Raw genomic sequence first — 144,179 nt, forward strand, 5'->3', positions numbered from 1 at the left:
ATGCTGCAGAGGAAGAGAGAACTGGATGCTGTGCAGATGACCCAAACTTCCGGTCACCAAGAGGGAAACAGCAGGAAGCTGAGCGGAAAGGCAGCCACTCTGCAATCCCTTGAGCACTGACTTTCTCCCATTGTTTTACCTTCTGGTGCTCACTGTGGAGAAATTCTGCAGTTACAGATTCAAAAGTATGATTCCATACGTCCGAGTCTGTGAATATAGAGTCATAAAAAGAAGACGGGTTATGCTCTTTCCTATGAATGAAAGGAAGAGAAGAAAAAATGGGAAATTCAGCATGGAGGCAGTTCGGTCATATTTCAGGGAAGATTTTCTTGGCAGTGGGGATTTCATGGTGTGAAACCGGGTCTTGCAAGAGCTTTTGGAAAACAACAGAGAACATGGTTCATCGGCCTGAAGCACTTCATATGTAAAGTCGCTGAAGGCAGAAAAGTAGAGAGATGGACTTCCAAGTGAAGGGCACATCATCTGCAGGCACAAGCAACAGCAACGTCACAAACAAAAGCCAGCTCCTAGAATATTCCATTTTCATGGGGACCATTGTTTCTTCTGTTTGGGTGGTTCTACACAGTCTCTCCCGGGTATTGACATACAAATAATAAGTATTTTTAAAAGATTTGTCGGATTGGAATTTGTGAGATTCTCAGAAACAGCCAATGATGAATTATACTCTATTAAAAAAATGAATCCAGTGAGACACGCAATTGATATTTGAGGTTAGATGCAGGCCCATTTTGATTTGCAGGGCCCTTTTCCACAGGGACGCTTCACGCGGCTCTAGCTTAAACATAGTCCAGCCATTTCCCTAAGTTCCAGCCTCTCTGTAGCATCTCTGATGGATGCATTTTGACTGGTGCAGGAGGTTCAGCAGCAAATGGCACTAACTTTTCTCTGCCACCTTTTGAGTCATAGCTCGGTGGGCTTGCCCTTTCCTATTTCATGGATTTGCTTTCTCCATTTGTTCTTACTTGATTAGGAAATTGCTGAACACAGAACTTTTCCCTGTCCATAAATATCACCCAAGTTACACAGCATGGGGAGAGAGCTGCTATTGTTTAGTTCACTGACTTTGGGAATTTTTGCAAATTAAAGGATTTGAAAGGATCTAATATGGCCATACTGTCAGATAAATCGTTAGGGTCAAGTTCCCCCCTGGGGGTTTTCATTTAAGTCAGTGTAATAGGAGGTGTACTCAGGCATCCAAGGACAGAAATTAGTCCTCTGTTAGTAACCAGATGCCACAGTGTGGGGGATGAACCTCATTTCTGGGTGTGCAGCCTTGCTTTGTATTTCAGGATTTCAAATTGTTATGCTTTACTGTGCAACATGGTTTGACTTCCTAGAGGAGTTTAGAAAAGGAATTGCTGTTTGTAGTGGCACTCTGTCATGTGTTTCCTTACTGAAAGATAGCAGGCTTTGGAGATGTAGTTGGATTTCGCAGGGATATTTGGAATGGATGAAATTGAGTGAGTCTAATGGAAAAAATGTGTTGCATGCATTCTCAGGTATGTATTAGGTTTTCTGAAGATGGAAAATGTCTCTCTCTGAAAGAAAGTTAAGATTTAGTTAGAAACAAAATCACACACACAGGAAACCACAAAGAAGGCAGATGTATCCACAGAAGTGCTTATCTATGTGGTCACAGATGGGAGGGATCACAGCAACACAAGAAACACCATAATTAAGCCAGAGAAGTGGCCCCTGAGGAATTAGTCATATTTTACACATTTTCTGGCTGATTGATAGACCATATATTATAGGAAAATAACATTATCCAACCTCTGCAAGCTTTTTCTAATTGTAGCCTTGCCACTAGAACCACTTGAATTTCTTCAGAAGTTATGTTTTTTGTACAGAAGCTTTTTCTGGAGAAATTTAAGTAATTCAACTATCTCCCCTTCCTATGTGATTAGTTTTGAAAAACATACATTTAGGCCTTCATTTCAGTAAGTTAATATGTGCAAAATGTGTTAGAAGACTATTTGATTCCTACCAGATTTTTGTAGCCTTACTGTTATAATTGATCATTTTCTTCTTGCTACATTATTGATTGTAGCATCATTCTTGTCTATGTTATCAACACCTATTTATGTTGTTTCTACTAATAGGCCAGTACTTCGCTACTTATAAGGAGGCACACAAAAAAAGGCAAAAAAAAAATAAAAATAAAAAAAAAGTGTAACCCCTGCTATCAAGGAGATTGAAGGGAATGAGAAAATAACAAATGTGAAAAAGTTAGTAAGTACTTAGCTATTGGGATAAATAGAGTACAAAGGGCTCTTGGAGACAACAGAAAATAGTAACAGTGAGAAGAGTTAGACAATGAGAAAATCAGAACTTGAATTGGACTTTGAAATGCTGGTAGAATTTGAGAGGCAGAAAGGATGTGAGGTGTGACTCCAGGTGTTGGATGAATAGCTGGACCTGTCAACAACAATCACAAAGGATCCAGAAGGTACACTGATGAGCATGAAGAAAAGAAAAAGGAAAAAGAACAGCAAGAAAGAAGCAAACATTTACTCTTTTGTTTTAACTCTAACAATTAGGAGTTAGGTAGTTATCCTTATTTTTATCCTTATTTTACAGAAGGAGCAAATGTGGCGCAGAAAAAATAGTGGCAGAGGTGGTTTCATCCCTGAAACTCTATGGTTTCAAAACACTGCTTGCCGATCCCCCCAACTCCTCATATTGCCTCTGAAAACATTTTGCTGTGCTCTGGAGAATGAAAATCAAAGGTGGTCTCTGATTCAGAGAAACCTTTACTCATTCAACTTGAGAGAAAAGATGCAGACATGGAAAATGAGCACACAGGCATCATTGTCACAACAGGAGGTAAGACAGATTCATGTGCTCAGGGGTCATCAAAGGAGGTGGGAATTGGGTTGGGCAGTAAGGATATGGAGCTTAAAGGATGACATAGAACCAGACTAGATTTTGACAGGTTTTATATCAGACTGAAACTGTGCCCAACACTGGAATTTACGAACCTTAGTAATCCAAGTATCCTGTCCAAAACAGCAGGTCTTGTCCCCTGCTTCTGGTCTCCCAGGTATGAATCTCAGATAAAACCCAAACAAATAAGTTTGGGTGTTGTGGAAGATGGTGGTAAACTTAGGAAAAATGCACATACCCAGAAAACAGAAGCTTGGTAGCCTGTTTATCTGTCCTAGTCAGGTCTTGGAGGGGAGGGGAATTGCTGTAATAGAAATAAGTAAAATAGGCAGTTTTATGCCCCAAGTATTTATATCATCTATTAAAGATATTGCTATAGTCCCTTTTCAGTGATTTGCTGGGCAGTTAAATTCAGACTTCAGTTCAGTTTAACACCCTGAAGTGGTTGTTTTACATAATTTATGTCGCCAGGATTCCTTTTGAGCTACAATCCGACCTTCACAGGGTGAGGAAGAGGCTGCAATCTGAGGCCAACTTTGGTCTAGCGGGACCCCTATGGGAAGCTCACTGGACCTGGTTTCTTCATATTGAAGTGTCAACCCCAAGCCCGGGGGCTGCCTTGTAAAGGCAGATTTATTTTGGAATGTTGGACTTGGTTGTGTGTTAATCTGTAAGCATCCATCGTTAGACAGCTTTCTATGTGTATATATATTGCCTCTACAGTTGGGACATGAACTCACGAAGTTTGGCATCACATCTTATATCAGATCAATGAGATTAGTTTTTGTTCTCATCAGGCATTCCACAAAGAGTTGCTTGGTTTACCCTGTAAAGAGAGGAGGAGTGGAAAGTGGGAGAAAGAAGAAACGTTATGATATCCATGCTTAGACTTTGCTTTGTAATCAATATATTCTGCATATATTATACCACATCCTCCTTTCCTCCCCAAACACACGTACCATGCTCATTTCCTTCTGTAAAACTTAATTAATATATTATCAATACATTTTTATAGCTTTCCACCTCTTCTCTCTGTCTGGACATTCTTTTTCAGTTGTTGAAGATGCAGGGACAGTCATTGCTCATGTCTACCTACCTACTCTCATTTCTATTAGGTGACTGCTCTTCCCCATCTCATGGATTACGAGAGGACTGTCACTCATATTACCTCGCCACTCCCAGCCTCAGGGGTGGGCATTTGATACTTGTGGCACCTCTGTCCATGGTACTCTGCCTACAAGGTGAGCTCCCAGCCATGCGGAGCCAATAGGTGTCCTACCGAGATTCCATTAGACAGACAGAAACCAGAAAGGAAAAATGCTTTGCTGCTGGGATACCAAACAGTGAGGACTGATAGAAACCAGAAGCTGGAAGTGGCCCTCTTTCTTCCGTGAAAAGAGTTGCCTGAGAAAGAAAACAAACTCCTAGGAAAGGAGTGCTGAGACCAGGCAGGAGACAGTGTGACAAAAAATGAGAAAAACATTATTTGAGCACTTGGACTGAGGCATGCTTAAAATCAGCACCATGCCTGGAGTTTTCATCAACCAATAAATTCCTGGTTTTGTTGGTTGACTGAAAGACTCCTGACCATTTCAAATGTCAGTGTCAAATTTCATCTGTCTTCTCTCTGTAGCCTTCTCTGATCCACTGTCCAGCTTATAAGGTTCCATTCCTTCTCTGGCTTGCTCTTTTGATGTAATTATTATCTATTTGTATTGAATGTGTTGGTGTTTTCTCCATCGTCCTCAAGTTCTTGGACAGTCTTTTCTCAACTGTTTGTCTCTGGCCTGGTTTCTGACATGGGACAGTGTTATATAATAAATGTCCAATAGAGATTTGGCTGCTTAAGTGGTTATGCCATTTCCTGAGAGTGAGGACTAGAAAAGTTAACACTAATTCTAGAGGGTGGGACTCGGAAACTCTTTCTATGTAATAAAGATGGCAAAATCTAATCCCTGTAAACTCTGGGACATAAACTATGTGATGCTGTATGATGACAATAGCAATGGTTCCTTACTTTGTATCTTGTGTTCTAGATTTCTTTTTCTTCCCCCACACTTTTGCTAATGGAATTTAATGCCCATGACTTTATTATGTATCTAGATAAGATGAGAACACTCTGGCTACATGCCTCATCCACGGTGACCAAACCCAGGCTCCTAACGGAGTTTTTTAAATCTATGTGCAAGTTTCACACTCAGGTGAGGTGATTCTAAAATTTAAACACGAATAAAATAAAAACTTGACCCTGTACAGTTGTTTGTTTATAATCTAAGGAAAACAATTTTGAAACAGTCACATATTTAGGAGAATATTATAATCTATGTTTGGAAGCGAATTAGAGGCAATAACAAATAAAGATAAAGGCAAGAAGCCCTTTAACAGTGCAATCTGAACTATGTAATTTATTTCTGGTTCATGCACCATCTATTTTGTGCATTGATTCATTTGTGTGCAGTTGCACCTTCAAGTAGATGGTGATCTGCATATGACAAGAAACCTCTCTTAGGGTATGTATGCTCTATTGCTGCCTCCTTGCTAGTGTAAACACTCACTGAGTACCTAGCACAGATCTAGGTATATAGTGGGGATGGGGTGGGGGGCTCGGCTCCAATACACATTTTTGAACTTGCATTTATGTATTTTTAAAAAAGGGAAAGTTTGAATCAAAGCAATATGGTTGAATTCTCTACATTACCTGGCCATCTGTGTCTCTCTTTCCCACACACCAATATCTTTCTATTTACCCTTTTGAAATGAATTTTAAAAATTATCCTATCTATCTCTGCTACATTGCAGGGTGAATGGACCTCAGTTTCCTGGTGGACCCCTGAAACTACAGAAGCCCTTTCAATTCAGGTCCCAAGGTCCCTCCGAGGTGCACTCTAATTCACCTCATGTTTTCAGAAACATGCTTATCCAGTGAGCAACCAGAGCTCTTCCTGGGAGCGCCATCACATTTGAATGCTCCTTCATGCAAGGCTGATGCAATGGGATCGAAACCAACACTGAGGATCAGGGTACCATTCATTTCCTTCTGCCTCATGTCCAGTCCAGAAACACCCACAGAGCTAATGCCTTACTTTACTTCCTCTATGCTGGGATGCTTATTAATCTTTAAGTGCTAGATTTTGGAGGATAGAAGTGTTGCAGTGGCAGAGCTACCCAAGGTGAACCTGAGGATCTATAAACGATGTATTTCATTTGTTTCTCTTTTCCAGGAGGCTCTTGGAAAGACTTTTTAAATGGTGGGTTGAAATGTCTCTCTCTCTTTTTTTTTTTTTTGTTTATATCATTGATATGTGTTGAACAGAAAGTGGGGCATGGAAAAATGCTTTGGAGACATTTAAAGGCCAAAGAAATGCAGACAGAACTATTTGCATAATTCATAGGAAAAAGGAACAATATTATCTAGATTAATTTTTTTTTAAGATGGAGTCTTGCTCTGTTATCCAGGTTGGAGTGCAGTGGCATGATCTCAACTTACTACAACATCTGCCTCCTGGGTTCAAGCAATTCTCCTGCCTCAACCTCCTGAGGATCTGGAATTATAGGCACCCACCACCACGCCCAGCTAATTTTTGTATTTTTAGTAGAGATGGGGTTTCGCCATATTGGTCAGGCTGATCTCGAACTCCTGACCTGAAGTGATCTGCCTACCTCAACCTCCAAAAGTGCTAGGATTACAGGCATGGGCCACTGTACCTGGCTAGATTAATTCCTTTTTATAGTGCATTTTTACCTTTTAATGCATTTTTTTCACTGTAGTTCACCACCATTCTTCCATGTAGTTATATGTTTTAGTAGTTTATCTTAAAATGTACCGTTTGAGAGTGTTATCGAGAATTTATATGAATTAGGAGTAATTGTTGGATTATTATATATTGATTAAAACAAGAATAAAGAGGTAAGATAGTAAAATAATATAGTACAGTAAGATAGGGGTCAAGTAAGTCGGCTCTAAGTCAAAGAAGCCACACACAAAAGGCCACATGTTATATGATTTAATTTTTATGAAATGTCTGGAATAGGCCAATCCACAGAGATAGAAAGTAGACTGGTGGTTGCCAGGGGCAAGGTGTGAGAAATGTCAGCTAATGAGTATGGAGTTTTCAGGAGATGACATATGTTTTAAAATTCATTATGGTGATGGCTGCAGAACTTTGTGAATATACTAAAAACCACTTATTGTCCATGTTAAATAGGCAAAGTTAACTAGGTAAAGTGTATGGTATATGTACTAGTTTGTTAAGGCCGCTGTAATGAAATGATGCAGAATGAACAGCTTAAACAACAGAAATCAATTTTCTCACAGTTCTGGAGGCTGGAAGTCCAAAATCAAAGTGTCAACAGGGTTAGTTCCTTCTGAGGCTATGAGGAAAAAATCTGTTCCAGGCTTCTCTCCTTGCCTTGTAGATGGACATATTCTTCTAGTATCTTCACATCCTCTTTCCTCTGTACTTATGTGTGTCCAAATCACTTCTTTTTTTTTTTCTTTTTTTTCTTTTTTTTGAGGCGGAGTCTTGCTTTGTCGCCCAGGCTGGAGTGCAGTGGTGCAAACTCCGCTCACTGCAACCTCTGCCTCCCGAGTTCAAGCAATTCTCCTGCCTCAGCCTCCAGAGCAGCTGTGGCTACATGTGGGCGCCACCACGCCTGGCTAATTTTTTGTATTTTTAGTAGAGACCAGGTTTCACCTTGTTAGCCAGAACAGTCTCGATCTCCTGACATTGTGATCTGCCCGCCTCAGCCTCTCAAAGTGCTAGGATTACAGGCGTGACCCACCATACCTGGCCTCTCTTATTCTTATAAGGACACTAGTCATATTGAATTTTGGCTGTCCCTAATGACCTAAGTTTTAACTTAATCACCTCAGTAAATACCTTATCTCCAAATATGCTCACATTCTAAGGTACTGGGGGTTTGAACTTCAACACATGAATTTGGGAGGAAGGCACAACGAAGCCCAGAGCAGTGTGTGAATTACATCTCAATGAAGTTAGAAAGAGACAGAGAGAGAGAGAGAGAGAGAGAGAGAGAGAGACAGAAAGAAAAGAAAGAAAAAGAAAGAAAGAAAGAAAGAAAGAAAGAAAGAAAGAAGAAAAGAGAAAAGAAAAGAAAAAAGAAGAAGGAAGGAAGGAAAGAAGGAAGGAAGGAAGGAGGGAGGGAGGGAAGGAGGGAGGGAAGGAAGGAAGAGAAAGAAAGAGAAAAAGAAAGAAAGAAAGAGAGAAGGAAGGAAGAAAGGGAGGGAGGGAGGGAGGGAGGAAGGAAGGAAGAAAGAAAAGGAAAGGAAGGAAGGAAGGGAAAAAAGAAATTACAGATTTTTTTGTGAAAAAAGAAAGAAAAGGAAAGAAAAACAAAAGAAAGAAAAAAGGGAAAGAACGTAAGCAAGGTGTGGAACCAGGTTTCTGGGGTTCAAATCCTGGTCCTTTTAATGACTAGTGACATTGGGGATATTATCAAGACCCTCTATGCCTTATTTTCTACAATTGTAAAATAATGGTAATATTAATATTAGCATCATAGGGTGATTGGGAGGATTAAATGAGTTAATACCCATAAGATGATTACAGTATCGCTTGGAACACAGGAAACACTGAGATTATTTTATGCACAATGACACAAAAAGGAAAGTCCGATGGCTAGGACATGGATATACTTCTTTCCTGGTAGGCAGAAGTTGCTTCTTAGGAACATTACTTTTCTTAACCTACTTTTGAAGGACAGAAAATCTAATATCTTCCAAGACCAGTGTAGGGGTGGTAATGCTTTGGGACAATCTACTCATTTATTCAGTCCATATATATTGAGCATCTACTGAGTAAAGATTAAAGGCTGCATTCATGACGTTTTAAATAGCTTACATTTATAAGATGAGATATTGTGCTATTAGTTTTATTTTCTTGTACTCATTAATGTTGTTTTCGGATTTACTTTCCTCAGGTTTCAATGGAACACTTAAAGGGTATTTTGTTTTGTTACAGATAATACGCATAAAGAAGAATCTTTTATAGTTTTCTGCCTGCATGTTTTTTAATTAAAATTTAAAAGTTCCTTTCTGATTTTTGACCAGAAGTTTTTCTCTTATGTCTACCAAGTCCTACTTCCTTCCCACAGAAGAACTATGAGGGTTAACAGGGAGGTTTGATATATTAAAAACCTCAAGGCAGCCTCTTTGAGTTTATATTCATCACCTCCTTTCCTCAACACCCAGGGCTATATAGTTCTCACTCTCTTTGTTACAGAAGACCTGCCATTGTGGTATTATGCCCTTGTAGTGTATAGATAAGCTAGCCTCTCCTCACTCCACAAAAGCCATCTGAATCCAGTTTAAAAGTTGAATTTGATTTCTCCTCATTTCCATATATCTTTCCCAAAAGCGTACTGCAAAAATGTCTCTTCTTTCCTCCCTCATTTCTGACTCTGATTTTTATTTCAAACACACTCTTATTTCCTTTTTAACAAATTACTCCCAGATAAATTTTCATAAGAACATATTTTTTGGAGTTGTGAAAATGTGTATAATGTGGCTATATGTACTCTAAGATTTGATTTAAAGGGAATTTCTATTGGATATTGACACCATCTGATGTTACTCCATACTTATATCTGTTATGTATGTGTATATTTTCATTCATTAGTAAATGTAAACTAAGTGTCTAATGCTTTGCTTGATATTAGTAGGAGATGTGAAGGCACATGAAACAGTTTCAACTCTTCAGGAGTTTACACTTCAGTAGGTAAAGTATGAGAAATATATATAGTATAGAAGGCAAGTGTGAGAGAGGTACCTTAAATGAGGGATACACACATTTATTTGGAACAAAAAAGAAAACCCGATTTTGCACACAGAATCAAAGCTTATTATGGACTGATCCATCTGATTGTACTCTTGTAAAAATCACTCCTACATCTCCTCTAATTTCCTATTATCTGGAGCATCATCATGGAAGTAATAGGGATGTTAAACCAAACTGTAGGTCTAATGAGAATAGAGATGAAATTATTCTTTGGAGTAAAATAAATAAGCTAAAATAAACCCGTCTCCTATAAGAGAATGCCCCAGCAGGTAGCTTACTAATGAAAACAATGATTTCCAAGGGGTTGTGCATTTCACAAGTTTTGGCAAAATGCTAGCTTCTCAGAGGGTTTTCATCCGAAGAAGTAAACATAAGATTAGATGACTCCAGCCTTGCCTTCACCATCTGAACTTAAAGGAAATGATGAGGACAATTACCCACTCCCCTTGTCACCCCTCCCCAAAAGTGAAAACTTGGTTGGAGTGTGGCACAAGCTTGACATAACTAATTGGGGCAAATATTCAGCACAAGGCATGGGAAATTAACCACCAAAGTCTCATTAGCATTAATGGGAATTGCACAGCTAATTCCCTCCCCATTGTGCACAATATTTACTTCATAATGCTTATCCTGACATTCTACAACTTTCAGCAGGAAGCAATGATTTAGGTGCATAGGGTTGAAAATTCTGTTGAGTTCTTTGCCAACTCCCTTTGTCCTTGCTCATAGATTCAGAGGATGACCTCTGGGTGTCCTCATTGACTGGACAGCAGCCATGTATACCTCCTAACCCCCACCCGCTGCATGCTCTCTGCTCCAACACTCCCACACAGATACTGCAAGAACACATATTGACTTTGCCCTGATATTTTTACCCAGAAATCAAATTCCAAACCCAAAATATGAGCCGACCGGGAGGATCGGCTTGCCTGGACTACAGAAATAGGCATCCACCAATACTCTTTCTGCCCCTCTCTCTCCATTTTTCACAGACTACCCTACTGAAGTAAGAATCCCTCCTGGCCACAACCTTCCTAAAGAGTACCAAGGTATCTGTCTTTCTCATTGCAATGGTGTTTTAGGGATCTGTGGAGTGAAATTATCCAAATCTTTAATTTTTTAATTTACCTTTTTCCCAGAAAGTGCAAAGACCTTAGATTTAACTCCATTTACCCCCTCCTGCGTGATAAGAGTGTTTTGTGTATGTGAGGCTTCAGGCTGCACCATGTTGTTTATGCTAACAATGTGATTTATGGCAAACACCTATTTTGGTATGCCTGAAACTTTGATCTGTGTTGTATCCCTTTCGCTTCTGGAAGAACTGAAGACAGGGTGGCTAAGGGAACTTACGCAGGCATTCCATGCATACAGAATGATTTCAGTTACATGAATTTCAAAACTCAAATGAACCCAAACTATAGTATTCAGAGATGCATGCTTAGGACAAATCCTAGAAAAAGATACACTAATGTGATTACTTTTAAACCAGGCTAGTGGTTACTGGAAGAGCAGGGTAATGATTGGAAGGGGTCAGAGAGGGCTTTCTTTATCTGGGAGGTGGTAACACATTAATTTTGTGATAAGTCACTGATTATTGATAAATCTTACACACTTATTTGGATATTTATTTTTACAATAAAAATTAAAAATGCATACAGTGAAATGCATGGATTCATAGAGTTCCTGCTTTCTAGATATTTTATGAAACAAGCATTATGAGCATATGATTTTTTCTAACCATGTATACACCACATAGAGACTCTCTCTTCATCTCTTTCCATGTTTGTATGTTAGTTCTTACACGAGGCAATGGTGACAAGAACCACTTAATTGTTGAAATAATTATATTTTTAAAAATTACGGTTAAATCAATGGATAGAAACAAACATCAATAACAACTTTTATCCAGTTTTAGAAAAGTTTGTACCATAGCAAGTTTGTCTTGCCTGGTAGTAGATTTGCCGGAAGCATTAGACACCTCACCCTGCCTTGACTGAAGGAATCCTGCCTTTGCGATGATATGCTGCTTACCACTGTTCCTCTTCCAGAATAGTAGAGGGAGACTTGCAGGCTACAGCCCTGCCAGAAGCACTTATTCTGAAATTGCAATATGAGAAACTACGTCAACATACTGAAAACTTAGACTGGAAAAGTCTCATCTTATTAAAAACATGTTTTCCAACCTTGCTTGGGGGTTATCTAATGAAAAGTCTGGCCTTTCACCTATCAGACCCTTGGTGGAATCTCTAGAGGGAGTTTACTAAGAGAACACGCCTTCAGCAAGGCTGTGTTATTCAGTAGGCATCAGAATAAGAAGAACAATAATATTTATGCCCTGGCTTCATACACTGTCTTTACTAAAAAACAACAAAAGGCTTTTAAAATTCACTATCTCATCATTCCTCCTCTGGGCTCTGGGAAGCAAAAATGGCTTCTTTACCTCATATTTACATGTAAGCAAGGAGAGTGTGGTTCCCAGCAGCCTGTGTGACAGTTTAGACCTTTGCTTAACTGGCTTGTGTCACAGTCTCCTCAGATAACTGGCAGCTCAGATCTGAACCAGTCCCTAATGTAAAAGTACGATTTACTTTTACAAACTGCACCTACCTCAAGTTTTAGAAATTAAAAAAGTATCAAACAAATTAGTTACCAGCAAATGAATGAGAAAACCATTTTTTGCTAAAACACTTTCCGAATAGCTTAGGCCATGTGTATCCCCCCTCAACAGTCCTTTGTTTTGACCATTCAGTTTCTGACCTTAGGTGGACGATCCTTCAGGGGGCACTTAAGCTCCATTCAATGAATTTGATTGCATCAGAACACCACACTGAATATTTGATGTCATACCCCCAACGTGTAGATAGCAATGGGGTAGGATCAGAAGATGAGTTCAAATTATAAAATTTCCAGTTTTCATTGTCTTTCTCTTCCAAACCGAGTGTAGAAAACTGCAGTCTCAGTATTGGAGGCAATCTGAGAATCAACCAAATCCCTTTCTTCCCTTCAAAGACCCTTCTGCAACTCTCTCCTCTGACTTGGTGGCTGCCTCCTTTGTCTGCACGAGGTTACATGCTGCTTTACAAGCCACTAAAAGGATCAAAGTGACCCTGGGCTCACGGAAGATTTATATCATTCAAGCACACATTTATTAAAGGCTGGGATTTGATAAGTTCTTGACTATTCTAGATTAACTATTGCATCAGGTATATTTGGACTTAAGGAAATAAAATAGAAAATGTTGTCATTGACCTTTACACGTACCAGTTTCTACTGCTTGATCTGAATTTGGATGATTTGTTACCTACTGTGATATACATTAAGGGTTATTCCTCATTCATCACTTCATATGTATTTCTTGTATTGCACTGAAACACATGAGGTGATGAATGCGCAATATTTAATAATGAAATATAATTAATAATTAAAAATAATTAAAGCATGTATGTATTTATTAAAGTGTGTGTAGGTTTATGTGTGTTTAGACATTTATACACAAACTCTTGTTTATGATATAGTAGAATCTAAGTTTTAGAATCAAATAGCTGGAACTGGAAGAGAAACTTTATTTAATTTTCAGTAAATGCTGATCTTATTATTATTTCAGTAGAGACTACATTACCAGTATTAGCTCTTTATGTATTAGGAAAATGATGAATAGAGAAGTATGATTAGTTTTCTAGAGGCTAGGCTGTCCTCCCACTGATCTTCCAAGTAGTTTCTTAGGAACAACAGAACTAAAAATGTCCCGGATGATTCTGAGTATCCCTAAGTCAAAGTAGTTTCAGAAAGGGGAGAATTAGTGTCTTCTCAGTAAAAGTGGACAGTGATATGCTTACTAATTTCTAATCCTTCCCATATCTAGGAGGTAGGTCTGTGAGCAACCCTTAGGTACCAAATTCATTCAGCAGAATGCCTTTCCCATGTCTCTTTTCTGCTACTTGTTGTGTCTTCTGTGCAAGTGAATATGCAGATCGGTGGCAAAACTTGGCCATCATCAGTAGCTCTTGAAAGGAATCAGATCAGCCTGCCAGGGAGGCTCTCTAATTGGAGGCTTATGGTAATGCAATTGCTCCCCACCTGCAAGGCAGCTCTTAGCACCCTGAGGAATGCAGGAGAAAAGAAAGCCAGGTTGATGGACAGCCAGTCCTAGCCCAACCTTGCCTGTGTTGGAAAAGCCAAGGTCAGTCATCTGGTGATCCCATGGCTCCAAATTGGTGTCAGTTGCAGTCAGTGGTGTTTCAAGACTTTGCCAATTCATGGACTCTGTTGTATTCTTGAAATTTAGGCTCAAGATCTTTCTCAGATAACAAGTATGAAAACAAAAGAAAAGGCAGGTTCCACTCAGGACCTGCTGAAGATAGTTTTTTTTTTGAAATCACAAGGGGTATGAGTATAAGAGGAATTACTCAGGCCTAAGAAGAAAATGAGACCTGAAAGTGTCCAGACACTTGGAGGGAGAAATTCAGGTCAGTTTTAAGTCTCACTTCTGCCACTGAACAGCTATGAACCAATATATCGAGGAGTCTCAGCTAAGTGGAGTTTCAAATACTAAAAAGGTTTTGTTTATCCAAATGCAGGCTGAGTATCTTTCATCCAAAATGCTTGGAACCAAAGGTGTTTAGAATTTTGAATTTTTTTGGATTTTGGAATATTTGTGTTATACCCACTGGTTGAGCATTCCTAATCCGATGATCCAAACATCAGAAATTTGAAATGCCTCATTGGGCATCTCTTTTGAGTGTCATGTTGGCACTCAAAATGTTTCCGATTTTGGAGCTTTTCAGATTTCGAATTTTCACTTGAGTGGTGCCCAACTCGTACTTCTTTCAACTCTTCTCTGTTTCAACTCCCTTCCCTCTGGGAAGCAGATTCCAAAACTTCATCGTCACTTTGTTATTAAAATTAAATCAGAACGGTTTTAATCCCCAGTCTTGACTTTTTTTCCTCACCTTCCCATTAGTAGAGACTTGAACTGTGGCTCTGGGGGACTTTCCTTCTGAGCACGGTCTCCAGTTTCATTTCTTGACCAACTCTGGGCCTACCTCTTTTTGGAGTGGGACCTGGGTAAAGGGAATGGGGAGGCTGAGATCTTTCAAAGTTGGTCACGTACTCAGAGGTGTGGAGATCACAGCAGTCTCTCTATAGTTTGTTCTGTGTCTGTAAGTGGCTGTTTTTCTTTGCCAGTGAGGAGACTTATGCACAGATGGCGTATGAGTTTCCTTGGTGCAGGGTCCAGTTCACCCTAGCCCTCCCTATTACTGAATCACGATCACAGAGTATTATCTTGTTTTTACTTTATTATGAAGCGATCCATGTCCCCAGTAGCACTCCTACCGGGTCTTAGTTTTGGTTGGCCTATAGCTCCCCGGGCAGCCCCACCACTCCCAACTTACGGTTTTTTTTAGATCTGCCTCCCTTTAGAATCAGCTCCAGGAACCACAGAGGAATTATTTTGAATGCATTAAAGGCAAATGGAAACTGGCATAGCACCCTCCACCCTCTTTTTCCCATCTTCAGACTGCTGCAGAAAAGAAGGCACAGGTTGTAATCCCAGCTACCAGGGAGGCTGAGGCAGGAGAATCACTTGAACCCAGGAGGCACAGGATGCAGTGAGCTGAGATCGTGCCATTGCACTCCAGATGGCAACAAGAGCGAAACTCCATCACAAAAAAAAAAAAAAAAAAAGAAGGCACAACTTTCAATATTCACAGGCCCCAACATGTGAAGCTCTCCAAGAACTGATTCCCTAAATAGACTCCTTTTACTTTGCTCTTCAGCAATACTAGAGTGAGCCTGGCATCTCACCAGATTAGGGCTGAAGATGCACACCTCCCTTCTTAAAGTAAACCATTCTCTATAGATGATTCTCTCTACACTCCACATACTTGGCTTTTCTGAGAGGAGCCACCCCTCTTCATTTAAGTTAGGAAATACATCTTATCAGAATAAATATGCTAAGTATCTTCAGAAAAGCCTTTCTAAAGGTGTAGTCCTAAGTTTTGCCTGCATCAAACTTCTCTGTTGCCCTTATAAAATGAAGACTTCTGCATAAGTCTCCAGATTAATCAAATCAGAATCTCTGTGTAGCACCTAAGTTCTCCATTTTAACAAACCTCATACTAAGAACCTTTGTGGCATAAAGTTTTAAGTAAAAATTATATAGTTAGGATACCAGTGCACAATTATATTCCAACTTGAGAACATGAAAGCATTGACTCTAGTCTCTCACATTGTATTAGAAACATTTTTGTGACATTTAAAAAATACTTATGACTAATCAGGGAGTATGTGTATGTGTGTATGTGTGTGTGTGTGTGTGTGTGTGTGTGTGTGTGTATATATATATATATATATAGCAAAAAATAAGAGTGACCTTTATTTTTTTTAATCCCACTTGCAATTGTTTTCATTACCTTTGTATGGCACTTGTTCTCTATTCTATTTCAGTGACTTTTGGCTGTGATTTATTGCTTCCAGGCTTGAGTCTCTTTGAATGCAAGAGTAATGCTTTATTTTATGTATTTAACCATCATTTGTGAAACTTTATAAGAAATTAAGTGATCTCTCTCTCTCTTTCTCTTTCTCATCATGCAATTGTCAACTAAAAAAATGAAAATCAATTTTTCTTATTCATTTTGTAAGACAAGCAAGAAGCCCGTTGAGTTCTTGATTTCTAGGGCTTTCTTGACCCTGATGGCAGTTACCAACATTTCTCTCATACATTTTTCTGTTTCTTTGTGTGTGTGTGTGTACATGTACATGTATATATATGTATATATGTATATATACATGTACATGTGTATATGTGTATGTGTGTTTAAATATATACATATATTTGCAACTCAAGTCAATTTGACTGCAAGCTTTCATTTGACAAGCCTGGTGAGATCCATTAACAGCCATGTTCTGCGCATCAGTTCTACTCTCTGAGGTCCTGATAGGACCAGGGGGTTACAAAGTCTAGTAAATGAGGGAAATGTTCTGGTCATCAACCTAAGACCTACATACTGTATATTATGTACAATACATATTATACAAATATATATACACATATACACACAGAGAAAAGAAATTATATATATATATAATGTATATTTCCCATATATTTAAGCTGTTTAATGTGTTGCAATTTTTCTTGTAAGGTGGATTATTTTCCTTCTGCTTTTAATATTTTATTTATGAGCAGACTGACAGTGACAAACTCTATTAGCTCTCGGTTCTCTGAAAATTTATTTACTTGGTCGTCATTTCTTGGGCATTATTTTTTCCCCAATGGACATAGAGTTATGAATTATTAGGATTTGTTCCACCACCTTGAAGATATCATTTCACTCTCTCTTGACTTTTCTTTCTCTGAGAGAAAGAGAGATCGGCTGTTGCTCCTTTGAAGGTAGTAGAGTTCGTTTGCCTAGATGTTTTTAAGATTTTTCTTTTTCTTTTTTATTTCTTTAACAGTTTACTATGATGTTTTTAGGGTTTATTTCTTTTACTTATCTTTCTTGAGGTTTGTAGCAATTGTTGAATTTTATGTGACGTGTTTTTGTGTGTGTGTGTTTCAGTATTAGAAAATTCTCAGCTATTTTCTCCACAAATGTTACTTCTTGTAAATATTATTTCTCTTCTTCCGGGACTCAAGTTGAAAGCATGTATGCCTCTTACTGTGTCTTCTATGCCTTTTATGTTCTATGCTATATTTCCATCTTTTCACTACAGTTTACCATAATCAAGGTATTTTCTCCTGAGTTATCTTGCATTTCTCTACATCTCTATCTGACCAAGTCTAACCTTTTGTCAATGCAAATCTTTGAATTTTTAACTTTATTATGGGTTTATGTGAAATCATGCGAACAAGTAGGCTATGAATTTTATTTCAGTATAAAAATGATGCATTATAAAATATTTATGACAAATAATAATGTATCATTTCTCATAAATCGATGTGTTAGACTTGACAAGGTTGAGAACCAACAGTTAGGTAATTTTTGGAATGAATAGGTAGGGACTGGACTACTGGGGAGATGTTAGAGTATCAGAGGAGAGTATCTCCAAGGGCTGACTTTCTTAAGATTGAGGAAAAAAAGCTGGGATTTATTTGTTTTACTAGAGGCATGTGGCCTGCTTACATGCAGCATTTACAGGGTGGAGCAGGTTATTGGATGGAAATGCTTCGGTCTGGTGAATGCGTATGGAGGATGATCACAAGTACTAGAATTAATAGAACAGTACAAGGGGGCCTATAGCCAGCCCTGCGGTGAGGGTCCAACTAGCAATAGAACCTTCAGTGAGTACTGAGAGCTTAGGTTGATGACCAGAGCATTGCCCTCATTTCCAAAACTTTGTAAACCCCATGGTCCTATGAGGACCTCAGAGAGTAAAATTGATGCATAGAACGTGGCTGCTAATGGAGCTCACCAAACTTGGCAAATGAAAGCTTGAAGTCAAATTGAATTGAGTTGCAAAAATATATAAATGTAATGAAATGTTACAGAATTATTTGTGCCTACCACATATCCAAGCTGTATTTGGGAAACATGCAGGAGGTATGTAAAATGTGCAGGAATTACCTCTTCTTTCAATGGAACTTAAAGTCCAGTAGGAAGCAGAACTGTCTCTCTCTCTCTCTCTCTCTCTCTCTCTCTCTCTCACACACACACACACACATGCGTGCACACACACACGCGCGCACACACACACAGACACACACACGTACACTTACCATATACACACACTCCACCCACTCAGTAAGAAACCAGCATGGAACATAGGATAGAGTTGAATATGGGTTGGTTATGGGAAAAAGAAAGCCTCAAGTTTACAAACTGGACTTTGATGTTGTGTTAAAATCCGGTTTGAAATCTTTGTCCAACACCTATGTCATGAGAAGAAAATGCAGGTAGACCTGTTTTTATTAATCTTTGTTTCTATTTTGACACCCTTAGTACAGTAGATCCTGACTGAGGGATGAGTAAATGAATGCAGGGCTCATCAGACGTCCCATGTTCGTGTGGCATAAAGCAATTATCTCTGTTGTAATCTCCATGTGTTACTTTAAATTAACAAAGATAATGATCTAGAATATTTTTCTTAACTGTAATCAAAGAAAACTGCAGATATTTATAATTGAGGTGAACAAGTACAAAGGGAAGAAGGAGAATTTAGGTAGTTTGGGCAAAAATCATCCCCAACGCCAGGAGAAAAGAACAAATCAAAAGAGAAAGCTTATGCATTTATGAGGTTTTCTGGATGTCACACCTAGGCAAGTAATGCTGTATAAAATATTAAACAGCTCTAATGCTGACTGAGAAAATTTATGGAGTCTGAAGTACCTGTCTTAAATCATATCCACCACTTACCTCTGTTTCTTACTCTTTAACCAAGCTTCTCTGAGGGCTTAAGTTGTGCCTCTTTGTTTCTTTGGATTTTGTGCAAAGGCTAAAACGATAAAGAAATAAGGAACACCAGGGGAGAATATTAAGCATGAAGAAGATTGTAGCCATGAGCAGATGTGTTCAAGCTGCTGTTGGCTAGAGCTGTTTATTTTGGATGCTGAGTTTATTATCACATGAAAAGAAAGGTACTTTGTTCCTTCATTCCCTCCCATTTGATTCTTCCACTTATTCATTCAACAAATATTTACTCAGCAACACTTAGGCTGCAAATAATATGCTGAAAGCCATAAGGACTGAAATTTATATAAAACATTATCCAGCCTTCAAAATCTTTCATTGTATTTGGAAATACTTTTGGGAAAAATACATATTTTATATGAGCTATATATACTAAGTTATTATAGACAGGTGCTTAATTAATTGAATTAAAGAAATACTAGAGAGAGAAAGGACTTCCTTTTATACTAATTTCAGAATAAGACATATTTATTTATTCAGGAACTATTATGCACCAGCCTTTACTTAGGCAGTGAGGACTGATGATTTCTAGGGATTCTCCTTCTAGCGGAGAAGATTATTAACAGATAATTACGTAATTTCAGTTAGTGACAAGGCTCTGAAAGAATGAAACTTACTGACCTAGTAGCTCTTGTTGAATGTGTCACATACATCTCAGAACTCGTTTTTGCAAATAAACTACTTCTTCATTTTTCCTAACCCATTTAACAGTAGCTCTAGCCAGGGAATTGTCCAAGTCAGAAGCAGGGGTCATATTGTCCCCATCCTCCTCTTTATTCTCCACCTGTAAACTCTGCCAAATCCTGCAAATCTTCCCTTGCCCAGAGGATACATAATTTTTTCTATTCCAACACAGCCATTTTCTCATGTAGGAGATTTAAGAGTCAACAGGATAGTGATTTATTTTACATGAAACAATCAGTAAATGTATTTTCTGAGAAGGTAACATTGAACTGCAACCTATAATGTTCTTCAGGAAGAACATTCAGCACCTACAATGAAGCTTCTCTGAGAGGAATGAGTTTGGTAGGTCAAAGAGTGAGGGAAGAGTAGATAGAGTGTTACGGGACCAATCAGGCTGGTTAGTCTGGAGAGAAAGGCAGAGCCTGATCATGGATTATGTAGGGTCTTGTAGACCAGAGGAAGGAATTTGGATTTGATTCCAAGTGCATGGGGAAACCAGTAAAGGGCTTTAAGAAGAATACAGAATTGGATTAGCCCTTTAAAATGCACATTCTGCCAGCAGTGAGGACAGTGATTTGCAGAGAACAAAGAGAAGAAGCAGAAAGATAGGTCAGTTGCTAGTTCGGTGAGAGATGCTGTTTGTTTGAATGAGAAAACAGCTGTGTTGGAATAGAAAAAAATATGTATCCTCTGAGCAAGGGAGAGTTTGCAGGATTTGGCATAGTTTCCAGGTGGGAGATAGAGGAGGAAGGACACAATATGACCCCCCGCTTCTGGCTTGGACAGCTCCCTGTCTAGAGCTACTGTTAAATGAGTTAGGAAAAAAATGAAGAATTAGTTTATTTGCAAAGATGAGTCCTGAGATGTATGTGAGACATTCAACAAGAGCTACTAGGTCAGGAGCTTTATATACTTGCTTCAAATTTACCACAAAGGTCTGATTTGAGATTTAAAAATTTTCCATGGTATAAGCATATCCATTGTAATAAAGTCATGACAACTGAGTCCTCTTTTAGAAAGAAAGTGTAGCATGGTACAGTAGCTCAAGGCTGTAATCCAGCACTTTGGGAAGTCGAGGTGGGAGGATCCCTTGAGCCCAGGAGTTCGAGACCAGCCTGGGCAATATGATGACATGGGGTTCCATGTCCACAAAAAGTTCAAAACATTAGCAGGGCATGGTGGTGCACAACTGTAGTCCCAGCTACTCGGGAGGCTGAGGTGGGAGGATTACTTGAGCCTGGGAGATAGAAGCTGCAGTGAGCCATGATTGTGCCACTGCACTATAGCCTGGGTGGTGGGAGTGAGACTCTGTCTCAAGAAAAAAGAAAGAAAGAAAAACTATATATATAGAATTAAAAAAACAAAACAGCAACAAAAAGAAGAGCCCAAAGATGAAGGAGAAGGAACTAGCAGAAGAGCTCAGGAGTTGCAGTGAGGAAGGAGAAAAAATGGAAGGCAGCTTTGTGGAAACTAAGAGAAAGAGCATCTTAAAGACAGAAGACATGCAGAGTATTGTTCCCTGGCCTTTGTGTGTGCTACTTTAAATCCTTAATAGACCCTTTTGCTTTTGCTCTTTGTGCTAAATGTCAGTCAATGAAGAGATCATTTGGGAGGCCTAGATGGGAGGATCACTTGAGGCCATGAGTTTGAGACCAGCCTGGGCAACTTAGTGAGATCCCCATCTCTACAAAAATTCTTTAGAAATGTCTGGATGTGGTGGCACATACCTAAAATCCCAGCCCAGGGAACAGAGCAAGACTCTTTCCCTAAAAAAAAAAAAAAAGAAAAAGAAAGAAAGAAAGAGAGTCATATGAAAATATGGTGTTGCAAGCTGAACTTCTGCTGAGCTTCTTTCTGCTATCCAGGCAGACAGAGGATACAAAGATGCACTGGGGCATGACAACCATAGAAGAGAATCTATCTGGATTTGGGAAGTTTCTATAGGCCTCTGCATCTATGCCTCAGAGATTGTTTATTAAACTATTCTGTGATACTGTACTTCCAGAGCTGCTCTCCGCCTTCTCTCTGTCCTTGGGGCTGAGCTGTACGAACTCATCAGTGGGCTTACTTGTCCATGGTTCCATGTTTGATTCAGCCAATGGCAAACCCTAGTGAGAAATTAGAGAATGGGTTTGAGATCATCATTCCCTCATCCCCCTTTATGGTATTACCTGGGATTAGTTCTATTTCTCTAGCAGAAATCACACCTTTAAAGGAATCTGTCTCTGTATAACCCTCTTTGTCCAGGTCTGGCACTAGTTCCTTCCTCCATCTCTTCAGGCCTAGGAATGGTAACAGGACCATTGCTAGCCTTGGTGTCCTTTTGGATTTCCCATACCTGATCACCACTTTTTAAAATAATTATTCTATTAAATCTTCCTCAATTTATTCTGACTTAAATGTGCCATCTATTACTAATTTGACATCAAACAAGACAGAAGTTATGATTCAAGTGGGACAATCTAATGCGAATGAAGCTAACGTTGCAGATTCCAGGTAACACAGGAACTCAGAAAAGGGGAAGGGAGGTAAAGGTGGCAAGGTTTGGGAGGTCAGGAAAAGAAGGCTGGGATGAAGGGTGAGCTGAAATCGAATCCTAGGAGATGGTTGATAGAGATGGCATTAAACAGATATGGAAACAAGAATCTGGCTTAATGGCAAGGAGACAAACAGGAGCATGAACGGAAGGTGGATTTAAGTGCACTATTTTAAGAAGTAAAATTTTAGGTCCATTCAAGATAACATTTCTAACCTGGCTTTTTCAGACTGCACAGACTGTGGTAAAATAAAATATTTATTTTATTTTATTTTATTTTATTTTATTTTATTTTATTTCCCAACCTCTAATCCTTTCACTACACGTGAATTTATACTCCTGAGTAGAGTCAGGTGATGGGATTGAGGGAGATGCTGTTATATAGCTTCAGGATGGTTCTGGTCACCAGAAACACCAAACAGGTGACTAGAGTTTGGGAAATTTCAGCTTCATGCCCTGAACTCCAGAGAGAAGAAGAGAGCTGGAGTTTGGGTTATAAAAACTCTTAACAATGGGATTTAAGGAGTTTCTAGGTTGGTGAACATATTGAGGTGCTGAGAGGGTGGCATACTTAGAGAGGGAATGGCAGCTCTGTGCCCCCCAGCCCTATGCTTTGCCCCATGTGTCTTTCCATTTGGTTGTTTCTGAGTTGTGTCCTTTCTAATTAACCAGTAATCGTAAGTAAAATACTTCCCCGAATTCTGTGAGTCATTAGTGAACTACTGAACCTATGGAAGGATCATGGGAACCCCCAAATTTGTAGTCAGCTGGGGGAAAGTATTGGTCACCTGGACTTGTGGCTGGCATCCAAAGTAAGGGCAGTGTTGTGGTACTTCTCTCTTAAACGTGTGGGTTCTAACAATAACTCTCATCAGATAATGTCAGAATTAAATTGAATTATTGGACACCCAACTGGTGTTGGAGAATTGGTTGTTAATATTGGAAAAAACCACACACCAAGACAAACCAATCACAACACCTTTCAGTTTGCAGCAAAGTACTCTGGATGGAAAAGAGTCACAAGGCCCAATGGTGTGAAGTTTGCCCATGCCTCTTCACAGTGGCTCTTAATAAGAAATTCATTTTCAAAGTCAGCAGCATGACCCAGCCTACACTACTCTGGTCAGGCCAGTTATGGTCCAGCCCTCCTTAGGACACCCTACAATGAAGGGACAAGACTGCCTTGTGGGTCAGTCACTGCATGGCCCGGGAATACAGTAGGGAGTCTCTGGAAGTTTAATGAGGACAAACATTGCAAGTTTTCTCTCTTCTTTCTCTCTTTCTTTGTAAACTGAAAGGACTTTCACTAATGCTCCATAAAAACTGGTTTAATATACAGTTATTACAAAGCTTCAGATTTTTGACAGATTAAGTGCTATTAAATCACCCTAGTGTGAAGGCACTAAAAGGTCACAAGATGAATTAGTTCAGGCCATCTTCTCTCAGTCTTCAGCAAGTAGCTTCTTTCAGACCTGCCTCCTCCCACCAAGAAAAAGAAAGAAGAATAAGAGAAAAAGGAACTGAAAATTATGACCCTCTAAATGTCTTCAGGATGGGAGGTGGTGAAGAATGGCCCTGCCTTGTTATGGGAGGCAGGTGGGTTTTTATCAGCTTGGAGGACAATTTTCTACTTTATTTTTTCCCCTTTTGGTTGACTGTGATCCATAATGTTGCATTTTGCCCTTTAGGAAGGATTTTCCAGTTGACAGACTCAACAGCCGTATCCTATCCCAGTGCTTGGAGAAAAAAAAAAAGCAGAAGAAAGGACGTCAACTGGATTCAATATTTTTAACAATACTGTCACAATTGTTTTTTAAGATTTATTTTTTTTCCTGTGTTTTTGCCAGGAGAGCTAAACCTCAAATTCATATAGCAGATTTCTTCTCTCATAAATGCAGTTTTGAAGGCTCTGATAAAAATTATACATATATATGCATCCCATACTTTAAGGATTACTGGTAAGAAGGAAGTGTATGGGATACTGTTACTGAAGTGTGGCAGCACTGATCAAGGATTACTAACAGCCATGGTAGTTGCTGTAATTTGAAAACAGTAGCAGTGTTTATTTATTTATTTATTTATTTTTGCTTTTTTACCTACCTGAATAATCCATTTATAGAAAAACCTCAGACAGAGAAAAAGAAATGAAAGCCAGTCTGAAGAAATGGTTACATTATTTTCTACAATGGCAATTTCAGAAGTTGTTTTTCTTCATGCAGGTAAAAATAATACACAATTTTATGTTTTCTCTTTGTCTTAAACTAACCTAGCCCCATCTGTCAGTCAGTTGGCTTTCCTGTGTGGGTCTGGGCACACTGGGGCCGTGGCTTAATAGCTTGGCGATAACTACACTGGTGGTTGTGGGAGACCTTCAGCACACGCTGATCATGCATACACGTTTCATATTGATCTGCTCCCATTAGGCTATCCACATTAAACAGTGATGATTCTGAGAAAGTCACAACTTAGAAGTGGCGAATCTATTGCCCTGGTCTGTGTCTTCTGATGTACTTAGTGATGCTCGACTGAATGGATTGCTCAGATTTTTCCTAATTTTTATATCTTTTGTACTTAGTGTCCATCTAGTAACTGTTTCTCTGACATTACAATGGCGGAAAAATAACAGTGTCACATTTATTTACATGAGTTATTCACTTTTTTTATTCTGAATGTCTTATCAGTAACATAAGAGGTGAGATCATCCGAGGGTTTCTCTTCAAAGAAAGTTTCGGTGAGTAATTGTCCCTAGTGGTGAGCTATGGCTACAGACTATTCCCTTTCTTCAAAGCATTGCTTTAGCCGGTTCAGTAAGAGAAGTTCGAGAAGTATAAGTGTCATTTTTAAACTTTGAACAAAAGTGGTTCAATGAAACCTAATATACTTACCCTTAATTATTTGACCAAAGCTTCAAGAACCATCAAAGAAAATTAAAGAGGATAAAGGAAGAATACAGAAGGCTGAAGAAATGTACTTATACTTGAGGTTTTATATCAAGTTCATCTTCATTATTTGCTGTCAGTTCCCAGATATTCTTAAACCTCTGTTTTGACCTTGACTAGAAATTGAAGAGCAGCATCTTCTGGTCCAAGGTAAGTGTGATCAAGTGTGTGGCCTGGAGGACACAGTGGGGTCAGTGTGTCTGACCTTCCCAGGGAGTTCTGACTAGTGAGGACAGGAGACTCACAGAGGCCCCAGCTCTGCTCCCAGCTGCAGCATCCTTGGGATCTTGTCACAAGCACAGTCCTCAGGGCTCGCCCCTGTGGTTAAGGCCATGGGAGGACCTGTGCTGTAATTTCCTCTGCTGGGTTCTGACAATTGCTTCTGGATTCCTGCAGCACTCACTCGTGGTGGGCTGCGCATTGTGACCTTCCTTCCTTACCTTACCACAAAGGCAGAGAGACGAAGACCCTGCTGGGCTCAGTGCCTGGATAGTACTTACTACCAAAAGGAAGGTGCCCTGCTTTTCACATGGAAGACTTTCTTCTTTCATTTTTTTTTCTTTCTTCCATCAGAAATCCCCTTATTCTGTGTCTTCTCTTGCTGACTCCTATTGATGCTCTAAATCAGCTCAGATACCTCATCCAGGATCTCCACCTACCTGCCCTGGAGATTTCTTGCTTCCTACTTTGTCAGTGGGACTATCATTTCTGCAATGAACAGATCATGTCACTTATTTGGAGGTAGCATTTTGTAGCAGGGATGTCAATGTATTTGGGTTCTAACTGGTTAGCTTTATAATCCTTGAAAACTCACATTGTTCTCCTTGTGAAAAGTAAGCCTCAACTAATAAAAGACCTTAACACATTGTCAGAAACATAGACTCACACTTCTATTCTTGTATCACCTTTCCTTCAAATATTAACTCAAATCCCAATTCTTCTACAATTCTTCTATTTAGCCTATCTTCTTCCAAATGCTTACATGCTCATAATTTGGATTGCTCAGTGGGCACTTACTTATATTAATGTACTTGTAATTATTCTGCTATTGAAGTGTTCTATCTTTTCATTTGTGCCCTGAGCACAAATACAGGGTGTCAGTGTAGGGTGTCAGTTGTAAGCCTAAACCTGGGACTGTTTCTTGATGATAACAGTCATATGATGAATGCTTGTTCTTGCTGTTAAACTCTACTTTTATCTTAGATATGCTTCTGACGCTTATTTCATTATAGTTTCCCTCAAGGAGATAATACCTGTCTATTTCTACATGTGTCCTCTTTCTCAAATTGTGAATTATTCTTTGTATGTTTCCTAGTGCATAATCTGGTGCCTAGTCCTGAGTAAAGGATCAAATAAACTTGCTAACAAACTTATCTCCATGGATTTTTGTTTCAAGCATCAGACAACATAATGCTTGTGAAAGTGATTTGTAACAAAAAAGTGAAATGTAAATGTATGGGATTAATTCTGTGATTCAATGAGCCCAGTCCCAGACCAGCGTGTGATTTGGTGGCGATGATTTAAATCCCATAGGTCAATATGCAACAAATCCTTCGTATATTCACTCTCCTTTTAAAGGCACAATATTATACTGGTTTGTAAAATCAAGTTTCCTGGTTTTTAAAAATAGTACCTTTTTAGTTGAGTGTGTGTCATGCTCTGGGGCCCTACACATCTAAATATTTAACAGGATTGCTTTATATGCTCTTATGCCGATGTTGCCGATATGTGATTTGGTTTTTGCCCAGTGGGTGCCCGGGCTTTTCATCATCCAGTGCATATATTGGCTGCAGAGTGCCTGGGCAGCAAGAATAGAGGGGTTGCTGAGGCATCGAATGCAATCAGAATGTTATTTAGAAAAGCTGGCTTGCCAGCCAAGCCTTGCACGCATCTTTTGTTACACTGTATCTTTGTGACATATTATTTCTGCTTCACAAGGTCACCTGACCCTGAATAGGACCTGTGGTCCATTGATAACACAGCTGGGTGACGGCTGAAGCATGAGTTAGGACCAGACACAGAGAAAGATGAGTCTTCAAAAGTCCCAGCTTGCCTGGACTGAGTTCTTACATTCCTCTTCTATTCCTTAGCTCCCCCTGTTCCCTGTTATTGCTGTGCGAGGAGACAAAGAATGGGCAGGGGATGGTATAATCAAAAGCTTCTTTCCATAACCGAGAAGGTGGGAGTGGGATTGAGACTTATAAAAAGTAGGTAGAATCCGTTACTTGTCTGTGAATCCTAAGATGAGATTCCATGCCCCAGCCTCACCTCTGGCGCAATGTTTCTTAGAGAGTGTTCCTCATCCTCTTCATCTGGCTGGTTCTTCTCACTGGCCAACTCTCAGCCCAAAGTTCAGAATTCTGTGAAGCATGTATGTATTCTTGATGTTTGATTCCCATCTGTATTAGTCTATTTTTACGCTGCTATAAAAAACTGTTCAAGACTGGGTAATTTACAAAGGAAAGAGGTTTAATTGACTCACAGTTCAGCCTGGCTGGGGAGACCTCAGGAAACTTACAATTATGGTGGAAGGCAAAGTGAGAGCAAGCCACCTTCTTCACAAGGCAGCAGGAAGGAGAAGTGCCAAGTGAAGGGGAAAGAGCCTCTTATAAAACCATCAGATCTTGTGAGAACTCACTCACTATAATGAGAATAGCAAGGGGGAAACAACCTCCATGATTCAATTACCTCCACCTGGTCTCTCCCTTGACATGTGGAGATTATGGGGGTTACAGGGATTATAATTCAAGATGAGATTTGGGTGGGGACATAAAACCTAACCATATCGCAGTCTAAGCAGGGAACGATTTGTTCTTTGACTATTCACTCAACGGGCATTATTCAGCATCTACTATGGGTCAGGCAATGTTTTTGTTGCTAAGAAAACAGCATCAGACAAGACAGAGGTGGACCTTTCCCTCATGAAAATTATGTTTCAGTGGAGTTACACAGACATAATCCAAAAAATAGGTAATAACCAAAACACAAAATATTAAGTAATGATAAATGTTATGATGAAAATATTGGAAGGTGAATAAATGGTAATTTAGATGGGAGGTGGAGGGGGAGGACCCCTCTTAGGTAGAGACATTAAACTGAGAACTGAGTGACAGGTACCAGCAATGTGAAGGTCCTCAGAATGTGGCTGGGAAAGACCCCGGGCACCAGTGAGTTTGCTCTGTTTTTGGAACAGTCTGAAGTTGTTTCTGGAAGGCAAAGACTAGACAGGGAGCATGCATTGAGGTCAAGTCAGAGAAGTGGGCAGGGCCAGATTTCACACACATTTCTGGGTTAGGGTAAGGAAATACAATTTTATTTTATGTGTAATGAAAAGTTGCTGATGAACTATAGCAGAGAGAGGACAGGTTTTGATTTACATTATTTAAAACATCACTTCTTATTTTTTTGTAGTTTTGCCACCCTCATATATGCTTCTAAACCAGAGAGTTTCATATTTTGATTTTTATGAATAGAATTGCATTGTACAAGTTTTTTGGTATATTGTCAGTTTTGTTCAATATTAGGATTGTGAGAAAAAAATAGGGGATATTATTTGATATGTCAGGAAAATGGTTACCTTTATCAGGAAAGGAAAGAGTGACATGGAAACTTTTGAGGTGCTGAAAAAGACTTATTGTATTTTCTTAACTGGAGTTGCAGTTACAATGGTGCTTGCTTCATATCTAAATGCTAAATAGTAAAATAGGTGTACAAATGTTTCTGAATGTGTTTTTCAAATAAATATCCTGAAAATCACTACATTTAGTAACTTTTTCACCCAAGTTCACATATGAAATTAAAAACAATTGTCCAGGAATGACTAATTGTCCTTCCTCTCACAGTATGCTTATCAGAGAAACAAAGAGGAAAGATAGAGAAAGGAGAACGGTTTCTAACTGGGTGGCAGATGTGCAGAAAATTTAGGTGTGTTATAGAGGACAGAACCATGAGACACAGTGACAATTATGCTGAGAAGTCAGGACAACATGGACTCAGCCTTAGCTTGGTCACTAGCTAACTTAGTGACTTGAACAACTCACCTCCTCCCTCTGATCTGTTTCAACATCTCTGAATGGAGAGATGATCTGTCACATTGCTTGGCACTTGGTAGGTAATGAATACACATTTGTCTACTTGGATACCTTGATTCTAATAGACCAAAACCCTAAATTCCTTTCCACATATCCAACCTCTAGATTCATTTACTCAGCAGCCTAGGCTGGGATACCTCGCTTTTAGTGCATTTTGCTTCTACCTCAAGAATAACAGTTATTACAGTCTGACCTGATAATCAACTATGTACACATCCATGAAATCCCAATAACCCAGCACAGCCATCTGCTCATGCTCAGCAAATAATTTCCAATGCAAGGGCCTTCTCTTTCAGAAGTAAAGATTCTATTAGGTGAGTTCAGCTGAAATAAAAGTAAGTATCATTGATACATGCTTATTGCTTATTTTATATATATATATGAAAACATATATGAAATATGAATATATATGTGTGTATATATATATTCAACATGATTTAGAGTGATTTACATAGAAGTGGGCTCAAATCTTGGTTGCAGCTGGTAGCTGAGCAATCTGGGGCTAGTTCACCTCTCAAAGTTTCTTTTTTTCCAGCTATGTAACTAGAGCAGCAGTACCCACCTTGTAGTTTTGTGACAATCATTGAGCCCAGCACAGTGGTAGGCACATGGCAGGCCCTCAGCCCCCAGTGGTTTCCTCTCTGATCTATATCTTTACAGGTCTCCTGAAATCAAATCAAGGGTTGCAAGCTGATCAGGTGAAACATCTTGACTGTCAGATCATTTTCATCATCAGCATCGTGGTGATAAGCCAAAATGTCATTTGCACCTCGGGATAGGATGCGCAGAAAGGGCCAGTGCGTAAAAATAATATGATATGCCTTTCCTTTCAGAAGGAAATGTGTTGTTTCACTAGGTGACAATATCATGCTTCTTTCATAGCACTGGGCTGAAAAGTAACAGTACTTTTTTTTTTTTTTTTCAAAATTATATTTTCCTGACCAAGTGGCTGCATTCTGTCAGGCAGGGCAGCTGCTGACAGCTAGGCAAGGAAAAGAGAGGAATTATGCAGACGTTTGGCAGTGTAAATGTTAGAACAACTCAACTGTATGTGTGTTCAGGAGAGTTCAGCAGCTTAGGTGAATGCAACTCCAGGAAATAAAATGACAGCTTCCCTTAACCATTATGCTAATGGACAGGGTAGGTGGGGGATTTCTCCGTGTTAGAGCAGGCACTTGCGAGACAAAATGCCTGGGCTCAGATCCCACTCCCAACAACATCTCCCACTGTGATCTTGGGCAAGTTGCTGAACTTCATTGTACTTTAGTTCTATTTCTCCATCTAAAAACCCAAGCTAATAATAGTTACCTTCGCTGCAGGGTGGTATAAAGACTAATGAATTAATGAGCAGAATGTGTCATGGAGGGAAGGAGAGTGGTAGAAATGTGATCATTTGCACAAATCTTTGATTTGCACGGAGTCCGCCACAGTAGCATTTCTAAATGTTGTGCTCATTCCCCTCTCCTCAGATAATGAACCGTCCAACCTAGTTCTGCTGCTAGGAGATATGGATGCTCTTGTCCAGGAAGTGATGAGGTTTTTCACGGCCCCCAAGCCTGGGTGCCGTGTTACAGTGATAAGGAGAAAGATCCTGAGTCATAGAACGATGGAAATTGGAGAAAGATATGAATGATGAGAGAGTCTTAGCTTTAAAATAAATAGCTTAACCACCTTTCCAATTTTGCAGTTTTATTTTAGAGAACAGTAAACAGTGACGAGGGGGAATATTTTTTACACAATTAATGTTACAATGCAGATAATAGAAAATAAATAAAATCACATTTTCAAATTTATTCATGACGTATTATACCAAAAGGCAGTATATTGTTATATATATGAAGGTGTAGGATAAGATGACTCCCCTACTCCAGTGCTTTGCCTGGCTTCCTGCCCCCAGCAGAGGTCAGCTGATTTAGAAAAAAAAATAGCAAGACAATATCATGTGTAGATAAAAGCATCAGATACTTTAATACAATCTTAGATTTGGGAAAACAAAAATAAAGTCAAACCACCAACAAACAAAAGTCCAATTTTAAGACCAAGGAGTAAAAAAATTCTGTCAAATAGCCAGGAAAAGAAAAGTAATGTATGTTATGTGCAACATCTCATTTATTGGTCTTAACGGGAAAGTAAGTGTATGATCTTGCTTTTTAAAAATAGAGAGACCGAGATTCATTGATATTAATGGTTTTGGGTATTGTTCAGGATCTCAAAGCTAGCAGTGGTGAGCAGGCATTAAACCCAAGCCTCAAGTCATTCCAATACCTATGTTTCAACTACATTTCCCCAGATTTCTAAAGCAAAGAGGGATTGTAGCTTAGGAAAAAAAATGATCTGACAGATACTGTATGTATTTATAGGCCAGGTTGCAAATAAATCCAAGCATTCCTTCATTTATCTAACCACCCAAATATTTGATGAACACCATTGATATATAATACCACGAAAAGTGCTCGCTCACAAAACTGAGCCAAAGTAAAGAAGACTATGTATTCGGTTGGTGTAATGGCAAAAACTGCAATTACTTTTGTACCAAGCTACATTTTACCCAGATCTAGCAGGCAGGACTCGGAATTGCAAAGGTGAAAGGGTCATCAGAACCCAAGCCAGCAGAATTGGGCCCTGACCCTACAGTTGTGGATGCTTGTCCTTTGCCAGATACAGTGTTTCTGAGACCTGAAGCTTTGATCTCTGACAGAAGTTTCCAGTGCAACCCAGCCCCATTTGTGATAGATGTGCCAAGATAATATTGGAGGAAAGGGCTAAAATATTATACTCTACTGCATCTCTGTTACTATTTCTTTATCACATGTGAAGTATAACCAACTGGAAGAGAGCTGTAAGGAGACTTAGTTTTACTCGTATTCTAGCTAGGAAATCATTCTGGTCTCATTCATACTGTTAATTGGTCACCTACAATTAAACACATCTGATCACCTTAGTCCTTCTGTTATTTGCAAATGGACCAGGAGATAGGAAACCCCAAAAAGTAATATAAGAGCCATAAAACATACAGATTATCCATGTCTCAGTTTTTTCACAAACAAGCTCTGTGTCCTGTACCTACATGGCTTCTACTGTCATTTTGGATAATCACTGGGTATATTTGTATATGGTGAAATAAAGGGAAATAAACACTTCTGCTTTTATGTATCTGAATAAAATAAGTATCAGGAGGTCCAAACAGCCCTTATTTCCCAAAATGATGAATGCAGATGACTTAATAACATTCCTTCAAAATAAAACCTTACCAGCGTGCAAGTTGGTAAAACTTCTCTCTTAAATTCAGAGTACCTATTAGCTGTTCTATCTGACTCACTCTCAAACAATTTCTTTTACATTTATACTTTATATCACAAAGCAAATTTGAAATTTATGTCAAAGAGTGTGTCTTACATATCTTTTTTCCTTTTAACTCTCCTGTATGCTATATAGCTAGAATACAGTGCTTGAAACATTTTTATTTTTCATACAATTAATGACTCTACCTGATACTGAGGCCTAGTTTCCTGTGAAATTCTGATGCCAGTGAAGTTTGTCTTTGGTGTTCTTTCATCTTGCAATCAAGTGCCAGCGCTTCCTCACAGAATTCTTCCAACACAGTCCTGGTTGCCAAAGTGTTTTAATTGGGTCAGTATTGCATTCTACTATGAAAGCAATCCTAATCATCATCTTAGCATCTTTCATATCAAAAGTGACAGTGGTGGACTCATTTATCTATTCATTCATCCATTTGTTCTTTCGTCCAACAACTAATTATTAAGTGCCGCCTATTACGTGTAGCTAGTCCTGGCTACTCAAGCTAAATACTGGGGATTCAATGGTGTGTAAGAAACGGAATAATTGCTGCCCTAATAAAGCTTATGTTCCAGTGGCTGAGGCTGATCTGAAACATGCAAAATATCCCTAAACAAGACCATTCCATATGGGCTGAGCACCATGACTGAAATAAGGAGAAATAGGTAAGAGACTGGGGCAGTCACAAATTTCTCTTTAAGGAGATGACGCTTACGCTGACAAAAGGTTTGGCAAATGATATAGGGAAAAATCACAGCCCAAACCTCAGATTTCGGAGGAAAATAAAAAAGGCAGGTATAGTCAAAGTGTAATCGTGAAGGAGGTGTTTCATTAGAGATGAATTTGTCTATACCAGTAGGAATTACAGCATATAAACCTTGCAGAAGATGGTGAGGGGTTTTTATAATAAGGACCAGAGAGGTTCAATAGAAAGATTTAAGCAAGAGTATGAGAGGATTGGATTTATAGCTTTAAAAGATGTCTCCGGCTGCTGTTCCCATGGGATCATTTTTTTCTAAATTGCATTATAAGAACTAATGGTAAACAGAAAATTCAGTTTACAGAAATTTCCTTTAAGGCCACATTTGTTAACCTAATATTTTCGAAACAGTCAGAGAATTTTGTCAAAGAAAATACTTAGCAAGCTCACAATAGCCTGCATTCCAGGTATATGTATCCTAAAACTATCTGTATTCCATACATGTTGATGTTTGACTTTGAGCATGATGCCACAAACTCTGTGGTCCTTAAAAATGAGGAAGTTTGCATGAGATGATATCTAAGATCTCGTTCAGTTCTAGTATTTTATGACCATGAAATGAGTTCATTAGAAACTGATTAAAATCTAAGAAACTATGAAATAACCCTTCTCTTCAATCTTGTGGGTGAAATGATCAGAGATATTACTACTATTCATGATGATCAACATGTGTCCAGCATTTTATAGTCTGCTAAAGATACACACATTGTACCATTTGAAATCACATAACACTAAGAAGTAGGTATTATTGTTATTTCTATTTTACCAGTGAGGAAATTGACATTCAGAGGAATTGTTTTCCATAAAGAAGATCAACAACTAGCCAGAGAAAGAATCAAGACAAGATTAGAAATGTACTGTATAGGCAAATCGAGAAAATGACACTTTATATTTTTATTGTGGATTTTGGTGGCTACATAGGCTTATTTAGAAGTTGACTCTTAATATTTTTTAGCAATTATACAATGGCCTGTTTCTTTGCTTACCTATTAACATTTATTCAGAAGGTCCTTAAGATTAGAACCTCTGGCCTTTCTTACAATTCAAAACATAAGAAAACATGAAATAAATACAGCTTCAATAAACCTACACCGTTGGTCAAGGTCTAATATACTCATTCCCTGCTATTAATATTAAAGTTATTCATGAAATTATTTAGATGATTGCCAAGTTTGTATTCTTTACTCTGTAGAGATATAGCCTTGAGTGTAGAAAATAGGTGCATATGTATCTTTTTTGAAGTTTTATTTTGCTTGAAGGGCTCTCCAGGCCCTCTCTGCCTGTATATGTTGGCATGTGCACGCACAGACATACCCTCCTGCCATCCTCCTCCTCACAGACTCTGTAAGCCAAGTGATAACAAAGGCCTACCATCGTCTTCTCTGTGACAGTGGCATTGCCAGTTGAGGTTGGAGGAATTTTTCTGCATATTTTTCTATTATCCCTTCCCATTTCTTCCTTCTAGTTGTGCTTTTAAAATTTTGCCTGTATATCTTAGCTGCTCTTTGGATACTAATGTGTTGTGTTCTAATGAGTGCATAAATGCAAAATTATTTTTATCATGTATGTCACATATATCTTCATGTATATGATAAATTCAGACTTTCAGAAATCAAGCAAACAAGTAGCCTCATATAAAATCATACAAGGATTGGGTCCAAATTATATTAGAATCACTCAGAAGAAATATTTCAAAGACAAACCTGTTGAAATGGCTTACTTTTTGACAAGCCTTTCTGGAACTTCAGCGATTTCTTCCCCACCCCTTCTCCCTTTCCTTCCTTCATGTCAGACTGGGCCATGTTTGAAATTCCTGAGCCCACCACGTGCATGCTGTCTTTATATATACACTCATCTCTCCTGAGGAAAGATTTCAACTTCGTGGCAAGACTGAAGAAAGCATGTCAGAATGCTGTCGGAGAGAGAACCTTCTTTTCTACAACTGTATTTGGATGCCGGCCAAAATTTTCCCTTTCTGGCTTTTACTCTTGACACTATCTCCCCACGGAGTAGAAGGGATATTTTAGCAACTGGCAGGTTTTAACAGTGCTCCTCAATGCCAGCATGGGCAGTCCAGAATTCAGAGCACTGACTCTGTCTTCATGCCGATATTAAATAAGCATGCCGTTTTAAGACAACGGCGGGCAACTTTTCTTTTGAGGCTATCTGGGGAGATTTTTTTTTTATTTTATAAAGGGTTTTATATAAGACATCAAATAGTTATGAGGAACGTGGCTGTGCTTTTTATAACACAAGAAAGGTTAAGAGCAGAAATTTTTATAGACACTGTAAGAACTTTCAAGGGACTAAAAGGCTCAGTGGACTCTGAAGACAGATTTCACCTTCAGGAAGAGAATTCAAGTTCACCTGAGGAATCAACAAGTTACAAGGGTTGGGGTGCCCAGCTAGGTCCCTGGTGTTGCTTGGATTATACCTCTGAAATCTGCTTTGCAACTAATTGAAAGAGGATTGGTTCAGGGGAAAAGGTTTTGTAACAGCAGAACATACAGGATACTTGTGTCTGGAAATGGGCAAACAGTAAGGTTTAGGCTCTGGATTTGCTAGAAATAAAAGTGTTATTTTATTTTGGCATTTCTCAGTGTCCCAAACCAAAGGGAAATGTGCCATGTGTCCGCATAGAGATACTTCCTTGAAGAAGACTTTTTCCTGGATTATTTACTCTAATGTAGGCTGAGGACTCCTTAGGTTGTGGGTCACATTTAGGAGATAAATACTAGACAGATACAATTCCCTGAAGTAAGTGAAAGAGTTAGGTACAAAGAGAAAACTATGTCCAAGAGGAAGAGTTGTTGGGAATGCAAGTGGTACAGAAATGAAAGAGAGGGAATGGACCCCTGCGATATGAAAATAATGATTGAGATAAGTAAAATCAAACTGTATGCAATTGACTGGAATGTCTATTTCAGTAAGAACACATTCTTAGAAGTTGAGAAGTAAATATTAATAGTATAACTTGAATCCAGCCTCTGTCCAGGAAGAAGTCAATTAAAGTACAATAATTATTTAGCCTGAGACTTTGGCCAAATAAGTAATCTGTGTGTTTGGCTAAGACTCAAGCAAAGAATGAATTAAATGAACTAAACTGAAATTATTGCTTATTTTATTCTTAGAAGTTTTATTCTAGAGGATAATTCTTTTATTGAAAGATGCCAGAGTCTCTAAACTACAAGTCTAAGAGTTTGATACAATTTGTCTTCCACTACCCAACCTTAGATACAAAGACATCCAGACTGAAAAAAACCAAAATGAAACAGACAAGAAAAAAACAAAAAACAAAAACTCCTTCATGGCTTGGATTTCTCTTTGGAAGGTGGAGACCCTGTAGAAAGGATACATTTCCTGAACCTGATGACAGGTGTGAGCCACGGTGCCTGGCCCATCATTTGTTTTTAATTTGGCTTAGGGTGTTTGTTGAGTTTCAGAGATGTTCTATTTTTGATACCAACATATTGATTATTTCTCACACCCCCAAATGGTTTTCTTTCATAAATTCTATGCTTAGAAACATTTTTCCTAACGTGGGAAAATATTGATATTTTGTTCTGGCTTTTTGTTGTTTTATTAAAAAGAAAAGTTTAGCACTTTCATATACATAGGGTTTTTCTAATTCACGTTCTCAATGCCACTTTTTAAAAAAAATATTTTATTTTGCTACTGATTTATAGTGTTGTTTTTATTTTTAAATTATTGCTATTATTGTTTCTGTGCAGTTTTTTTTTTTTTTTTGAGACGGAGTCTTGCTCTGTAGCCCGGGCTGGAGTGCAGTGGCCGGATCTCAGCTCACTGCAAGCTCCGCCTCCCGGGTTTACGCCATTCTCCTGCCTCAGCCTCTGGAGTAGCTGGGACTACAGGCGCCCGCCACCTCGCCCGGCTAGTTTTTTGTATTTTTAGTAGAGACGGGGTTTCACGGTGTTAGCCAGGATGGTCTCGATCTCCTGACCTCGTGATCCGCCCGTCTCGGCCTCCCAAAGTGCTGGGATTACAGGCTTGAGCCACCGCGCCCGGCCAGTTTTTTTGTTTTATTGTTTTGCTTTCTGGAAAGAAATCTTTGTCAACCAAAATACGTGTCAATCAAAGGTATGGCTTTATCAACTTGAGCAGGGGGCAAATCTTCTTCCGGGATCTACACTTCAGCCTCAAGGGCATGTGCCTAGCTCCTACTCTATTATTCTTGGAGACAGATGGTCATTCAAGGCTCTTTGACTTTTTCCACTGCCTAGCTCACTGATACTCTTAGGTATATGAAAATCTGCACATTATAAGCAGCCCTGGTTCCTAGGTTTCTCGTTTTCTCTCCCCCACTCACCCATCCATGTCAGCATTTTACTTGTAAATGGACTATTTCTGTCATTAAGTTGCCAATTGCCATTGCCTGTAGTTATCCTTGAAACTTCTCCCCAGCCCCTTCTACTTCTCTTCCACTCCCCAGTTTTCTAATTAGTCTGGATCTTTTATTCATAAGCCAAGGACCAATTAGGAAAAGAATAAATAGCATTCTGACCCATCTATCTCTTTTTCATGGCGTAGAGTGAAGAGCTGTGCTTTTCAATGGTAGCCATTAGCTCAATGTGGCTACTGAGAACTTGAAATGTGCCTAATCTGAGTTGAGATGTCTTTAAAGTATAAAATACAGACTAGATTTATTTTTAAATGTAAAATATTTTATTCAACTTATATATTGATTATGTCTTGAAGTTTATAGTATTTTGGACATATTAAGCTAATAAAAGCATATTCTTAAAATTAATTTTACTTGTTTCTTTTTAATTTTTTAATGTGACTACTACGAAATCTAAAATTTTATTTGTGATCCGCGTTTGTGGATTATATTGGATAGCAGTGAATAGAAGTTTTACTATTTTCAGTTTTAGTAACGTGGCTGTGCCCTTGAAATTAAGAAAATGTCTTTCCATGTTCTAAAAGTAGATTGGCTGTCAAGTTTTTGTTAGTATGTGTCCTGATTCTTTATAAATTGATGCTTATAGAAAACTTTTTCTTCAGTTATACTGTCCTTAATGCTAATTTCTGTTGCATTAGTTATACAACGTGGCTATGCGATGCTGCTTCTCCCTGTTACTAATCTGGTACTTAGAATATGTGTGTGTGTGTGTGTGTGAAAATGCATTCTTTCAGCATAAATTGACAGTGAAGAGGAGGGTGTCTTTAAATCTTTTTCAACTGTATGTCAAGCAATTGTGTAAAAATGTAGATTTCTTGACTTGACATTTACTCTGAACAATGTATATATTCTCTTCCTACACATCACTAGGTGGACATAAGATAGTCTTTGAAGCCAGAGAGTCCTGATATGAAACATGACACTTTTGACTTTTGTGATCATTTTGTAATTATTTACTTTTTAGACTCAGTTAACCCATCTCTAATATGGGTCAATCTTCATTTTATTGGAGGGCCCCATCACTCTCCTGATGCCTAGCCTAGACCTCTCTCCTTTCTTGCTTTTCTTCTCTATATTCATGCATTTAGACACACTTAATACAAGATGAGTTGACAGCAATCATGTATTAGATGGTGGGGGTGGAAGTTGAGTGACTTACTTAGGAGTGCTCTAGTGCCTGTTAGACTACGACCCAATTCCAAATGCAACTGTCAGAATTTTACATATTTTAATGCAATAGATTACAGAAAATAACGATTCAGCATGCCAACCTTGGCATCAGAAATCCCTACAGCCCTGAGGGTGATGCCAATCCCTTCAGAAGATATGAGGAATGGATTTGCCTTAAGCTTCCTTCTCGAAAGAGGCCAAATTTCAAAGCTTTTAATTTTCGCCAAATAGAGAAAAGATGCTATGAGTCTTTTATATACCCTCATAGAAAATAGAATTTCAGCAAGACATTTGATAAATTATCGCAAATGTGAGACCAATAACTGCCTTAAACAAAAATGGCAGTCTCCCTGCCAAAGGTGCAATGTGTATGGAAACGATTGTCAGGTGGCTCGTGGCAGGCTGTCATGGCAAGTGGCCATGTTGGAATGAGGAAATAAGTAATGACGGATGAATGGTAAAATGTTCTGACTGGGTGGATAACACCCCAGAAGGTCTAATATTCTTCTTGCCCATCCAAAGCCCAGTACTTTAAGTCCTGCCAAGTTTGTCTGGAAATCTCTGAATTAATCATTTTGGGCTATTTATTAATGTCCATCAAGTTACCGAATGTCAGCAAAATGAACATGGGGTGGGGAGACTGTTCTTTATGTCAGATTGAAAAAAAATCTTATTAATTTTGAGTTCTAAAAATCTCCCTGCTGATTAATACTTTAAAGGAGGGTAATGCTTCCAATTTGGACGGTGTTAATGCAGAAGCAGAAATTGCTGCTTTCTTGTATTGGCATATTTTTGTTCTTTCTTTATTTACTATTGTTTATTATCTCTTTCTCACTATTTTAGCTCTAGGATCTCAGGATTAAATCCCATACCCAGACCAAAGTCTAAGGGATTTATGCAGGAAGATAACTAATCTAGGTAGCTCAAGGGGTCTGCACATGCTGCATTCACAGTGTGAAAGCAATAAAAAGGTACGAAAAGGTGAAGGAAATTTGGGGAGTTGGGCTTTAAATATGCTACAAAGTAGCCCCAAATTATTATCTATTAAGTGAATAGTAAAGTTTAATATATACAATGCACTCATGGATTTGCAGTATTTACATGCATTCACATCTACATATGTGTACACACCCTCTTCTCTAGGACTAGTCTTACACATAAGGCAGTTTACATAATTGTCACTTTGGTCTGATTTGAGGGCCACTTTTTCCAAATGATGTTCTCCGCTAGTCTGTCACTGAGGTTAGAAATTGTGCTTTGTTGTGAGAAGCGACCAGCACAGTAGACGCAGCATGAGCTTTTGAGCTGAGCAGAACTGGCTGTGATTCTTATCTGTGCCATTTATTAGCTGGGTGATCCTGTGACTCAGTTACCTCTCTTGTAAAATGGGGGAAATAATTGACTTGGCAATGTTTGAGTTTAAACAATTCATTGAAAGAACTGTCCCTACCATATGGTAGTAGCTCAAAAAATTATAGTTTATGGTTCTGTTTTCACTGATAAATTGTAAACAGCTATGCAAAGGGTCCATTGATCCCTGCCAGTCATTCACCATATGTGAATAGATGTGTTTGATTCCTTTAGCCTTCTGTGTTGCTGAGCCTGAGTTTGGCCATGTGCAAAGGAGGATAAAGAAAGGGCATCAGCACAGATGTCCTTGTGAGGCCAGACTCAAGATATTCACTATAGGATTGGACACGTGACACTGGTCTCCATATATCAGCATGACAGATGTGAAATCAGTAACTTACTTTCTGCATGTGCTCCCACCCATGTCAGAAATCAGATTTTTTATACTGTGGCTGACATGCGTGAACATTGGGATGCAAATTATGGTCAACATCCTCAAACTCTTGAAGTTCCTATCCCTTTGGTAATAGTTGCCCCTGCCTAGTTACCTGGGATAGTTATATTTATTTTTCCTTCCACCATTCAAATGTGTTTATAGATAAAAGTCTGAGAGTTTTATACTCACCCTTAGCATGCATAAAAATTGCATGTTATAAAATATGCTCTTCTTTAATTCCAAAACATAATCATCTTTCTGAGAAAATTCAGACACATTGGACATGTAGACTTTGTTGGATTGCAGGAGACTTCACAATATCTCCTTCTATCATGCTGCTGAAATCCTCTACCCAATATAGTTTATGTATGGCACTGCCTTTGTTACTGATAAACTCTCAATAGGTAATAATTTTTATTCAGGTTTTTCATAGAAATTTTGAAGGATAGTTCTTAGTAGACAAGAAGGATGTGGATAAATGCAGAAGTGGGCCCCACTTTTTAAGAAGACCAGAAGATTTTAAAGATGACAGCAAAAAGGAGGAAGAGTACTTACCAAGGGAGTATTTTATTGTGTTAAAACCCAAGAAACGTGAATATCAATAACATATATATATAACAAAGGTACATTTTGAGGGTTTCTATGTATGCTCATGAATATTTGGAGATAATTTTTATATAGCGTTTTTTGCAGGCAAAAAGAGAATATATTAAATATGTAGAATTAGAGGAACATCTTAGGTGACAAGTTTTTTGAATATACATAAATGGTGTAATAAGGATAAAGGGAAGGAGATTTTATAACATTACATTCTTGTTACCATAGAAGAGTTATGAGGATGCATGGTAGAGTTTGGGAGGAAGTTGAGGTAATGACTAAAGATATAAGGGGAAGAGTTTACCTTTTGGATGATAGGAAGGGTTTTACATCTATGTTTTAATCTGGGTCATGGGCCTGGCACTTGCCTATCACTTCTTGCACTGACCTGGTCTCAATCAGTGTCACTATACCCAGTGTTCATGATTGTACACTACTTTTCTCTCCAGATTGACAATGTCCCAGAAGTTTCAGTCGTTTTCTGGGGACATCTGAACCTGTAAGGAACTTCTCCTGACTGGTAAGTTATTCTTTGGAAAGATCAAGAGAGACCCGGGGATCCAAGCCAACAAGAAATTTCAGTTTCTGTGTTTGAAACTGCACACATCAGTTCAGGTGTGAAAACCTCTGCATGCACATGTCCCACGTAGTTCAAGCTGTCACCGTCCTGCTCCTGGACTACAGAACATGTGTTTACCTTATGTAAATCGTTAATAAGCAGACTAATTCATTTCCTTAATGCACACTTTAGACACCTTTTCACTTTCTAAAACACATTTAAAAATCATTTTCTTTAAAGATGTACGTTTACCTAGTTTAAAAAGCCAAGAAGCCAGTTGTGATGGCTCACACCTACAGATTGAGGCAGGAGGATCAATGTACTCTAGAGACTGAGGCAGGAGGATAGCTTGAGGCCTGGAGTTCGAAACCAGCCTGGGCAACATAGCAAGACCTCATCTGTAAAATAATTTTTGTTTTAAATTAGCTGGGCATGGTGGCACACGCTTGTAGTACCAGCTACTCTGGTGGCTGAGGCAGGAGGTTGGCTTCAGCCCAGGAGTTCGAGGCTGCAGTGAGCTATGATTGCACCGTTGTACTCCAGCCTGAGCAGCAGAGTGAGGCCTTGTTTCTTAACAAATGAATAAATAAATAAACTTTTAAAAAGTCATATAGCTTTTTTTTCTTAGTTAATAAAGTGTCTCCTCATCTCTACTTTCTGCTTCCCCAAAGTAATATTTTTAACAGTTTTAACTGTGTCTTTTAGTGTTCACTTTAACTTTTAGAGATATCATTTTTATTCTGTTATTTCTAAAATCTCCAGCTAAATACAGTATTTTCTGATGCCTCCCTCATTTTCCAAAAATGAACTTTTTTATGTACTACTCTTTGTATACACACACCAGCCCAGACTATTATTCTCTTTCCCAATTCTCCCAGTGTAAGTAAGCCATAATTCTGAAATCATTGTATAATAGTTACTTCGTTATGACTTTTTAAACATTGCTCATTGCTGAGTCATGTGGTATACTAGTTTTGTTTCCTTTCTTTGACATCCTCTTTAAATTTTTGTTTGTATTGAATAATTTTTTTATTTGTTTCATTTTTATGTATCAATGATTCATCGCCGAATAATCTGAAAGTTGTGGAAATCTTTCAATCAATTCAACTGAGTCAGGTAGTCCTTTTTCTGTTTTGTAGTTTTTTGTCTGTTTGTTTTTAAATATTTGTGCTTCTGGATTGATACCTGAAATTTTCATTTTGTTATGATATTTAAAATTTTTAAGATCTCTTTTCCTCTTTTCTCCCCTTCTTTCTCCCTCTGTTCTTAACTGCTAGGAGATATTCCATGTGAGTCTTCAGCCTACTCTACTATTCAGGCTCATAGTTTCCTATGCTTGCTGTCATTCTGAAATCTGTCTTCATGAGAATCTGTGTTTGAATATGTCCTTATTCTCTTCCTTACACTTGATAAATAATATATTCTAGATTGAGAATCATTCTCCTCAAGATTTAGCAAAGGTATGTTACTACAGAGAAGTCGGATGGCATTGTAACTCCTGAACTTATGTGTTAATTAGCGCATTTGCCTCTGCATAAGCACTTGTAGGGTCATCGCTTTGTCCATAGTGTTGTGAAATTTTGTTATAATATGCTTTGATGGGAGTCTTTATTTCAATCCATCATGCTGGCATTCAATTGTTCCTATGTTTTCTTTTAATACTTTCTAGAAACTAGTATTCTTTATGTCTAAGATGTTTTAAAACCCTTTTGTGTAATTCCTTATCATTAGATTTTTTGTTTGTTTCTTTCTGTTTAGATAACTGTGCTTCTAGATTTATAAATCTGAATGCTTCATTTTGTTATATACCTAAATTTTTTAAGATCTCTTTTTCTGACCTTTCTGTGTTCCTTTTTAACAAACTTCCCTTGTGTTTTATTTAGGCACTATTTAGTCATTCATTCAACACTCACTTCTTTGCACTCTGTACAATCAGGGAACTATTCATTGAGAATCTGAATTTTAAGCAAAGCCTTTAGAGAATTAGGGAAATAAGCCATGCAAATAACCAGGGGAAGCACTTGCCAGTGAATGGATTTAGCAAAGGTCTCAGTATGAGTTGGTGTGAATAGTGGGCTAGGTTATGTGGGCCAATCCTCTCTCTCAAATAACCAAACATTCTGGATAAGTACATTTTTAAATATCCTTGAGAAGCAAAAAAAAGAGCTGACATGAGGAAAAAGAATTACGGTTTTGAAATACCACTTTCCACTGAAAAGAACCAGATGACTTTGGAGAGTGAAAAGAATGTAGGTGTGAGGTTGGGAATGTATAAGATGAGCCTGGACCACCTCACCAAATCAAAAAGCAGAGACTTCCACCTTATGTCAGATCAACTCAGAGGCCAACTGGAAGAGGTTTTGAGCACTGATAACAACAGCAAATGTGACTGAGGATTGCAAATTAATGACATATAATTCTGTGTGTTTATAATGATATTTGAATAAAAAACCTCATTCATCATTTTAGAGAATGCTAGAGAACCAACTTATTATTGTAAAAGTTCCTTAATAGAGGTAAAAGTGAAATACTTATTATGCCTTTCTTCTGCAAAGGTATCTCAGGGAACACATATTTGATAAAAAGAAGTTTCTCTTCATAGAAGTATTCCAGTTAATAAAATGATGAAAGAATTACAGAATTAGAATATTCTGTAACCCTAAATGAAATAATACACTTAGTTCTAGTGATTAAGCATGATTTTCAAAGCTTAAAATGTCACAGAAAGATAGACAACCAGACAATATGTCCCTGCTGATTGAAATACTTATAATCCACTACAGAAAATTCTTGCCTAAATATTGAACCTAAGTTTTACTAAGTCTCTAAATATAATTAGCAATTAATAAGAATTATCAGGAATAAAGAAAGAAAGAATTATCAGAAATAATGATACCACAGAGATGAAAAATCTAGACTGTGAAATACTCTATAGGAAAATAAACCAATAACTGCCAAAATAAATTGCAAGGGAGGTAAAAAGGGAGAGAAAGAGAGAAAGGAAAGGAACCCTGTAGATTAAGGGTTTAGTCAATCTGATGAAAATATTAATGTCACAATTTGAATCCTGACTTGAGCAACCCATAAATAACCTGAAATGAAATAAGTGATACAATTAGCAAAATCCAAAATCTGACTGATTTTTTTGATGATATAAATAATAATAATAATAATTTTTGGTGTGATAGTTATGTGGTAGTTATGTACGTTGTAAAGTACTAAATTTTTAGAGACTTATCATAAAATATTTATAGATGACATGCTATTAATCTAGGAATTATTTCAAATAATCTGAGATAGAGAGTAGGTGATGTTTTAGAGGTAAAAAAATTGACAATATATTGATAATTTTGAAAGCTAGCTGGGAAGTACGCAAGGTTCATTATATTACTCTCTTTCCTTTGATATATGTCTCTGTTTTTTTGTTTTTTGTTTTTCTTTGCATTTTTTGAGACAAGGTTTTGTTCTGTCACCCAGGCTGAAGTGCAGTGGCGTGATCATAGTTCACTGTAGCCATGGCCTCTCAGGGTCAAATGACCCTCCTGCCTCAGCCTTCCATGTAGTTGGGTTTACAGGCTAGTGCCACCATGCCTGGCTAATTTTTTTACTTTGTAGAGATGGGGGTCTTTCTATTTTGCCCAGCCTGGTCTTGGACTCCTGAGCTCAAGGAATTCTCTCACCTCAGCCTCCCAAACGGCTGAGATTACAGGCTTGAGCTACCATGCCTGGACAATGTCTCTAATTTTTCATAATCATTGTTTTTCTTTCAAAGGGGGTTCAACTTTATTTTTTTAACCTCTAAGAATGTTAATTATAATGATTTTTAAAGAAAGTTTTCTTCTACCTGAAGTTTTCTGCTATCTTCTATTTCCTTTAATTTTTTCTGTTTGAGTTTTGGTTTTGGCCTTTACCTTTTCTGGTGAAGGCTGTCCTCTGCTGGCTGGTAACTCCAGGCTATCTGCTCATATCTACAGCTGTCAAGACTGTGTATAGATGAACCTTACTAGCAGTGAACTCAACTGTAAGTTCCAAAGCAGGTCTTGAGCCTTATCTGCCAAAATCTATATATATGCATATACATTTCCTCTTGGATTTGTGAATTTTCCCCCAAAAGTATCTTCCAATCTCTTTTTCTGAAGGTAATAAAAGAGATGAGTTTGAGGGGATATAAGCCTGGTTGCCAGTGTTCTGAAAGCTAGGATAGGGACATCAGTTTTCAGTATATGGACTTTCACTTACTTTCTCTTTGTTTTCAACATGAACTCTCACTCTTAGCTGGGCCTGGTATTCCTGAATACAAAGCACACAGCTTCCACCTCTTTAGAGTTGTTCTTTAGTCTTTTTTCAAGAGCCAGGAGGCAGAAGTCTTTGAATGTTATTTCTAGCAAAGAAAATGCTCTTAGAATTTTAGAATCTTAGGACTAGAAATGTTTTTATATCTTGTAGAGCAAACCCTCTCATTATATTTCTTTTCTAACCAACTAGAATGTTCATAGCCTGTGTTTAGCAATTAAGCCTCACTTCACTGTTTTTTATATTCTCTTCCTTTCTTTCTAGTGTCCACAAGGGCAGAATTTCCCAGATTTTCCTTCTCTTATCTCCCCCAAGCCCAATGCCTAAGTCATTTACTAAATGATTTGTTTTGCTTGGTCCTGAGGGTAGTTATCTTCTGAAATTATTGCTCAGGCATTGGCAGGATGGACTTCCTAAAGGCCTGGCTTTTCACAACGTGTTGTTCTATTGCTCCCCTTCTTTGGGAAGGAAGAAGTACTTCTTAATAGTTTCCTTTTAAGCTCATTTTGTAGCTTTGAATTTACCCTAAACCTCTATCTTTTCTTCTTTGTAATGTTAAGTCTTTTGTATGCTTATTAATTTTTGATACTCATTATGTAAGTCACCAATTTTATTTTGTCAGTACATTTCTGCAATTCACCTTGATACACGATTCATCCCCTGTACACCATCATCTATTTCTTTCTCATCTCAGATCTGTGTTTTTGTGTGAGGATTGGCTGGTGTCTAGAAGATCGAATGCCAGCTTCTATAATATCTCTTGAAAGCAGCCCTCCCAATATGTCTCTTATCTTTTCAAATATGTAATTTAATAATATGCTCCTTCTTTTTTTTATCTCTCTCACTGAAATGATACCTTTAGAACATAATTAATACCTTACATTTGTGCGGTGCTTTTGAGCTCTTCAAAGCACTAGTTCATCTATTATCACATTGTGTTTTATTTTTTATAACATCCCAGAGAGTAGTGGGACATGTTCTTGTTATTCTCACTCAGAGATGCAAAAGTACAGGCAGAGAAAGGTAAAGTGATTTCCTCCAAGGTCATGCAAAAAATTAGTGGGAAACTTGGGAAAAAAATTCTAGCTTTCTGATTCCTAGTGTCACCCTCTTTTCTTTATCTACCTCTTCCACCTCACACTATAGTTGCTCACCTTCAGCATTCCGATCCCACTCTGAGGCTGAGTGGTGCAGCCGTCACTACCCCAGAGCCCACTGCCCTGTTGCTTTCCTGTTGAGTTATTTCTTCATTTATCATCCTATTGTGGCACCTACTGTGGCTCTAGACTCACATGTGGGAAGAAGACCTTTTAAACCTGCCATAAATCAAACACATTTTACCTTGCTGTTGTCTGTGGTCTTTGAAAAATCTATTTTTTAGTTAAGACATTTTTCTTAGGCTAGTAAAGGTCTCTTCTCACTTTAATGAAAACATTAGGCTCTATTCTATGTCATCTGATTTTTCCTATGTGACGAGGTCCATCTGCAGAGTAAGTGTGTCTGCCCAACTACTGATAAGATGCATCAACTTCTATTACATCACCCCTCACTCAATCAGGACCCCACCCTCTCTTCTTCTAAAGTGTTACATTTCCAGAAATGCATGGAATCAGCCTGCATCAGCAATAAAACATTGCATAGATTCATCAAAGCTCCCTCTGTGTTTTTCTTCATCTGTCTCTGTCCCATTTACCTGGAAGAAAAACAAGAGTCAACACACCGATTAAGCTACCTCAATGAGAGAAAAATAACTGTATTTCTCAAGAGAAGGTCAGTCTGGCAGTAAGACAAATGCCCAGGATTTTGAGAGGGTATAGTGCCATCAGATACTCGTGTCTGTCCTTAGGCAGTTCACACCTCGTTCCCTAATGGTACTCAGTTTGGGCATTGGTGATATTTACGTTTCCCAGTGAGCCGTAGTAGCTCTATCTAGGTTGTCAAGGTATGAGAAAATGCTTCTAGGGAGTGTAAGTTTAATTTGGGGGGTAATTTAGGTCCAAATGTTGCTTTGTGCTGAAATGCTCAGGTAAGTTCTGCTCTTGATTATTTGATTACTTGCCTTCATTCCCTGCCTCTGTAACCCATCAACTTAAAAAAATAATAACAGCTATGTAAGTCTACCCTTAAAGGCAACAAGCCCATTTAAATTTCTCTACTTTTTGAGGACAACAGGAGATGAAATAGAAGTAGTATTGTGTGTTGGAACATCTCTTGTATGAACAGCTTTGTGGTGAACAATACAAATGGTAGAATAAAATTGGGTTTTTACTTAAAGAATTTTCAAACAAGTAGTAAGACAAGAGAAATGGGTACAGCGTAGAATATGCAAACATTATCTAGACCGGTACTAGTCTAAACCAGGACCAACTGGTGCAGGGTTCAAATACAGGCAGTCAGGTTGTAGAGTGGAAAGATTGTGTATGGCAGAAGAAGTCAACACTGCTTTGCGGAGGAAGTACCTTAGCGTTGTCTTTGAGAAATTGTCACATTTGGATAGACAGAGTGCAAAGAGAGAGCATTCATGGGCAGGGGAGTGACAAAATCCAAGGCACGGAGGCGGGAAGAACTGCGACATTGCAGACCACGGGGAAATGACTTACGTGAGGAAGCAGTCAGCTCATGTGGGACCTTAAAAACCTCTGGAAATGAAGCCTCCCAGGACCTTTTCAAAGATCTTTCCTTTAAGTCTCAGCAGATGACAGCCAATTTTCAGAGAGCCCTATTTTAGTGCCAAACTTGGAAAATGACATTCAGCTGACATTTAACAATTTGCACACATTTTGCAAGGGCTTTCTTTTTCATGTGTGAAACCAAACTGAGAGAAGACAAAATAAGATTGTATGGCAACCCCTGATATGAGATTAAATCAGAGTATTGTTTCAGTTAAAACATCCTTCCTTTTAATCTTATGGCTGAGAGCAATGGACTCTGATTAATTTTAGGGCCAGAGATAGCATCCTCTGAATTCCGATCTAGATTAGACATCAGACTTCCTGTGTGATTGAGGAGCAGACGTTCCTCCTGCTCTTTTTACAGTTTCATGGGTAAGGGCCATCCATGGAACCTAAGGGTTCTACCAGAGAGTTTACTAGGTGTAATTTAAAAAAAATGTTTTCCTGTTCAACATTAGGCAGTTGCTTAAATGGTGTGCATTTGCATAGAACCCACAGATCTAAAAAATCAGAAAAGAATGTAGACATCATCTTTTTCAGTGTCCCAATTATAAAGATAAGGAGACATCCATTCATGAAGGCAAGGTACTTCACCAATGAGTCAGGTTTAGATGTGGAGCCAGTGTTGGTTTCTGACTGAATGTTCACTGCTCTTTCCAGAGTATGTGTGCGCGTGCGTGTGTATGCATGTGTCTGTGTGTTCACGCATGCTTGCTTACACCTACACACAAAACAACCAAAAGTATTTAAAATAACTCAAAAGAGCAGAAATTTCAAACCTCACATTTATTATGTGTCTGTAAAGGCCCACAGGGAATAGCTGCTGTGTAAGTTTGATGAAATGTTTCAAACCAGCAAAGAGATAAGGAATTTAACTACGTTCAGAATGAAAAGATTTCTTCTTGACCTTTAATTACATTATATTGATGTTACTTTGGAGGCATCATTTGTTGACCATGATTACTTCTCTTCCACTCTGTTTCATTTTCTTCTTCCTTTATTTAACCTTAAAACAATCATTATATGCATCCAAATCCATAATAAATGCTGATTTGACCACGCTAAGGTAGCAGATGGTAACTTCTAGGCAGTCCTGATCTAGTTTACTGGTAATTGTTAAATAGTGGTTCTCCAATATTGGCAACTGGCTTGGAGACAACCTGGAGACTACATTTTTTTCCCATGAACAAATTAATTTCACCTTAATGGCATTAATTTCATTTAACAAAACAACTCTTGCCATTCACTTAGGAGATTACAGAATGTAAGTTGGGTAAGATAAGGCCAGGTCATTCGAGAGAATAAACTTTGTTTAGGTTCATAATTGTTTCAAGGGGCCCTTAATGGATTTTACAGAGGCTTTAGATAAATAAAGCTGCATCCGTTTTCATGAGGAATTCAGAACCTGGTGGGGAAAGCAGGCATATTCACAAATAGCGCTACTAAGTGCCACAAGTCTCTTTTGAATGAGATGAAAAATATATAAGCCTGTAATGTAGGAGCACACTGTGGATAGCCACACAAGAGAGAGAATTTGATTTGACTGGGGCACTAGGTGCACCTTCAGAAAAGGCATGGCATTTAAGGCAAACTATTAAGAACTGGAAAATGGCAGAAGGGTATTCCAAGGGAAGATTTTGGGGCAATGATGTGGGAGTGTGCAGGTCAAGTTCTGAAGAATAGCAAGAATTTCAGTGAGCTGCAAGAGTGAAGTTTATAGTGCATGGTTAGGCTGAAAGGTTGTTGATTGGAGTGATGGATGATCTTTGATGAAAGTATGTTGCTTTTGGATTTAAATTACAGAGACTGGGAAGCACTGAGGCACGAGGGGCAGAGTCAGTGGTTTAGAATCATAGAAAACTGAGGCTAGGGGGTGTCAGACAAGCTTGGACACTCTGAGCAGCATGTGGCAATTCTCTTCTCTTTTTATTCCTTGGGCCTCTACCGTAGCCCAAGAGTTGATGGAGAGAGAAAGATTTAAATGTTTTACTCCTTATTATGAATATTTTTCCATTTAGTACTTTCATGAGGGAATATAATAAACATTAAATTGTTTTCTTAAGTTATTTTGCTTGCCAGATGCTTTTGTGTGTGTGGTTTTCTTGTTTGTTTTTGTTTTTGTTTTTGTTTTCTTTGTGCACAGCACCACATCAAAATTGAGCCATCCATTGGCTGGGCACTATATAGGCATCACATATGATTATGTTTGGTTTCCTATTGCTCTTTCTGCTTTCCTCATTAAAAATGTCTCCCATGCACAAGTATATTTATTGCAGCACTGTTCACAATAGCAAAGACTTGGAACCAACCCAAATGCCCATCAACGATAGACTGGATAAAGAAAATGTGGCACATATACACCATGGAATACTATGCAGCCATAAAAAGGATGAGTTCATGTCCTTTGCAGGTACATGGATGAAGCTGGAAACCATCATTCTCAGCAAACTTACACAAGAACAGAAAACCAAACACCACATGTTCTCACTCATAAGTGGGAGTTGAACAATGAGAACACTTGGACACAGGGAGAGGAACATTACACACTGGAGCCTGTCAGGGGTTGGGGGTTGGGAGGGATAGCATTAGGAGAAATATGTAATGTAGATGAAGGGTTGATGGGTGCAGCAAACCTCCATGGCACATGTACACCTATGTAACAAACCTACATGTTCTGCACATGTACTCCAGAACTTAAAGTATAGTAATAAAAGAAAAATAGCAAAAAGAAAAATGTCTGCAGGTTTTCAAGATGCTGTCCAGTGGAAGGATTCTTACTTTCATCTGCACTTATAAGCAACTTTAGGAACTTGATATTCTACAATTTCATCTTACATTTTTGAAATACCATAAGCAACACAGCACACCAGAATACTTTTTCAGATTTCCCATGCTTTGATTCATATTTTTGTTAAACTTCCACTTACTTTTCTGAAGTTGTCCAGAAAATGAAGTGATGAGCAACTTTTCAAATATTGTGGGGCAAGATCTGGCTTGTTCCAATGGGCCAGAAGTGCAAAAAGCCACACTAGACAGAATTGGTCACTTTGCTTTAGCAACTGTGGTATATTTTTGTTTTTTGGTTTATGTAACTGTTTTCTTTTCCTGATTCTTGTCCTAATTCTTGTCTTGTCTTGTTCTTCCCTAATTCTTGTCCTTCATTCTCAGTCATGATTGGGAGCATCCCCACTTTGTTTGATGATATCTTCTCCTGTGCTTCCAGGTGTGTTCCTATTGGGTTTTTGCATTTGAAGAATGAGTCTTGGTGTGTATTTCTTGTTTCACTGTTTGACTCCGCTCCACTTCCTGCTATGCCAGAAAACACAGCATTATCTAAATACTTCTTCTTTGCTTCAAGAATCCGGAATACATTATCTTCCTTCTTTACTTCCTCCCTCAATCTCTGCTTTCCTAGTTTGCTACCTTCAATATATAGAGAGTCCCTTTAATGCACAAAATGGTACAAGGATCCCTGGAGAACTGGGAAAGAAAAGCACTCTGGCCTTTAATTTAGGATACTTTAGGTTTAACCTCAGTTTTGTCACTAATTCACTATATAAACTTCACAAATTCTCTTGACTTTAGGGGATAAATATCAATACCTATAAAATAAAACATTTGGACCAGATTAAATTAGGGCCCTCCTAAGGGTAACGATCTTTATATATATATATACACACATATATATATATACACACACACACACATACATCTATATAAGACAGTCTGGCTTCAGAGCCAACCCACTTCACTTCTCCTTCTTTCTGCCTCTTTGTTATTTTAAGCATAGCTTAAATAGAGAACTGCTAGCCTGGCATTATCCGTGAGGCTTCTCCTAGATGTACCTGGAAGATGAAAGGCAAGAGAAAGATTGTCTTTATTGGATTTTTTACTTCCCTACTCATCTCCTTACCCTTCGATAGACATAAACATTTCAGGCTAGAATGTATATAAGATATATACATACATCTATGTATGTTTGTATATAAGATACATACATACATACTTAGATATATACATATATCTATGCATCTATCTTTATATGTGTGTGTATATATATACACATTTATTTTTATTTGTGTAGTCTTTCTACTTGTCTACTTGTCTACTTGTTCTACTTGTCTACCCTGAAGTCACTTGCTGCCAGTGTTGCCACTTAATTCCTTGAGAGGTCTCTTTAATCCTATTGACTTATCTCTTTTCTACCATTTCATATAGCTTCTTTCTCTTTTGGTCCGGTAGAATCTCTCCATGCTAGGTATCAGGAAAATCCTTTTGGGTAACTAAACAAGGCAATCACATAGGCAACTGTGAATTTAGGGGAGAGTTTCTCAGACCCAGAAGTAGGAAGAGTCGAAGGATGAATATGGCATTCACAGAGCTCTTAGGGCCAGTAAAATCACCTGCCAGATAGCGTTGGCAGAGGCAATAAAGACAGGGCTGTAAGCAGTAGGAACTAGGTAAGTGCGGACAGCTGAACAAAGAAGGTACGAGGTGAGAGAGCTTGATATAATTGCTGAACATTGGTCAGTAAGCTGGACACACCTTTTATTGTTGCTGATTTATTAGGTAGTTATGAGAATAGATGTTTCTTAGACAGACTTTGTTTGTTCAGGCTGTAACCATAATGATAGGACTCTGAAATGAAAGCAAAGCATGGTAGTAGATTTTTTTTCTTTTGATCATATTGTAGGCTATACCTTAAATCTATCTGATTTCCCCTCATCCTCCTACACGCTGTGAACGGAGAAAGTTAAATTGAAGTGTCACAAGTTTCCTTTGATTTTCTCTCCTAACTGGCATGGCTGGAAAGCTTTAGGTTATAATCCGTAACACTTAGCTCTTGTTTTGTATGCATGTTTGTGACACAATTTGAAAAAAAAAAAAAAAAGTGCCACTTAAGACTGGGATGGGTGACTGCGTTTTTCCAGTCGACCTTCATGGGTTCTGAGTTTAGAGCTAAACTCGAGCCTGTCTGTGTTCCAGTCCAATTATGCCAGTGAAACGTGATTTCATTGTTCAAAAGGAAATGGCTTCTTTTTTTTAAGGCCCTTAGACATCAAATAATTTCTTCAAAAAATAAATTGCAAATAAATCAGACCAATACACAATTAACTCTCCCTGAAATAAATTTGAGTTCCACAATTAAAGAAGAAAGAATCCTCAAAAAATTTTGCCAAAGAATTTAAGAAGTCAATCAATAGCATGTATTGACTTCTTATTGTATGCCCCACCCTGTCATAACATCGTTGTGGGAGGTAAGAGGGCTAGAAGTCTTCTTTAGAGAGCCTGCAGTCTTTCTCTAAACCATGTTATGACCATCATGGTTATACATAAAACCCTTCAAGGTATCATCCCACCTACTCCAAACTTCTGTATCTTGAGAATTCTATAAGCACCACTCTCAACAGTAAAAATAAAAATTCTGACATGGATAGCCCAATCACAAATGTAAGGCATTATTCTCAAATCAGAATATTCTGTTTCATATTTGGGAAAATTAGTGATAGGATGGGAAAACAAGAAAACTGACTTTCAAGAGGGAGAGAGGCAGGTAGCTAAATCTCAGTTAGGAAATTGGCCAATGAATGTGAAGATAAGGACTAAATTTATTCTTCAGTCCAATAAAACAGGTGTGGAAACAATACAAAATGCCAACAGGGCCTCTAAGGAGATGGTAGAGCAGTTGGTGCTACACATTCTAGCCTGAAATGTTTATGTCTGTGTAAGGGTAAGGAGATGAGTAGGGAAGTAAAAAATGCAATAAAGACAATCTTTCTCTTGCCTTTCATCATCCAGGTACACCTAGATGAAGCCTCATGGATAATGCCAGACTAGCAGTTCTCTATTTAAGCTATGCTTAAAATAACAAAGAGGTAGAAAGAAGGAGAAGTGAGGTGGGAGGCTCTGAAGCCAGACTGTCTAAATTTAAACCCTATATTTGCATCATACTAATCACACAACCTTGGGACATTTACTTAAATGATTTGTAACAAGGGCCAAATATTGTAATATATTCCATTGAATAGTTGGCAGAACTGAATAAATTAATTCATGGGACATACCCTGAAGAGTGCCCAGCACATAGTCAGCACTCAGGAATGTTGTTAGTTATTGTTATGACTGTGGTGTCCACTGGTTGGTGTAGTGTGAGGAAATCTTAATTACTTATATGTTGGATAAAGCAACTCTAGTATATGATTTCAGAGATAAGAAGCAAGTTTGTCCAACAACACTTACAATTTAATCTCTACCAGATCATCAGTCTTCTAGATCATTGAAATGGTAACAGAACCCATCAAGTCATGATTGCAGGAAAGATTCAAAATGTAAATTATCTGCCATTATAATATATTTTAAGCCATGAATAACATATTTGTTCCTGGATTGGATTTTGATAAAGGAAGAGCAAAAGATACTAGGAGAAACAGAGACTAGAAACAGGGCATAGAGTTTGGAGAAAGCAGTTTTATGAAAATGGAGAAACAGTTCCTACTGCCAAGGCTTGCGGCCATAACACAAACCTTACTGACCTTGCAATTTTGCCATGAGGTGCTCTGAACTCAGATATGACTATTAATAACACTTACAGTAACACATAAAAATAAAGTGTTTTATGGAATTGAAAGCTAAAAGTGTTGAAAAATAAATTGTTTACTCCATTTTTTCCTTCCTTAAATCTTCAGTTTCCAAGTGTGTTTGGTAATTTTTCTTTTAATGCTGTTTTTGCTTTACATTTTGCCAGTGGTTTGTGCATGTACTGAATATTTATAGAGAAACTCAATACACCATAGATCTTGTAAGTGCCTCGAGGGCAGGACCTGGGTTAATAAAATTATTCATAACCATTCTGGGTGAGAGCCATGTAGTATTACAAAACTATATGAATGTTAATAAAAGGCATAGAAAAAGACCTAAATCACAGATCACTGAAGCCAAAATGGTGGTCATAGGAGGTTTTAGTGTTCAGATCAACCTGCAATCTTGTTTCAGAAGATAAGATTGTTTTATATACTAGTCAGGCTAGGTTACTACTGGGAAGCAAAAATCTCTGTGGCTTAGAACAAAGTTAACTTTCATTTACATCAAAAGTCCATCAGGTGTCAGCCAAGAGCTCTGCTTCACATCATTTTATCCTGGGACCCAGGCTCCTAGGGAGCCCACATTGGCAGCATTGCCATTGCCAGGGTAGAGCAAAAGAGATAGTCACAAATCCTTCACTGGCTTTTAAGCCTGGAAGGGACACACGTCACTTCCACTCATATTTGCTGAAGCAAGTGCTATACATATGCTTAATTTAAAATAGGGTAGACAAGTGCAATTCTGCCATGGCGCCTGTATGGTGGACTATGAAATATTTGGGGACTACTACTAATGGCCACCAGAGCTGAGATCATAAAAACATTTTCTTGCTAGATTATCCATATGTACTCAGGGTTTTGGCAAAATAATTAAGCCTGCATTGGTTAGATGTTAACAGCTTCATAAAGTATATAACATGACATAAAGAACATTGATATTCATCTACTAAGCATCTACTACATGCCAGGAAAAAGTTAAGTCCCAGCCACTATTAGTAAGTAAGACATAGAAAATACTTCATGTAATAGTCGTATGGCACATTGTCAATTAGGCATGCTTTCATGAAAGTGGCTGAAACCAAAAAAAGTGTAATTTTCTTCAAGTAACAAGAAGTCTGGAAATTTGTGTTTGCCAGTATTAGTTTGACTGTCAGTCATGCCATCAAGGACTCATGCACTTACAGTCTTTGTGCTCTGTGCCATTCTTAGGATGTTGGCCATTTTTTCTCACCCTTGATGCTTCTGGGTCATAAGATAGCTACTGTAGTTCCAGGCATACTTTACTAAAAACCAGAGGAAGAGGGATGGTGGTAGTATTAGCCACATCTGTCTCCCTTGTCAGAAAAGCAAGAGTCTCCCTAGAAATCTTCCAAGTTTTACCCTTATATCCTATCTATCATACAGGGTTCACGTTCTGTCTCTAGTCAACTCACTGGCAAATAAAAAAGAATTTATTAAAAATGAGTTAATTGGGAGGCCGAGGCAGGCAGATCATCTGAAGTTAGGAGTTCGAGACCAGTCTGACCAACATGGAGAAACCCTGTCTCTACTAAAAATACAAAATTAGCCGGGCATGGTGCCATATGCCTGTAATCCCACCTACTCAGGAGGCTGAGGTAGGAGAATTGATTGAACCCAGAAGGCGGAGGTTGCAGTGAGCTGAGATCATGCCATTGGACTCCAGCCTGGGCAACAAGAATAAAACTCTGCCTCAAAAAAAAAAAAAAAAAGAGTTAAACATCTACAATAATTTTCTGGTATCAGGGAAACACTTTCTGCATTTAAAATAAAATTGAGGATTATTGTAAGCAGAGATGAAGGGGTACAGCTTTTGTATATTAAAACATAGAGTGGATAGTATCTGCCTCCATGATTAAATGTCATAAACGTGGTACAGCTCTTAGGCACTGTGAAAAGGCAGAGAAGAGAAGTCAGCGTCAGCTTGTATGGTCTGGAACAACTTCTTCATTATATCCTCAGTTTGAGTACAACACTCAGCATTTGCAGAGGTACAATTACTTGAAAGAGTGGTGCAATAATTTGCTACATCTTTTATAACAAAATACAACAGACTGGGTAACTTTAACAATAGAAGTTTATTCTCTCACAGTTCTGGGGCTAGAAGTCCAAGATCCAGGTGTCAGCACGATTGATTCCTTCTAAATGCTGTGAGGGAAATCTGTTCTATGTCTCTCTTTTAGCTTCTGGTGTTTGCTGGACATCTTTGGTGGTCCTTGGCTCATAGATGCATCACCCTATTTTTGCCTGGATGATCACATGGTGTTCTTTCTCTATGGATGTCTGTCTCTAAATTTCCCTTTTTGATAAGGACAATAGTTATGGTGGACTAAGGCCCACCTTAATTACTTCATTTTCACTCTGTTACCTCTGTTAAGGCCTTGTCTCCAAAAATGGTTACAATCAGAAGTACTGGTGGTTAGAACTTCAAAGGATAAATTATGGAGGAACAGATTTCAACTCATAACAGTAGAGAACAACATAAACAAAGCATCTGAGGCACAAAAATACACTTTATGTAAAATTGCCACCTATGTGATATCAAAGTATACAAGGTGAAGAAGAAACACGGGGACAAATACAAAAAGGTCTTGAAAGCAGGTACCCTGGTTTACTTACTGGATGCAGCAGGCAATAAAACTTGAACTGAAGAGTAAGTTAGTGGAGGAAGAAGGATAATGAGAGGGATCAGGTGTCAAGGAGATGTAGATGTTTAGATTAATGTGTGATGATGAAGACCTAGAGCAGTGTCAATAGAAGGGAAACTGAGGACCAGCAACAGACATGAGAGGCATTTGAAAGGATTTAGTGATAAATAGCATAAACTGGAAAAATGAAAGAGCAGTAAAACATGACATTGAGGAAATATACCAAACTGTTACTGTGCTTAGCTGTGGGAATTTGAGGAAGGAATGCGAGAGGAGCCTAGGGAAGGGAGAAATTTTCACTTTTAATTTCACACCTTCTTTATTACTGCTTTAAAAAATGAAACAGGGAGTATCTAGTATCTACTTTTTTAATTTCAGGAAGTTTGGGGATTAATTTTTTAAATCTGATGATGTTTTATATTGCACATATTGAATTGAGATAATTCTGAGACATCTGAGTGGAGGTGTCTCATTGGAATTAAAAGACTTGGGGTCACATAGGAATCATTCACTTACAAGTCATGGGTATAGTAAAATACTCAGAGCAGCATGGTGGTAATTATTTAGATGCTTTAATAATAATGGCAATTATTGAGTGCCTACCAGGTGCCAGAAACTTTATATCTGTTGTCTTATCTAATCCTCACAATTACTCTAAAAGAAAGGTATATTATTTCTGCTTTATAAAAGAGAAATCTGAAACTTTGAGACATTAAGCAGTTTTCTGGAGATCATATAGCATGTAAGGGTTGGGAGAGCCAGCCTTCAAACCCATCCCTATCAGACTCAAAAGTTTATGTGCTTCAACTCCACTCTTCTTGAGATAATTACTTCATCTGTGGATAATGAATTCCTGTCATGGGGCAGCGTATTAGGAATCACATAGGAAATAAAATTTAGCTGTTTTCTACAGGTGGGTGGAAAATTATATTCCCTCCTCTTTATGTGACACAGGCCAGATGCGGGGCGTGCAGAACATGAGATGTCTGACAGGAGGAAATTATCACCCATTAAGCTACAAAAGTTCCACTCAACCAAAGATGAAATTACTCTAGAATGATGAGAGGGACTTCCCTGACAGACATAGTAAAGTTACTGGGCACAACCTCTAAATTCTCCAAACTGGATCTGTTAATTCAGCATTTCCTGATATTTGGGGAGAAATATTGCATAATACTATGCCAAAGCTATTTTGAGCAAGAATAAGCACTTTGTAATGAGCATGTAAATTTCTCATTTCAATAAAAATACCATTGCTCTATACAAAGAAACGGAGAACTAGGCTAAATTTGCTACTCTTTTGGAATGGACATAGTAGAAAGGAACTAAGAATTATTCTGTTTTGGAGCCTCTATAGAATGAACAAAATAGAAATTTCACATCATATCAATAAATGGATCAGTGTTGACTGCAGAAATGAAAAATAAAATGAAGTTTAAAATTCTCTGTGGTCATAAATTTTAATTTTGCCTAAATGTGTAGACAAAATTCTCAAAGAATTATTATTTTGAGGTAAGTAGTTCTTGTCCATTTTTGACTACATCAATCAAATCACTTGAAATTTCCTTGTCAGACATATTTATATTCATTGTGGGTTGAAGGGAAAAGGCCGACCCACACCTAACACTTGCAGAGCTGGTGAACACGCACTAATGGAAGTTTTCATACCACATATCTGAATATTAAAAAAATATAACTCAATAAAAAACTAGTAAATAAATTAAAGACCAGGAGGACCATCAAATTGGAATGTAGAATTCACAGGTTCCTTGGATCCATGCAGAATGTGATGCGTGGGAGACCTGGCCATGGGCTCTGGTTTTCAGTCTTTGTCCAAGGATCTGTTCTTCCCACCCCAGTTCTGTTCAGCATTACAGATGTTTTACAGATGTTTACATTACACATGTTCATGCTTACATGTGTGGACACTTCATTCTGCATATCCAAACCCCATTCACAGCATTTGGCCAGTGGGGACATGAGGTGCACCCTGGAATTATGGTTGGCTCTTGGAAGAAGAGACCTGAGGAAGAGGCATTTGCAAACCTTGGAAATGAGTTTGGAGAAATTAGGTAACAAATTTCTGGGTTCTGTGTATCCCAAGGTGGTGTTAGAAGGGATGTTACTAGGATAAGAATTAGAAACCAGATACCAGTTAGCCTGATTCTACCTATTATTTGCTCGTCACCTTTAAATATCTACAGACAACTTAAACAGGATTATTTGTTCCACTAAACCATTGGTAAAATGTGGAAGAAGAAATTATAGAAATCCACTTGAAATTGTATAGATAATAAAACTTTTCAAATACAAGAAAGTGGGAGTTGCTTTAGAGGGATTTAGGGTAGAGAATTATCTCAATTCTCAGTCTTGAGTATATAGACACAGTGGAAATGAATATTCTGTGGTTAAACATTCTACAATAAAAGAGAGGATGTAACCACAATGCTATTCTTTTCAAACTATATATTTATTTATTTTCATCATGATTTTATAGAAAAGGATGTGAATAAAAGAATACATTTATGCTCAATTAGTTTTTATTTTTCAGCTACAGTTTTTGCTGAAATAAAGAACAAAACCACAATGAGATACCATCCCACACCATTCAGAATGGCTATTATTAAAAAGTCAAAAAATAACAGATGCTGGCGAGGCTGTGAAGAAAAGAGAATACTTACACACTATTGATGGGAATGTAAATTAGTTCAGCCACTGTAGAAAGCAATTTGGAGATTTCTCAAAGAACTTAAAACAGAGCTACCATTTAACCCATGAATCCCATTACTAGGTATATACTCAATGAAAATAAATAGTTCTACCAAAAAGACGCATGTACTCATACATTCATCACAACATTATTCACAATAGCAAAGATATTGACTCAACCTAGGTGCCTGTCAATGATGGACTGAATAAAGAAAATGTGGTATATATACATCATGGAATACTATGCAGCCATCAAAAAGGATGAAATCATGTCCTTGTGGCAACATGGATGCAGCTAGAGGCCATTATCCTAAATGAACTAACACAGGAACAGAAAACCAAATACCACATGTTCTCACTTACAAGTGGGAGCAGAGCATTGGGTACACATGGACATAAAGATAAAAACAATAGAAACTGGGGATTACAAGAGGGAACAGAGAAGGAGGAGGAGGGAGGAAGGGCTAAAAAATTACCTATTGGGTACTATGCTGACTACTTGGGTGGTGGAATCATTCATACTCCAAATTTCAGCATCACAAAATAAGCCCACATAACCAACGTGCACATGTGCCCCTAGAAATTAAAGGAAACATTGCAGTTATTTTTTTAAATAACATGTTTCTAGTCTTCTTTAGCAAAGACATATTGTGCTGCTGCCTGCATCTGGGAAGTTCTTGGAAGAATGGGATTTTTTGAGACAAATATTCCTGTTTTCATCCTTGTTCTGCCATTGATTCACTACTTGGCCTTGAGAAGATCATTTACCTTCTTTGTGACCGATTTTCATTTTAAAATGAGAACGTGCATCTTATTTTCACATTAGTAGGTAGAATGCCAGGTCAGTGTTAAACATAAGGGAGACCCTGGAACTGGAGATGTGCTAGAAAGACTCACAGAAGAGGAATCAGGTCAGGAGAAGTTGAGAGATAGTGGAGTCAAAAGCACAGTGGAATTTTATGTTACAGGGTACATGCCATATTTACAATCCTAGTCCTTTTTCTTGTCTTGATAAGTGTGGGCAGAGGGAGAAGATATACAACAAGTTAGAATGTGAGGCATGAAGGAGGATATTAGTAGACCCCTGCTACATGCAAATGAGAAGCAGAGGTAGATGCAAGGGAATCTTAGAAATAAATTGGAAATTCCCAAGATAAGAAATTTTCTTGACTCTATCTGTATAGATTAAATTAATGATTAACATATACTTTAATAATTATGCATACTAATAATTTACTATTCTTTAACATATTTGATGTTTCTAAGCCACATAAAAACCAGTTTAGATGAATACTAAGCATGTAGTTTAGAAATTTTAAAGTTTTATGGAGAGGATAGTGTTAAAAAGTTTAATCTGAAAAGTTTCAGCGTTGTCTCTAGGACAATAGACAACACAGTCTGTGGCTCTAACAACTGAGAAAGAATACTTGATGCTTCCAAAAATAATGTAAAATTGCTTTTGAAGGTCCTGTGATTTTGTTCAGCCTTGATTTGGGTCCTGTTGAATGCAGGCCAGATGGGACAAACTGATAAAAACTAAACAGCAGATGTCGGTAGATATCCTGGCAGCTGTTTGATATCCAACCACATGAATTATCAAAATAAAGCCTTATCTTCAGGGATACTGACAAGAATGGAAATATTTTGGAATAGTGCTATAACAGTGGATTCTGCTGTGAAGAAGGACTGAAGTTAAAAGTCTTCTAGGGCAAAACATGGATTTATTTTTTGGGAAAAAAAGAATTTTAAAGGCTCCAATGTGGTACTGAATATAACTACTACAAGAATTTAGTGTGTTTTGGCTAAAGAGAGGTTTAAACTTTCTTTTCACAGAGTAATTTTGTGATGCAGGGATTTCATGTGATTTGCAGAGCTCTCTATAAACAAATTTTGAATTTTTCACTTCAAAATATTTTTAAATAACAATTTTTACAATCATCAAATTGATTTTTGAATGAAAATAGGTTTGATATTTTTCACTATTCATTTTTCTTCCTTGACACAAATATCGTTCACATCTTTGGAAAGGCAAACTTACAAGATACAATCCAAATCAGTGAAGAGTTCTTTCCTATTTTTTTTTTTTTTTACCTACTCTCTAAAATCATTCTCCATAAATGCTCTGATGGACATATTTCTATTCTTGAAGCCTATCTTGGTCATTGGACACTTAGACCATTGCTTACATCATCTCTTTCAGGAATTCTTTCACATCAACTCTCCCCTATTTATCCCATTGTCCTTCAGAGATACGGATATGAGAGACATTCCTCCATAGAAGAGGCTTAACCACTTTGGCCCTTGAGATCTTTGTTTGATCAAAACTTCTACAAGAGTGCTGGCATGTTGGAGTCAGCTAGAACTGGCTTGCCAAAGCCTGTTGTGTGCACCTGTCCCCAACTCTGTCCAGCGACCTCAGGTTTGTGACTTGAAATTGACCAGTGTAGGAATATTTACACCATGGAAATTGGTAAATGCTCCTAATCTGGTTATTCAGTCCCTACCTCAGCCCCTGCCAAAGAGTCAGTTGTTAAACATTTATCAGCACATGATTTGACAGTAAACATACCAATAATTTGTTATTTATTATTTACTTCTTTGAGTTGCCAGCAAATTATTCATGTCTACATGTTTTACTTCCTAGCAAGATTGTTGAGCATTTGAGAGCAGGATCCTTTCCTTATATTTGTATTTCTCAGCATGCCTCAGATAGTGTTATAAAGCATTGAATATGGGCTTAATACATATCAACTTATCAAGACACTGTCAAACTTTAACGAGGAATGGGGATTTCTTTTTCTCAGTAGCACTAGATTGAACTTGCCATATGTCTCCAGGAAACATGACTTCTTAAACAAACAGTATAATCACCAGTTAGCTCTTTAAATATGCATAAATAGATGAACCAAACAATTAAACTGTAAGCCAGGTAAACAATACCGGGAACTCAAAATAAATACTGCCTCAATTCAAATTCTACTCAAATATTGTATCATGCCAATGACCAAATAATAGAGTAGACACGGATCACAGCGTTGAATAATAAAGAAACTACTCCTAATTATCAGTGTTACAGAGAGGTCAATCATAAGTACTAGGCTAGAAGGGATGCTTGAAATTTACTCCTTATTTTCTTTGAGATTATGGAGGCCCAGAGTGGAGATGTATAGAATTGAGACTAATTCTCTTACTTCTGCCTCCCAACTGAATTTTCTGTCAGTAATTCTACTTTAACGCTGTGTGTAACCATTTACTTTTTCACTTATAAATGTGAGGGGAACATTTTCTGTGGTCTGCCAAACTTAATGGAAACTCTTTTTTCCATTGCATTTTAGTAACATTGTCTTAACGATGTCATTATCTGGCAGAAACTAAGGCACAATTTTTCGTAAATGGGCAGTAAGTCATGCCACGGTTTTTTAGGACTAATTTGTTTTCAAAGAGACAGGGTCATGCTGTGTCATCCAGGTTGAACTACAATGGCATAATCACAGTGCTCACTGCAGCCTTGACCTCCTGGGCTCAAGCTACCTTTCCACCTCAGATTCCCAAGTAGCTGAGATCACAGGAATGAGCCATTGCACCCAGCTCTATGCCAATGTTATTTAGAGTCAAGCACATCAGTTGGGAATTATGAGTCTTGAGTTCTAGACTCTGCCACTTAGTATGAACACATGCTCATATCTACATGGACACCAGTTCTGTTTATCTTCAAGAGTTTTTATGAGGATCAATCATAATAGTAAATATAAATTTGCTTTGAAAAGCAAAAATACATGATTAACATTAGAAAGAAAATTATCTGACTTTGTAAGAGAAAGTGGGGACCTAACAATATTTATATTTTATTTTCTTATCTGTCTGTTTTGAAACCCAATCTGCAGTTAGGTCATAAGCTGATTAAAAGAATTGGATGAAGAGTATATATACCATGTTCCATGTCATGTAATAAGAAAGAGATGTGGTCATTCATCTTAATTTTCTTGACCTCTAGCTAGAGGCAAAACCAATGATGCAATAACAAGAAATATATAATTAAATAATGAAATGTACAGTGGAGATTACAAGAACATTACGAGTTTAAAGAAAGCGGAGGTGAGTGAATACAGCAAGGGAGATGGGAGCAAGTCTCTGTGGATTAGGAGGAATGTGACTGACCCCTTAACGATGGTGCACATTTTTTACATCTGAGTGGAAGGCCTTTCAAAAGGAAGAAGCACAAATTCTGACCTTCTCAGATGGGTTCCTTCTTAAGAGACTTCAATTTAAAACCAAACTGTTTTAGAAAAGTTTACACTTGCTTTTGTGAAGTCACTTTGGGCTCACCCTAAATGAGCATCTGACCATATTGTGGCTTATGCCTTTTTCAACATGTCTTGACTCCCAGCTGTGTCAGAGGAAAATAAATAAATAGTGGAAGAAGTAGACTTTCCTTTTAGTTAATTCCTTGGCTAAAATGATGACATCTGAAACTCGGTAAGACAATCTTCCCTCATCCTGAAATTGCAGAGGCCGCCAAAGCAAACCAAAATAGAAAAAACAAAGGGCACATCAACATAATGTACATATTGTGGGGATTCTTGAAGGTCAGAGCATGATCTTTTACTTTTTAGTGACATATAATGCCAATATTTGTCAGATCTTACTGAAGGCTAAAACTCACGCAAAAAAAAATTGCATTGCATGACATTTGTTTTCTGTCCTATAGCATTAAATATCCTATTGTTATAAACAACCAACTGGGATGATTAAATGGTTGGGGTTATTTTTTTTTTCATAAAGCACTGTCTGGAACATATTTATAATGAATTACATGAAGACAGTCCAACATTCCGAACTACAATGAGTCTTCTTTCAAACTCTACCATTAAAGAATTAGATAAACAATCAAGTTACAATTATTAATTTTTCTCTTTGTAACATCACATGGCATGTGATCTGAAAAGGGACTCTGTTCTCTCTGAAAAGATGTGTTCTTTAGGTCTCACAAATATCAAAATTGTAAAATTCTCAGTTGTACTGGACACTCGTTTCTCAGTCAGAACAGAGTATGCCGTAATGATTCGTAAGGAGATGGTGCTAAACCTGAAGCCAATAGGGAGAATCTGTTAACCAAATACCCATTTCCTATTTATCATTATTATTGGTTTTTTTTCCCTTGAGATGGGATCTCACTCTGTCACTCAGACTTGAGTGTAATGGTGTGATCTTGGCTCACTGCAACCTCAGCCTCCCGCGTTCAAGTGATTCTCATACCTCAGCCTCCTGAGTAGCTGGGATTACAGGTGTGCACCACTATGTCCAGCTAATTTATGTTATTTTTAGTAGAGGCAGGGTTTCATCATCTTGGCCAGGTTGGTCTCGAACTTCTGGCCTCAAGTGTTCTGCCTGCCTCGGCCTCCCAATGTGCTGGGACTACAGGCGTGAGCCACCGCATTCCACCCCAAATACCCATATTCTGAAGCCATGTATTGACTTGGGTTCGTTTATGGCTGGTGTCTTTATTCAGAGAAATCCAAACATATGGATGGAATTGGATCAGGAATCTATAGGAAGTAAGCCTATTCAGCAAGGAACTTTGGCTTTGAGTGTCCATCCTTTTGATAGCATGACCTTGCAATGCAGTTAGAATGCTGGGGATAAGGTAACAATGACTGGGGGAAACTGACAAAATTTGGGCATAGACAATGAAAAATATGGTCAATAGCTGTGGGTACATCCAGACTTATAGCAGGAGATGAAGACAGGCTTCCTAATCTTCTCCCTCCTGTGTAGCTTCCAGTTCTTGTTGACTCCAGCTGACTACCACTAGGAACTAAGTATCACTGGCAAACCACGACCAGGAGTGGAGTGAGTCCTGTTAATCCAGCAGAGCAAGCTGTATTCACACAGCACCAACTGTGCTGATGATGTGGTGAAGAGGATGGGGCTGATAGGCACAAAACACACACACACACACACACACACACACACACACGATATTGCAAATCACTCCCTAAAGGTAAAAGCATAATGCTGCCTGAACTTAAACAAAAATAAGACATTGGCCTAAATGTTTTCAGACTGTGAGTGTATCAAATTAGCAAAATATAAACAATCTAGGAAGATGTTTTCAGCTTTTTCTTTTATTTCTCATGCTCCTGTCCACACTGCTGCTTCTCCTTGAGACTCTCTGCATATCCCAGTTTGGAAAAAATCTTGCCAGAGTTTGTTTGGAAAACCCATTCCTTACCCATCTAAATTTTATTTTGGTGTAAAGTGTAAGATGTCAACCTAACTTTACATTTCTTCTGTATGTTCAGCCTCCTTTCACAGAGCCTGAATTTCAATCAGCTGCTATCAGTTGGCAATGATAAAATTATCTCTATATGGGCAAATGTGTGCTCTTTATCAAAAAAGAAAACTTCAGCTTCATGTTCCAGGTGAGTTAATTAGACAATGTATGAATGCTAATATCTCTTTCACATATTTTGCTTAAGATCTGTCTTAGAACTCTTGTCTGGCCCATATGATTTTCCAAGGGCGGAAGGGTCTCTTTTCGATGAGAGGCAGTTTTCAGTAAGTCTTAAAGTGATCATAGCAAAGGAGAGGAGAGAGAAGAGTAAGACAAATCAAAACAGGTCTTCAATTGCTTTTTGGCCTTTGGCTAAGATCAAGTGCGAAACAGGCCTTCAAGGAGAAAATAAATCACAAAGAAAATGATGTTTTATTTCTTACCTTGTCCTAGAAAAATTTCCATAAACTCTATTAGCCTAATTCTGTAAACTTGACCAATATTAGAGCACTTCCTACCATGGAGGGTAGCTGATGAGCATGACCATGGTACTTCCTAGAAGAATGTGTGATGAAGAAGCTTTCACCCCATAAAACAGTTGAAAATTATTCAAGTAGACATTATGGCGTTGGCCATAATTTAAGAACCAGTTTAAAATAATTTTTATATAGAACTTAGAGTCTAATTTCTCAGCACAATTCTTCTTCCCTCTTGAGTGTGGGCTGCTGGAGTGTCAGTTCCAAATTCTTATGCATGAGTAATCTCAGCATATTCAGTAATATATTCCTCTTATGAGAAAGTAATCAAGTACAATATAACTGATGACTTTCTTGATTCAGTAATCAGTAATTTGTGATCAATTTTACCTGATGGTGACAGCTTGGTGTATAAGTTAGTGCTAATGTATATTACTGCATTTCATTTCTGTGGCGCCTGTCAACTGAGCAAAGGAGGGAAACTCGGGATGGAGAACTCCTCCCCCTCCATCCATAAGTGGCACACCACTGGCCTCCTGGTGTTATTAAAGGAAAATTGGAAAAGTTTCCAGAAGATTAAGCAGAAAGCTTACAACTTGCACAAGACTCTCAATTTTGCAGTGGCTCTGACAGAAGGATAAATCTTTGGCTGTTTTAACTAAAATGTAAGCAAACCGAATGTCTAACTACAGTAAACAAAATTTATTATGATTCGGACGTGGCAGTGGTGTTTACATCTAGGTTGACAAAATTGCCAATGTGTGAGACCCTTAGTTAAGAAAAATGTAGCACACTGTTTCTTATCCATCAGGCAAAGGAAAGAGGGATTTTTTTTCAGCTGTGGACATACAAAGTGACTTTGAAGAGTACACTTTGATTATGTATGCACATGTAACCTAACCCAACTTTAAACATAAGCAATGTAAATATCTGACTATATGGTATGATTTGCATGAACCTCTGCCGTAAAATAAATTCTCAAATTACATACAGCTAATGTATTATTTCTCCCTTTTATTCTATTATTGGGCTGGAAATTATTATCAGGGTAAGGTTTATTAAGCCATTATTACGCATAATGCCTGGCCTGAAAATAGTTACTCATACATTCTCTGTCACAGGTTGAAGAACCTTGAGGAGATGGGTCAAATAATAGGTTTAAAATACTGGTTAAAAAAAAAAAAAAAAGGCAGCCAGACTACCAGGCTGTTTGGACCATGCTTCTGTGCAATGGAAAGGCCTCTGCAGACTCGGGGAGATCAGGGTGTAAAAGAAATAACGTTAATTGGAAGACCTTCTATGTATTTCACATTTTGACTGGTCTACAGATAGTATTTGATTAAATTCAAAAATTTATCAGGCACACCAAACTAGCAACATTTAAGCCTGAGTTTTGAGGATGCTCATTGCACACGGCTCTTGTGCCACCGTGGCATGGAACTTTTAGCCATGTAGCCATTTGCACTGTAGAACAATGTCTAGTGGATCAAGGAGTAGTTGGAGAATCTGAGAGTTCTTCAGTGTGGTTCAAATGTGGAGATTTCACAGGCAATGTAAAGCCCTTATTCTCTCCGGTAAAACCTCAAGTTTTTGCTGGTGATGGATGAGATCTTTTCACAAGGAAAGTTTAATTTTGTAATTAGAAAAATGTTAAAAATCCCACTTGAGAGCTTTATTATCATAATTTAAGGTAATAATTATGTATATTTTTCCAATATAAGAAACTTTGCTAAGAAGCGTTGGAGGGAAGAGACTTAGAAATTAGAAAGGAAAAAGATTTTTAAAACGTAGGTCGAAATGATAAAATGGGAGTAGATATTTCATTTTTCTCATCAGGCCTTATACTGGCACTAAGGGCAAGTGGTGTTTCATGTTTCCAAACTCATCTTACTTTGAACTGGAACCCAAATCCCCGTGGGCAAAAAATTTGATTCTGGATGTAACTTTCTCTAGTCCTGGCACCAAGCTCTCAGTCACCAGAAAGTTTCTAATCTTTGTTTGGAAAGATAATGTTTGTAAACAATCAGAGGAAGTTCTACCATATGCAATGGAGAATAATAATAAGGTATGAAACTTGTGCAATGCAGGCAGCATACTTCCGAACACATTTTATAGTTCTTAGAATTTAATCACAGATTAGGACTGAGCTTTCCATTCACGTGACTTCTTCCTGTTGGCTACTTCAACATTTACATTATCATAATTTTACTCGTGTACATTCTGTATTACCATAGCTGTATATACCAGTGTTGTGTAATGAAGAATATATACATACTTGCCCTAAAGACCAATAACTGCTTAGTCACAGCACAATTTCGCTAGAACTTATTTATTTATTAGATATATATATGAAATTTTCTATTTTTGGTTAGGAATCTATTTATTTCATCTTATTCTAGATTGCTTTTCCTAAAATGTGTCTTATTTTATGTGTATATACATTATTTCTCCTATTTTTGCTGTAAAGTCATGAACTTTAACAAAGGAATTGTCTAAACAACCATCATGTGCTGTATATAATTTGCTGTGTTTTTGTGTTAACTTATACTTAATATTTTTCTTTGTGCTTTTGTATACTAATTTTCAATTTTGGTTTCTCTTTCTACGTAGGCTTCCAATTCACATATTTACTTATCTTCCTAGGCTATAACTCATTCTTCTGATGGCTACAATTACTACCCAATATTTTTATTTGCTAACTTGCTAATTTTTCTAGAGTTGTAATTTCATTTTATTACTAAAACTCACTTATGTAAATGTCTTTAAAAATTCGTGATTTCAGCCTACTCCCTTTAGCTCCTGTCTTTATCTCCCCTTCAATATCAAAGATCATTGCTCTACCTTTAGATTCACCATTTATGGAGGTAACTTATTGACAATTTAGTTGACTTAAATTTTCTGAAATCTTAGACGTCATGTGAAAAATGAAGTAGATCTTTTACCAGATTGAGCTGCTTTCAATGATCCACATTGTTCATTTCTTTGAACTGCCTACCTAGGATATTTTTACCTATCTGTAGTCTTGGCTCGAACTTGCAAGATTTAAAATTAACAACAGCTTAAACACATGTACCAAATTCCCTCAACTCTGTTACCATTGATAATAAAACACATATTGATTTGATAATAGCTTTTCTGTAAAGTATATAAACACACACACACACACACGGCATATCTTCAGAATATACACGCATTACACATAGCCATATTCACCCAGAAGAGTATGTATCTTTTACACAAATAGCTTTTTCCTCATTATCTAAATCAAAATGTAAGCCTTTTTCACATTCTGTTTCTTGATATTTTTCTGAAGCACTTCTGGTCAATTGCAGATATACTATCAATATGACAAGCTAATCTCCAAAACCCAAACTTAAAATATTAATCTTATTATCATTTCTAAAGACATAGCAAATGATTTAATGCACATTTACTATTTACCATATTCAGATGTTCACTTCCAATTTTCTCTAATTAAAATAATACTACTTGAAGTTAAATAGCTACTCTTAAATATCAACTGAAAGTTTTTGACTGATAGATAGTTAATGCCTCAGGGAGAATTCTTTGAAGTACTTTGTCAGTTCACAGTAACCTTTCCTAAATCTGAAAAATTTCTGATGTAAGTCAAGTGATTTGGCAATTTTCATTGTCTGAAGTTGAATGGTCTATCTTGTGATATGCAATAATTTTCAAATTCAGCATTGCATCATTATACAATTTAATAAAAGGGTTTGTAAGCAACTTCATATAGCACAACTATTGTACAACTAATGCATATAGTTCACATAATAACAAAATTTGCACGGTTTTTCTATGTGTTTTGCATGTTATAAAGAAATGCCTAGGCACTCTGGCTTTGCAGATAGGGTAGGCTATAAACTCTGGATTGGTAGTAACATTTCTAACATTTTCTTACATGTGTAATGGGGACAGTAAGGCCTATTCCACAGGGAATAAATGGAAAAATGAAATGTGCTCTCAGTATGGTGCATGGTATAAAGTAAGTTCTCACTACATGATAGATTTAAAAGAATAATAGCAATAGTGCCAAAATAATATTGAATATTTGTAAACACTAGAGATTTATATATTTTTTCAAGGTGTATTGGTTTTACATGTAATAGCTCATCTCTACAGTAGTTGTATAAGCAGGAGAAGAATGGACACCATCCATTGAACAAAGTAGAATCTGAAACACAAAATTCATGATTTACTCATGCCCCAAGGGTTGATACATTGAGAGCTGGGAATAGATCCCATATCCCATGTCTGGGGTTGAGCTTTACACTGCCCTGTTGCCCCTCCAGTTGGGAAGTGACATGCAGAATAAGAGCCCTAAGGACCCTAATGACATGCATGTGATACGAAGACTTTTCCCTACGTTTGCCTAACTAAAGGGAAAACATGGGCTGTTTAGAATGCAATTTGAACTGGAACCCACAAGAGTAGACTGAAACTCATGTCAATGTTTGCTGCTTTTAACCTTGATAGGGACTGTCAAGTTGGTGTCCATCGTGAAGCTAAATGAATATCTGGACAGGAGTCAGAGAAATGGAAGGAGAATCCAGGGGAAGATGAAGCAGCTGCAGGCCTGTCTGCTACCTTATATCCAGAGGAGAGCCAGAAAGTAAATGACAACATGGATAAGGTACAAAGTAGCTACTCCTTTACTTTCATCCTGCAATATTGCCCCCTCCACTCAAAAAAAAAAAAAAAAGTTGAAGAAGAAAAAGGAAGAACATTTCTTTTTGGCTCACTTTAGCCAGAGACATACTAGAAAACTATTTATGGCAAATGAAGTTCAGCCTATCCAAGTTGGCACATTACAAAGCCGCCACAGAGAGCATAGAAAATGGTGGATATTTATAAATGTACCCTTATATGACTTCAAATGCAATGGCAGGGCAGGAAAGTTATGTACACAGGAGAAAGTGCAAGCTGAGCTTCGAAAATCCCTCTGATTCATTGTTTTATTTATTCAGTAATACTTCCTTAGGTACCTACTCCATATAAGGCACTGTGCTAGATAGAAATTATAAATATATAATTAATTAAGTCATCATTAATTCACTAAACAAATATTTGAGCAATGACTGTGTTTCAACATTAGATGGTTCTGGGAATAGTGAAATAAGATACCGTTCTTTTCCTTTGCATACATTACATCAAATAATATTCATGTGAGATATGTGACACTGTTATCTTCATTTTCCTGGTTGGAAGACTGAAGCCTTCGAGTGACTAAATAACTCACTTTTGATCATCCAGCCAACAAGTGGCAGCATCGAAACTTGAACCCAGCTCTGTCCGAGACCAAAACCATTGCTCTAAATATTTATGTGGTGCTGCCTCTATTTTGTAATTTATGAACATTTCTGTCTCATCCACTAAACTCTAAACTCCTTTAAGGCTAATGCATATCATATATTTATTGTTTTAGACTCTTTCCCCAGTGCCTGCCACAGTACAATACATAACCATCAAACCGACTTTTTCTGTATAACAACTGGTAGACATGAATATACTGTGAAATTCCTCAACATTCTTACCCCCGGTATTTCTTGAGTCCCTCCTAGTCAGGCTCTGTTCTGGGTGCTATGGTGGATACTACACGTGAAGAACTTCTCTTGTCAAAGACGCTGTCGAAATGCTGGAGAGAATAAAGTTAAACAGGTTTCTTCACAACAAGACTTCTTAGATCCTTGAATATGTTAGGAAGTATTGGAGCTATAAGGGACATAGTGAGCAATATTTTTTCAACTTGTTTGATCAAAGGCCGCTTTCCCTTCTTTGTATGCACCATGAATTGTCAATGCCACTCTAAATATACGGTTTCCATAACTTTGCACAGAATCCATATGTAAAGAACCTGGCAGAAAATATAGTGAAACTTCTAACAATGAAATAGACATCTAAATGTATTTCACTTAGAATCACATTTTCAACCCTGGTCTTGATGCCTCCACACTGGGAAGAGATTTTATTCCTAAAATGATACCTTCCCATTCAGGACCCAATATGCCAACAATTTCTCAAATACTTAGTTTTTTAGGTTGTCAAATAATTGCCTTAGCTAATAAAGATAGAGATGTAATAATCCTACCCCAAAACATTTTTTTTCTAAAATCTAAAATAATGTAATTTTAATCAGTTTAATGTACCTTAACAAATGTTGTTGGAGCAACGTGTGAACAAGTTTCACTTAATCACCTAAGTGACTATTTACGTGCAAGGCAACCCTCTTGCAACACAACCCACTGTAAGAATACAACACTATATATTTGATCCAGCATGCTCCCAGTGAAAGAGCTAAAAAACACTGGAAGAATGTTCCCTGCTGCTGAAGAACCAGGAACATTATCACCACAAGGAGCAAAAGGGCTCATGACTTTAGAGCCATATCAATAAAACCCTACCCCTTACTGGGTATATGACCTTAGCAAGGTTTATGATTTCCCTAAACTGCATTAACTTAAGTAATGTTCATGAGTTACGTTTGTCCAGGGGATGGTCCTTTTCCTGAGATAAAGTGATGGGGATCACTAAGGCAGAAGAAAAATAAGAAATTCAGCTTGAGTCTCTACAATAGATTTTGTTTTGTGTGTGTATGCTACATACGAACTAAGCACACAGCAGCATTTTTTTCTTGGCAAACACTGATACGGTATCCTAATTGTCTCAATTTTAGTAAGAAACATAGCTACTATGTAAGAGTTATTTTATATATACTTTTGCTCCCCTAATCCTTCTTTAACTGTGATATATGTGAAATACATTGTATACATGTAATATGATGTATGTGATCTGCATGTATCAATGAATATTGATGTATGTCATATATGTAGTATAATTATCCCCATTTTGAAGGCGAGGAGACAAAGGCTAAGGAGCTTTCCTACGATGACACAATTAGTAGGTTGAAGAATCAGGATAGAGAACCATGTTATTTTTTTTTTTCCTTCAAAGAACATGATTTCTATTGTATCCCCATTCTCTCCACATTAACTAACATTAGTGACTCACTTTACTTGAGTTTGTTTTTTGTTGTTAAAGAACAGGCACCAACTAGATGATTTCTATAATGTCCTTTCTACAATGTCCTTTCAGTTTAAACTCTCTTTGAAGAGAAAAGTAATTCCCTTTAGTCACAGCATCTCCTGTGAGGCTGAAAAAAAATGTATTTATGTTATCTATCAATTCACTCCCCCACTTTTATGATTATTATTTTTTTCTGTATGCCTAGGCCTCCTGGGTCCAGCATCCCTGTCTACTTGTCAACTTTTCAAGTAAAGTAATGCATTTCATTACATTTTGGATGCCACACCAGTTTAATCCCATTGATAGAGGGCTATGCAATCAAGCTGACAGTTGGATGATGATTTGAATCGTCCCTGACTCATTACTTTGTGAAGGATTTGGCATGCCAATCAATGGGGAATGATGTGCCGTGCCTTGAAGAATGACAGTAATCCATTTTCCACCAATTGACGTGATGAGTCCTTGACAGACTCACAAGTTATAGGGCCAAAGCCAAACATGATTTGGCACATGCCTCCCAGCACTGCCATTTTGCAGACCCTTGGGGTATTTATCAAAGCAGTAACCTTCTTGTCTTCTGCTGTCATCAGCCACACATCCTCAGGAGGCAGTCCAGCTTAACAGGCTTTTGCAGGTGAGTAAAGGGGCAACTTTCTTGACCTCACCTGTTATACTTATCCAAAGTATATCTGTAAAGGAATAAATTGAACCTCCTAATTACTCGCACCCATGCTGACACATGTAAATTTATACATCTGAGTGAGAGCTGTCTTTCAAAGTAGTCATCCTGGGAGCAGATATACTTATTCTTATGAGGTTGTCAACATTCAACAGGCATTTGAAACTTCTCTTTTAAAATTTTCTTCAGGACCAGTGTTTAAGTATCACTACTTTCAAAGGACACCTGTTTTGAGGTCCCAATTGTAGCCTCAGCTTGATCATATTCATGTTCATCTAATTCTCCTTTTCCTGTTTCTCAAAATGATTCATATTTAGGGCATTGAGAATATTCCTAAGTATTTTTGGGTCCAAATGAAAGTCCAAAAGGAGCTTCAGAAATTTTTCTAATATCTTACCTTTGGATTAAGAGTCTGTGTTTCTCAGGTAGTTAGTTTGAAAGCATTGATATGAACAATTTAATGTATAATTTTTCATATTTTTAAGTCATAGTAATTTTCTTGATATGGGATGTTAAACATTGTCAAATTGCCTAAAAGACTTTATAAGCTACATATTTCCTGTGTCCCATTGTCTTATTTGCAGAACACTCTGGAACATATTACCCTGCCATGAACAATAACATCTACATGTTTCTACAAAGCCATTGACAGCTATCCCTGCACAATACAGATGTAAGATTTGAGTGTTGCCTTCTAGATATGCTCACCAGCCAAAGACAACAGGATTTCTCGTAAGAAAAAGTTGAGATTTACTAAGAAAACAAAAACAAATAAATAAAAATAGTATCTCTGACCAACTAGCCTAAACAAAATTTCACCATTTCTCAAACTGTGTCTATGTCTGCTGGACTTTCAGTATGAACAAATGATCAGGAATCACTTGACATTTGAAGATCTTAAGATAAAGGAGACCAAAACAGAGAAGAAACAGATACAACGAAACATTGAGAAACTGGCAATAATGGTTACTTCAAGAGAAAGAAACTGTTGCTAAGGAAAAAAGATGGGAGGTTAACATTTCACTATATAGTTTTTTTTGTATTTTGTTTAGATTGACAACTTTATACAATTGAAATAAAAAAACTTGCACATATTTCAAGTATGCAGTTTGGCATTTGTATGAATCCATTAAACTATCACCTCAATCACAATAAGAAACGTATCTATCACCCTTAGAAGTTTCCTCATGCCCTTTTATACTTCTTCTCCTCTACACTCATATCATTCCCACACAATCGCTGGTCTGTTGTTTTTTGTTTGGTTTTTTTTCACTATTAATTGATTTTTTATTTTTAGAGTTTTATCTAAATAGAATTATACAGTATGAACTCTTCCTTGTCTAACTTCCTTCAGTCAGTATAATTATTGTGCTATTTAAGGAGATGTTGTATTTATCAATTGTTTACTCATTTTTATTGTAGAGTGGTATTTTATAATATAGCTATAACACAATTTGTTTATCCAGTCACCTGTTGATGGATACTTGGGTTGTTACACATTTTGGGCTCTTAAAAATACAACTTTTGTGAAGACTGATGTACAAAGTTTTGTATGGATATATGTTTTTATTTTCTCTTGCATAAATACCAAGAGGCAGAATGGCTAGATTAAATGGTAGATGTATGTTTAACTCTTCGGGAAATACTAAGTTATTTTTTAAGGCAGTAGTACCATTTTAGACATCTACCAATGGTGTATGAGAGTTCTACTTGTTCCATATCCATACAACACTGGAAATGATGAGTCCTTTTAATATTAGCATTTCTAATAAGCATGTAGAAATACATTAAAATTTATTTCCTTAGTAACTAATGATGCAGAGCATTTTTCACATGTTTATCATCCATATATCTTTTTTGAAATACCTCCTTAAATATTTTGCTTATTTTTAAAAATAACTTTTTTTGTTTTCTTCTTACAATTTTTTCAGAGTTCTGTATAATTTTTGATATGAGCCTTTATCAGGGATAAGATTTAAAAATATTTTCTCCCAGTTTTTAACACAGCAAAAGTTTTTAACTTTGATGAAGTTGAATTTATTAACTTTTCTGGATTGCACTTTTGCTGTCATATTTAAGAAACCGTCCCCTAAGCCAGGATCACAAAGGCTTTTTCTTGTGTTTACTTCAGGAAGTTTTAAAACTTTAAGTTGCACATTTAAGTTTGTAATACATTTTTAGCTAATTAGAGTTATGGATCCAAGTACATCATTTTATTTTTGCATGTAAATATCCATTTGTTCTACCCTGATTCGTTGAAAAGATGATCTCTTTCTACTGTACGATCTTTGCACCTTTGTCAAAAACTTCCTTTTATAGATATGTTCAGTTTGAATTGTAGGCTGTGTTCCATTGGACTATTTAGCTCTCTTGATGCCAAAACCCCACTGTCTTGATTATTGTGGCTTTATAACATGTTTTAAAATCAAGAAATGTTAGTCCTTTAAGTTCAGTCTTCTTTTAAAACTTCTTTTGGGCATTCTAGGTCTTTTGCATTTCCATATGAATTTTAGATCAGCTTTCTATTTTCTAAAAATCCCTGCTGGGATTTTGATTGGGATTGCATTGAATCTATAGAACAATTTTAGGAAAATTTACATCCTAACATTATTCGTTCATCTGACCCATAAACATGTTATATATTTCCACTTATTTAGGTTAACTTATCTTAGCTTTTTTTAAAATTTTCAGCATACATGTCTCGTCAGCATTATTTCTAAGTATTTATATTTTATGTTATAATAAATGTTTTTATTTTATATTTCAATGTTGATAGTTTGTAACTAGTAAATGAAAACACAATTGATTTTTACATATTGATGTTGTATCATTTAACATTGCTAAACTCACTTATTCTAGTTGTTCTTTTGAGATATCATTGAAGTTTCTATGTAAATGACAATGTTGTGTGCAAGTTAAGACAGTTTTATGTCTTCTGTGTCAATCTGGATGCCTTTCATACCTTATTCTTGCTGTATTGAACTAGCTAGAACCTTCAGTATAACGTTGAATAAAGGTGGTGAGAGGGAACTTCCTTATCACATTCCTAATCTTAGGGAGAAGTATTTAGTCTTTAACCACTAACTATCGTGTTCACTGTAGGCTTACAGTAGATGCTTTTCATTAGCTTGAGGAAATTCCATTCTATTCCTAGTTTGCCGACAGTTTTAATCAGAAATAGATTTTGCCACATGCTTTTTTCAGTGGCTACTGATATGATCATGTTATTTTTCTTATTTTCTTATTATGGTGGATTTCATTAATTGATTCTTTGGTGCTAAAACAAATGTGGAATTTCTGAAATAAACCCCACTTGGTCATGATAATATTGTGTGTGTGTGTGTGTGTGTGTGTACGTCTGTGTGTGTGTGTATGGTGTGTGTATATAACATACAGAATAGTATATATACTATAGTGCTACATATATATGTATGTGTGTGTATATATATGGTGTGTGTATCTATATTATATATATAAATATGGTATGTGTATACACACCATATACACACAAATATACAATATTATCATATCCAAATGAGGGTTATTTCAGGAATTCCAAATTTGTTTTAACACTAAACAAACGTGTGTGTGAGAGAGACAAAGAGAGAGAAGAATTTTATTTGCTAAAATTGTGTTTAGCAATAACAGTATGATCCTATTTGTGTGTGTGTGTGTGTGTGTGTGTGTGTGTGTGTGTGTGTGTGTGTGTGTGTGTGTGTATAGTATTCTTTCATGCAATCTTTTTGTGGGATTTTGGTACCTATAGAAACTCTTGTGAAATCACTTATGTCATTCCTGGTATTTGTAGTAATTTGTCTCTACTTTTTCCTGTTGCATCTGGAAGAATTTATAAACTTTTATGTATCTCAAAATACACAAACACAACAGTTTTTAGTTTCATTTGTTTCTCTAATCTTCCTCTTTCACTGCTTTCTGCTCTGATCTTTATTATTTCCTTTATTCTTTTTAATCTGCATTTATTTTTACTTCTTTTTCTGTTTTTTTAAGGTGAGGGATGAGATCATTGATCTGATGTTTTTCTCTTTTCTTATGTAGGCATTTAGTGCTACAAATTTTCCCCTAAGTACTGCTTTACTGGCATTATACAAATTCTCACGTCTTTCTATTTGCATTCAATTGAAAATACTTCCTCATTTCCCCTTTGACTTTCTTCTCTGATACATAGGCTATTTAGATGTGTATAAATTAGTTTTCAAATATTTGAAAAGATTTTCCAGATATCATTCTGTTATTTAATTCTAATTTAATTTCGTTGTAATCTAAGAACATTTTTGTGTGTGACTTAAATCCTTTTAAATGTATTAAGATTAGAATAATATACATTTTGGTAAATGCTCCATGTGCACTGGAAAATAATGCCTATTATTCTGTTGTTCAGTAGAGTGTCCTATAAATATCATTTGGTCAGGTGTCTTGACTGTGTTGTTCTATATACTTACCGGTTTTCTATATATTTACTGGTTTTCTGTCCACTTGTTTTACCAATCAGGACAGAGAGGTATTAAAATTTCTAATTATATGGATTTTTATTTCTCCTTGTGATTGTATTAGTTTTGCTTCATGAATTTTCTGAGCTCTGTTTTTAGATATATAAATATTTACAATCGTTGTCATTATAAATATGATATTAAACCCTAGTAATACTCTTTTCCCCGAAATCTAATTTATTTTATGTAAATACAACTACTCCAGAGTATTTTTTAATAGTGTTAGTTTGGTATATCTTATCCCATTCTTTTACTTTTAACCTATTTCCTCCTTTAATTTAGAATACACTTCTTATAAGCAGCATATAGGTGAGTCTTTCCTTCTTTCTTTTAAATCTAATTTCACAAACTCTCACTTCCAATTTGGGTGTTTAGAACATTTACATGTAACGTGATTATTGATCTCCAATTTTGCTTTTTGTGTTCTATTTGTCCCATGTGTTCTTTCTTTCCTTTTCCTCTTTCTCTGACCTCTTTTCCATTATTGAATGATGATTTACTTTACTGTCATTGTTGGCTTGTTATTTATTATTCTTTGTTCTGTTATTTTGGTGGTTGTGTTAGTTTTCAGAGAATATATTTTAATCTATCACAGATGCTCTTCAAAAGGTATTGTATAATTCACAAATAGTACTAGAATGTTACAATAATATATCTATCTTTCTCACATCTCAGTTTCTGTGTTATGGTCATGGATTTTATATTGTTATAAACCTCTCAGTTTTCATACTAGGGCTATGCATTATGCTTTATTTTACATTATTGTCATTTTTGTTTATACAAGAAACTTCGTTATATCTTATAAAATGGTTTAAATATTAAGAAAAACATTTGCATATTGATTTATGTAGTTAGATTTCTGATGCTATTCATTCCTGTATAGAGATTAGTATTTCTGTTTGACATCATTTTCCCTCCTCCTGGATAAGTTTTCTTAACATTACTTATAATGAAGTTCTGTTGGTGATAAATTATTTCAGCTTTCATGTGACTGAAAAAGATTTTAATTTAGTCTAGGAGACCTATACTTTGACTATTTGGTTCAGAAAAAGAGAAAAAAAAAAGGAAGATAAAAAATTATCACATACACTTTTGATTTTATATTGAATGGGTTCATCCTGTGTTTATTGCATTAGAAGAACAAGTGTTCATACCAAGAACAAGGAGAAGGTTTCAGAAGCTTCCAAAAATAAACAAAATAACAGTTTTTATATAAAGGATTAGGAATCAGAATGTTGTAGTGCTATTAAACATTCACTGAGGAAGCTAGAAGATTTTTAAAAAGCCCTTTAAAATTCTATATCTAGCAAAATTAACAATTTTGTGTGAATATAGAATAAAGCAAGTATTAGCAAATATTTGCTCTGTAAAGGCCCAGATAATAAATATTGTAGGCTTTATCATCTAAATGTTCTTTATTGCAATTTCTCAAATCTTCTATTGTGGCATAATATGTAATAAGTAAACAAATGGGTGTGGTTGTATTCTAATAAAACATTATTCACTCAAATGGGAGGATTTTAGCCTACAGCCCATAGTTGGCTGGCCCATGAAATAAATATATTTTCAAGTAAGAAAAATCACAAGAAAAAATTTTTGCTTTTTTGTATTTTTTTCTGAAAAGCTATTGCATAAATATACTCATGAAAATTAGGGTTGACACCAAGTTTTTAACTTAAAATATCGGGAAATAGAGGAGCCCATACAGGAGAAAAACCAACAGAATTCCCAGGCTGATGGTGAATGGGAATATCAGGATGATAACACTGCCACCAGCCTAGAGAACAACCAGTTTAGACTAGCGTAGGAAGATGGAAAGCACTAGGAAGATTATACATAAATAAGAAAAGAAACTTGTAGAATACCTGATGTGTTCAAACATAGAAAGAGGAGATTTCAGTTTCTGTTGGAGAGTTCAGCATAAATTAGTAACAGGTATATAGGACATTAAGAAACTGAAAATAATCAGAGAAGTATTAACTCCCGGATAGACATAAAGTTCTACAAGAAAGAATATCTAATCATATACAAAATGGGTTCCACTGTAAGTAGTATTTATCCAGTAATAATTATACAAATGCAGACTATTCATTTAACAAAAATTGTCATAGACTATTGAGGGGATGAGAAAAGTAGAAATGTGTGTGTTTCTGTGGGGAAATTACAAAGAGAGCGAGATTCTCATCTTCCACAGTAGGAACTAAACAGATAATAAAACCTGAAAAAAAAAATAGAATAAACACATTAGTTAGGCATAGGGAGAGAAGAAAATTCAGAAAAAATGTAACATTGGAAAATAAAGAGAATTACTTCTGGAAATGAGAATTTAGAGTGCAAATGGATAAGCCTAAATACTGTTATTTTTTTCACAATTTTTGAGAAACATTGCTTATTAAACTTTGTACATATGTACTCGGATTATTTAACTTTGTACATATATGTTTTATACAAATAAAAATTAAATCAAAGTAAGAACTTACTAAACTTTCATAAAAGAAGAGAACATGGAGTTCTAAATGGATAATTGTCTTTATGAGAGTAAATATTTAATGTGGAAATTGTTATTTTTGTAGCCAATAAAAATGAAGAAAACCATAATGTTGATGATAATGACTAAAATGTTTGAACATGTATTATGTTTCAGAGTGGTGCTAAGCACTTTACTTACATTATCTTAGTTCAGCTACCATAGTATTATTTTCTGTTTTGTTTTTGTAAGTAAACCAAGGCTTAGAGATGATAAATAAGTAGCTTCAGGACATATAGCCAGAAATAACAGGGGAGGGTTGAAGTGAAGTCGGTCTGATCCCATACTTTGAGGCCTCTCTGATCCCAAATGGGCACTTCAATCTGTGAGCTAATAGTCCTTTTTTAGAATTATTCAACTTCAATTATTGATCAAAATTGCATCAGTTGCTTAAAACTAGTGTCTTCATCCATTCCCTACAGTAATAATGTTTTAAAATATTCCAGGAACTTGACAATATTTCTTTTTCTCATCCCTGCTCTAATTTGTACCACTTTATTGCAATTTTTCCCTTGAGTTTGGATTGAAATTCTTGATTTTGTTTGGAGTTTTCTGAAAGTACATTGGAAGGAAATGCAAACTAAGCATCTAAGCAAAGGCACTTATTTTCCTTTTTCATGTTAGGAAAACTATGAAGACTCAGGGCAGCAAAGGGGGAAGTGTCTATTGAGGTCGGAATGTGGAGAGGGGGATGAACTGGAGAAGAGGGAAACCAACACGAAGAAAGACACGGAGAAGGGAGAGGGAGACAAAAATAGCAGGCACAGAGACAAGGGAAAAAAGGCAGATAGAGATAGGGTTGCCGACATGAAGAGAGAAAGGGGGCCAAGAGATTGCAGCAATTCATGCATTTTAGGTATTTTGGCTGAAAACAGCTCTAAGTATAAGGACTATTGTGTTATCCGTGTTACTATATTCTGAAACAATGAAAATAATACCATATGTTTTTCTCCCCCGATTTGGAGTTGATTATACAACTTCGTCTTTGCACAGTGGTGGAAACAGGACTACATTATACACTCTGACTGCACGTCTTAAAATGCTCTGCAAAGCAAATATAGGATTACCTTTCATTGTGTCATTTAAATATCATAAAATTCTCATGAATAAGAGAAATTGGGAATGACAGAAGAATTTACTAAAATCTTTGCATAGCCAGTTAACAAGGCAAAGATCAGTCACTTGTCAAATTGTAGAGATTTATTCATTTTTTCCCCCATATCCCTCCTCCTCCTCCCCAAGATCTGAATTGTAAAGATTCATCTGGCACTAGAACTTTCAATGACAGGAGCCACAAGCTTCTATCCCTTTATTAAAAAATCTTGGTGTTATATTTTTAACTGAATTTCATATACTAGGAGAGGGACAGTCAGACCCTTTTGTTGCTTTACTGATCTCTTGCATTATATTCTCTCTCCAAAAAGACTCCTGTGGCCTAACTCCTCTTCTTTCAACTCTTTAGATACAGCATCAGAGACAACACAGGGTGTCTGATTTTATATAAAAGATATTAAATGGGTACAAATAGACTGCAAGGTTATAAATCAATCCGGACTTTAGGATATATTGACCATGGGTATATTACCAAGGTTTCATGTAATCAGCATGTGGATGGAATCATGAAACTTTTGGCCCATTGAGGATTCAAATAATATGTTATTGTTACCACTGAGATTTTATGAGATCACAAAATAATTTTATAGAAGGACTAGCTGCAGGCTACATAAATATGCTGTGTGTCATCATCCACATCCACACAATCTGTCCAAGTATCCAGTTTTGTTTCCATAAACCCACTTTAATCACACGACTCTCTTACTACAGTTTTCCTTGAATTCCCTTTGTTTATCAAGAAAAGTAAAACTCGCAGGCTTCTATCCTCTGACCTACGTGTTCCCACTTTATTCTTCTCTTTCTTAACTTTCTACCCCAAGGAGACTTTATTACTACTCAATTTCCAAACTGAAAAATTTACACCAGTATCCAAAACAATCACTACCAAACAATAGAAGCAAAGCCCCTTTATGTTCTTCCATTTACCCGTGTGTTCAACTTGCCAAGTCTTTTCACACATCCCCACACACTCTCCAGAGCTTGGATCTGAATTTCATTTGACCCATGAGTCATCTCTCTGTAGGATGGATATAAAAGAGTTTCATGAGCAATAAGGCAACCTGGTCAATTTTCCATGTAATCAAACAGCCCATGTTTGGATTCTGACACAGTTTGGATATTTTGGCCCCTCCAAATCTCATGTTAAAATGTGATCCCCGGTATTGGAAGTAGAGTCTACTGTGAGATGTTTGGGTTATGGGGGTGGATCCCTCATGAATGGATTCATGCCTTCCCCATGGTAATGAGTTACCAGAAAATCTGGTTGTTAAAAAACAGCGTGGCACCCCTTCCCTCTCTCTCGTTTCCTCTGGCCGTACGACACCCTTGGCTCTCCCTCTACTTTTGGTATGATTGTAAACGTTCTAAGGCCTAACCAGAAGCAGATGCTGGTGTCATGCTTCTAGTACAGTCTGCAAAATTGTGGGTCACATACAGCTTTTTCTTTATAAATTACCCAGCCTCAGGTATTTCTTCATAACAATGCAAAATGAACTAACAGATTCTGAAAGAGATAGATTATTGAGAATATTTGTTGTCGGGAAACCTGGGCACCTAACCTTCTTGACATAAGAAACTTTCTCACATCACACTGATCACAGTCCATGCTAAGATTTCTTTCTTTAGGGTTTCTCATCTTAGTGTCAACAAATTTCAGAAGGCATTTTCAATTAGAAATAAAACTTGAGAAAGCACTCGCACACCTCCTGGGTCCCTCCTGGGAAAACCTCCTGGATCACTTAACAGATCCATTTATTTAATATTAGCCATAGTTATCAGCTTCTGACAACTCTGTGAGGGCAATATTTGTTAAGATTTTGTTGTTAGATTTTTAATGGGCTTAATCTCCCAACAGTATTTTAAACAACTTGAGGGACCAGGTTATGTTGATCACATGGCATTTTGAAGCCTCTGTTTTGATTTCAGGTACATTTTAATTTGGTTTAAAAGCAAACATTAAATCTTAGGGAGGCAGTTTGAGATAGAAAATGGCCTAGGATTGGGATAAAAAGTGATCACTTTCAGGGATGGTGTGGGGTTCAAGAATAGTATGAGGGATGGTGGCGGGGCTTAGGAACAGGGTGTGATTTAGACATGAGGCAAGGGTCATAATTACATGCCACACACAAGGTTGATTAGGTAATTAAACATACTTAACTTTTATTATTTGGCTATTTTGAATGAAATACAAAAAAAGTGATATATAACAATGTCTAGCTTTGGAACATGTCCTGGCTTTTTTAACTCCCCTTGAAAATAACTAGTTCTAATAACCTGTATTACATGAGTATTAACTGGCTGACTGAAAGACTATAGAGAAGAAGCAATTCTTCTGTCATATACATAGCTAAGGATTCATTACTTTGAATTACCTTTATATTCTGGTTGAATGGTGTAATTGCTCAGCTATAGTTAATGCATCTCAGCATCATTCATACACTATTTTTAAACTACTCAGAGGCCGGGTGCAAAGGTGACAGTAACTGTGAAAATAATTAAGGAAACCCTAATGGAATAATCTTCCAAGGCCATTAAGACATCTGAAAATGGGGCAACCATATGATGTACATAATGAGAACATTGTGCTTCTCCGTCGCACATGCAGGTTGGTAGGTGCAGGCCTGGCTTTCTCCTGGTCTCTTAACTCATTGTTCCGTTTGTTTCTGAGCATTTATTTGTGGATCTGTTCCAATCTTTATCCCCTCCTCAGGTAATCCAAGTAAAAATTGTCTTGCTTGGCTTGATTTCATTTGGTATCAGTGGGATCTGGGGTCTGGGAACTGTTTTCAGGAAATCTAAAATTTCTCAGATTATAGCTTCTGTTGCTTTGTAGAAACGGACTGAATTAAGGATTAGTTGGGATTCAGCACATACGAGGTTCTTAGTGGAATTTTAAAATCATTTAGTTTAGTAGTTACTGGTATGTTTATAACCCCTTTGTGCAAATTGAAAAACATGGTTTCTCCCTGTGGGTACATGGCCGGGAGAGTGGGAAATGCTTTCTTTAGAATAAAAAGGTGCAGTGTCTTTCTGATAATTACTCACTCACACCAGATGCACAGCTTGGTGACTCACCACTCACTGTCCTGGCTTTACTCTGGTGTGGCACACAAACTGCCCAATCATATATGGCACCCCTGTCTGGTTACTACAAAATTATAGTCATTAGTCACAGAGCCTTGGTAATTTATTACGGCATATAACGTGTGTAACTTGATTTACATAAACACTAATATATTGTTTAGTCACATTAATATGTGTTTATTTTGGTAAGGCATGCCCCCAAGCTTCTAGAAATACTTGTAACAGAGTTATAATTATTAGCTCCAGTAGGTGGGTTGTGATACCGCGGAAGAGGCAGCCATCAATGGTTCTTTGGGGAAGCATCAGAATCAACCTAAAGAGAAGCAAACAAACATGAAATTTACTTTTAAAAAAGTGGATTTATGGTGACAGTCTAATGGGAATAGAAATTGAAGACATAGTTTTAAACACGTCTGCCTACTATCCTCTAACAAACAGTTAGCTTAATCCAGTGTGCTCAATCATATAAGCCAACTGATGGTTTCTTCATGTTCTGTCAACCACTTACCACTAACCACTGAGTTCTGAAGTCACTTATGAGTGACTGCTTAGTGTTGAGCAATAAGGGTATTCAAACGAAGTACAAAATAGGTCTTTTTCCTTGAAGTATTTATATCTGATTGAACACAAGATAACACAAGTCCTACTGTAATTGAGAGTTAGATTGCACTTTATGCTTGATGTAGTTGTTAGAAACTAGGGAGAGAAAACTCCTGTGTGCTAAGTTTTTGGGTGTCTGAAAGAGCATTTGAATGATTATTTAATCTATTTTTATTGTTGCTAGTTGCTGACCATAGAGAGTTACACTGTCTAGCTTTTTCTCTCTGAAATGGAGCAGCAACAAAAGTCCAGATCATTCAACCTGTGCTTCCTCAAGTCTGATAACATTAGCAGTTCTCCCAGATATCAGTTCAAGTAAGGAGTTGCCAATAGAAGCAAAGGTAAGATAACAAGTTATTTCCCCAGGGGGGTGTGTGTGTGTGTGCGCGTGTGTGCGTGTGTGTAAGGTGCCTTAGAGACTACAGCGTTTTATACCATCATTTCAGAAATAAGGACACAGAAGACTTGGAGAGAGGAATTGATTTGCCCAAGGTCGCACATTTGAGCCTTCAACTTATGGAAATTATTGTTACTATTGATAAAATGCAACTCAGGACTGTATCAAAGGGCCTGAACTCTGCACCAAACTTTCTTCTTTTCTGTTTCAATATCATCATAATCTGCCACTCTTTACTGTGGTGCCTCAGGAAGAAGCGAGGGAGTCTTAAAAACCACCTAGCTCTCCAGATTCAATTGGCAGGTTAATCGAAAACAATTTTTTTATAGCACAATAAAGGACCTGGGAACAGTGGAACATTAATATTTGTTTCCCAAAGAGTGGACCCTAAGAGAATAAAGCTGCATGCAATTGAGTTACGGTACCCATAGTGTGAGGGATGCATTTTGCATTGCTTCATTTCATGCTACCATTCATCAGACAGCCAAGAGCAAAGGCTGCCTCACCAACCGCTAGCCAGAGCACCCCAAGAGGAATGTCACCCCCACATCCTGAGGAAGGGAGGCAGCTTTCCTAAGTATCTTCTGTGATTACAATATAGTTTTCATGATGCATTCTTAATAAAACAAAAGGTGGCCCTCTGACAAAAATATCATCTGGTTTTTATAATGTAAAATACAGCAATTTTATCAGCATTAACACTGATTGGCTGCCATTAGCCCCTTGCCTTCTAATAAAATTTATGATACCTTTCAGGAGCCCAATTTGATAGAAACTGAAGTGATTGCACCCTGCTTAGATATCTCTCTGGCATCTATTCCAACAATAACGCGGTAATTTTATGCATGAAATAGCACAATTGGCATAAATAGTTATAATACTAGGTGCTGTCTAAGGAAACTGGCTGGTGGAAAATTAGAAAGTGCTTCACACTTTTGAAACAGGTAATTAGGATTTTTCTTCGTGCTCATACAAGGCAGTCTGGAGTTTCATTTTATATTTCATGTTTCATTAAAATATAGGTGTTAAAAATAAATGTTGAATTTAAGACTGCATATATTATGAAATTAAAGGTATAGTACACGGTAGGGGGTGTGAAGTGTGCAACGGGACCTTGGAGTGTTGTATTCAGTTGCAGTGGGAATATTTTTAAAAATAGTTTGGACAGGTAATAGAGCCTTGTTTCAAGCATATTACTTTGAAAAGGATTGATTTAGAAATGAGTTGCATTAAATCACCAGATCTTTAGCGCAAGAAGCAGCATGCTGCCTTAATTTAAACTCTAACTGAGGATGATCTTTTAATTGGCAGGCGAAGGTAGACTTTGGGTCATGTGGGATTCACTGAGCAGTTTTGAACTTTGCATTGGACTCAACAGTTCCCTGTCTATTCCACATTTCCATTCTGACCTTGGCTGCTCATTCAGACCTGAGCCAACCCCCAATGGAACCTTTTTGATTCTCTTGAACTGTGCTGTGGTTTTGGGAGGCGGGCAAAAGTCTGTAATGACACCATTGTATTAACCTCCACTTATGACCCAGCCAAGGGCAGGCTTTTAAGTTTTCCCAGCTGTGTCATTAAATTTGTTGCTCTGGCTCCACTGACATGACACCATCACAATCTCAGCCACAGACTAATGACCACAGTTGCGAAGGCAGCATGTTATAGAAGAGAGTACATAGGGCTAAGAGTCCAGAACACCAGATTTTGTCTTCTTGTTTTCCCATAATTACCCAGGTGGCATTAGGCATGGTGGCATTGAACCTTTGTATGTTTCAGTTTCCTCACCCATAAAATGGGAATCGTGCCCTCATTCCCTTTCTTAGAAGTTTGTTGTGGAAAAAAAAAGAGATTGCAAAACAAATAGAAAAGAAAAGGCAAAATATGGCACTCCACAGATGCAGAGTATATTGCAATGTTTTGATGAAGCTCTACTTTGTCCGGAATCATTCATTGACTACTCAAGAACAAATGGTTTTCATGGAAAGAAAGGCCAGTTTGTGGGTCAAATAAGACAAAACTATCTGTGCTGGTAGAACTGCTTTCCAAGAATGCTGTCACTGCTATCATTTTTAATGCTTCAAAACTCAACTCCCTCCCTCCATTCACCACAGCTCAACCATGTTCCAGTAGTGTATCCCAATCAGCTTGTTTTTTCTTAACTGGTTAAGGGAATGTTGCTCATTCACCTGACCCAACTCACATATTAACAATTGTTTAACTGGGATTAGATAAAAGGAAAGCTGACTTACGGATGAACCAAGAGGGAGCTAATTATGCCACAGTCCCCAACTCAGTAAATTTATGTTTCTGATCTCCTGCAATTTTTTTAAATATAAAAACAAAGCTTAGCCAGGAACTAGTAGAAAGGATAAAGTGAAGATGGTGTAAGAAATATATGGATAGGCAAGCACCAGGGCTGAGACCTTAGGAAGCATAGTGAGGTATGGGTAAATGGAGGAGATAATCAGCAGATAAAAGCTCTTACGGTCAAAAACATATAGAACTATAATGCCATCTCCAAAATATTTCATGCATACAAATGATATTCAATCAGTTGAAATAATGGAGATACACTATTTCAAAAATTAAGTTCTTCTTTCTTGAGCTTTAAAAGTATACACTTGTATCCAAATGAATTTAAAACATGCATGCAAATATTTATATCAATAGTGCACATAATTTCCAAAACTTGGAAGTAGCCAAGATTTACTTCCATGGGTTAGTGCATAAACCAACTGTGGTACATATATACTATGGAATATTATTCAGCAACAGAAATAAATGAGCTATCAACCCATCAAAAGACATGGAAGAAACTTAAATGCAGGTGGCTAAGTGAAAGAAGTCAATGTGAAAAGGCTACATTCTATATGGTTCCAAATATAAGACATTCAGGAAGAGGCAAGGCTACAGAGACAGTCAAAAGATCAGCCAGGTGCAGAGGCTCATGCCTGTAATGCCAGCACTTTGGGAGGCCAAGGCAGGTGGATTTTCTGAGGTCAGGAAGTCAAGACCAGCCTGGGCAACACGGTGAAACCCCATCTCTACTAAAAATACAAAAAAATTAGCTGGGCGTAGTGGCGTGTGCCTGTCGTCCTAGCTACTCGGGAGGCTGAGGCAGGAGAATTGCTTGAATCCAGGAGGCAGAGGTTGCAATGAGCCAAGGTTGCCCCACTGCACTCTAGCCTGGGTGGCAGAGTGAGACTCAATATCAAAAAAAAAAAAAAAAAAAAAGATCAGTGGTTGCCAGAGGTCTGGGGAGAGGGAGGGAGAGATAAGCAGATTGAAGGAGGTATTTAGGGCAATGAAAGTATCCTATATGATACTACAAAGTTGGATACATGTCATTATATTATATGTTTGCCAAAATCTGTAGAATGTAAAATGCAAAAAGTGAATTAATTAAATGATAGACTAGAATTAATAATAGTGTACCAATATCAATTTATCAATTATAACATATGTACCACAACAACATGTGATATTAATACTAGAAGAGCAGAAGAAGCAGGAGAAGGGATTAAAGACTATAAGGCAACTGTACATTCTGCTCAATTTTTCCATAAATCTAAAACAAAAAAAAGCCTATTATTTGTTTATTTATTTCGAGGCAGGGTGTCTATATGTTGCCCAGGCTGGAGTGCAGTGGCTATTCACAGAAGCTATCACAGCACACTCCTCCCTTAAATTCCTGGGCTCAGTAATCCTCCTGCCTCAACCTCCTGAGTAACTGCAACTAGGGGTGCACAGCACCAGGCCCAAATATTTGTTTAAAGTCCATGCAAATTAAAGAGAATGGTGGTTTTGTATAAGAAAAATATTTTTCTTACAGTTTTTGCAGACATGAGAACAAACTGTGCCAGTGATTTAGAAAGGTATTTACAAAACAGTCTCACAATTTAAGATGTATGAGAACCATACCACAGAAAGAGCAACTGCATTTATTGTGACTAAGTAAAATTGCAAGGTCTCTGGCAGTTATTCTAATTTTCAATAGAAAATCATAAAGCAGGGGAAAATTCAGCATTGATAAAAAATCTCACTGCAAATTCTGTTCATTATTTCTATCATATATTCTAGTGATTGCAGTGTAAAGATATGGCCTCTTAATATAATAATATATTTACATTCTCAAGCAATTCTAGAAACAATGTCTAGTGTACCAGAGAGGTGATTATGCAAAGGGAATTGGAGATAATGCTGTATTTATTAATCTTGATTTCAGCACTGTGTTCTAGACAGGCGTTTCTTCATGTTATAGTTATCGTGCATTCATCATTAAGGCAACTTGCCCAAAAAAATTTAAGAAGATTTTTGCAAAAGGCATTGAGACTAGCATGTCCCTCTTCTCTTTATCTTTTATACTTCCAATAGGACTATCTTTCTAAATCACAAAGCTGATCATATTCCTTCTTCCATGTTGTGGAAGGAACTTATGGTCGCCAGGAGAGAATGTCATATAAAAAACATGTCAGCCTTTTTCCTCACATCCTCTCACTCACTCCTCCCTGAAGGTGGATATGGAATGGTTCAATGACTGGTGAAAGTAAGAGCTGGCCAGGTGTGGTGGCTCACGCCTGTAATGCTGGCACTTTGGGAGGCCAAGGCAGGGGGCGGTGAATCACCTGAGATCAGGAGTTCGAAACCAGACTGACCAACATGGTAAAACCTTGTCTCTACTTAAAAAAAAAAAAAAAAAAAACTTAGCTTGGCATATTGGCACACATCTGTAATCACAGCTACTTGGGAGGCTGAGGCAGGAGAATCACTTGAACCCAGGAGGTGGAGGTTGTGGTAAGCTGAGATCATGCCACTGCACTCCAGCCTGAGCGACAGAGTAAGACTTTGTCCAAAAAAAAAAAGAAGAAAGAAACAGAAAAAGAAAAGAAAAAAAGAAAGGAGAAAAGAAAAGAAGAGAGCCTACATCTCAGACCTTTCTTTTTCCCATTTTAAGATCTGGCCAGCTGCAGGCTTGCATAGACTTAACCAGTTTCTGTTCTCCTGCATTTAGAAACGTTAAATGGAATTAGTTTGTTTGATTCACACAGTATCTACGGCATCTGGAACCTGGCACATAGTAGGTTCTCAATATTTGTTGGATAAATAAATTGGTAATCACACCAGTGTAAAGGACAGTAATTTTAGATAAGTGTATCAAACCCTGAAGACAAATATTCCTCCTGGGGTGGGCTGACTTGAGCTCTGGACAAGAAGGGAAAGTAGTAGGAAGCCTGCTTATGGCCACCCATGTGAGCCACATTCTCTCATCCAATGTGTCAATTATAAAATGGATACAGGTTCATCTATAATATTTGACTCCTGTCTTTTTTTTCAATTTGATTTGTAACTTGCAGAAGAGAGGATCATGAAATACTTTTGTTCCCACCTACCAACATTAATTTCCTGCTTGAAACAACAGTCTATAGAAAAAAGTTTAAATTTGTTAGGGTGATAATCAATGACTTTTATAACATTTACATAATTATTATGTAGGGAAAAAACTAGAACTAGGTTGGATAAGTGAGAAACTCAAACAATTAAGGATAAGTGAATAAACAGACGAAGATTAACAAGAAATATATAGAGAGTTGATACATTTCAACTAAACATACATGATAAAACCTTTTGACCAAAAATATTTATATGATATAGCAAAATATTGACATAAAATATCAATTGTATATGCTATTCTTACATATTTTGCATAGACTTTTCATCTTTTATCAATTTGAAACATCATTATGTCCAACTTATTTTTTACTGTTTCAAAACAATTCAGTTTAAGCTCAGATATCTGGTGACCTGTCCACATGGTTGTAGCAACAACTGAATTTTAGCTCTAGTAAACAAACATACTTCCATAATTCCAATAAATTAGTGCAGAATATGCTTTTTGAAGAAGCAGTCTTATTCCATTGGGAAATACTTTCTAGATATCTCAAATCCAGAAAGTTACTACAGACACTCTAAGGTATACATTAAGGAAAGTAAGGGTTTACTAAAAATTGTCTGTTTTATTTCATGTAGATGTAGTCATCACACTGGTTCACTTTGAAAATTAGCTATGTGCCTTGCCTTATGTTTTGAAGAAAGATAAATTGATCAAAAGAAGAAGGAATTTCCACAGCAAAAATCAGAAATTCTTGCCACATAAATTTCAGAGAGCAAGCAACATACAGATTTTTGCTTTAAGAGTCAGTTTTTGCCAAAGAGCAAAGTTCCCATCTATGACTGGAGAGAGAGAAAGAGAGAGAAACAACTACAATAACCACTTAATTTTAGCTTGAAAAATCATTAGTTCATTTATTTAATGAATGCTTTGTATGCTTATTGGGAGGAACAGTGGGACCATAAAACGAATGTAAGACAAACTTACGTAAGTTTGAGAATTTGCTTTGTTAATGGTTTATTTGACAACTTATTTACCCTTTTTTCAAGATATAGTTTCCCCATTTTATAAACTGGGGACAATAATGACTATATCATCTATGGTAAACATTAAATAAGATACTATATAAAGAATACAACATACATCATGTACATTGAATACAATGTACACAGAAAATCATGTTTTATCTTCTTTCCTCATTTAACTCTTTCCTATCTTCATGTTCTGAGTGTTAGGGGACCAGAGATAAGCCAGATATTTTATTGGCCTTAAGAGTTGACAGTTTAAGTGAGCCAAGATCGCGCCACTGCACTTCAGCCTGGGCGACAGAACGAGACTCCGTCTCAAAAAAAAAAAAAAAAAAAAAGAGTTGACAGTTTAGTTAAAGAGTCAGGTAATTCAAAAGCAAAACACACTCATCAATGTGGTAGGTGTTTTGTATAGGATCTGGTATGAAAATATGACTGCCTGGAGCTTCCAGAGAAGACTTCACACAGGAGGTATTGCAGAGGTAATGAAATACATGGGGCAGAGGAGAGAGAGCATGCTAAGGCCAAGAAACTACAAGTGGGTTAGTATAATTAGATCATAAGTCATTTACGGATGAGTAGTAGTTCATTAGTTCATTAGATGGAACTGGGAAGATAGACTGGAGCCATGCCATTTGAGGACCTACAGTGTCATGCTAGAGGCCACAGAATTTTCTCTATGAGTGATGGAGATTCACAAAAGCCTGTAAACAGAGATTAGCTGGGTCAGATGCATTTTAGAAAGAGCACTTTAGTGACTGTGTGAAAATTAGAATAATAACAGATTAGGAATCAATTGAATTAGTTTAGGAAACGTTCTTAACAGGAGAAATGAAGTTAAGGACAAAAAAATGGAAAGACATTTAAAAGACATAAGAAACCGCTATATGAATTGGAAATTCATGAGGGGTGACACACAAACACACTCTTCACCAAAGCAAAAAAGTACAAACTTTCGAGGATTGGATGTGATGATGGAAGTGCATGAATATCGTACTTCAGTGCTCCACCTCCCAACAATTATCAAAGCCGCAAGCAGAGATGGTTATACTTCTCCAATGACTGCCTCTTTTGCTAAAAGGGAAGCTTTGGTATTATTCATGCTTCACTAGGAGACTTCTATGTGGAATGCTGTCAGACAAACCCTAACAAAAAAAAAAAAAAAAAAGAGGAGGAGGGGAGAGGTTATGAAGAGAAAAGTTTTCAGACTGTTCTCTAGAAATATACGGTGGTACAGGTTCGAACATTCATGGAAGAAGAGTATACACATGATTTAGTTTCTTCTTCTAATATGATTAATGTAAACTGGGGACTGGTTAATTAGTTTTTTCTCAGTTATGTCTTCCTTGGTGGTATCTACAGGAGTTTGCTACTTGACGCAAATCCACTGGTATAGACAATCGTGATTCTTCTCTCCATATGACTGGACTTCCCTCTGCCTTGGTCCTCCCTTTTTTGATCTCTCACACAATATGATCTAACTTCCCCTTCTACTCACCCAGTTGGCCTGAAGATTGGATGAAAAGGTGCACTAAGTATATCAAAAAGACCCTCACACATTAGCTATCCAGAGCAGATATTTTTCTCTCAGAATGACTTCCAGTTGTTGTTTTCTATAATCTCAAATGTTAAATTCATATATTTCACTTATAATCAGAATTCAACATCCTAGAAGTACTAATGAGATATGAAAATACTCTTATTTAATGTTGCACCTCACTCAATCATTTTTTATCAGAATAACTTTTGAATCATTGCTGTTGTTTGTGGCTGGTGTCTTTTATGGCCTCTGTGTGCATAAACTTTGTCCCAGAAACAAGCAAAGAAAAGTTATTCCTTTACTTTGTTTTGGGGCAAAGTAAAATACAAAAGGAAAATATTAGTAATATTTCAAATAAGATTAGAGAAATATTCCCTAGAGATCCTAGAGAATATAACTCAGGATCAGAAATAATCATAAGTAGTTTTTAATGCCTTAGAAGAACTGTGCTTCTTTAGTTCTTACGTGCTAAACACAACGTAAGAAACTAAGAGAGACAGGAATGTAGGTGTGGTTTCTTCCCACAAGGAACTTTATATTTTAGATGGGATAAAACTCCATATATGTAAAGCACCTGTATAATAACACTCAATGCTGCATGATCAACTGCCAGATTATGTGGATATATGCTAAATAAAAACACATACAGTGAAAATTAATACATCTTGAACTACTCTATAACAGAATGATGTTCAACTACAACTTCCAAAACAAAGCTTTTCAGAGATGAGAAGAAACCATTCATTCACTCATTTACTGAAAAAAACAAACAAACAAACAGTATTTACTACCAGGTGACAGAGACTGTTCTATGCACTGCCATGCAATGGTGAATGAGCTAAGAAAAATCTCCTGACCTGATGGGGTTTATAGACTACAAAGAAGAAAATAAACAAATGATTGTGTAATATTGTTTGGGATGATGATGTGAGGTAAAGAGGGAAGTCATGAATGACACTTAACTTTAGAACTAACTGAATTCTGGAACCATTTGTGAAAATGGGAAAGAACTACATTTAGATTGGAGTGTGAGGTGGTAAAAAGAGGCCTCAAGACTTCTGTATTTAACTATTAGTTTAGCTTGATGTCTATTTTTCATTCAACTCTAGAAAAGCTAAGGTTAGAAATATCAGTGTGTGTCATCCCGGAGCAAGATGGCCGAATAGGAGCAGCTCCAGCCTCCAGCTCCCAGTGCGAGCGACACAGAGGATGGGTGATTTCTACATTTTCAACTGAGGTACCAGGTTCATCTCACTGGGGAGTGCCGGACAATCGGTGCTGGTCAGCTGGTGCAGCCCGACCAGTGAGAGGTGAAGCAGGGCAAGGCATCGCCTCACCTGGGAAGTGCAAGGGGGAAGGGAATCCCTTTTCCTAGCCAAGGGAAACTGAGACACACAATACGTCGAAAATCGGGTAACTCCCACCCTAATACTGAGCTTTACCAAGGGTCTTAGCAAATGGCACACCAGGAGATTATAGCCCACATGTGGACAGGAAGGTCCCACGCCCACAGAGTCTCCCTGGTTGCTAGCACAGCAGTCTGTGATCTAACTGCAAGGCAGCAGTGAGACTGGGGGAGGGGCACCTGCCATTGCTGAGGCTTAAGTAGGTAAACAAAGCCACCTGGAAGCTCAAACTGGGTGGAGCGCACTGCAGCTCAAGGGGGCCTGCCTGTCTCTGTAGACTCCATCTCTGGGGACAGGGCACAGCTAAACAAAAAGCAGCAGAAACGTCTGCAGATGTAAAAGTCCCTGTCTGGCAGCTTTGAAGAGAGCAGTGGTTCTCCCAGCACAGATGTTGAGATCGGAGAATAGACAGACTGCCTGCTCAAGTGCAGAGATACATGAAGGCTCAAAATAAAGGGATGGAGGAAGATCTACCAAGCAAATGGAGAACAAAAAAAAAAGCAGGGGTTGCAATAAAACAGACTTTAAACCATTAAAGATCAAAACAGACTTTGTCTCTGATAAAACAGACTTTAAACCATTAAAGATCAAAAGAGACAAAGAAGGCCATTACATAATGGTAAAGGGATCAATTCAACAGGAAGAGCTAACTATCCTAAATATATATGCACCCAATACAGGAGCACCCAGATTCATAAAGCAAGTCCTTAGAGACTTACAAAGAGACTTAGACTCCCATACAATAATAATGGGAGACTTCAACACCCCACTGTCAACATTAGACAGATCAGCGAGACAGAAAGTTAACAAGAATATCCAGGAATTGAACTCAACTCTGTGCCAAGCAGACCTAATAGACATCTACAGAACTCTCCACCCCAAATTAACAGATTATACATTTTTCTCAGCGCCACATCACACTTATTCCAAAATAGACAACATAGTTGGAAGTAAAGCACTCCTCAGCAAATGTAAAAGAAAAGAAATTATAACAAACTGTCTCTGAGACCACAGTGCAATCAAACTAGAACTCAGGACTAAGAAACTCAATCAAAACAGCTCAACTACATGGAAACTGAACAACCTGCTCCTGAATGACTACTGGGTACATAACGAAATGAAGGCAGAAATAAAGATGTTCTTTGAAACCAATGAGAACAAAGATACAGCATATTGGAATCTCTGGGACACATTTAAAGCAGTGTATAGAGGGAAATTTATAGCACTAAATGCCCACAAGAGAAAGTTGGAAAGATCTAAAATTGACACCCTAACATCACAATGAAAAGAACTAGAGAAGCAAGAGCAAACACATTCAAAAGCTAGCAGAAGGCAAGAAATAACTAAGATTAGAGCAGAACTAAAGGAGATAGAGACACAAAAAAACCTTCAAAAAATCAATGAATCCAGGAGCTGGTTTTTTAAAATATCAACAAAATTGATAGACTGCTAGCAAGACTAATAAAGAAGAAAAGAGAGAAGAATCAAATAGATGTAATAAAAAATGATAAAGGGGATATCACCACCGACCCCACAGAAATACAAACTACCGTCAGAGAATACTATAAACACCTCTACGCAAATAAACTAGAAAACCTAGAAGAAATGGATAATTTCCTGGACACTTATACTCTCCCAAGAATAAACCAGAAAGAAGTTGAATCCCTGAATAGACCAATAGCAGGCTCTGAAATTGAGGCAATAATTAATAGGTACCAGGAGGAGCTGGTACCATTCCTTCTGAAACTATTCCAATCAATAGAAAAAGAGGGAATCCTCCCTAAGTCATTTTATGAGGACAACATCATCCTGATACCAAAACCTGGCAGAGACACAACAAAAAAAGAGAATTTTAGACCAATACCTCTGATGAACATCGATGCAAAAATCCTCAATAAAATACTGGCAAACCAAATCCAGCTTATCCACCATCAAAAAGCTTATCCACCAAAAAGCTTTTTTATCAAAAAGCTTATCCACCAAAAAGCTTTTTTATCAAAAAGCTTATCCACCAAAAAGCTTTTTTATCAAAAAGCTTATACACCATGATCAAGTGGGCTTCATCCCTGGGATGCAAGGCTGGTTCAACATATGCAAATCAATAAACGTAATCCAGCATATAAACAGAACCAAAGACAAAAACCACATGATTATCTCAACAGATGCAGAAAAGGCCTTTGACAAAATTCAACAGCCCTTCATGCTAAAAACTCTCAATAAATTTGGTATTGATGGAATGTATCTCAAAATAATAAGAGCTATTTATGACAAACCCACAGCCAATATCATACTGAATGGGCAAAAACTGGAAGCATTCCCTTTGAAAACTGGCACAAGAGAGAGATGCCCTCTCTCACCACTCCTATTCAACATAGTGTTGGAAGTTCTGGCTAGCGCAATCAGGCAAGAGAAAGAAATCAAGGGTATTCAGTTAGGAAAAGAAGAAGTCAAATTGTTCCTGTTTGCAGATGACATGATTGTATATTTAGAAAACCCCATGGTCTCAGCCCAAAATCTCCTTAAGCTGATAAGAAACTTCAGCAAAATCTCAGGATACAAAATTAATGTGCAAAAATCACAAGCATTCTTATACACCAGTAACAGACAGAGAGCCAAATCTTGAAGGAACTTCCATTCACAATTGCTTCAAAAAGAATAAAATACCTAGGAATCCAGCTTACAAGGGATGTAAAGGACCTCTTCAAGGAGAACTACTAACCACTGCTCAGTGAAATAAAAGAGGACACAAACAAATGGAAGAACATACCATGCTCATGGACAGGAAGAATCAATATCGTGAAAATGGCCATACTGCCCAAGGTAATTTATAGATTCAATGCCATCCCCATCAAGCTACCAATGAGTTTCTTCACAGAATTGGAAAAACTGCTTTAAAGTTCATGTGGAACCAAAAAAGACCCTGCATTGCCAAGACAATCCTAAGTCAAAAGAACAAAGCTGGAGACATCACGCTACCTGACTTCAAACTATACTACAAGGTTACAGTAACCAAAACAGCATGGTACTGGTACGAAAACACAGATATAGACCAATGGAACAGAACAGAGCCCTCAGAAATAATACCACACATCTACAGCCATCTAATCTTTGACAAACCTGACAAAAACAAGAAATGGGGAAAGGATTCCCTATTTAATAAATGGTACTGGGAAAATTGGCTAGCCATAAGCAGAAAGCTGAAATTGGATCCTTTCCTTACTCCTTATATGAAAATTAATTCAAGATGGATTAGAGACTTAAATGTTTGACCTAATACCATAAAAACCCTAGAAGAAAACCTAGGTAATACCATTCAGGACATAGGCATGGGTAAGGACTTCATGTCTAAAACACCAAAAGCAACGGCAACAAAAGCCAAAATTGACAAACAGGATCTAATTAAACTAAAGAGCTTCTGCACAGCAAAAGAAACTACCATCAGAGTGAACAGGCACGCTACAGCATGGGAGAAAATTTTTGCAATCTACTCATCAGACAAAGGGCTAATATCCAGAACCCACAAAGAACTCAAACAAATTTACAAGAAAAAAACAAACAACCCCATCAAAAAGTGGGCAAAGGATAGGAACAGACATTTCTCAAAAGAAGACATGCATACAGCCAACAGACACATGAAAAAATGCTCATCATCACTGGCCATCAGAGAAATGCAAATCAAAACCACAATGAGATACCATCTCACACCACTTAGAGTGGCAATCATTAAAAAGTCAGGAAACAACAGGTGCTGGAAAGGATGTGGAGAAATAGGAACACTTTTACACTGTTGGTGGGATTGTAAACTAGTTCAACCATTGTGGAAAACAGTATGGCGATTCCTCAAGGACCTAGAACTAGAAATACCATATGACCCAGCCATTGCATTACTGGGTATATACCCAAAGGATTATAAATCATGTGGCTATAAAGACACATGTACACGTATGCTTATTGTGGCACTATTCACAATAGCAAAGACTTGGAATCAACCCAAATGTCCATCAGTGACAGACTGGATTAAGAAAATGTGGCATATATACACCATGGAATACTATGTAGCCATAAAAAAGGATGAGTTTGTGTCCTTTGTAGGGACATGGGTGCAGCTGGAAATCATCATTCTCGGCAAACTTTCTCAAGAACAGAAAACCAAACACCACATGTTCTCACTCATAGGTGGGAATTAAACAATGAGATCACTTGGACATGGGAAGGGGAACATCACACACCGGGGCCTATTATGGGAAGGGGGGAGAGGGGAGGGATGGCATTGGGAGTTATAACTGATGTAAATAACGAGTTGATGGGTGCTGACAAGTTGATGGGTATAGTACACCAACATGGCACATGTATACATATGTAACAAACCTGCATGTTGTGCACATGTACCCTAGAGCTTAAAGTATAATAAAAAAAAAAAAAAAAAAAAAAAGAAAAGAAATATCAGTGTGAAAATGTGAAAGTGTTAGTTGACAAAATATTCTCCTTTTTTTTTTTTTTTTTTCGCTTTTTTTTTTGAGACGGAATCTCGCTCTGTCACCCAGGCTGGAGTGCAGTGGCACCATCTCGGTTCACACCATTCTCCTGCCTCAGCCTCCCAAGTAGCTGGGACTACAGACGCCAGCCACCATGCCTGGCTAAATTTTTGTAATTTTAGTAGAGAGGGTGTAATGGGGTTTCACCGTGTTAGCCAGGATGGTCTCAATCTCCTGACTCTGTGATGCGCCCGCCTCAGCCTCCAAAAGTGCTGGGATTATAGGCGTGAGCCACCGCACCCAGCCCAGATTATTCTTAAAACCATGAACTTGGTGGCACTCCAATGCACAAAGTGATAATTCAGAAAAGAAGACAAGACCAGACAAGACAAGACAAGACAAGGCGAGACAATAGAAGTCTAACACCAGTTCAGAAGATGAAGACAAATCAACCTAGGTGTTGTAGAGTTAGGATGTAGAGTTAGGATGTATAACCAGAGGGGAAGCTATCTCAAAAGCCAAGTGAATACATTGTTTCAAGGATGAGGGAATGATTAACTTTGCCAAATGCTGCTACAGAGTAGAGGAAGGGTAGAACTGAGAATTCGCTAATGGATTCAACCACATGGAGGTTTTTGGTTACTTCACAAGAACAGTGTCATTGGAGTGACTGGATGAAAACTTGACTGGTATGGCTTCAAAGATAAAATTGGAGTTTAAGAAATGAAAAGAATGGGTATAAGCAACTATCTCCAGCAGTTTTTTCCTACAATGAGAGCAGAAACATGTGTGAGTGAAATGAAGGTTCACAGAAATTGTTAAAATGAGAGGTGTTACAACTAGTACTTACACTGATGAGAACAAACAGTGGAGTGATTGATGATGCAGTTAAAGAGGGACAAGTAAAGTTACAGGAATAAAACCCTTTGAGTATTTTAGAGACGATGGGATCCAGTGTGGGAGAGGAATATTTGGCTCTCAGTGAAGGTAAGAAAAATTTAGCCACTATAACAAAAGAAAAGCATTGTAAAATGAGAATGGAGATATATTGGTGGGTTTGGTAATTGGCGATGAGGATGTTACTCTCTTCTGATTTCTTTGTGTTCTCACAGAAATGAAAGTCGAAGTCATCAACAGAGTAAGGAGGGTGAAGATATGTTAAAAGTTTGAGAAAAAAGGAAAAGTTGTGAAGGTATTCTAGAGCAGATTTGGAGAGTGGAGGAACTAGGGATATATAGAAAGACTGCAGAAACATTTTAAGACCCCACAGGAGATGGACTGTTATAAACTTAAAGTGAAAGCAATCAGCATTATCATATTTTTCCCAATCCATGTTCCATAGCTTTAGAGGACACGTGGGATAGTTGAGAAAAGGAGTTTCACCAAGGAGAGACCGGAGGGCAAGGGAATGAGTAAGAAATTGACTCTGGAGTCTAAGCTGGGGAAGGAGAGAAGACAAAAAATGGGTCTTTGATAATGAAAGAGTGATGGGCTATGAATTAGGGACCAATGTTGATGGATTGTTGGCTGGTGATAGTGGTATAAATGTGTGAGGGATTCATTAAATAGGAATACTGGTGAAATTTTGGAGGAAATGACATTACTGTTGAGTCAAAGTTTAGGGTGTGATATGAGAGTGGGAGGCTTTATTGAAGTGGGAAACGCATATAAACAGTTTATGTGTAGTTTTAGAATGGTTATAATTTGCAAACGTAGGTGAGAGTAAACATGGGACTCCATTGATTAAGCCAAAGTACTTATTTGAAGAAGAAGAAAAAAAGATTTTAATGGAGACAGTTAAATTTGACCTTAACACCTGAGTAATAACACTGCAATAAAAAAGAATGGTTATTTTTATTTCCAATCTCTTAGCAAAACCAGCATACAAAAGTACCTGATGTCAAAAAATATATGAACTAGATGAAATATATTTTAAATAATTGCTTTGTTTTCTACTGTGACTTGCTAGTCTAATGTCCTTTTCAAGTATTGGAAAGCATCTGGTTTGCCACATATTGCTGTACGTGAATACACCCTCATTTCTAGTAACACTATTTTTTGAAGTTCTATTGCCAATGAGAAATCATAAATAAAAATAATTATGTGCTAGTTAGGTAGATGCACCAAAGCCCCGAATTTCAAAGAAAAATGTAACAAATCAACAGTGACAGGACATACTTCAGGAATGAGCAAGAAAGATATTAACTTGTATATCTAGTTATTTCTTTAAAAATATTTTAATATGTTGACATATTTAGTTATGTTACTAAAAAGGTCTTGCTTGAGAGAGGATTTTCACATAAACCCAAGGACCCCTCCCCCTTCTTTATGCCCATTTAAAAATCTGGGCCGTTGTGTCATAAGACTTCAACATAGATTCTCCCTCGCCCACTTTACCTGCTGGCATGGCAATGGAAGAACTCCAGAGTGTCAGACCGGTGCTCATGCATTATAAAGTAAGGACAGGTGAAGTTACCCAGATGTGAAATCTCTACTTGCCAGAGGCTACTGATGACATTTTATCCCAGACCAGTCACGAGAACAGTTCCATAAAAACAAGAACATATGTTGGAGATAAAATAATATTAATTAATAGAATTTAAAAATAGCTAACAATTGTGATAATTCAAATATTCTACCCATATAAGGTTGTTTTAAAATATCTTTTCTCTATTCACTTAAAGAAATTAATTTTAGTTGTTTGAGAAACAGTAATGAATCTGAAAGAGCTAGTTTGGCTGCCAGGGTAAATACTTAATTAGGCTGTCCTGCCAGATGCTTTCTGAGCAGACTTGCTCTGGCGAATTGCAATGAGACAGGCTCCGCTGATCTCAAAGGTGATGGTGGCCCAAGTGAGGATAGTTGATTATCTTGGTCTGCATTCCTCAAATGTGTCGAGATTGCATGATGAGACTAGCCTACTGATGGAATTAGACTCCCAGGAGTTGCTCTCCTTAAATCAAGAGGCATCTTATTTGAAGGGAAGGAATATGTGCCTGAGACCAGGTCTTTCAACATCTGTTCGGTTCCTGGTTATACATAGGATTTTAAGGCAAACACAATTCTTAATTTCACTAAATATATGTTTGAATTTAACTATAGAAAGACTAGTTTTTTGTTTGTTTAGCCAAAAGTGTTTTTTTAAGGTAAAAGAAGGGAGAGGTACATAATGTAACGTAATGTGTGTGTGTGCATGTGTGTGTGTGTGTAAACACATTCTATATGCCAGCCACTCATAAGTGGTTCCTATACATTATCTCATTTAAGAAGCTTCTTCATATTTAGTTTGTGCTAGAAATAATCACAAATATTGATAACTCTCTGCTTTTCCATTCACTGAGAAACTTTTATCAGAAAGTAAGACATAAACACATTTGAGTTTTGTCGGAAAGTAAAACATAAACACATTTACCAGAGAAAAGCATGATAGAATTACTCAAGTATAAGAATCATCTATAGGCTATAAGTCATGTATGTATGGCAAATTCAAAGAAGAAATATATAATTGATTCAAAGAAGAAAAAATATATAATTGATCAGGACTTACATTAAGAAAATCATGAGTCTCGAACTAGAGGAATTTTTTTTATAAATTAAAAAGGTGGTTTCTGGCTATGTGGAGGGGAGGAATACATGTACAAGAACTCAAATAATGAAGATTTGAATCCAAAGATAAAGAAATAATCTATTTCAGCCTTTGAAGCTTCTGGGCAACTCAGAAGAGCACCAACTACTCTAGTCCTGTGATCCATAGAGGTTAAATTTGTTCTATTATAATTCACAGGCTGATTAAGAAGACGGGTCTTCATTTGACCCAGCAATCTCATTAATGGTTATATACCCAAAAGATTATAAATCATTTTGCTATAAAGACACATGCACACGTATGATTACTGCAGCACTGTTTACAATAGCAAAGACTTGGAACCAACCCAAATGCCCATCAGTGATAGACTGGATAAAGAAAATGTGGCACATACACCATGGAATACTATACAGCCATAAAAAAATGAGTTCATGTCCTTTGCAGGGACATGGATGAAGCTGGAAACAATTATTCTCAGCAAACAACACAGGGACAGAAAACCAAACACTGCATGTTCTCACTCATAAGTGGGAGTTGAACAATGCAAACACATGAGCACAGGGAGGGAAACATCACACACTGGGGCCTGTCGGGGGTGCGGGGCAAGGGGAGGGAGAGCATTGGGACAAATACCTAATGCATGTGGGGCTTAAAACATAGATGATGAGTTGATAGATGCAGCAAACCACCATGGCACATGTATACCTATATAACAAACCTGCGCGTTCAGCACATGTATCCCAGAACTTAAAGTTAAAAAAAAAAAAAAAAAAAAGACTAGTCTTATACTCAGAAAAATCTTACCTACCATTGGGATGACATTTTACTAGACACACATGAAATGTTTCTATTCTGAGATTTCTTTAAGTATGAGCAACCTTGGGAAGGGGATTGGTTAAGTCTGTAATCTCAGAGTAAACTAGTTTCTTAAACCACATTCCTTCTTGGTGGAAAAATAGCTGCATGAGTGAATTGGGCATATACTTTATGTGGCTGCCGAAATTCAGGACTCGGGTGGCCGTGCCTGGCTTTACAACCCAGTTCTGCCATTTAACTAGTTCTGTATCTCTGGGAAAATGTGTCAGCAACTTCAAGTCAAGATAAAAACTGTAGCCAATTTCAAGGTGAATTTGTAAGGATCAAAGAGGTGTTCTATGAAAAGTGTAGTTCCTGGAACATAATAAGCAATGTCTAGATGTTTGCTATTATTATTATTTTGAGAAACAATAGAGTGTTAGAGGAAGAACAGTGAGGAGCATAAGGACTTTAGGCATCAGAAGTGTACCAAGAATGCTGGAACAAAAGAAAAATTAAAAAAAGCACCTTGGCTAATTTTGTAATTTTTCACCGGCTGATCCTGCAGAGTAACTCAGGGAAGTGTTTTGCAAATAGCCCATAAGATTTCCTACTGGTATAATCTTTTGCACATTAGTGACCGTAATATCCTGTACTGTCTGTATTTGAGAATGACTCCTGGTCCATTAGTGCCTTCTTTCTCCATCAGAGCTCTCTGATAATTTTTGGAAAGTGATGTGCCCAGTGCCTATTTCACCAGGCCCAAAGCCATCACTCCATGAAGCCAGGGCTTGCACACTGCCTTGGGCCTGGGGACAATGGGAGCAGATTGCTGGCTATCTGAGTAGTACTTACTGAGTTATTTCCCCACCTAGAATCATCAGTCACAGGCTGGCAGATGACCTCAGCATGGCCAGGGAAATTCAAACCAATTCATTAGCAAAAGGAATGAAGCCAGAGTGAAGCTGATGGTTTAGCTATTGTTCAGTCTCATCGGGAATTTCAATGCATTATTGTTGGGGCAATGTAGTCAAACGGCTATTTTGAGACCAGTCTCCTTTTTGTTCCCCCCAAATAAGTTTCTAGTGAATTTGAGACTACAGAACATCCCTGGGATTCTTCCTGGTTTTTCTGATTCAGGCAGCAGGATATTGTGCTTTTCCCATTACAGGTGTGAGGAAAATGTTGAAGTTTCCTTTTCCTCATCACAAGGTGAGACCATTCAAACCAGTTGGATATATTTATTTAAAAAGCAAGAGTATTTTAAGATAATTGTTTTAGTATGTGTCCAGTCACTTAAACAAAAATCTTATTTCAAAGTGTCTTAATAATGCTACTAGGAATATCTCATTTTTTGGTAGAAAAAATATTAAACAATCTTTTTAGGGCATTTTTTATATGAATTTTGGATGAGTTATTTAATCTCTTAACTGAATTTGTTTAAAAAAATGTCTAAACTATATTTATCTGGCCAAATTTCAAGTTAAATTTTGTTCTAGGAAGTTCCCTGTCTTTGATGGATTTGCATACAGGTTAGGGAGAGAAGAATAACAAACAAAAAATCATTAGAGAACTGAAAAGGAAATTTTTTAATTTATTGCAAATTTGTGTACTATACGAAGGATAATTAGGCTAAGAGGATACAGGTGGGAGGGATTAATGTCAATTGAGTAGCCAGCTATGGTTTCACAGAAGGTGTGAAATTAAACTGGGCTTTGCCAGATGGACTGACCATGGATCGACACGAAAAACATAGAAGGGCAATAAATTTAGAGATAACAGCATAAGCAAAGATGAAAGGGTGGGAAGGAGCTAGGTAATGTTAATTCAGCCATTCAGCATTATGGGGGAGACCACATCCAGACTAGGAGAACATTCCATCCGTTGTAATCCTAAATATTCTTTATGTGCTTTACAAAGTACTTTAAAAATGTAAGGAGGTGGGCCGGGCACAGCGGCTCACACCTGTAATCCCAGCACTTTGGGAGGCTGAGGTGAGCAGATGACCTGAGGTCAGGAGTTCGAGACCAGCCTGGCCAACATGGTGAAACCTTGTCTCTACTAAATATACACAAATTAGCCAGGCGTGGTGGCAGGTGCCTGTAGTCCCATCTACTTGGGAGGCTGAGGCAGGAGAATCGCTTGAACCTGGGAGGCAGAGGTTGCAGTGAGCCGAAATTGCGGCACTGCACTCCAGCCTGGGCGACAAGAGTGAAACTCCATCTCAACAACAACAACAAAAAGTAAGGAGATGGTTTGGCAAACAGTGGTAAGCGTAGGGTCAAACTATCCTGGACTTAAATTTCAGGGGCGCCATTTACCAGCTGCATGACCTTAGTCAAGTATTTAAACCTCTTTATTTCAGTTTACCCATTTGTAAAATGGCAAAAATGGCACCTGATCTCGTAAGAATGTGGAAAGTGAAAAAGTATATGTCACTGAGACACAGTGCTTGCTATACAGAAGAGAACTCATGACTGGTTGCTAGTATTATGGTTGCCATTGCTGCTATTATTTTTAGTATTATAGTAGTGCTCTGACCTTTGGAATAAGATTAGATTGATAAGTAGTATGGAAACATAGTCTCAAACACAAGGTAGGGAGATTATGCTTAAGGTGACCATATATCCCTGTTACATGAGGCATTTTCCATTTACACCTATGGTCTTGACATAAATATTAAGTGCACCTTTTTTACTCTCAAATATGTCCTGGTTTGGGCAATAAATTTTACGGGCACGCCTTTTATAACTGATGCAGGAACATAAGTAGCAGTGCAGGTTTTTGAGCAGGTGAAATGCTGGGATGGAAGTGGTACTTTAGTGAGATTTCTGTGGCCATGACATCTAAGGGACTTAGAGGGTGAATGTCGGGGAGAGCAGCAAAGATGCCCTTATGGATAACAATGGAGACCCACAACACAAAGATAGTTATAGGAGAAGAGAGCTCCAGATAAATCCTAGTAAGAAAAGCAGGAGGAAAGGAGCACCCTCTGCTTCCTAAATCTGACCCTTGATCCCTCACATTCCTCACTTAGTTCTCAAGCCCTTCTTAGCAAAATTCCTGTGCAGAACCACAACCCATGACTGATGGAAACCCCTATGATCAGGGGGCCAATCTAGTCCATCCTGAGGAGGGGAGAGGAGGTTCTCAATCACTCTGACTCGATCTGGTGTGAACTACTCAGACAGTGTAAGAAACAGTTGTGTGATGATTCTCTGGCTTTCCTGGGCATTTATAATTGCCCCGTGTTCAAACCGTTCTGATGATTTATGGTGAATGGCCCCGTGTCATGCTCCAAACTTGGGCTTGACCTCTTTGATATCTGGCAGCAGGCCAGTCTCAAAGAGAGTAAACTTTTCTAGTGAAGGTGGATAATTTAGCTAAAACAAACAAACAAACAAAACCATTGTATAAAAGAAAAAGAGCAGAAGGTATATACTGAGAGTTTCTAGTAACTGGGGAGATGGTTCTTAGCTAAACACAGTGATGGCTGACAGTAGGGAAGCAGAAGCTGGACTGAGCAGGGCAGAATTCTCTGCATAATTTAGGTGGCAACAGAGGGGACAAACTCCAGGAGGATGAAGAACAGGTCCTAAGCTTAGGCACTTGCTGAGGAGGACAGTCAGGAGAGGACCTGTGACGCTTGGATAGGGACTTTAGGAATTATATAACTATGTCTGGGTATCTATCCGGTTTTGTGCTATGGGACTGCACTGTAAACCTTCCTCTGTCTCCTAAATGTAACTACTAGAACAGAACGTTCTGCATTGATGCCTGAGGCTTTTGGTACCTGGGCATTTTATCTGGCACTATGGGGAGTAACTGGGTCATGTGTCTAAGTGAGACAGTGAGAATTTGGAGTCAGTGTTCAAATCAGGTGCAGCAGACTCTAAGCTACACTTATATGTACCAGACTGCGGTGAAATCTAGACCAAAAGAAAATATGAAGTAAAAGTTCTGTGTTTTGAATATTATGTTTCAAATATTTTTTTGCACAGACTTTTGACCAGTCAAGTCTGAAGGAGGGTCATCTTGTCTGAATAAGGCAGTTTTTTGGGAGTGTTATCATGAAAGCGCCAAACAAAATTAAGCCTATAAATGTTTCATTGCTGAAAAGGAGCTCTTAATTTAAAGAAGATCCAATGTGAACCCTTTGGTAAATCAGGGAATCTTTTGTAATGCAAATAAACCCTCCCCTGTGCCATTATCTTATCTTGTAAGTTTCTGAATTGGGAAAATGCTGGGCCCACCTGTACTCCATTCACTGCACAGTGAGAAAACCCAGCATAATAGATAGTGAGCCCTAGGAATATTTCAACCCTAGCAGCATGGTTCACTGTTGTCTATGACATGTTGTTAAATTATTGATACCCAACCAGGCTTTGGGACATAGGCTTTGTTGTTCTGAGCTAACAAAGCCACCTGAGAGAAAGCCATAATGAGAGAGCAGGGACTTAGCTGTGATGGGGTGACGCTTCTGGGCAGCGAATCCTTCCCCTAACAGGAGAGGGCTACAAATTATTTGGACTGACCACTCTTGCAAAAATGAAGAGAAAATAGGTGCATTAATGAAATTCTTACAACAGATGGCAAACTGTCCTTGGATTCTCTGGTGGGGGAAAAGGGAAAAAAAAAACTTTCAAGAAATATTTTATATGAGTTTATCACACTGAATCCAGTTACTCTGAGGACTCACAGAGAGCTGTGTAAGAGACATTCACTTAAATTATTTAACAGAAGATGACAGAAAAGAATTAAAGAAAGAGATTTTCCTATCTCAAGTTAAAACAACAATCTACTCTCTATCCACGGGTAAATCTCTGGGTCCAGATGGCTGCCCAACAGAATTTTAGCAAACATTTGGAGAGATAATAAGGCCTGTAACAGTAGATAATTACTCACTTATATATGGCTCAGTGCCCCCTCATCTACATTAGTTTCTATAGCAGGTTTTTTGCCAAAAGAAAGAAAGCAGACCCCAGCTCTATTTTCTCATTTGTAACATTCTCTTGCTTCACTCTGTGCAGATGCCAGGAATCATCGTTTTTATTTCAGTGTCCTTACGAAGACCTTTGAGCACAATGGAAAGACGAGGCAACATTAAATATTACTGAAATGGGGTATGAAAGCAGCTACTAGAAAATCCTTCAAGAAAATAGGTAAAGATCCAGTTTAGTTGCCAAACACATCATCCAACTGATGGATAGGTTTAAGGGAGGGGGGTCCCATTTACCCTTCTTCTTCACTTCCACCACCCTCTTTCTCAAGAAAAGGCATAAAAGATGGCATTTGGGGAACACATAGAATTGAACATTCGCTCAGAGTGTAAAGAGCAAATATCGTGGACATTTTCGACAGCAACAAGTTTATAGTCATTTTCCTGAGGGCTAAGTAAAGTCCAATGAGTTTAACCAGAGTCTGTGCTCTAAAGAATTGAAGGAAAAGTAAGGCTCCAAACTACAGGCTTCACTGACCAGACAGGCTATAAAAGTCTCTACAAATTATAGATGCTTCAGAGAGACTATAATCCTTAGCTCTTATAGATTTTTTTTTTTGCCCCTCTGCAGAGCATTTTACAAAGATGAGTTAATTAATCCTCTAACCAACCCCATGATTCAGAATAAGTGATTTTTCCCATTTTATAGATGGAGAAACTGAGTGCCAAGAGTCTTGCCTTTTGGCTGTCAACAGTTTGAAGATGAAACAAATTTGGAATAGCTGGTAAATACTAAGTCATTTCCACCTCAGTCAGGCAAATCTGTCTACCAGTTTTCTGTTAACTAGAATGTGACACCCATGCACTCAAAGCACACTCGTATTTATTGATTAATGCAATGGTAATAGTCATTTATTGAGTGCTTAATATGTCCTGCACTGTACATATGTTGGAGTGATCAGTCTTACCGTCCTTTAGAATGGCAGCTCTCATTCTTGGCTCATTCATATTAGAATATACCTGGGAGACATTAAAAATTCTGATGACCACTTCCCAGATCAAATAAACAGAATTTCTGTGGAGTGAGGTCCAGGCATGAGTCCCCTTCCCCAGGTAGTTACAATATGCAACCTAATTTACGAACATTTTTGCTAAGAAGGCTATAAAGGAGAAACATAAAAATGGAAGGATATCCAGAGTTAATAATAGGTTCTTGTTTTATTTTATTTTGTTTTTAGATGAAATGGACTTGAGTTACAGGATGACTAGAAAGGATCAGTAGAGAAGAAACAAAAAGTAAACAGAAGAGAAAGGATCATTATTGAAACATGTTCCCAGAGGAAATAAGACAATGAGGATTTGTCCTTTCTCTTTTACGTCTCTTTTGCACACTTACAGATTTCTGTTGTAGCAGCTATTACCCTAAAATTTTTGTTACGCATCTGTCTCTTCCCAGACTATAAATTATTTAAGGTGTGGGTCAGTGACCTAGGCATTTCTTATGGCCAGAACCTTAAGCAATGTCTGGGATGTAACAGATATAATAGACTCTCAGCTGTTGCATGAATTAAATAATAAACTTGAGAAATACTTATAAATATTTTCTTTCTGGAAAAGAGACTCCAACTGTCTTTTACACAGTGCTTGAAACTCATACCATTAATCACTCTTTGAGACTAAAGCTCTGATAACCTGAGTGAAGAATTGGTTACAAGGACATTACAATGCACCATGCTACCTTCAGCCATTTCTGCATCTGCATAAATTGTTTTGACCGACTAGCCAATCAGTCACCAACAAGAACCAAAAGGAATGAGAATCTAAACAGATTGTCACCATTTGGTGGGTTTGAACACCAAAGAGGATAGAGCCTAGAGCATTGTGGTCTGCTTTCAGGCTTCTGAGAGGCAACAGGGTAAGGTCTGAAAAACCAAGAGTCGGGATAAACAAGTCAATTGTGCGTGCATGGAGGTGGGATGGATAAGTGGGAGGAGGAGTTGGTGGAAGAAAACTGCACCCAAAATTCTCGTGTGTCAAAGGCTGGCTCTGGAGCCAAACTTACAACCTCGAATCATTTTATCATGCTATCACTCAGCATAATTTGTGCTCCCCAGTTTTGTATGTCTAGGTTGCTTAGGAAATTGATGAATAACAGAAGATGTCACTTATCATTGAGATGAACCAAGTCATTCCAGAGGGAGTACTATTTGAAGATTTGTGGAACATTCTGTGAATATAGAAAAGGATCCCATACCATGATTCAGTTCATGACTGTGGCTAGTAGAGATCCATATTTCATGGCATTGCCCAATGCTCAATGCTTACTGGTCAATATCTGAGGGATGAGTTCACCTTGTTTTCATTCCACGTTATAAACTGCACCATCTTGCCCAAATGTTCTGTATTGCTTTCCTTGACTCCAACCCTAAATTATTATTTTCCTCTTTGGGATGTTTACTCTATGAGCAGCGTATTTCTTCATAGTCTCAAATTATCTTCTAAATATTATTTCCAGCTCTTTGCCTTAATATTGAAATGATTTTACTTTTAAAATGACTAGTTCAAAGTTACTACTCTCTGGCCTGAATTTTCCATCTTTCCAGCTTGTTTGTTCAAACAATTCTACCATGAATGTTCAGACCTGCAGCTTTCACCCCTATTTGTTTTGCTATCCATGGGATTTAAATCTGCTGTCACTCTCCTTCCTATGCAGCTTAGATTGCTTGACCCAATATTACAATTAAACCTTACATAAATGCTAAATCCTTCTGACCCTCTGTTCTATATTGCTTTTATCTGGGACAAATCTAAACCTTGGATGAAACTATTGCCAGGAAATATCATGTTTTCCTGGAAAAATAGCACATAGCAGTGTGATTCCATTGTGAATTTATGATTGCCAACCTCAGCTGAGTTCCAATAACAGGACTATCCAATAATTCTAGTATGTTGATCTGGTCAATTTCTTTCCAATATTTACAATGGCTATTTCAAACCTATTCCATTTTCATTAATCTTCTGGCTCTCCCCATCTGCCCCTGTCAATTCTCAGCAGATGATCTTATTCTTCACAGGGAAAATTGAAGCCGTCATATGGAAACTCTTGTGTCTTTTCATCTTTCTATCTACACCCATTCTTTTATCTCTATAACTTGTTTAAAAAGGCGAGTTATCCATCTTATTTTAATACCAATTCCTTTCTAGATAGTTAGGAACGATATATTTCTGCTCACCAATCCCTTCGTTGGAACTTCTACAAGACTCTTTTATAGGATCATCCCAATTAGCAGTTAACAAACTCTAGTCTCTCATAAATAAAATTACACTGTCAACTCCACCCCCATTCCCACTCCCCAATATTGCCCTATATTTCTGCTTACATGAAAATTAAAATTTTCAAAAGATTTTGTATGCTGTTTCAATGTCTCTATTTCCCTTGAACTGTATTTTATTTTACTATGGTCAGAAGACTTAACATGTGATCTATACTCAAATTTTTAAGTGCCAAACATTATTGTTGACTTTAAGTACAATGTTGTATAAGCAATCTGTAGGACTTATTCATCTTGCTTGACTGAAACTTTATGTCCATTGATTAGTAACTGCCCATTTTCCTCTCTGCAGCACCTGGAAACCACCATTCCAATACTTGATTCCATTACTGTGTTTTATTAGATACCTCATATAAGTGGCTTCTTGCAGTATTTGGTTTTGTGTGTGTGTGTGTATGTGTGTATGACTTGCTTATTTCACTTAGCATATTGTCTTCAAGGCTTACCCATGTTGCCATATATTCCAGAATGTCCTTCTTTTGTACATCTGAATAGTGCCTATTTCACTGTATGTATGTATCCTATCTTCTTTACCCTTCAGCCCATCATCTATCCAAGGACATTTAGGTTGCTTCCATTTCTTGACTATTGTGACCCCATGAACTCTTGAGCTCATTTTCATCAGGCTCACATAAAAATTGCCACCATTCCTCTATATGCCTTGGTCATCAAAGCCTACCATATCGTAAAGTCAACTTTACCTTCTTTCTTCTTTTTTCTTCTTTGTTCTTCTCAGCAAAATGAAACATTTTTAGCTTCTTCCCCTGGAAACTTTCTTCTTGTCATTGACATCAACACCATACTTCTCTGTATTTTTGGTATTTACTTCTACTTCTCTGGACATTTCTTAGTTTTGTCTTTAAATATTGTAATTCTTTAATGTTCAGTCTTAACTCCTCCCCTCTGTTTAACCTTATTCTCTATCACCAGGCAATTGTACTTGATTACAGAGATTTTTCTTTTCTTTTCTTTTCTTTTTTTCTTTCTTTTTTTTTTTTTTTTTTTCTGAGATGGAGTTTTGCTCTTGTTTCCCAGGTTGGAGTGCAATGGCGCAATCTCGGCTCACTGCAACCTCTGTCTCCCGGGTTCAAGAGATCCTCCTGCCTCGGCCTCCCAAGTAGCTGGGATTACAGGCATGTGCCACCACGCCTGGCTAATTTTTGTATTTTTGGTAGAGAGGGGGGTTTCACCATGTTGATCAGGCTAGTCTCGAACTCCTGATCTCAGGTGATCCACCGCCTCAGCTTCCCAAAGTCCTGGGATTACAGGTGTGAGCCATTGTTCCCTTACGATTCAAATTTACATCTCTATTCATGTACCCATACATTCAACTATAACATTATGTGGATATCATCTAGGTACCTAAAAATCCTTGCTAAATAATTTATGGTATCCTACTGACAATATGCCCATCTTCAATGATTTTCTGCTTTCTTTTCTTATACTTTCTATTAATTTTTCTTGGTATTACGTTGATTGGAAACTCCAAAAGAATGAATAGAAGAAGTGATAGTCGACATCTCCACTTTATCTGTGACTCGAATTGAAATGCTTCTAAAATATCACCATTAAATATGATAGTTATTCAGTAGCTGACACTGCTAGTTTCCTATGCAGTATTCATTACCCCCCTTCCATCTTACTAATAGGTAATTGATTTTGAAAAGGGCAGCACTATGCCCAGATTTTTTAAAAATCTGACTTTTTCAAACTCCATTGCAGCTAAAAGACCAGTGCTAGATAATGACATGCAAATTTAAGGTTTCTGGGAAAGCTTTTTGCATTCTTGACATAGGCACTGGCCCTCCCCTCTTACACATTCTTCTTTCCTAGAATGCAAATATGATGCCTCTAGGAGGAGCAGCCATCTTTTGCATCAAAGATTATGCAACAGAAAAGTAGAAGAGGCTGGAGACTCTGATGTCATGCTTGTGTTGCCATACGATCCTGAACTGCTGCTTCTCACAGCATGGAACAAGTGAGGATTCTCTTATGTAAGCCCTTTCTGTTAGGATTTTGATTGTTCTTTGCAGAAAACAAACCTAACTCACATGTACTTGTGGTAGGAAGAATAATGGCCTCCCAGAGATATTCACATTCTAATCTTCAGAAGCTGTGCATATACTAAAATACATGGAAAAAGAGAATTAAAGTTACCAGCAGAATTAAGATTACTAACCTTAAAATGAATTTAAAATAGATACATTATCCTGGATTATCCAGAGGGGACTAATGTTATCACAAGAGTCTTTGTAAGTGGAAAAGGGAGTTAGAAGAGAAGATAAGAGTGATGGAGTGTGAGGACTTAACTAGCCATTACTGACATTGAAGATGGAAGAAGGAGCCGTATGCTAAAGGAAAAGGGGCAGCCTCTAGCAACTAAAAAATGCAATGCAGATATTCCCCTAAAGCTTCTAGAAGAAACACACCCATGTCAACAACTTGATTTCAGCCCAGTGAGACCTGTACCAAACTTTTAACACAAAAAACTGTAAGATAATAAAGGTGTATGGTTTTAAGCCAATATCTTTGTCACAATTTGTTACAGCAGCTCTTAAAAAAATCGAATACAGTACTCTTTGTGAACTTTAGAAACCTGAAGCTTCTGTTAGCTGAGTGTTTTATCATAGACATATGTAAAATTAAATGAAATGTTTTTCTGATTTTACCAGGAAATAAGTATTATGAGAAGATCTTGTTTTTTTCTTTTTCTTTTTCTTTTTTTTTTTTTTTTGAGACGGAGTCTGGCTCTGTCACCCGGGCTGGAGTGCAGTGGCCAGATCTCAGCTCACTGCAAGCTCCGCCTCCCAAGTTTACGCCATTCTCCTGCCTCAGCCTCCCGAGTAGCTGGGACTACAGGCGCCCGCCGCCTCGCCCGGCTAGTTTTTTGTATTTTTTAGTAGAGACGGGGTTTCACCGTGTTAGCCAGGATGGTCTCGATCTCCTGACCTCGTGATCCGCCCGTCTCGGCCTCCCAAAGTGCTGGGATTACAGGCGTGAGCCACCGCACCAGGCTCTTTTTCCTTTTAATTATTAATAAGCTGAATTACATTAGGATTACTTTAATAAGTTTTCTGCTTTAAACAATCATTGCATTCCTAGGATAAACAATGCATGAAACTGATGCTAAAATTGGTTTGCTGTTTTTTATAAATTGGTCAATATTTTCATCAATACAGTTGGCCTGCAATTGTTGTTTCTTATACTTGCCCTTGATAATTTTAGAATTAAAGTGAAACTAACTTTGGAAAAGGAGTTGGTAAACTTAATCACGAGTCCTAGACTGAAACATTCAGAAAATAACATTATTTGGTTATTTAAGAATTTGGCAAAATTTGACTGTATATTAATCTATAAATGGTTTTCTTTTGAAAGAGAGGAAATTTTACTACAATGTATATGTTTTAATGGTTATTAAATTTTTATTGAGATACTTTGGTAATCTATATATTGTCTTAGAAAACTATTTATTGTATCTGAATTATGTATCACTCTTTTGATTTTCAAAATCCTTACTACGTTTGTATTTTTATTCTCTTTTCTAATCCTAATTTATAGACATATTTCCTCTTTCTTTATCTCCCTTCTCAATCTTTCTGTATTTTTTAAATCAGACTTGCTGAGATAGTCCTAAAAATTGCCTTTACTTTCACTAATTTTTATATTATTTTCTTTAATTTGCTGCTCTTCATTGTTTTGTTTCCTTTATCTTTTTTTAATTGTTTTTTTCTACAGCATCTAAGTTCAACATAAATCATTTACTTCCAATCTTTAATTTCTTTTTCTTTCTAAATTACTGTCTAGAAAGCTAACCTTCCCACTAGTCCTGTGTTAGTTGTAACTCCCAGATTTGATTACATCATGCTTTTATTATCATTCAATTCTAAATATTTTATAATTTACATTGCTACAATTTCCTCTTTGACACATGAGCTGTTTTGGAGGTCACCTTTAATACATACTCACACATCTACAGATGATTATTTTGCGTATGATATTAGGTGGGAAATCCAAAAACAGTTTTTTTAGTGTGTAGACAATTTTGAAAAACTCCATTTAATAAATGCTGTAGGGCCATGGCTGTCCATTTGTATGCCAGGCCACTTTTTTCGTTAATGCATGAGTCAATTATGGGGCTGTAACTTCACTTCTTTTGTCAATTTGTTTCTGCCTATGCCAGTGCTTTATGGACTTATTTCTATAGGTTTACAATAAGACTTGATGTTGGATAGTGCCAGTCCTCTCCTTACTCTTTTTCAAAAGAGTCTTGGTTATTTTTGGCTCTTATTATTTCATACATATAAATGATTGACAATATTACAATGCTAATCTTTTCCTTCTTTGAACACAATATCTCTTCACTTCTTCAGGCTTTCTTTAATGACTATAAATAAATAAAATATAATTTTCTAAGTACAGGTTTGCTTATCTTTTGTTAGATTCATTCTTGGTTACTTGGTGCTCTTTTACAATATTGTCTTCTTTTACATTATATTTTCTGGAGTATGAAAATGCAACTGACTTCTGTTTGGTTATCTTATTATCTAGCCATCTTGCTAAACTCCGGTATGATTCTAAAATTTATTCATAGTTTCTTTAAATTTTTAATATAAAGTCTTATATCATTTACATTAATGAGATTTTGATTATTCTTTTCTGAACTTTAAGCTTTTTGTTTTGTTTCAATCACACTAGCTAGGATCTCCCATACAAAGTCAAGGAGCTGAATTGATAAAAGTGGGTACATAATCCCATTCCTTATTCTTCTAACATTTCCTGTTTAAAATAATGCTAATAATGCACATTTTTTAATGATAGCGAATTTTGCTCTCTTCTAGTTTGCTGGAAATTTTTAACATTAGTTTATATTTAATTTTGTTAAGTGTTTTATGAAATTATTGAAACAATTATATGGATATTCCCTTTTAATCTATTAATATGCATTTCTAAAATAAACCCACATTGGCAATTATGCTTGCTCCATGATAGTGGATTCAGTTGGATAATATTTTGTCTAGAAGTTTTGCATCTGAATTTGTGAGTGAAATGGATTTTTTTCCTTGTTATAATATCTTAGCCTCATTTTACCTGTTTGTCTCTCTGTGCTGCATTTTGGGAATGGATTTTTAAAAATATTCTTTCCAACTCTAAGTATTATTATTGTACCACAATTATGATTGCAGCCCATCTTGAATTACCATTACCAATAAAATATTTATATCAATAGGAATATTTGATCATGCAAGAATTTCTAGTTGTTTCTTTTATACATCCACATATATTTTATTATAGCCCATTGTAAAAATAATTTCTTCTTCTAAAATAGTTATTTTATCAGTTATGTCCTTAATCATGTGAAACATAATTATCTTAAATCCTTCATCTCACTACAACATTAGTTTTAAATGAGAAAATCGTTTTTCTAGTGAGTTTTTTTTTTCTTTTGACTTTCTTACTTGGTATTTTATTTTTTCATTTGCTTTGAAATTTGGGGTTATAGATGTATGTTGTGTGGAGATTATTTTTCTCTAGTTCTCTTTCCATTCAGTGCTCATCTCTCACTCCTAGTGGTTTTGCAACTACCTCCACTAGTTTCAAGATCCAGGTCTCATAAGTGCAAGCACCGTGTCATGCCTGGTGATGGTGTTAAAACCTTTGCAGATCCAGCTGCAGAGCAAGTGTGTGTCTTGACTCAGTTCCTGGTATAGCCTTTATGTCCGTGCCTTTATGCACCTCATTCTGAGAATCATAATCTAGGTTTACTTTTTATTCATTTTTAAGTAAACATAGAACAAAATTTCTTGTTTTTGGTGTACAGTCAAGATTCTGACAAATGCATGGAATCCTGAAATCACCGCTATAACCAAGAAACAAAACAGCTCTATCAACATTCCTCATCAACACATCATGTACAAAATTCCCCTGTGCTACCTTTTGTAGTGACATCCTTCACATCCTCTTCCCATTTCTACCATTCAGCCCCTGGGAACCGCTGATGTATTCTCCATTCTTGTAGTTGTGCCTTTTTCAGAATGTCATATACATGAAATCATAAAGTATGCAGCCTTTTGAATCTGGATTCCTTGCTTGGCATCATGTATTCGAATGTTATGCATGTAGTGGCATGTGTCGATAGTTTAGTCCTTTTTATTGTTAAGCAATATTTCACTGTATGAATGGACTACAGCTTGCTTATCTATTTCACAATTGAGAGTTATTTGGTGTGATTCAATTTTTCGGCAATTACCTGTAAAGCAGCTATAAACATTTTCTATAGGTAAGCAAAATGGTTTTCATTTCTCTTAATAGAAATCAGATTTTAATAGTCAAAGCTGTTTCATGTAGCCTATTTTCATGAATGTGGTAAAGTTGTCCTGTACTTTCAAACAAAGAGCCTGAATTCAGTCACTTTCCAAAATGCAGTGTTTTTGGTCTCCTTTGCCCAGAAAGGCAGAATCCCTGGCCACCACCACCTGTTTTTAAATCTGGGGTTTAAAAGATGACCTTCAGGTTTAGCCCCTCCTTTTAAATTTTTTTTTTTTTTAACAAATTAGACCTTATTTTCGATTTTTATTTCTGGATTGTGGAAATATTTCCTTTATTTGTTTCCAAGTTACGTTTTTGTGGTTTTCCCATTCTATATTTTGCCCATAATTAAAATGTGGCAAAGCAGAAGAAGTGATCAGAGTACAAACTCAGAGTCATCTTGAAGAAGAAACACCGGGAGTTTCCAGACAATTCTGCCTCTGCAGATGGCATCGTCATTCATCCAGCTAAGCAAGCAAAGAATCGAGGGCTATTCCTGACATCTCCTTTGCCCTCAGCTTTCTTATAAAATCAAATGCAACATCTTATTAATTCTTACCGTGGGACCATCTCTCAAACCCTTCAGCTCCTCTCCATTTATAACCTCTACTCTGGTTCAAACTCTTCGGGAAGACGCTATAGCTTCCTGTGTGGTCTCTCCCCCATTTATTCCCTTCTTTCTGCCCATTCCTTACAATGAAGCCAGAGAGTGCTTTCTAAAGGCACATATGTAATCCGATTACTCCATTGTTTCAAATATTCCTGGGGCTACCATTGACCATAGTTTATAAACAAATTTAGCCTGTGGGCTCTGTTAGTTTCCTATTTCATTAACTTTTTCCCCCACCCGTATGTTTTATTTATACCAACCTCTCAATGCTTTGTAGAAATGATTCTTGTCTCACTTTAGGACCGTCGCAAGTGTTAGTCCATCTTCTTGAAGTGCTTTTTCCTCTCCCTTGTGAAACTCGCTTTTATGTATAATGTCTACCAAGACTTAGTAGAAAACCTTCAAGTAAGCCTTCCCTCACTCTCCAAACTCCTTCATGTCCTGTCACATACTCATTATACTTTGTAACTTACAGTAATTCTTTAATTTATTGTTAAATGTCTTCCTTGCTTGTCTTGGTTATTGCACCAGAACCTCTAACTTGCAAGTAGTAACTTCTCATCAAAGACTTTTGTGTGAACAAATAAGTAGTTACAAAAAACCTTTATATACAGAAGGAGTCATTTAAGTGGTGCGATTTGGTGGATGCCAAGTATTTTCCTCTCTTCAAATATCTCACCTACTGATATCTGAAAGTTTATCAATCTTTGCTGCTTTTGATTAACCACTGACCTGTACAGACTCCTCATTTAAACAGTAATTCCTTCTAGTAACACTAATACATGATGCCCTTAACACTTTAGTGTAATGAGATTATTAGATCACTTCCAATCCCAAGAGTTAGACGTGTCATATAACATATATAACATTGCAGGGAATTTTCCAGGTTAGGATCTTGCAAAGTTGAAGTGGTCAGGTAAAACTAAAACTGCACTGCCTAGTTCTTTCCCAAAGGGTACACATAGTAAATGTGTAAAGTAGTGTTTATTGTAGTAGCTTAATTCATATCCAAAAGTAGTCATCACAATTTAGTTGAGTTAAGTGGCAATGGTGTCTCTCAAGTCTTAAACAATGAGCTGCTCATTCAGAGTGAGATACTGTCATTGCTACAAGTGTCCATATAGAGCCTAAAACTGTTTCATTTAGCTTACTTTTGAGGTTGACCAGATAGTTGCCTACTATGACCCCATCAATTTGGTCTATAACTTGAAAGAGAATTCTATCCTGCTAGCTAAAGTCGCTCTAAGTGACCAGTGAGATGTTCCACAGCATGTAAATTATAAAACAAATATTAGGCAGATAGCTTATAATGACTTTTTAGTTTTCATTTATTCATTTATTTTATAATAAGCAGATATTGGGACAAGAAACTTCTGAAAATATTTATAGTTCTCTGAAAGAAGGTGTCTTCCCTTCCTTCTGAGAGTTAAGGAGTGTTTTGACAAGGAAGAAAGATGAGTGAAGAAGAGTGTATTGTATTAATAACTAACATTAATTGAATATAGAATATGTACTAGGTGCTATAAAAAGCTCTTTATATTGAATTATTGTGTTTAATCCTCAACCTTATGAGCTTCATGCTATTAATGCCTCTATTTTATAGATGAAGAAATTGTGTCACAGAAAGGTTAAATAATTTACTCAAGGTCAACTTGCCAAGTGAGCATTAACCCCAGAGTGATCCTCTCCCTAGGTGCAGACCAAAGTTCCAAGGGGCTTGGTATGCAGCCAGTCTCAGATGATTCTATTGTGGATGGCTGCCAGAATCAAGCTTGCTGTGAAAATACTGATTGAAGAAAAAATAATAGTCCACATAGCTATGGATATGGGTCCTTTGCATGAACTGAGAAGAAAGTGAAGTAACATAAAGATGTGGGGTCAAACTTTTGCTGCAGCTCCTCTGAATACAGTCATCTGCACCAGAGCATGGATGAGGTGGTCAAGGTTCTAACGCTGAAGATGGGGAAAATAAAAACCTATCTTTTATTCTTTAGGAAACCTATTTTTCAGATTATGACAACATTTGAAAACAATGTCTAAAAGGGTAAAAGATAAGTTATATTTTCTATAATGCAATGAAGCATATTTAAGAATCAAAATTTAACCCAAGAGCTAACTGCATGCTTCTATGGCATGGTCTTAGGGATCTTGAAATGCCATGGTGAATCTCTCACTCAAAACTTGCTTTCTAAGCTGTATTCCTTTCACTTTACATTCCAATCCCTATTAAAATGAAAATTCTGCTTTAAATTCTTTTTTCATTTAAAACAAGCAATTTTCAGGTTTTGTTTGTATAAACCCAGCACACCTGAAAAATATGCCACTCTCCATTCGCAACTGTCGTTCAATATGGCAGTGGTTGTCCAGCTTCCCACAACGTCTGGGTGCAGAGGATATCAGATTTTAGGGGGAAGCTGTGAGGAGAGAATAGAAAACCACACTGCCAAAAAGGGAACTGCACATGGATTTATGTAAGGGAAAGGAGAGCAGTGGACACCTAGGGCAAGGAGGAAAGAAAAGGGAAACTTTGCCAACAGCTCTTCTGACTTCACAATGTACCAAAGATCAGCCTGCCAATACAGTGATGCAGCTGTGGTTTACAGGTTGACGTAGTACAATCTGATAACATCTAATAGCCTTCACGTCCATTTAAAATATTACTTACAAGTACTAGGCATTGTCCTTACTAGGAAGAAAAGTTCGTATGTGAAAAAGATCTTGGGCTATGGAGGAAAATTCAGATTTAAATTTCTGCATCATCCTTGATTGGCTGACTTGGGGTCTATTAACTAAACTCTCTGAGAATGTTTCTACCATAACATATGACATATGGGTAACGATATTTATGTGGTAGAATTTTTGTGAAGATCAAATGAGGTAAGCTCCAGAGGGTGCTCAACATAGTAGCTGCTCAGAGATATTTAATATGAGTTTACACCCTCAGTTTTCTTCCTGGCCCCATAATCTGCTTCTCCTCTCCTTCTCATGTCTCTGTCATGCTGCTTCCTGGTTTCCTGAGGCATCCCATCAAGACCTGCACATTTGAGATGATGCATTATATGTTGGCTGAGCTTTGTCCTTGTACTGGCTTATTTCAAGAAAGGACCTGGGTAAATACATTCAAACCAACATATTGACAATTAAAAACTTAGTTAATGTTACTCTCTGACAAATAGTTGCATCTTAATAAAAGGTAGCAAATTAAGAGTTGGAGTTTCCGTAGCAAACAAGAAAAAAGAAAATGAGGCATCCATGACTAATTAGGCTATAGGACTCCCAAATTCTGGTCTCCAGTTTCCAAGACTAAGAGGGCTGATTTTAGTCCTGGCTGAAGGATATTTGGGAAGAGACTGTGGATACAAAAGAGCTGAGCGTTGTGTGCAGAATGCCGGGTACTCAGGCATTTCGAAGTCGGGCGACGGGCAAGAGGCTTGAGATTAGCAGATAGCATGGTGGGAGGAAAACCAGGGTATTGATCCACAGAGTCGCTCCACATCCATATTTCTACCTGCTCAACTAGAAACCACTCTGAGGCTTGCAGAAGTTAGCATGCTGAAAGCAGTTTATATGTTCTTAATCCTTCATCCCCATCATAATCAAAAGCACCTCTGCTTCATCTTTTTACTACAAGCCATGTGCTCAGTCCTTCCTTAATATTTCAGCTAAGAATTGAGATATTTTCAATTGTTTAAGTTATGTTGGAATCAGAGATATTGTTATCCTACGTTGGAATCTATTTTGTGTTTCCTTATGACTTCCTCACCCCTTTTTATAGTCTAATGGTTAAAACTTGAGATTTGGAGTCAAATTATCTGTGGGGCTTGGGCAAGCTCATCCTCCAGTTTTCACCTATGGTGGAAATACGAGATACTTCACATTGTTCTATTAAACATTTAAGAAGGAAAAGCATTTCAACAGTGTCTGACACATCAGCAGTATTGCCCAGGGATCTGCAGTCAGCATCTGAGGTTGGGGACACCTCCACCTGGAACCCCAGGAGGCCAGAGACACCATAGCATAGATTGACTGATGGTGCATATATTGTGCTTCTAATGTCATCAGGGGGAAAAAAATAGTCTTTTAGAAGGAAAAGTAACATTACAAAGGAAGAAAAGAAGGCCTGGCACGGTGGCTCATGCCTGTAATCCCAGAACTTTGGGAGGCCAAGGTGGGCGGATCACAAGGTTAGGAGATCGAGATCATCCTGGCTAACATGGTGAAATGCCATCTCTACTAATAATACAAAAAAAAAAAAAAAAAAAAAAAACATTAGCCGGGCGTGGTGGCGGGTGCCTGTAGTCCCAGCTACTCGGGAGGCTGAGGCAGGAGAATGGCGTGAACCTGGAAGGTGGAGCTTGCAGTGAGTGGACATCATGCCACTGCACTCCAGCCTGGGCAACAGAGCAAGACTCCATCTCAAAAAAAAAAAAAAAAAAAAAAAGAAAAAAAAGAAAACAGCCCATAGGTTGTAATTGCACTTTCTATAAAGAACATCCTACCCAAAAAGTCATACTCTATTTAATTAGACATGTTAAAGCTATTCAAAATGTTAACAAAAGGTATCAGAACCAAGCCATATACATTGCTGGGACATTAATTAGCCTTAGGAGAAGACAACTTCAGAAAAAGTGGAAGTTGCCCTGATCACTCAAGGAAACTATTGTGTGAAGAAGGGGAAAAGCTGACTTTTTGTATCAATTGGTAAAAAGGGAGCGAACTTTGGCTCAATGGGAGGAAAAAAAAGTTCTCTACCTTATGAAATAAAATTGTAAAATTTCATTGCTAGAAGCAAATTCTGAAATCATATTAGCTTATCTTCTCAATTGACTTGTGAGATGACTGAGGTCAGGTTGGGTTTAGTGACTTTCACAGAGTCACACAGGAGGCATACAGAGTCGGAAAACACGGCTTGACTCCCTGCTCCATTGCTCTCTAGCTGTAAAACCTGATTTCCTTTGTTCTACTTTCAGGAGTCCTGAGAGAAGCTGAGGGCTTCGAGCAATGAGATTTGAGTCTACCTCCCTTAGTCAAAAGTGCAGCTAGAAAAGCTTGGAGAAGCAACCGGAGCAGGAATTGGGAGGATACTACTTTTACATCAAAACAACACTAGCTTTATTAGCTGTAATAAGAGCAAAGTATGTAAGTAGAAATGATATGAATCTGTCATGCATATCATTTCTCAAGTGGTTCCTCAACAATAGTGTTAATCAAGCTTTGCCCTGCTTTTATTAGAAACCTGGTGAAGAATAGCTTTGACATGTATCAGACGTAGGACACTAAGAAAATTGCCATATGTGTAAATAAACTTATGCCTTGAAAATGTTTGTGCCATGCTCTGGGAAAGGGGGGTCAGGGAATCAATGAGAGGGTAGAGGTAGAAGGGAGAGGTCTGCAGAATGTGGAGGTGAGAGGGAGAGAAGAAAAGGGTTGGGCATGGAGGGAGGTAAGATCAGGGCTAAACCTAACAGGCCTGAGGAGCCTCCAGAGATTTAAGCGGTTAAGTTTCTCTCCTTTCTTTTCTGGTGTTCTCGTTTTCATTTGGGTGGCTTTGGGCAAGTCTTTCTGAATGTCAGATGATGCTAATACTTTCATCCAACTGAGGAATAAATAAGATGACAGGCTTGAAAGTGTTTTGCTAACTATAAAGTGGTGCACTAATGTTATTTAGAGCAAGGAAGAAAAACTAGAGAGCATCTAATAACTTACAGTGCTATTACAGAAAAAAAAAAAAAAAGTTTGTCCACAGGATACACAAAGATGTATGAATAAAAAGTGGTTCATCAATTATCCCAACCTAGAAAGACTCAGCCAAGGATGGACAAAATACTAAATTCCTCTCTTGGCTATAGATGGAATAGGTCAGGGAGATAGTTTATTTTACTGCTCTCCTTCCTATAAATGTGGGGTTCAGAATTGAACAGTTGTTCCATCAACCATGACCCTTATGCTAGGAATCTAGGAGAAGAAATTCAAATGTATTTTCTCTTGGATATAAAAATGGGGAGGAAAAGCCATAGTGGTGACATGTCATTTTGCATACTTCAGAGTTCCAGGAGAATCCAGTGATCCCTAGCTTTTGATTCTGTGCAGGCTCTCTGTGGTACTGGCTGTATCAGCTGCTTTTAACCATGAACCAGAGCATCTTGGAGAGGAGCTGCTAAGTGCCTACTGAGTCTGCAGCATGGAAAACATGTCTGCAACGTTAATAGAGACCTCTGGTTTCTGGGGCTGAGAGATTTCAATCACTAATATTGTCAGTGAGTGAGGGTGGCTGGGGCCATGGTGTATGCTTGTCTGGAATAAAGAACATCAGTTTTGGAAAAAAAAAAAAAAAAAAAATGAAAAAACAAAAACAACCTTGCTAAGTAGGTGCCAGGTCCGGTTGTGAGCCATTGCAGGTGTGTGAGCAGACTGGAGCTGGGCCGACTTCCTCCCATGCAGCAGGGAGCCCTCCTGCAGGGCCAAGCAGCTCACCACAGCACCACTGCTCAGAAACAGGAGGTTAATTAGCCCAGCACTTAATGAGAGCGTCTGGAGGAACTGTTGAGAAAATACTAAAAAATAAATGAGATGGAGTAACGATGGAAGGAAGGCATAGACGTGCTCTGAAATGGCTGGTAGGCGAAATAATATGGCTGAGACAAATTGAGAATGACTGAGCAGCTGAAGCCTGGCCCCAGTGCTGCTGAAGGGGCACCCTCTTAATGAACAAGCAGTGCAGAGATGGAGGAACTTATGAAGCTTGGCAGGTTTGGTGGTGGTGGAGTGTGTGTGTGCGTTGGGGGTAGGGTAGAATGGGAGACAGGGTTTCTTTTCATTTTAAGGATGTTGGAATCACAAGACTTCTAAGTCAAAGAAATTATTATCTTCTATCCCTAGGATCATTTCTATTGACTTCTTATTAAGCTTGGCACTTATCAAAAGTAAATATTTGTGGGATAAATGAGTAGATTAAAAAAATGAGTTTTGTTAATTCGATGCTATGATTTCATTGCAGTTGTTTTCCAACCATGCTCTGAAAAGTCTGAGAGTTCCATGGAGATATGTCAGGAAACTCCACGAAATTGTTGGCAAGCTGTTCAGATGAGTATATGGCTCTTCAGAGAAGTACTTCAAAGTCCAAACACTCAGCAGGGTCAGATTTAGAACTAGGGGTGTAAATGAGCCAAATTTCAGCCTGGCTATCCTAGCCCAAGGTCACAGAGGGAGTTGGTAGCTGAGTTAAGGATTAAGTCAAGAACTTCTGACTTCAATTCCAGTGATCTTTCCAACTCACCATGCTTAAGGCTGCATAAATTTCAGAAGGTTGGGCCAAATAATACATCAAATGTTCATGCAAAATTGTCAGTGCCTTGGAAATGCAGCAAAACTTGAGAGGGAAAAATAAAAATGTAGCCAATTTTTCAGGGAAATGATTGTCCAAAAATGAGGACTTAGACAATAAACAAAGTCAGGACAGAAAACCCAGTTAAAATGCATACACATAGCATTATCAAAGAGATCACAACGCTGTGAAATCTTACTCTCGATCTGAACTACTGTTCTTTGAGGTAAGTAACATTATCCCAATACTGAAGTCTGAAAGCTAGTATCCTCTCCAATTTATATGACGGACCCTATAACTATACCTAATACAGTTAAAAGGTGGGGCCTTTGGGATATAATTCGATCATGAGGGCTCCACTGTCATAAATGGGATTAGGGTACTTATAGAAGAGTCTCAAGTGAGTGCTCTTGCCTTCTTCAATCACGGAAGGAAGCAGTAATAAGGCATCATATTTCAAAAAGAGAGCAAGCTTGCCCAGAAACCAAATCTGTAGGAGAATTGATCTTGAACTTTCCAGCCTCCAGAACTGAAAACAACACTATTCTGTTATATAAATTATTCAGTCTGAGGTATTTTGTTATAGCAGCAGGAACAGACTAAGACACCCAATTTACAGATAAAAAACCTGAGGCTCTGAGAGATGAAGTAACTCAACCAAGGTCACAGTGATAGGAAATGGCAGGCCCTGAATTCAAACTTAAGCCCATCAAATATCAATATCTTCAATCCCCCTGAGTGGAATAAATGAGCATGATTTCATTGTGAGATAATTAATAAAGTTCAAAAATAAATGGGCAAAATAATCAGAAAACACTGACAGACACTGTGGTGACAATGAGAGCCAAAGCCGTAGATCTCCACACTCTGCCTGGGCACTGAGAACCGAAACCACATTTTATCATCTACAATAGCATGACTGTGCCATTTTTCTGTCTCTGTTAGCTTGTCTTGCTTATTGCTCTGTCTCCATTAGCATGGCCTTATTCTTTCTAAAGTCTCTTGCCTGGGCAAATATTTTGATTGTTCATTACAGGAACTTCCTGATAGACTCAGTTCTTCAATGGAAAACATCAACACTTTGTGCTCTCCAATTATTTTAATTCCTAATTCAAAATATTCACCATGCTATTTCCACAAATCCTGGACTGTTTTATTACACTCCTTATCCAAATGCAGTCAAACTCCAACTTTGAAATATTTGCCTAAAATCAAAAGTTTTTAACCTTATCTTCTCTCTGCAAGACGCTGACAAAGCTTTGCAAAGTGGTGTTCTCCCTTACAATAATAAGCAATTAATTTGGTTTTTTTCTTATTAAGAGGTTGTGTTGGTAATATTTGGGGAGCCAGCTTTTGACAAAAAAAATTGGCATTGGAAAGCATCCAAATGCCAAGATTCCCCTCATCCTCACATCTCAAACAGAGAAGGAAATGAGGAATCCAGACCTAGAACACCAACAGACAGAGCTTTCAAAAGGCTCCACTGCTCTGCCGAGAATATTTAAGTTCAGAACAAGGGCCAAGTGGTCTGTCCTCTTTATCCTTTCCCCCTGAATACAATGGCTCTTTCTGCAGTCAGAGTTGAATTCAATACTGTTGGGGAGGAAGAGTAATATCAGGTCAACTGGAGAAGTCAGAGGCAAGAGGCAAAATGAGTAAGTCAGAGGACCACTTCATGTCAAAGCTGGGAAGACAAGAGAGTTTAACAGTGCTACTGGGGTTGGCATACTGTTCTCTTAGGCTTATAATGTCTTAGTGGTGAAGTGGGGGAAACAGATGCAGAAGTCATTTTCTAACCAAAAGGTCAGAATCACAATGTGACACCTCTCCACCCAATTCTTTAACACTTTTAAGTTCTTTTTCAAATTTATTTATGAAACCCAAATTCCGTATTAAAGGCATTGCTGTTGGTCTATCATTAGAGACAGAGGTGAGAAATGAAAAATAGGCTAGGAAAGAAAACACATACACTTGAGTTCTGTGTGATGTGGGAGGTGTTCTACCAGGAAGCCATCAAAGCACCATAGCCTCCCTGTCACATAGTGCTCAGGCTGAGGAAATCACATAACCTACCTGATAATTGTGCAACTCAACTCTGAATGGGATTACAGGTGGTGTTCCCCAAATCCTTTCCATATTAAATTTGAATTATTTTAATCAACCCAGCATGATGTCTACCACGTAGCAGTATTTTAACATAGCAGTCAGATGATCTGATAATTCAAATTAGGTGCTCTGAAGGTGGCTGAGTATAGTGAGAGATGAATGGTTTATGACTCTGATTCATTGAATAAATATTTAAAAGGAGTCACCACAAGCAAAGAACCACTATAGTCACTACAAAGTGTGTCAAAATGTTGGGATGGAAAATCAGGAAGAGGGGAAAAACATGTATACAAGCCTAGTGCTTGCAGAAGAAACCAGGTGAGGGAGCAGGAGGCAAACTCTTTTATATTCAAACTTCACTTGAATTTGGCACATTTTGGGGCACTACAGAAACAAAATAAATAGCTTTCTTCTTGCTCTTAATTTTTTTATGTGCTCTCAAACCATGATATTTTCTGTTCTTTAGTATCAGTTACTTCTCCTCTGTCTATTTTCCAGCCTCTAAAAGTTTAAAGATATTTCATTCATTTCTGTCTTTTACTTTTTCTTTCTCTCTCTCTCTTTTTTTTTTTTTTTTTTTTTTTTTTTTTTTTGAGATGGAGTTTCACCCCTTCACCCAGGCTGGAGTGAAGTGGCACAATCTTGGCTCACTGCAATCTCCGCCCCCCAGGTTCAAGCTATTCTCCTGCCTCTGCCTCCAGAGTAGCTAGGATTATAGGCACCCTTCACTATGCCCAGCTAATTTTTGTATTTTTAGTAGAGATGGGGATTCACCATGTTGGTCAGGTGGTCGACATTTCTTTCAAACTGACGATTCTACTCATAATATTTTTTGTTGTTAGTTACATTTTGTATTGCTTCTTTAAAACATTGTACTTTAGAGAGGTGTTTAGGAGAGGAGAAGAGCAAAGGGGATGAGTATTAATATTAATCCATCTTCTTCACCTAGAAGACTTTCATTGTCTGGTGACTGAAGGAATAGCAGTAGTGTGCTAACTAGATTTCATACTCCAGTTTTGCAATCCTTAAGTCTATTTGCCACACCTTTCTAAATTGCAAGTCTGATTACACTATGCTTCTTTGAAGAAGCCTCCAAAAATTTCAAGTAGTTACTAAATAAAGTCAAATTTTCTTGCCATGACTAAAACAAACGTCACTATGATGTGCACCTGTCCATAACTTTAATCTTATTTCCATAGACTCTTGGCTCAAATCTCATGACCTAATCCTCTTGAATGTCTTTCATATCCTCACACATACCATGCCAGTATCAGCTTCACACTTTAATCCCTCTATCCCCTCTTCCTGGAATGTTAGTACCATCTCCATTTTTTTCTGGCCATCTGGCTAATCAACTCGTCTTTTGAGACTATGACAACATCCTTCCCTCCCTGAAGGCTTCACTAAATCCTTCAAAGAGATGTGGCCATTCCTTTTGTTAGGACCACTCTGTATCTGGTGCCTACAACTATTGCAGCATATTTTGGTATGCTTTAATTAAAAAATAAAGGAGCCACAAACCCTGCGGTCTCCCTCTACTTGGTTCTATGCTCCTTAAAGGCTGACACTATCTCATTTATCTTTTGGCCCTATTGCTCACCAGAAGGTCTGGTATGTAATAGGAACACATTAAACATTTGGAACTTTGTCTTCCTCTGCCATCTAATATTGGTATGCTTTAAATACTAGCTCGTCTGCAAAAGATTTTCCCCTCTCCTTACTCCCTAATATATGCTCCTTCTTCCTTCTGGCCCTGGCATAATAATCAATCCCTGGCATATGAATCCTCACCTCTTTTCTGGGTTCAGAGTAGCAGCTCAAAATTCACTATAATTTCTGGGATTTATCCCTGATTCCTGATTCATCTCGATGTCTTGCTTTTCTTTTTCCCTCCTGCTGCTTTCCATGTCTGGTTACTGATATAAAGTGCTTTGATTAACGGACAGGACAGGGACTAGAACCAGTAAGATCTCAGCTGAGTTATGTTTCTCCCCATTAACAGTTGTGTAACTTGGGTAATTGTTGCTTAAAGAGCAAATTAGGAAATAGTTCAAAATTTATTAAAATTCCTCGCAAAACCCAAATGTTCAACAAGTATTTGCCTTTTCTTGTTTGACAGTCAAGTGCTGAGTTGTGCTGAGTCAAGAACTGTACTAAAAGTAATATAAAGGCAAGCTTGTTTTATCATGATGTCTGGTTCACTATTAAGAGCATTTCTTGCAGAAAGATCCGGTTACCAGGACTTACATAAAATCTTTTTTAAAAATCACTATTTGCAGAATCATAATATTCTAAATCAATTTATTCCAACTTTTATCTATTATTTATGAACAATTGTGGAAGTTTCAAGTTTGAACTATAGTATGTTTTACTCAATAAATGTGAGTTAATCTATTACCATCTCTATATCTTAATACTTATACTCTGACATCTACAAGAGTGAATATAGCACAGTTCCCACACTCAAGAAGCTCTTTTCTCAAAATATATTTTTCAGTTTTCACATAGTAAACTTTACTCTTTTTTGTGTAGAGTTTTGAGTTTTTACAAATGAATAGTCATGTAACCACAATCACAATCAATATACAGAAGAATTTCATCCTCCTGCTTAATATTCCCTTATGCTGCTCCTTTGTTGACAAACCTTATCTCCACCCCTAAACCTCGGCTGCCAACAATATGTACAAAACTATTCCTATAGTTTTGCATTTTCCAGAATTTTATACTTATAGAATATACAATATGCATGATTTGACTGTTTTTCTTTTACTTAGCGTAATGCTTTTGAGATTTTTCTGTATTACTGCATGTATGAACAGCTCAATGCACTCTATTGATAAGTAGTATTCCATTGAATGGTCATGCCAGATTGTCTTTATCTATTCATCTGTTGAAAAACATTGGAGTTGTTTCCAGTTTTAAGCAATTACAAATAAAACTGCTATGAACATTCATTTACAAGTTTCTGTGTGAACATGTCTTTAATACTCTTGGGTAATGAGTGAAATTGCTGGATCATATGAAAAGTGTAAGTTTGATTATACAGGAAACTACCAAACTATTTTCCAGAGTAGTTTTGCCATTATATATTTCCACTAGCAACGTATGAGAATTCCAGTTGCTCTGCATATTTATTTGGTACTGTCAGATTTAAAGTGTTGTCCAAAAAATAAATAAATAAATAAAGTGTTGTCCATTCTAGTAGGTATGTAGTATTTCATTATGGTTCTAATTTGCATTTACTAATGATTAATGATTGTGAACATCTTTTCATGTGCATATTTGTCATTTATATGTCTTCTTTGGTGAAGTGTATGTTCAAACCTTTTAGCCATTTTAATTAATTGTTTTTTACTTTTGAGTTTTGATAATTCTTTAGCTATCTTAGATGTAACTTTTTATTGTTATGCAATTTGCAAATATTTTATCCCTATCTTTGACTTTGATCTTTTTATTCTGTGAATTGTGTTTTTTACAGAGCAAGCATTTTTAATTTTATGAATTTTAATTAATCAAGGTTTTAGTTGATGGCTCGTGTTTTTGGTGTTGCCTCAAGGAGCTTTTAATATGGTGTCAGGCTTAAAGCCTTTGACTGAACATCCACCGGATATGTTAAGTGGGATATGAGTAATGTAAAGTGCTATAAGAGTTCAGGGGAGGGAGATACAACTTGGAAGTAGGTAGTTTTACAGTGTTGCTTAACAGTTTTCCAATAAGCTGCTGCTGACTCCTGAATTTTCTAAGTATTGAGATATATTGTTAATGTTTCAAAATTTAGCTTGAGCACAGAGCTTAAGAAATGTATCTATCTGTGGCCAGTGAGCCCAAAACTAAGCCATTAGTGATATAAAGAGTCAGGATTGTTACTAAGCTCTCAAGCTCTGCCCAGAAACTCTTCCCTTTGCCCTAGTGCTAGCCATATATCATTTTATTCCATGAGCATTTCTTTAACATTTTGGTGGACCTTTTGGGTTTTATACATTTTCTTCTATGATTTATGAGGAACAAATTATCTGTTTATTTTACTCATTACTGTGATCTTCTGTGCCACACTGAGATCTTTGGTTCTGCTTATCTTAAATTTCCTTGTGAGAGACTGATGGTTTGTATGATTAAAATAAAATAAATCTTGTATTAGTATATGCCTTTGTCATAGCACCATGAGTGCCTTGTAATCTCAGTCTTTACATGATCAGGATTCAGCACCTAGTAAGTACTAAATAAATCTTTGATGAGAGAGAATAATTGATAGAACTCCTAATACAAATTAGAAAAGATTTGAGCAGAACCTTTAATCTTACGTCTGTATATATCTATTCATATCGATGTCTGTATAAACACTAAAACAAGGAGTGTTTCAGATATTTCTGAGGTTGAAGGAAATATTTTGCCCCCGATGTTGGAGGGGAAAAATCTAAAGTTTCTGCAGATGTAAAAACAGGGCCATTTAAAAAATTGTTCTTAGCTGTAAAACAACAGCATTCGGTTTATTAGAAGTGTTACTTTGCTTGGTAGCCATTCTTACAAGGCCAACAAAAAATGTAAATTTGGTAAAGGAAAAGAAGTCCCTGACTTCATTGCCTCAGTGCACATTTTTAATCAGGTGGGTCATGCCAGTGAGGTGAGACTTTTACTGAGATATCTGCAGTGTAGCCCAGTCTGTGCCTCGTGATAGTTATTGTTTGTATTCACACTGGGTGGACACAGTACCCCAGCAAGTTCCTATATCCTCGGCTTCCCAGCACCGCTCATAACTAGCATATGCTCTGGCTGAATGACCTGGCTTCATTCACAGCTAAATCAGTACTAAAGCAGTTTGAATGATAGATAGCAGCTTATCAATAATTGAAAAGAAAGGCTCAGAGATATCCCATTATCTGAATAATTAATGCTCCACTTGGGTTTTGTAATTCCTTAATAAAACTGACTGATTGATTTGCTTAATTAATTCCTCCTTTGACAGGCTTATTGCTTTCTTTGGAGACAGGGATGGGTAAAAAGAAAAAAAAAAAAGATAATTCAAGCCAAGAGGAAAGATTTAAATTCTTCATAAACGTTAACCCCCTCGGAGTATTATGGAAACAAGTTCTCTAGCAAACCTTCTCCGGCAATCTCTGTTTTGCTATAAAAGACCCCTATACCCCTGTCAATGGACACCACATGGGTGTATTTGGAACTACAACTGATGAAACATTATGCTAAACTGTAAGGGCCCCAACCACATCTGTAGTAATAAACTCAGCTGAACCTTAAACACCTTTGAATAAATCGATCTGAATGAATGTTTAAAGCTGACTTCCATTTAACGTAACGAGCTCTGAGTAAGGCAGCAGCAGCTACCTTGACGCTGAGAGAGCTGCTGGCTCTGCCAGCTCGGAGCATCCCTCTGGCTTCCGTGCACCTGCTCCGACTGAAGAACAGTGCCGGTCTCTAGAATTTGGTCCAATCCTAACTCTGCTGCCATCTTTCTTATGTTGACTGGGATCAACCAGAGATGAATCAAACTACCACAGAAAATTAAACCAACAAATGGAAAGAAATAGGGCATATGGAGTGAGGACTGGAAGGCAGAGAGTGAAGTACCAAAGAAAGAGAAAAGGAAAACTGAGTCTATAAAGGGAATTCAGACAGAAGGAAAATAAGGACATTTACCTGAATTTGGGAACTTATATATAATATACTGCTTGAAAAAAATAATAAAATCATTCTTTGAAAAGCTTATAAAAATGTTTGAAAAATAGAAAATACATTATTCAACTGAAAGAAGGAAACAAGTCTTACAAACAGACATTCCCATGACTTGTCAATAATTTTTGTCAAGTGAAAGAATCAGGATATACAATGGAAGTTCCAGTCCTGAATTTTATTTTAGTCATCTCTGGCATCATAACATTGATTCCTGCGGTTTTCTCAAGAACCTAATGAAAGACACTTGGTGAAGAAGAATGGGGGCCTCCTTCTCCTTGGTGATGAAAGGGGGCCTATTTCTAACCAGAGGTTTCCATGTAGGAACCTGGGCAATGGCAGGCAGTGTCTGTGGAGTAGTGAGAACAGGTTTCTTTTCCCCAGTGTTTTGTGAATAGAGGTGGAAACAGTATGAAATGAAATACGTTTTCTAATAAAGCCGCATCCAGTCCTGCAGTGTGGGCAGCTCAGCTGTATGGCTAGAGGAGGTTGAAATGGTCAGAGGTGATCCTTAGGTCCCTTAAAAATCACATTTCACGGTTTTGACTTGTCACAGTGAAAGTTATAAGTTCTCATTCCAAGAATGAACGAATGATTGAGAATATCTGAGCACGCATTCTGAGTACATTTCCAGCAGCTGTGACACATACCATCTCAGTTAATCTTCATAGCAGTCCTGTAAGATAAACATCTTTAGTTGCATTCATAGATCAGAAATCTAGAGATCAGAGACCAAAAAGGATCAATCGCAGAGAAGTAAATACCAAAGTTGACACTAGGCCTACATCACCATTTTGACCCAATTTGTTTAAGTCTCATTTGCTTGCCCCAATTCTTTACCCTTTTACCCAACTTCCTTCTGTTCTTCCAGGCTGTTGTCTTCCACAAAGGCTTTACTGACTACACCAGTTTATGTCAACCATTCTTCTCTGAAATGCTTTCATCCTTGTCATTAAATGTCTTCAATTAATTACTAGATTTTTCTCTTTCTTCATATGTTTCATTTTTATCTTTTTATCTAGTATATAAATACCTTTGCTATTATGATTTCTCTGCAGGGAACAGAATGTTTAGTACGTTGTTGGTTACATAGATATCTCAAAATATTGTATGCAGTCAATCAATTGATAAGCAATTTTAGGTATTTCTTTTGCAGAAGATAAAATTAAGATGTATTACACCTGCCACAGTACAATTGAGCAGGTTTTTACTGGAGATTCACTACCTATTTGATTCTATGCTAAGTATTGCAAGATTTCCAATAGCTTTTGGAAGAACAAGTTTCCACATTCCCATGTATACTTTTATATACTATTTTACAACTATTTTATGTATTTCCCCATTGTATATACATACTTATTGTGTGTTCCTATTCCTCTTTCTTCGGTATATCTGAAAGAACACTGAATTCCCATAGAAGATCACTCTATTCTCAGCTAGTGGGTTTAAGATTGACCATATTCCTAGCTTTAAGGGTTAGTCCAATTACAATAATCCAATTAGCATGTCCCATCACCTGGGCATGCAAATGTGCTTAAAGATGGGTTTGCCACTTCTGCTGGAATCTCTTCTTCTTGCCTATTTAAAAAAAAAAAAAAATGATGATTTTATGTCTTACAATGCCCTGGACAGAGCTACACCAAGATGAGAAACAAGAAACAACTCCTTAGCTGCACTACTGACATTACCCACCATGTGGTCTTCCTGTGTCTTATTGCCTATACATGTTCAGTTTCCTTTCTAAAATCAAAAGCTAATCAAGTCTCTCCCATGCTTAAAGACACTTGATAGCTCCCATTGTCTAAAGGATAACAACCTACTTTTTCAGCATGAAGAAGTATAACTCTAACTAATTCCCACAATACCCAGCCAGGGTTTCTCAACTAAGAGTGCTACCACCATTTTGGACAACATAATTCTTCCTTTTGTGGGACTGTCCCACATATTGCAGGATATTGATCATCCCTAAATTTCTAGCATTTAATGGCTTCAATGTGCCCCATCACTGTGAAAACCAAAAGCACTGTAGACATTTCTAAATACCTCCTTGTGTTTGATGAGAAACCTTGCGACATCACTCTTCTTTCTCCAAATATGCTGGAGCAGGCATAGATTTGTCATCCAACAGCATATAGAACAGTGCTGAACACACACTAGTCACTAAACCATTTACTTGATTGAGATAAGTTAAATAATCAAGAATTGACTTAAAGATATATCTTGACTACTTGTTATGTATTGAATTGGACTGGACGAAACCCAGTATCAAATAAATGTTATTACATTTTATTCCTAACTTCAAGTTACTTAAGTTCTTAAAGGAAAAAATATCACCCCTATGCAAAATTAATTGATTGTACAAGGGAATAATAACTCAAGACAACAATTTAAAATAACCCATAACTTAGTATAGGATTAAATGTCTATTGGGTTAAAAAGATGAGTTTTTGAAGGGCTGTTTGAATACTCAAGGTGACTACAAAATGTTTTAAGCCTAGTGTCCTCAGAAATGTTTCTATCAAATAGGAATATGAGTCAGTCTTCCAAGATTTAGAACTAGTTATATAGTTCTTATAATGATATTATACCATGCATGCTTTTCCAAAATTTGCCAGTTCCATCAATATTGAAAACACAGGAAATTTCTTCCTTGGTGACATTTTTCAGATGTCATAGAAGATTCTTTCCCACTTTTTTATTTGTGCAAAAATATACACAACATAAAATTTGCCATGTTAACCATTTTTAGTGTACAATTTGGTGATTTTAAATATTCATAATGTCGAGTAACCATCACCACCATCTATTGCCGAATTTTTTTATCTTGTAAAACTGAAACTCTGTACTCATTAAACAGTAACTCCCAATTCTCTCATACCTCAGCCTACATTTTACATTTTCATTCATACTATAGATACTTGAGTACTTCTACATTTTAGCTATCATAAATAAATACTACTGTAATCATTTGTATTCAAATATATCTTTGCATATTCTTTAAATTACTTTGGGTATAAACCCCAAAGAGCAATTTCTGGATCATGTGGTAATTCTACTTTTAACTTTTTGAAGAATTGCTATACTGCTTTCTACAGTGGTTCTACCATTTTACTTTCAACTAACAATGCCCAAAGGTTTCAAATACTCTATAACTTTGCCTTAACTTATTATTATTTTGTTTTTACTTTTTTTCACCCAGTAGTAGCTATCCTGATGGGTGTGTGGTGGTATCTTGTTGCAGTTTCTTATTTGCATTTCTCTAATGTTGAGCATCCTTCCTTGGGGATGCTGAGACATTTCCTTGGAGAAATGTCTACTCAAGTCTTTTACCCATTTTTGAATCTGGTCATTTATTTCTTTGTTGTTGTATTTTAGGAGTTCTCTACCTATTCTCAATTATAATCCTTCATCAGATACATAATGTGCAAATATTTGCTCTCATTCTATAAGTTGCCTGTTTACTATATTGATAGCATTTTTATGCACACTTAAAAATTCGTAAGTCCAATTTATCTATTTTTTCCTTTATTGCCTGTTTATTTGGTCTCATATTCAAAAAAAAATTCACTATGTCATATTCAAAAAATAATTGAATCTAATGTTATGAAGCCTTTTTCCTGTGTTTTCTTTCTAGCGGTTATATAATTATACATTTAGGTCTTTGATTCATTTTAATTTAGTTTTTGCATATAATGTGAGGGAAGAGTTTGACTTCAATCTTTTGTATGTGAATATCCAGTTTTTCCCAGCTCCATTTGCTAAAAAGATTTCCTTTTCTCCATAGAATGGTCTTGGCATTCTTGTCATAAATCATTTGACCATATATGTGAGCATTTATTTCCAGGCTTTTTATTTTATACCATTGGTCTATATTTCTGTCTTTATGTCAATACCACACTGTTTTAGTTACTTTAGGTTTGTAGTAAGTCTTAAAATTAGGAAGTTTTAGTCCTCCAGTTTTGTTCTTCTGCTTCAAGATTGTTTTGGCTATTTGAGATCCCTTGAGATTCCATATTGATTTTTGGATAAGTTTTATATTTCTGCAAAAAAAAAAAAAAAATCATGGCGGTTTTGATAAGGACTGCATTAAATCTGTAAATAACTTTGGGTGCTATTGGCTTCTTAACAATATTAGGTCTTCCAGTTCATAAACATGGGATGTATTTTCATTTATTTATGTCTTTTTACATTTCTTTTAGCAGTATATGGTGGTCCTTCACCTCCACTGTTAATTTCTAAGCTTTTTTTCTTTTTGATGCTACTGTAAATGGAATTGTTATTATAATTTCATTGTCTCAGATTGCTCATTGTTAGTGTATAAAATGCAATTGATCTTTGAATGTTGATTTTGTATTCTGATACTTTGCTGAATTTATTAGTTCTAACAGGTGTGTGTGTGTGTGTGTGTGTGTGTGTGTGTGTGTGTGTGAGAGAGAGAGAGAGAGAGAGAGAGAGAGAGAGAGAGAGAGATATTTCTTGCCTAAATGCCCTGGCTAGAACTTCTAGTACTATATTGCATAGCAGTGGTAAAAGTGGTTATTCTTGTCTTGCTTTTGATTTTACAGGAAAAGCTTTCAATCTTTAACTATTTTGTGTGAGATTTGCTCGGGGCTTTTCATATATGGCTTTTGTTATGTTGAAGTAGTTTTCCTTTACTCCTTTCTTGTTAAGTGTTTTAATGAAAAAAAATGATGTTACATGTTTTCAGATGCCTTTTCTGCATTATTAGAGATGATCATATGATTCCTTTCTTTCATTCTGTTAATGTGATATATTACATTAATTGATTTTTCTATGTTGACTCATCCCTGCATTCCAAGAATAAATTCTGCTAGGTCATAATGTATAATCCCTTTAATGCTTAATTAAGTTTGCTAGAGAATTAATGTGGTTGAGAATTTTAAAAATCAATATGAATAAGGCATGTTGACTTTCTCTTATAGCCTCTTTGGTATCATGGTTAATGTTGGCCTCATCAAATAAATCAAAAAGTGTTTCCTCCTCATCATATTTTTGAAACAGTTGAGAAGGATTGGTGTTAGTTCTTTAAATGTTTGGAAAATTAACTGGTAAATCTAACAGGTCCATGGCTTTTCTGTGTCAGGAGATTTGTAATTACTGATTCATTCTTTTCACTCATTATAGATATATTCATAGTTTTTATTTATTTCTGATTTAGAATTTGTTAGGAATTTGTTCATTTCATCCAAGTTATCCAATCTGCTGGCCTGTAATTGTTCACATTACTACCTTATAACCCCTTTTTATTTCTCTAGAACTGGTAGTAATGTTCCCATTTTCCTCTCTGATTTTAGTAATTTGTGTCTTTTGTCTTATTTTTCCCTTAGTTTTTTATTTTATTTTATTTTATTTTATTTTATTTTTTTTTAGATGGAGTCTTGCTCTGTCGTCAAGGCTGGAGTGCAGTGGCACGATCTTGGCTCACTGCAACCTCTGCCTCCCGGGTTCAAGCAATTCTCCTACCTCGGCCTCCCAAGTAGCTGGGACTACAGGTGTGTGCCATCGTGTCCAGCTAATTTTTTTTATTTTTAGTAAACGAGGTTTCACAGTGTTAGCCAGGATGGACTCGACCTCCTGACCTCGTGATCTGCCCACCTCAGCCTCCCAAAGTGTTGGGATTACAGGCATCAGCCACCGCGCCAGGCCTTCTCCTTTGTTTTTATTAGAGAAAGTTTATCATTTGCTCTTCTGGCCTGCTCTGAATTTTAGTAGTGGCTCTACGAAACAGTGCTGCCCAAAAGAAGGCAAGAGAAACTCTGTTAGAGTCACTGTGCCAGGCCTTTTTTTTCTTAATCATATGTAGCTAAAAGTTTATCCATTACGTTGATCTTTTCAAAAACATCTACTTTTGAGTTTATTATTTTCTCTATCAATTTTTCTATGTTATAGTTTGTTTATCCTGCTCTATTATTTTTTTATTTCCTTTTTTCACTTGCTTGGGTTTAGTTTGTCCTTCTTTTCCTAGTTCCTAACGTTTCAAAGTTAAGTTTTTGGTTTGAGACCTCTGTAAAGCACTCTTGATCAGGTATCTAACCACTAACTGTGATGCTCTTACCTAGCACTGGAGAACTATCCATGACAAGGAGCGAGGAGTTTACTCGCAGCCTAAAGATATATTTCTGCCTTTCTTTTGAAAAAAAAAAAAATATATGTTAATTGAAATCCAATCTTCATTTATCCCTCAAATATTTATTAAGCTTCTATTATATGTCAAAATTGTATATTGGCTAGTGCTAGTGGGAGGACTGTTTCTCCAGCCTTCTGGACCTTCATTCTCCCTGCTTTGTTTTTTTAACATATGTGTTAGCCCTGATTCCTATATTAAGTTTGTTTATCCCTCTAATTGTTAGAGTGGCTCTGATTCCGTGGCCATGGCCAAACCCAGACTAATTCATAGACAATGGCCTATATGGAAATTTCAAATGCATTTTTATTTGCTCAAGTGAAAGCAGCATGGATATTGTCTTAGTCTATTTGCATTGCTACAAAGGAATGCCTGAGGTTGGATACTTTGTAAAGAAAAGTGTTTTATTTGGCTCACGGTTCTGCAGACTCTAGAAGAGGCATGCTGCCAACATCTGCTTTTGGTGAAGGCTTCAGGAAGCTTCCTCTCATAGAAGAAGGGAAAGGACAGCAGGCATCACATGGCAAGAGAGGAGGAAAGAGAGTAGAGAAGGTATCAGACTCTTTCAACAATCAAGTCTCATGGAAACCAAGAGTAAGATTCCACTCGTTATCATGAGGACTGTCATTAAGGAAGGATCCATTCTCATGCTCCAAACACCTGCCACCAAGCCCCAACTCCAACATTGATGGTCAAATACAACATGAAATTTGGAGGGGATAAACATCCAAACTATATCAGAGATTCAATCCTTCCTGACAGGCAGGCATGTACCAAACACTCAATTTCCTGTGATGAAATTGTTCTTTGAAAATTGTAGGAAAAGCTAATATGCAAGCATCCCTGAAAGAAGGCTTTCATTGGAGTGGCTAAGGCCTAAGAAAAAACAAAGAAAATCCAGCCAGGCTGGTTGTGAAATACCTGTTTTATAGAAAACTTACAATGATGCAACTCTCATTTTTTTCAGCACTTCTGAAAGAACTAAATTGCATAGAGCAGAACTTTTTCCAGAATTAAAAATTAACTTAGATGTCAAAATAAAACCCTAGAATTTAATTTATCATAAAAACTATATTCTCCAATAGAATCTAATGGACCAAAACAGATAAAGCAATTAAATTGGGAAAGCTATGAATTAATCTTATTTAAAGAGGCAGTCAAGATGGAATTCATGTTTTTAAAGATACAATAATCAGAAAAAAACCCTTCCTAGCTCAGTTAGTGGTGCCATAATTCAAAATAATAAAGCATTATAAGTACCCAACTTATTCATTTTCTGCAGGTGCTATTTGTTAGTTTTGACATTCCTTTCAGTTTTGATTGCTGATGACTTTTCTGTCTTTGGGAACATTTCACATTTTTTATGTTACTTGCTAAATTTTGGTGGTAATTGTGTGTATGCTAAGTAAAGTGGAAGAGTATTGAAGCACTGAAATAACTTCAAGCTTAAACTCAATGCTTTGAGAGGATTCTATCAAGTAGTCTTACTCAGTTCTCCTCGGTGCTTCAGTTTCTCCTCTTAAGTGGTGCAAATCTCAAGCAACAATATGTTGGTAAAATAGTTTGTAAAGGACTGTATAGCATCCCAATTATTCCTCTTATTGTTATTGATTAATGGAGTACCTATGCTTTGCGGTTTGATCTTGGATTTTGTTTCCTATTGCTTTTGTGGCCAGATGACCTGTGAGTCATAAGGCAGGCTGTCCAGGCTCTCTTCCTGATTCCATCACTTCCTAGTTCTGACATCTTTTACATATTCATTCTTTCTGTGTCTTGGTTTCTTCACCTATAAAGTAGGAACAATAATAGTACTTATCTCACAGAGATTTTTGTACTAATTAAATAAGATTTTACGAGGAAAATGCTTAGAATATTAGATGGTACATAGTTAACATCAATAGATGTTAGCTATTATATTATTGTTGTTATTTTAAAATATT

General features: G+C 37.3%; 1 long non-coding RNA gene across 1 annotated transcript; it reads left to right on the plus strand.

The window, feature by feature from the left end:
* The first annotated feature begins 24,450 nt into the window (after window positions 1-24,450).
* On the plus strand, window positions 24,451-74,982 carry LOC126941253 (uncharacterized). Its single transcript, XR_007721202.1, has 5 exons — window positions 24,451-24,550; window positions 63,119-63,290; window positions 67,174-68,286; window positions 72,116-72,251; window positions 74,868-74,982. It is a non-coding gene; the product is annotated as an uncharacterized LOC126941253 (long non-coding RNA).
* The last annotated feature ends 69,197 nt before the right edge of the window (window positions 74,983-144,179 follow it).

The sequence above is a fragment of the Macaca thibetana genome, chromosome 18 (genome assembly GCF_024542745.1).
Source record: "Macaca thibetana thibetana isolate TM-01 chromosome 18, ASM2454274v1, whole genome shotgun sequence".
Taxonomy (NCBI): domain Eukaryota; kingdom Metazoa; phylum Chordata; class Mammalia; order Primates; family Cercopithecidae; genus Macaca; species Macaca thibetana.